The following is a 121,896-nucleotide window of genomic DNA, read 5'->3' on the forward strand; positions in this document are numbered from 1 at the left end:
TTTACAGAACTGGTTGGAATGTTCTCTATGCAAACATAAGGGGGCCATACTTTTGAGCATTAGAATAAGTTTAAGTTTAAACTTTTATTCTGTCTCAAAATGGGCATCAGCCGATGAATTAAAAAGCGTTGACGTAGTTGCATGTGATCAAACGCTATGTTAGCTGTTCCCATCAGATAACCTGGCAGATTTAGCCCTATGCTAACCTACACAGCCGTGATTATATCTGGTTTCAAATTCCGTGTCGGCCAATTAAAATTGTCTACGTAGTTGGACGGGATCCAACACTTGTTCATGAAAGCGTCCTTGTCCAACCGCACGTTCTGAAAATGAAAGCAACTAGATCACGTGTGTTTGACTGTCGAAAAAGTGAAATAACTCTCTGTGTAGAGTACCTAGCTGCATGGAATTGTCACAGATTATGGCCCTTTGAAATGTAGAATTATTAGAAGTGTGTTGAGAAGAGAAGTGCAGCCAAAACCTTGTTATTTACATTTTACGTAAAGATTTGAAATTGTTGAAGTCCCTCTTGCAGACTGACACATAGGTTACAGACACTGCTACATAAAAAAATCTTCACTGCTATATTCTATATTACATAGATGTGAAGGCTACACTTACATGCATAATGTTTAATATGCATTATTATAATTATCCACTTTGTCACGTATGCTTTATTTGATTTGAGCATCGAGGACCAGCAATGAACACTGTTTTCCTTAACAAGTGGTTGACGCGAGGGGGGCTTGAACCCATGGTTAATGTGTACTGTCATTTATGAGTCAACCAACCACTTTAGCTGTGTGTGCCACCAGGAAAATGTAATATAGCCCTCTGGTGGCCAAGTTGACCTTAAGAAATGCAATTGGTTGGTGGATATTAAGTTTAAGATCTTTGATAGGCTTATATGGAATTTGTTACAGGAAATAATCACTGCCAGCTGGGTCAGGTTAGCTTAGGGCTATGTGGCAAGTAGCCTAGCAATAAGGAGCATTGGGCCAGTAACTGAAAGGTTGCTGGTTTGAATCCCCGAGCTGACTAGGTGAAAAATCTGTCTGTGCCAGTTAACCATAATTGCTCCTGTAAATCTGCTAAATGACTGAAATGTAAAAAATATATATATTTAAATGGCAGAAAGCTAATATGTAGCATTTGACAGTGTTGGAGAAGCTACTCTGAAATCATAGTTTACCAAACTACCAATTACTTCACACTGGAAGTAGTTAAAGCTACACTAAAACTACCCTTAATAAAAACATAGTTTACTTAAATAAAGTTACCTTTTAAAAAATCACAACATCCAAGCTACTTCATGAAATTATCATATTTAAATCTTAAATGTTAAATATTTGTTTTTCCATGTATGAATCTGTTATTCACTGTGTTTCTATGGGCTAATAGCAGTAAAGCCAAATTCAATGTTTTATCATATATTTTATTTATTTCTATACAGTCAGTACCTAAAAAAAATATAAATATAAATGCTGAAAGATCCTTGCTATGACCATCTTAAAACAATTCAATATGTTTGCTTAGACTCTTAAGGTTTAAACACAAAAAAAATATGTTTCAAGTGAGAATTAGGTTTGATTAATACTGAAAAATTATGGAAATTCTTGCCTACTTCACCCATACTTTATTTTCGCAAAAAAAGTAGTGTGTACTTCCAGTAGTTAGCTACACCGCTACATGGCAATTAATTACTGAAAACACTACCAAGATTTGAATTTAGTTCAACTAATTGAACTACATGTAGTACACTACTGTCATGCTCGTCGTAATGATTGGACCAAGGCGCAGTGTGAGTAGAGTTCCACAGTTTTAATAAACCGAAACTCAGCTAAACTAAACAAAACAAAACAAAACAAAAACGCACAAACGAACCGTGACGCTACTGGTGCACACAGGCAACTATCCGTAGACAAGATCCCTTCAACTAACAATGGGGAAAATGGCATGTCAACAACACAGCCCACAAGGTATTATACTGGACTTAGAGGGCTATTGACGTTGGCAAATATCTCAGAAAGGATGCTATGGGGTCAGTTATGCTAAATAAGATCACAGGCAAGGAAAGGGACATCCCTTTTGATGAAGATACTGTTTATCATAGTTAAGCCACAAACCAAATAATGAATTTACAGAGGTTTAGTCTGTCATACACAACTTAAGTCTTCATAAATCTGTTGCCTTTACATAATTAGTTATACCAGCAAAGCTTAATGGTGTAATTTACTATTAAGATTTCCACATACAGATGTGGGATTGTCATTTGATCACCCTGTAAATTACTTGTTGTGTATTTGAGGTTTACCTTTGCTAAATTTGAGGTTTAAAAAGACTTCTGAAGTGTGTAATTTCCACTTAAAAATATCAGACTTGATTTTCACAAAAAATGTATCAATCCCTACAAAAATGTCCATTATTATAATCCACATAATAATTAACTTTTCCTGCTGTGGCAAACTGGCTCAAATTAAGATTGTACATCTGTACATTTTACCACATAAGACATATTTGACATGAGGCTTAAAATGAAAAAATATCTCACGCCAAACAGACATTAAGCTATTGTCTATGAACAATAAGTTAACAAACAGCCTCATGAACAGCCAGTTCCTGCCATTGACATCTGTGCGCTATCTATAAAACAGCCCAACACAGCCCCTATTCTAACCCATTTTAAGTAGATTGTAAAGGGAAGATAGATATGAGATACCATTGTGTATTCATATTCGGAGGTGTCATGCCTGTGCTTTCTAAAGATATCTTCGTCTTGTCAGATGTGTTTGCTTATGACTGGGTGGGGTAGTCACCCTCTTTGTGACTGGGATAGCTTAAGATAATATATGCTTCTTGTGTAAATGAGATCCACTGCATACCAAAACTAGCCAAAGATTGGACCCCAATATTTCTCACAGATTTGAACTTCTTTCAGGTTAATATCTTAAAGGTCAAATGCAGTTGTTTTTATCTCCCTATCAAATCCTTTCTGTGTAAGATTTAAGAACCTTCCGGTGATTGTTTTTCAATTAAAATGGTCAAAAAGAAACACATATAGCTTCTTAGCAAAGAGCAATTTCTCAAGCAAGAACTTTGCTAGGACAATCTGGAAGTGGTCTGAGTGGGGAGGGGAAAACTGAAAACCAGTTGTTATGGGCAAAGAGTTTGGAACTCTCGTTCTTATTGGTCAATTAAACAGGCTGAAATTTCAGGTTGGTCTTTTCAAACAGTTCTTACACTAAAAGGCCATTATCATTTTCACAATAAGTTTCAAGTTTTACCGTCACATGCAGTGTACAGTGAAATGCCTTTCCTGCAAATTCAAAAATCAACAACAATGCAGTGATCAATAACAATGTACTACAAAACAATGCAAGGTAGAACAAAAGCACACAATAAATAAGATATAAGAACACAAAAAAGTAAGTAAGCAAGCATACTATATACAGGGTCAGTTCCAGTACCATATTTACAATGTGAAGGGATACCAGAGTGATAGAAGTAGATATGTATAGGGGTAAGGTGACTAGGCAACAGGATATAAGATAAACAGAGTAGCAGCAGCTTGTATGTGAGTGGGTGTGTGTGTGTCCCTCAGTCAGTATTAATGTATGTGCATACTATGTGTGTGTGAGCAAATTATGGAGCAAGTGTTTGTGTGTGCGTTGGAGTGACAGTGTGTGTGAGTGTGTGGGGCCCTGTGAGTGTGCATATTCCAGCCTCATAGTGTGGAAATACAGTGCCTTGCGAAAGTATTCGGCCCCCTTGAACTTTGCGACCTTTTGCCACATTTCAGGCTTCAAACATAAAGATATAAAACTGTATTTTTTTGTGAAGAATCAACAACAAGTGGGACACAATCATGAAGTGGAACGACATTTATTGGATATTTCAAACTTTTTTAACAAATCAAAAACTGAAAAATTGGGCGTGCAAAATTATTCAGCCCCTTTACTTTCAGTGCAGCAAACTCTCTCCAGAAGTTCAGTGAGTATCTCTGAATGATCCAATGTTGACCTAAATGACTAATGATGATAAATACAATCCACCTGTGTGTAATCAAGTCTCTGTATAAATGCACCTGCACTGTGATAGTTTCAGAGTTCCGTTAAAAGCGCAGAGAGCATCATGAAGAACAAGGAACACACCAGGCAGGTCCGAGATACTGTTGTGAAGAAGTTTAAAGCCGGATTTGGATACAAAAATATTTCCCAAGCTTTAAACATCCCAAGGAGCACTGTGCAAGCGATAATATTGAAATGGAAGGAGTATCAGACCACTGCAAATCTACCAAGACCTGGCCGTCCCTCTAAACCTTCAGCTCATACAAGGAGAAGACTGATCAGAGATGCAGCCAAGAGGCCCATGATCACTCTGGATGAACTGCAGAGATCTACAGCTGAGGTGGGAGACTCTGTCCATAGGGCAACAATCAGTCGTATATTGCACAAATCTGGCCTTTATGGAAGAGTGGCAAGAAGAAAGCCATTTCTTAAAGATATCCATAAAAAGTGTTGTTTAAAGTTTGCCACAAGCCACCTGGGAGACACACCAAACATGTGGAAGAAGGTGCTCTGGTCAGATGAAACCAAAATTGAACTTTTTGGCAACAATGCAAAACGTTATGTTTGCCGTAAAAGCAACACAGCTCATCACCCTGAACACACCATGCCCACTGTCAAACATGGTGGTGGCAGCATCATGGTTTGGGCCTGCTTTTCTTCAGCAGGGACAGGGAAGATGGTTAAAATTGATGGGAATATGGATGGAGCCAAGTACAGGACCATTCTGGAAGAAAACCTGATGGAGTCTGCAAAAGACCTGAGACTGGGACGGAGATTTGTCTTCCAACAAGACAATGATCCAAAACATAAAGCAAAATCTACAATGGAATGGTTCAAAAATAAACATATCCAGGTGTTAGAATGGCCAAGTCAAAGTCCAGACCTGAATCCAATCGAGAATCTGTGGAAAGAACTGAAAACTGCTGTTCACAAATGCTCTCCATCCAACCTCACTGAGCTCGAGCTGTTTTGCAAGGAGGAATGGGGAAAAAATTCAGTCTCTCGATGTGCAAAACTGATAGAGACATACCCCAAGCGACTTACAGCTGTAATCGCAGCAAAAGGTGGAGCTACAAAGTATTAACTTAAGGGGGCTGAATAATTTTGCACGCCCAATTTTTCAGTTTTTGATTTGTTAAAAAAGTTTGAAATATCCAATAAATGTCGTTCCACTTCATGATTGTGTCCCACTTGTTGTTGATTCTTCACAAAAAAATACAGTTTTATATCTTTATGTTTGAAGCCTGAAATGTGGCAAAAGGTCGCAAAGTTCAAGGGGGCCGAATACTTTCGCAAGGCACTGTATATATAAAACACAGCAAAATCACGTTTTTAACTGCACTGGGCCTTTAAGGTAGCTCACAAGTGTTTATGTATTGTTTCATTATTCACTTCAGAATAGAGTGTAATCCTACATGAACAACACCAGTATGGGTCTGGAAGATGTGGACACTCTCTAGGTTAGAACTTCACCAATGTCTTTTTTTATCCTCCCTCGCAAAGTCAACAGACTGCAGAGGAGGACGATTAGGCCCTGGCTTATGGTTCTGTGTTCAGGCAGCCCACAGTCACATTTAGATTAAGAGCTACTGAATCCTTCCACAGGTGCCTTTTGACCCGGTTCGTTGACCCTTTATGACCGTTGACATGATTTACCAACCTTTTGTTATGTCTCAGCACATTTAATTTGATTTGATTTATTTAACCCTTATTTTACCAGGTAAATTGACTGAGAATACATTCTCATTTACAGCAACAACCTGGGGAATAGTTACAGTGGAGAGGAGGGGGGATGAATGAACCAATTGTAAGCTGGGGATAATTAGGTGGCCATGATGGTATGAAGGCCAAATTGGGAATTTAGCCAGAACAGCAGGGATAACACCCCTACTCTTACGATAAGTGCCATGGGATCTTTAAGTGACCACAGAGAGTCAGGACACCCGTTTAACGTCCCATCCGAAAGATGGCATCCTACACAGGGCAATGTCCCCAATCACTGCCCTGGGGCATTGGGATATTTTTTTAAACCATAGGAAAAGGTTGCCTCCTACTGGCCCTCCAACACCCCTTCCAGCAGCATCTGGTCTCCCATCCAGGGACTGACCAGGACCAACCCTGCTTAGCTTCAGAAGCAAGCCAGCAGTGGGATGCAGTGGGATTCATAACAAAAGTGTTAAAATCTACATGGCTAACGTCAAGAATTTACAGATAGAACAAGTTGAGTGAACACACCATTCATTTAGCTGAACTGACAATAGGCATAGATTAGGCACCAGTGGGAACTGTGGTTGACATCCTGGCTCTAGCCAAGCTTTCTTATCCAGTTCCTTCTTTTCCAGTGAGGGCTGCTGGGATGTGTCTGGGGTGTTATCAACAGTCGCCCACCCGTGCGTCAATGTAGACTAGATAGATGAATTGGTTGCCGTAGTGAAGGCATATCTGGGGCATTTACCCAGCAGGACCTTCCTCTCTCACAGATGGAGCAGATTCCCTCATTGAACCATCCATCAAAACAGTACAACCAGACTCTTACATATTCATAAGGAGTTGTTATATCAAATCTGTTATGTGAAGCTGTGAGCAACTGGGCTTTATTATCATGTGTTTATATGGATATCCAAACAGTCTAACCGAGTCAAATTAGATTTTGTCATGGGAGAATATATTTTGATACAGCAACATGGACTGCTTGGTGCAGTCCAATGGTTTCTCTGTTTCTCGAGCCCGCAGGAAACAAGTTCTAGATGTCCCTCTTTCAGAGTATGCCCATCGGATATCCAACAGTTTCCTATCAGTCACTTTCTATTTGAAGCATGTCCAATTCCACATACCTGTGTTCTATCTCAGAGAGAGACTTTTCATGGACAGGTGATGTGTGATCAAAACATATTTGTAAGGTAAACTGTCTGAAATAGTTTGGAGAAATATGAGAAACTAGTATGTTTGTAAGAAAACGTGAGTATCTGGGAATGTGTGTGTGCTTGAATGCACCTACATGGTTCCCATTACAGAGAACAAAGCCCTTATTTGTTCCCAACAGCCTCGCTCAGATGAAACTTCAGACAGTTATGAGAGCTACTGAATAATTGGGGGCTTGGGTTAGATACATGTGACTCTCTAGCTATCAGCCTACCTTTGTCTCAGCCTATTGGAAACTATGCTGTGTATTTACTGTAGGAGCGTAGCACCAGAAGTCTTAGGATGCCTGAGAATGTAACACCTGCCTATTAAACTTGACTATGTTCTGTGGTCAGTCTCAATGTTTGGGAAGATGGAGCCTTTGCCAACCAGCCATACCAGAGATTTTGGTGGTCTGAGCATGACATGCATGTCAGATCCTCTCTATGACGCCAACAGCACTGTCTGCCCCACCCCCAAACCCAGGAGCAGCTGGGTCTTAAATCCACCAGGCAGGCATTGGAAAGACTCCAACAATACAGCCATAGAGAGAGAGACGGAGAGCGAGAGACGGAGAGCGAGAGATGGAGACTGTGTGTGGCGTGTCCCCTTGCCACTGAGGCCCCAGGCTCAGCGTGTCCCCCCGCCATTGAGAGGCCCCAGGCTCCTGGCTCTCCTGGCTTCCCTAACAAGCGACACAAACTTCAACTCAGATGTTTTCTCATGGCTGCTAAAGAGCTTTAGGAGGGAGCAGCGGGGTCCGATTTGTCGTCTGTAAATAATATTTGGCATGCCATTGTCAACAGGGGCCTGTCCATCTGTGGGAGGCAGAAGGTCTTGATTTATCCCCTTTGTTACCCAGTTGCAGATGCATTGTATTATTTTTAAGCGTGGGAACACCTCTATAGGGAGAACCTCTTCAGGAAAGGGCTCATTTGAATGGCTTAAGAGACTAGTCAGAATAAACATTCAAATGAAGGTCCAACGTGGAGGAAACTGAACAGAAGTGCCATTCCACTGCACTGAGAATAGAGTTGAAGCAAAGGCAACTTCTCCAAGGAGCAGCCATGATGACAGCTCAATATGAATTTTGGAACACCAACATCATTCCACAGTTTTTTAAATTTGTGTTATTTCACCTTTGTTTAACCAGGTAGCCTAGTTGAGAACAAGCTCTCATTTTCAACTGTGACCTGGCCAAGATAAAGCAAAGCAGTTCGACACATACAACATCACAGAATTACACATGGAATAAACAGACATATAGTCAATAATACAGTAGGAAAAAAAGTATATATACATTGTGTGCAAATGAGGTAAGGGAGGTAAGGCAAAAAAATAGGCCACGGTGGCAAAGTAATTACAATATAGCAATGAAACACTGGAATGGTAGATGTGCAGAAGATGAATTTGCAAGTAGAGATACTGGGGTGCAAAGGAGCAAGATAAATAAATAAATAAATACAGTATGGGGGTGAGGTAGTTGGATGGGCTATTTACAGATGGGCTATGGTACACGTGCAGTGATCTGTGAGCTGCTCTGATAGCTGGTGCTTAAAGCTAATGAGGGAGATATGCGTCTCCAGCTTCAGTGATTTTTACAGTTCATTCCAGTCATTGGCAGCAGAGAACTGGAAGGAAAGGCGGCCAAAGGAGGAATTGGCTTTGGGGGTGACCAGTGAGATATACCTGCTGGAGCGCGTGCTACGGGTGGGTGCTGCTATGGTGAGCTGAGATAAGGTGGGGCTTTACCTAGCAAAGACTTGTAGATGACCTGGAGCCAGTGGGTTTGGCAACGAATATGAAGCGAGGGCCAGCAAATGAGAGGGTACAGGTCGCAGTGGTGGGTAGTATATGGGGCTTGGTGACAAAACGGATGGCACTGTGATAGACTGCATCCAATTTGTTGAGTAGAGTGTTGGAGGCTATTTGTAAATGACATCGCCGAAGTCGAGGATCAGTAGGATAGTCAGTTTTACTAGGGTATGTTTGGCAGCGTGAGTGAAGGATGCTTTGTTGTGAAATAAGAAGCCAATTCTAGATTTAATTTTGTATTGGAGATGTTTAATGTGAGTCTGAAAGGAGAGTTTACAGTCTAACCAGACTCCTAGGTATTTGTAGTTGTCCACATATTCTAAGTCAGAACCGTCCAGAGTAGTGATGTTAGTCAGATGGGCGGGCAGGTGGGTACGGGCAGCGATCGGTTGAAGAGCATGCATTTACTTGCATTTAAGAGCAGTTGGAGGCCACGGAAGGAGAGTTGTATTAGGCATTGATGCTTGTCTGAAGGTTAGTTAACACAGTGTCCAAAGAAGGGCCAGAAGTATACAGAATGGTGTCATCTGCGTAGAGGTGGATCAGAGACTCACCAGCAGCAAGAGCGACATCATTGATGTATACAGAGAAGAGAGTCGGCCCAAAAATTGAACCCTGTGGTACTCTCATAGAGACTGCCAGAGGTCCGGACAACAGGCCCTCCGATTTGACACACTGAACTCTGACTGAGAAGTAGTTTGTGAACCAGGCGAGGCAGTCATTTGAGAAACCAAGGCTGTTGAGTCTGCCGATAAGAATTTGGTGATTGACAGAGTTGAAAGCCTTGGCCAGGTCGATGAATACGGCTGCACAGTATTGTCTCTTATCGATGGCGGTTATGATATTGTTTAGGACCTTGAGCGTGGCTGAGGTGCACCCAGACCAGCTCTGAAACCAGATTGCATAGTGGAGAAGGTACGGTGGGATTCGATATGGTTGGTAATCTGTTTGTTAACTTGGCTTTCGAAGACCTTAGAAAGGCAAGGTAGGATAGATATAGATCTGTAGTAGTTTGGGTCTAGAGTGTCCCCCCACTTTGAAGAGGGGGATGACCGCAGCTGCTTTCCAATCTTTGGGAATCTCAGACGATACGAAAGAGAGGTTGAACAGGCTAGTGATAGGGGTTGCAACAATTTTGGCAGATCATTTTAGAGAGGGTCCAGATTGTCTAGCCCGGCTGATTTGTAGGAGTCCAGATTTTGCAGCTCTTTCAGAACATCAGCTATCTAGATTTGGGTGAAGGAGAAATGGGGGAGGCTTGGGTGGGTTGCTGTGGAGGGTGCAAGGCTGTTGACCGGGGTAGGGGTAGCCAGGTGGAAAGCATGGCCAGCTGTAGAAAAAGGGTTATTGAAATTCTCAATTATAGTGCATTTATCGGTGGTGACAGTGTTTCCTAGCCTCAGTGCAGTGGGCAGCTGGGAGGAGGTGTTCTTATTCTCCATGGACTTTACAGTGTCCCAGAACTTTTTGGAGTTTGTGCTATATGATGCAATTTTCTGCTTGAAAAAGCTAACCTTAGCTTTCCTAACTGCCTGTGCATATTGGTTCCTAACTTCCCTGAAAAGTTGCATATCATGGGGGCTATTCGATGCTAATGCAGAACGCCACAGGATGTTTTTGTGCTGGTCAAGGGCAGTCAGGTTTGGAGAGAACCAAGGGCTATATCTGTTCCTGGTTCTATATTTTTTGAATGGGGCATGCTTATTTAAGATGGTGAGGAAGGCACTTTTAAAGAATAACCAGGCATTCATACTGTGTCATTCCATAATACTGAAAATAACATCTTCTGAAGGCTTCTGCAATAAAATGCCTCAATACATTGAAGTAGAAAAAAAATATACATTTTCAGGCTGTTACGTTATAAGTTACAAGGCTGTGGGTTCAAAAGTTTGGGATCACTTAGAAATGTCCTTGTTTTTTAAAGAAAACCACATTTTTTTGTCCATTAAAATAACATCAAATTAATCAGAAATACAGTGTAGACATTGTTAATGTTGTAAATGACTATTGTTGCTAGAAACTGCAGATTTTTTATGGAATATCTACATAGGCGCACAGAGGCTTCTTATCAGCAACCATCACTCCTGTGTTCCAATGGCTCGTTGTGTTAGCTAATCCAAGTTTATCATTTTGAAAGGGTAATTGATCATTAGAAAACCCTTTTGCAATTATGTTAGCACAGTTGAAAACTGTTATGCTGATTAAAGAAGCAATAAAACTGGCCTCCTTTAGATTAGTTGAGTATCTGGAGCATCATCATTTGTGGGTTCGATTACAGGCTAAAAATGGCCAGAAACAAAGAACTTTCTTCTGAAACTCATCAGTCTATTCTTGTTCTGAGAAATGAAAGCTATTCCATGCGAGAAATTGGCAAGAAACTAAAGATCTCTTACAACGCTGTACACTACTCCCTTCACAGAACATTGCAAACTGGCTCTAACCAGAATAGAAAGAAAGAGGGAGGGAGACCCCAGTGCACAACTGAGCAAGAGGACAAGTATATTAGAGTTTGAGAAACAGACGCCTCACAAGCCCTCAACTGGCCACTTCATTAAATAGTACCGCTCAAAACACCAGTCTCAACGTCAACAGTGAAGCGACTCCGGGATGCTGGCCTTCTAGGCAGTTCCTCTGTCCAGTGTCTGTGTTATTTTTTCCATCTTAATCTTTTCTTTTTATTGGCCAGTCTGAGATATAGCTTTTTCTTTGCAACTCTGCCTAGAAGGCCAGCATAACGGAGTCGCCTCTTCACTGTTGACGTTGAGACTGCTGTTTTGCGGGTCCCTATGCTCTGTGACATGACAAATACATCAAGGCTCGTCTGAGAGGAAGGTTTGTGTTCATTTGTGTCTTGAGCTGCAAAAGCATGTGCTTTGACTATTTAAAGAGAGGGCAAGTCCTATAAACCCCCACCCATGAAGAGCAAGTGAGGTCCATAAACACACACAAAAAACATGTTCTGAGACTGAGGACCTCAGATCCCCAGACAAAGTAAAGGCAGTGTAACTGTTTTCTATAATGAGTATTTCACATTGTTATGCAATCTCATGTAAAATTCAGGTGTGATTTTAGAGAAGTTGTTATTTGTTGGTGCCTGTGGTATGGTCCAGGGTTAGAGGTCAGAGCTGTCTCCAAAGGTTAAGCATGTCACTGAGGTGGTAAATACTGTAGAGTTGTTTACTGGTCTCCATTTGAGTTAACCAGACTGTTGTATTGACTAAACTATTTAAGCCTACTGCAGGCATATATCTGGAGCCTGCAGTGCCTTCAGAAAGTATTCACACCCCTTGACTTCCACATTTTGTTGTGTCACAGCCTGAATTTATAATGGGTGAAAATTAAATGTGTCATTGGCCTACACGCAATACCCCATAATGGCTGTCTAGCAATAGTGATTGGTGATTGCAATTCACTTCTGTCCAACATGTGTTTTCAGTTAATGCTTGTAAAGTTATTTGTCCCCAACACTCTTTGCAAAACATGTTGAAAATCTGTGGTATTTACTTTCTAATTAGCAGGTTGGTGTGATCATCTGCCTCAGCCGCTGTAAAATTTTAAGCTGTAGGTTGACTCAGTGATATTACGTAGATGCCGAAAGTAAACAGCCTAGTGGGTCAATTTCCACAAGAGCTCCTAAGCAGGAGAATCAACTTCTCTGTTTTTGTGCCCTGGCTACCACGCTGTAAAAAAGCGTGAAGTGAACCCATGCACATGTGTACAGACTGTGTGTGACTTTGTGAAAGCGAAGTCTTGTATCTCACTCATCTCAATATCTGTGGTGCTGCTCGTGGCAACGTCATTTCACTGAGTCTACCTTTAATGATGTCATAACTCTGTGTGTATAATACTGTATGTGTGTGTGTGAGTGGTATTTTTAGTATTTTAGTATTATATTACAATCCCTATTAGCTACTGCTAAATCAGCAGCCACTCTTCCTGGGGTTCACACAAAGCATAAGACATGACACAATACATAACATTTTATAGACAGGTACATCACAAGGACAGAACTACATACTGTACATAAAAAAAATAAGTATACACACTTTCATACATTTATGTTTTCATAATCATGTTATTCATAGACGCTACTGAATACAAGTGCAACACGCAAAAAGGAAAATGGAAATGCATTAACAAGGACTTGCGTTGCAATTAGGCATACACTCAGCAACCTTGTTTCGATAAATCCCCCTGACGTGAATAAAGCTGCCTTGTTTCCATAGCTATCGTAGTTAGCGCCAGTAATGGGTACATTGGGGTAAAGTATAGACTTTTTACAGTTACCATCCATAATGTATTTCCTGGAGTAAAATGCAACATGCATGAACATTATAACCAGGCCTTGAATTTAGTCAGTGAGCTGAGCAGACTATCATATCATACAGAGCATGACTGAAGTCCTTACCCTACTAAGGCTTTGCTTACATGTTTTCTCTAAGCAGGCCCTGATATCCTAATGCCAAGGGCATATCTTATCTTTCATTTTAACCCAAACACCAGATCTGCTCGGGAGGGAGATGCTACAAGCTATTTAGGTCAGAGGCGTTGTGCTGTGATGTGCTGTTTTATTCCATTTTTAAAGCTGCTTTTGCTGCTTGCTTGAGTGATTTGAGATGGTAGGGAGGTCCATGCTATCATGACTCAATATATTACTGTGCGTTGCCTTGTATTTGTTTTGGCTATAAGGACTGTGAAGAGAATTCCGGTTGCATGTCTTGCAGAGTATGAATGTCTTTCAGAGCTGTATATTAGTTGATTGAATAGGCAGTTTGGAGTTTTTAACACAATAATATTTCTTACAAAACGAGAAGTGATGCAGACAATCTCTCCTCTACTTTGAGCCAGGAAAGATCAACATGCATTTTGTTGACATTAGCTCTATGTGAACAATGCAGGGCAAGACGTGCTGTTCTGTTTTGGGCCCTCTGTAGCTTTATTATGTCTTTCTTTGCAGCACTTGGCCCTATCAAATCAAATCAAATGTATTTATATAGCCCTTCGTACATCAGCTGATATCTCAAAGTGCTGTACAGATCCCCAGCCTACAACCCCAAACAGCAAGCAATGCAGGTGTAGGCACGGTGGCTAGGAAAAACTCCCTAGAAAGGCCAAAACCTAGGAAGAAACCTAGAGAGGAACCAGGCTATGTGGGGTGGCCAGTCCTCTTCTGGCTGTGCCGGGTGGAGATTATAACAGAACATGGCCAAGATGTTCAAATGTTCATAAATGACCAGCATGGTCAAATAATAATAATCACAGGCAGAACAATTTTAAACTGGAGCAGCAGAACGGCCAGGTGGACTGGGGACAGCAAAGAGTCATCATGTCAGGTAGTCCTGAGGCATGGTCCTAGGGCTCAGGTCTTCCGAGAGAGAGAAAGAGAGAGAGAATTAGAGAGAGCATACTTAAATTCACACAGGACACCGGATAGGACAGGAGAAATACTCCAGATATAACAAACTGACCCTAGCCCCCCGACACATAAACTACTGCAGCAGAAATACTGGAGGCTGAGACAGGAGGGGTCAGGAGACACTGTGGCCCCATCTGATGACACCTCCGGACAGGGCCAAACAGGAAGGATATAACCCCACCCACTTTGCCAAAGCACAGCCCCCACACCACTAGAGGGATATCTTCAACCACCAACTTACCATCCTGAGACAAGGCTGAGTATAGCCCACAAAGACCTCCGCTACGGCACAACCCAAGGGGGGGCGCCATCCCAGACAGGAAGATCACATCAGTGACTCAACCCACTCAAGTGACGCACCCCTCCTAGGGACGGTATGAAAGAGCCCTAGTAAGCCAGTGACTCAGCCCCTATAATAGGGTTAGAGGCAGAGAATCCCAGTGGAAAGAGGGGAACCGGCCAGGCAGAGACAGCAAGGGTGGTTCGTTGCTCCAGAGCCTTTCCGTTCACCTTCACACTCCTGGGCCAGACTACACTCAATCATATGACCCACTGAAGAGATGAGTCATCAGTAAAGACTTAAAGGTCTTACAGTAGTCAAGATAGGATAAAACTAGAGCCTGTAGGACTTGTTTGACTGAGTGTTGTTTTAAGAATGATGAGCATCTCTTTATCACAGACAGACCTCTTCCCATCTTTACAACCATTGAATGAATATGCTTTGACCATGACAGTTTACAATCTAAGGTAACACCAAGTAATTTAGTCTCCTCAACTCACTTAATAGCAACACTTTCCGTTATCAGATCCAGCTGAGGTCTAGACCTTAGGAATTGATTTGTTTCAAATACTATGCTCTTAGTCTCAGGACTAATATAGGACTAATATAGTCTCAGGACTAATTTATTACTGACCACCCATTCTGAAACTAACTCTCTAGCTCTCTGTGTAGCGTTCAATCCACGATATGGCAGAGAGTATAAAGCCATAACACATACATTTTTCCTGTGACAATTTATGGTCAACAATATCAAAGGCTGCACTGAGGACGAACAGCCCCCACAATCTTCTTTAATATCAATTTCTTTCAGCCAGTCATCAGTCATTTGTGTCAGTGCAGTACATGTTCAGTGACTTTCTCGATAGACATGCTGAAAGTCTGTTGTTAATTTGTTCATAGAGAAATAACATTGTATCTGCTGCTCCAACAGTTTGCCAAGAGCCAGGAGTAGACTGATTGGTCAGCTGTTAGAACCAGTAAAGCGGAATGACTTTATCTTCCCTCCAGGTTTGAGGAAGAGAACATTATCCAGGCATGAGGTGGTGGTGTTAAGGAGGTGAGAACATGCCAGAGTAAATCACATTACAATGTTCACTACAGGTTTGAAGCCATGTCTCTGTTGTTTATGTGAACAACACGTTGTGGGCTCTGCTTGGAGAGGTGCTCCACCACTATCACACATCTCAGATTTGTCAGGGCTGATGCATGTGTCTGTCTGCTACGTTCACCACGCACTGTTGGCAGGAAGGATATGCTACTAGCCACCATCATAGCTGCGGTAGCTGACACTGGAGGAACTCACACCCTAGTATATGAGCGAAAGCACTGACTCAGGTGACCATGTGTCTGTTTAGTCTGTCACTCACTGGCAGCTGCAGCCTCACACTCTGTGTCCATACAAGTGGATTTGACTCAGGATGTTTGATACCACAAGGGCGTTTTATTGTGTCTCCACGGTTTCCCCAAGTACCAACAGACATGGTTGTTTTGACCAGATAAGATCCTGAAAGAATATCCACAGACCAGGGCAGAGCTTCAGTTAAGCCACCAATAACAGGACCATGAGAGAGGCCATGGAGCTGCTTAGGAAGGGGTCATGAAGGGGTCACTGAAGACCAGTAGCCAGTGGTGGTGTTACTGCTGCACTGTGTACTGGCTGTCATTACTGAAGCGTGCATTTAGTCATTTAACCATTACTGTAAAGGTATTTATGTTCTGCTATTCCTTTATTGTTCTGAGATGCTTTAGCATATTGCTCCAGTAATGACAGGTGTTCTCTGGTTGGCCGTACCCATCCTTCAACTCTAAGGACTTCAGCCGTGTGTGTCTCTTAACACCCAGGATTATGATTATCTCTCTGAGCACTGCATTACAACTTATCTGAATTGTAGAACAACTGTTTCTGTATCTACAGTGGGGCAAAAAGGATTTAGTCAGCCACCAATTTTGCAAGTTCTCCCACTTAAAAAGATGAGAGAGGCCTGTAATTTTCCTCATAGGTACACTTCAACTATGACAGACAAAATGAGAAAAAAAATCCAGAAAATCAGATTGTTGGATTTTTAATAAATTTATTTGCAAATTATGGTGGAAAATAAGTATTTAGTCACCTACAAACAAGCAAGATTTCTGTCTCTCACAGACCTGTAACTTCTTCTTTAAGAGGCTCCTCTGTCCTCCACTCGTTACCTGTATTAATGGCACCTGTTTGAACTTGTTATCAGTATAAAAGACACCTGTCCACAACCTCAAACAGTCACACTCCAAACTCCACTATGGCCAAGACCAAAGAGCTGTCAAAGGACACCAGAAACAAATTTGTAGACCTGCACCAGGCTGGGAAGACTGAATCTGCAACAGGTAAGCAGCTTGGTTTGAAGAAATCAACTGTGGGAGCAATTATTAGGAAATGGAAGACATACAACACCACTGATAATCTCCCTCGATCCGGGGCTCCATGCAAGATCTCACCCCATGGGGTCAAAATGATCACAAGAACGGTGAGCAAAAATCCCAGAACCACACGGGGGGACCTAGTGAATGACCTGCAGAGAGCTGGGACCAAAGTTACAAAGCCTACCATCAGTAACACACTATGCCGCCAGGGACTCAAATCCTGCAGTGCCAGACATGTCCCCCTGCTTAAGCCAGTACATGTCCAGGCCTGTCTGAAGTTTGCTAGAGAGCATGTGGATGATCCAGAAGAAGATTGGGAGAATGTCATATGGTCAGAGGAAACCAAAATATAACTTTTTGGTAAAAACTCAACTCGTCGTGTTTGGAGGACAAAGAATGCTGAGTTGCATCCAAAGAACACCATACCTACTGTGAAGCATGGGGGTGGAAACATCATGCTTTGGGGCTGTTTTTCTGCAAAGGGACCAGGACATTCTGATCCGTGTAAAGGAAAGAATGAATGGGGCCATGTATCGTGAGATTTTGAGTGAAAACCTCCTTCCATCAGCAAGGGCATTGAAGATGAAACGTGGCTGGGTCTTTCAGCATGACAATGATCCCAAACACTCCACCCGGGCAACGAAGGAATGGCTTCGTAAGAAGCATTACAAGGTCCTGGAGTGGCCTAGCCTGTCTCCAGATCTCAACCCCATAGAAAATCTTTGGAGGGAGTTGAAAGTCCGTGTTGCCCAGCAACAGCCCCAAAACATCACTGCTCTAGAGGAGATCTGCATGGAGGAATGGGCCAAAATATCAGCAACAGTGTCTGAAAACCTTGTGAAGACTTACAGAAAACGTTTGACCTCTGTCATTGCCAAACAAAGGCTATATAACAAAGTATTGAGATAAGTATTTGGTCAATAACAAAAGTTTATTTTCCACCATAATTTGCAAATAAATTCATAAAAATCCTACAATGTGATTTTCTGGATTTTTTTTCTCATTTTGTCTGTCATAGTTGAAGTGTACCTATGATAAACATTACAGGCCTCTCTCATCTTTTTAAGTGGGAGAACTTGCACAATTGGTGGCTGACTAAATACTTTTTTGCCCCACTGTATATTCACTTGTTTACATTTGCTTTCTTGTTGCATGCATGATACCCAGCCAGTCCTGCCTCATTCTGAAACTAAAAATGATCGATCAATCCACAGGTGTCAGGAGAAAATATATCCAAAATGCATAGCTAATATTTTCAAGCAGCTGAAAGATATGATTTTCTCCTGTAATAAGAGGGTATATTCATGCTAATGACTGATATTTCCCATGTCCCCATGCTCCTCTACAGAGATCTGGTGAGGTCTGCACCTGGTTAGAAAAGGTACAGGAGAGTGTGTGTCGCTCCAGGGGTTTGACTTGGACCTGTGACCTCTCTATAATAACACTAATCACCTACACACGCAAGGATTTGTTCAACTATTCATGGCTTAGTTCTCTGACCTGATTAGAGAAACAGGTGTAATAGGGTTGCAAAGGGAGTGTATATTACCAGAAACTTTCAAAGTTTACCAGTAAACTACCAGAATTTTGGTAGCTTTCAAGGTTTTTGGGTAATTTTATAAAAATGCATCTACTGGCCTTTTTGGGTAATTCAGATTATCACAGGTGTCCGTTATTATTTCTGGCCCTCTGTGTGGCCTTATCACATGTACAATATATACAATAACAGAAGAAGATGATTTTAAAATACAACATTGAATGACAAAGCTGTAAAACATTATCCTAAAAATAAACCATCAACTTAGTGAATACCACTGGTGTTCAATATAAGGCTTTCAACATAAAATATATATTTGCTTATTTTTTTACACTTTTATTTATTTTACTATGTCCATATGTCTTTGTTGTAAATGTTTTGTAATTAATAAGGCTATTTCCTCTATTAGCCTACCCACTAGAAATCCATGGACAAATATAACAAATGTATACTATATAAATTAGCAAAGTTACCATAGATTACTGAAGATTCTGTTAACTTTGGTAAATTACAGGTAACTTTGCAACCCTAGTCTGTAAGTAGGACACTTAAGTAGTGTCATAACAAATGCTTTTCCGCCCAAGTGCAGTTATGATTTCTTTGCTTGATTATGCTTTCCCCATCTGTGGAAACTTGCCTCAAGCAAATCCCAGTAATTTTGGAAGTCTGTTTTTAATTTTTTATTACTACCCTTATTTGAAACAGGGACAATGTACAGCAAAACATAAGTCTCAGAAGTGAGAAGTGATGTGTTAGCTAACATCTATTGTACACTGTGCATACAAAGTGTTTTATAATGTTGAAACTCTCAGCCTATCCATTGTAAGCCTGTCCGTCTTGCCTCTTCCGAAATACACCTTTGGGGGATGAGTGTCCCCAGTATCTGCAACCACAATACAAAAGCAACAAGGACATTTTCACTGGAAATCATCAAAGGTAAAGACATTTTTATTGCCGCATTAGTGTTTAACTTTAACATCGTAAAAAAGGTACTACATCCACCATTTTGGGATCCTATTTCAACCCTGTCTGCACATTGCCAATGTGCCTGAACGCTAAAAGAATGTGCTCCACAAAAATCTTTGCAACATGATACAATGCCATTGTGAGTGAAACCAAACTTTCCCCCATCAAGTGATAAACATGGGGGCGACAGCAATTGTTCAGGTGCAAGATCTTGTGAGTTTTGCCTCCGGACAAAGTCCCTTCACTTTTATTATGGAGAGGAAGATCATTCTGTGAGGTTGAGAAACACCCAGAAATGTTCATGCGTTTTTCTGTAACTTATACCAAGTGCACCCGTGGAATCCTCTGTTATGCATGATAAGAGTACACCTGTGTGTTATTGGAGGAGATGATAATTCAACCAAATGCTCAGCTGTAAATTGGCTACAATCAACCTTTCTTCACCCATAGGTGTGGTTACCAGTCTGTTACTGAATGGTTACCAGTCTGTTATTGAGCATTTCCTTACACCCCTATTCTCTCAGTGACTCCTTAGACAGTACATATGGGCTGTCAATGTATGAAGTCTTTAATCAGACAACAGTCCATCAAAGAGAATCCATGTTGCAGCTGAACGCTGAACTCGGGAGTCTCTACAGAAGCTTCTGGAGCAGAACTCTTTTTCCATAGAGGCGGGGATAGCTTTTGTTTTTTTTTGGAGTATTTGATCCTGCTAGCAGAGAATGGCCATAGCAGATGAGCCCTTTAGCCTTGTTGTACACATCAAAGAAGCTAGGTAGTGTCACTGGGTGAGCCAGAGGAAAAGCCTACAAGCTGCCTCAGGCGTGCATACAAAAACATACTGGATGTGTTCCAGTATTTAAATCTGATCTGTAACTCTGATCTGCAATGTTCTCAACATTCAACGCTTTGGCAGTCTGATAACCTCAGTGAATAGGGTAACACAATAATGATGAAACATGAATAGGGCCTGGAGTATTTCCTTGTTAGGTCACAAGGTCAGGAAAGACGTTAAAAATGATCAAATACTTGTCAACTGAGATCAGTACTACCCTTCCTTCTGCATGATTGAACATATGCATGCAGGTGTATTTTTTCTTTTGGCACAGGCAGTAACACTCTCTCACCATAGCAGACACACGTCTGTGAGCACAGACAAAACATCCAGAGCTGGCCTCTTCCGAAACAGGGTACATACCTGACATTCCCGCTCGTTCCCATGCCAGAGTTGATGAGTGGCGGAAATGTCCTAAATGAGGAGCAGGTCGCTAGGGGTCATGTTCAGGATTATTACATTTGGGGGAAACAAAGATTTAGCTCCTCTCTCAGCTCATGGCAGTAAAGCCTTATTTGCTTTTCTGCACAGTGGCAGTCACACAAACACTAATAATCTTAAGGGTCTTAACCGCTTCAGAGCATGCTGCCCGCTGCCATGGAAGGCTGGGCGACCACACAGTGACTTAGTAGGGCCTAGTGTACTAATCACAGATTACAATTTCAGGAGAATGGAGAGTGACCACAGAGAGAGTTTGTGGAAGAAAACATTATTTCCTTAACCTGCCTTCAATGCTGCTCATTTGAAAGAGGTCCTCTGTGTTTAGCATTTGAGGTAAACTCTGGGTTGCTCACAAGCTTGGGGGCTGGTTTATAGTGAGCTCTAAAATACCCCCATTAACACTACTCTCCATTTAATTCAGTAGCCTGACCTCTGGGTCTGCACCCACTGCCCTGACCAGAGCTGCCCAGTGAACGAGGCCACAGCCTGGGACACGACCTCCAGCGTTGCAGGTGCTGCTCCTCCCTTCCGCCCCGGGGGCCCTACACTGTCAGTGCTCCAAGTCAGTGCTCCAATACTAAATACGGCGCCACAATGAGACCCCTGAGGCAGCAAGGGGAGGGTGTCAGTCAAGACAATGGTGAGAATGAGTCATGGCCGTGAAACCAAGCGGCGTCTGTGTTTTGGTTGGCCCTCACCTTGTTGTGGCCTGTGTTTTAGCTGTCATCTGTCAGCAGCATGTGCAGTTGATGAATTAAATCAAGCATTGAGTGAGAGACTTTGGGGTGGTAACCGGGAGCGTTCAAACTTGTAAGTGCAGGTTACATCAGGTGAGCACCACTTGGCACACGGATGACGCTAGTTTCCCTGCAGCAGGGTAGTCAAGGGGATCTGCTGCAGCTGACATTCAGTCATTGTAAATGGGGAGTGTTGCATTCTAAATAGGAGCTGTGCTAATTGCCCCAGGTAAGAGACTGTGTTAAGCTGATTCATATGTAACAGCACATTAGAGATGTGAAAGTCATCCTAACACGTGGCTTTTAATCTCCAACTGTCCTCTCATGGTTGGCATCACACTGCAACAATACCCCCAGCATCTCTCCCCTCTACGATGACAATAAATAGCCTTTGTTGATGAGTTTGTTGAGATGTCTATTGTTACTGTAGACCAGAGAATGAATGACTGGTGGAACCAGTGGTTGTGATGCTGTCAGTCAAAGCAATAGGGTTTTCGTCCCTCCAGTTTTGTAGACATGAATCACAAGCCATCTTTATTTGCTTATCAGTTCAAAGCGATATGAGTCATTTAAAAAAAGTTACATCACTTACAGAAACAATTAAATCTGAGTCCGTATAACAGCATTTCTGGGCCCTCATGTCTTGAGAGCTTCTGCAGAACTTTTAATCAGTACAGAACAGCTCAACAGTGTGTGATTTCAATACTGCCTTGCCATACCTATAAAACCCAGTGAGGCGTGAGCCAGTGGGCCTGGCTGTGTCGGTGGCAGGCCTGGGACACGTCTGCTCCTAACGGATGTGACAACCCCGGTGTGAGTAGGAGGGGCCATATAGCACCACACTGTGCTAGAGGTCAGAGGTCACATCACAGGCCTGCTGGATTAACACACCTGTCGCTGGAATAACTAGTCTTAATGAGCATAGTACCGCTGGTCCCAGTCTGATACCAGTGGGCTCCTGAGTGCCTCAGCCCAGAGTGCTGGGGCAGAGTGGCGTTTGGTGGAACCTTAATGGAAAGCTTGGCTCTCAAGTCCCTTCCCTCATTAGTGACTCCACCACGGGGCTCTTTCTGCAGGGGAACAAAGGGACCTAGCAACACAAAGTGACACATTCCAGGGATCAAGGAGCGTTGAAAGATTGTGCCGTTAAAAGAGACACAATATTTCCTGACGTGAGAGAAACGTTTTTTATAGGTTGTTCAATCTAACGTTTTTTTCTCCAATCTACTGTAATTTCAAGATATGTACTATATATGCAAAAGTATGTGGACACCCGTTCAACTTAGTGGATTCTGCTATTTCAGCCACACCCGTTGGTGACAGGTGAATAACATCAAGCACCCAGTCATGCAATCTCCATAGACAAGCATTGGCCGTAGATTGGCCTTACCGATGAGCTCAGTGACTTTCAACGTGGCACTGTCATAGGATGCCACCTTTTCAACAAGTCAGTTTGTCAAATGTCTGCTCTGCTGAAGCTGCCCCGGTCAACTGTAAGTGATGTTATTGTGAAGTGATATCAACCCCATCGAAACACCTTTGGGATGAACTGGAACGCTGACTGCGAGCCAGGCCTAATCGCCCAATATCAGTGCCCGACCACACTAATGCTCTTGTGGCTAAATGGAAGCAAGTCCCCACCACAATGTTTCCACTTCTAGTGGAAGGACATGCATTGGAAGCAAAGAGGGGACCAACTCCATACTAATGGCCATGATTTTGGAATGAGATGTTCGACGAGTGGGTGTCCACATACTTTTGGTCATGTAGTGTATACGCAGCAGGAGAAAGCCATCTCTAGCCTATCTGAGAGAGTTGTTATAGCCCTGTGGCTTATTTTCTACCTCTGGATGGGCCTCAACACAGGAATAGCCTATAAAGTGTAGTTAAAATAGGACAATATGTAGAGGACCTGGGTCTCAGTAGGCCTGTATCTGCATCGCTGTCCTGTGGCTCGGACAGGAAAGCTGTGGGAGTTTGGTGTGGTCGGGACCAACCTTGGAAAATGACATCAATCCATCTTCCCACGCAATGATTTATTTTTAAGTTACACCTCCATTAGATACTAAATGGACTTGGATTCTCAATTTAGGACCAAAGGTGACGACACCCTACCAGCACCATGACTGGCACAATGATTACCATAGATACTGGCCTTTTTAAAAGCATTCTTGAACTGAATGATGACGTTTTCTCTCTGGCTGTCATCCTAATGAGACAGAGTGGGGCGTAAGAAGTTCCTGTCTCTCTTTTTAAAGAGCTGATAAACTGACATGATGAAGTAGTGACCATGTGGACGGCCTGGCTCTGAAGGGCCAAAGTCAGAGGGGTCCTGGCCCTCAGAGCATGCTGCCATTATACACCCCCATTTCCCAACTGTTACCCCCAATGATCCTGGAGCAAATAGAGGCTCAGGGCTGACCTCTGCCTCTCAGACCCAGACCCCAGAACAAAGCCTGGCCCGTGCCATTGTGTGTGCCTCCCATGTGTCCGTGTGTGTGGAAACTCGGGTGAGTGTGTGCATGGGTGTTCACACGTGAGTGCAAAAGTCTGAGCTTATGTGTGTGTGTGGGTAGAGTTATATAATGCCGGCAGACGAGGGGATGTGGAGGGGGTTATCAGAGAGCACACTAGGGGAAACACTGTTGAATGCGTTTCAGTTGGAGGCTGCTGGGAACCCTAACCTCATTAAAGCAGCCCAGTACAGAGGAATGTCTGAGAGAAGAGGACCAGGACACTCCAGATTCCACCACTGCCTCTCAGGTGGCTGTAGTGGTCTACAGCCCCTGCCAGATGGGACCACCCTCTCCAGTAGCGTGGGAAACAAACACCAGAAGAGTCACACCTGTAAAACAAAAGGAAAAGAATACATCATTATTCGCATGGGTAAAATAATTCATCCTAATCTGACTTGACACAGAAAAGGTTTCCTTGTCAAGTCCTGTGGCAAAATTATGTTCCTATGTGTACCAATGCGTGCAATGGAAACAGAGCCACCTGAGAGAGTTCTACACAGTGAAAAGCGTTTGTATATGTTTTTTAAGAAGCAGGAAGACTAACATTCACATGCCATGTGATACAGTACTTCCTCTTGTCTGATAATGATGGTGCTCCAGATTCTCCACCATTACCATGCATTTTAGATGGCTCATGTTTCTCTGAGGAGGCAGAGAAAGGAAATGAGAAGCCTTGGTTATGTAATGCAATAACTCACAGGGCCGAGGAGTTCTCTTCAAGGAAAAAACCCGGGAACATGTACTTACTTTCTTCTCTTTATAAGTGCCAGGGAGAAGAATCAAACTGCAACCATTGCAGTTTATATACAGTATGCACTAAAAGTTTGTGGTGTTGTGGAAAATTCAGTACTGAGAGAGACTTGGACAATTGATCAAACCACCACCTTTATTCAACATCGATTAATTACTGCAATAATGAGGCTGGTCGACCAAGTAACCTAACCTTTACACAAACGCAGAGTACTATATACGTATAGCTTACACTAAAAATGCTTAGTCATGATTGGTTCCACCCATCCCATGCAGATTGGGGAATCATGAGCAACTCTGGTTTCATCCTGTCGTTAACTGCAAGTGGGTTGTTGTCTTAACCCCACCCTGGCTTAGTTTTCCAGACGCAAGGATGATTTTGAGACGATGAGGGATTATTTTACTCCCCAGCTATCCCTGGTAAAACACATTCTTGTCTATGTAATGCAGTCTTTAACTCATTTGTCAGCTCAAGCCATCTCTGGTGACCATGTGCACAGATTAGCTGCAGGGAACTAGAGTGGAGCCCATGAAAATACAGACACTAGCAGGACAGAAGTGTCTTACTATTAGTTACCTTTCAACCCCAATAATATCAAATAAATCAGGTAAATATGTAATTTTTCTTTCACAGCGGACACATCTCACTCCAAAATAATGGGCATTCATATGGAGCTGGTCCCCCCGTTGCTTCTATAATAGCCTCCACTTTCAGGGAAGGCTTCCCACTAGATGTCGGACCATTGCTATGGGGACTTGTTTCCATTCAGCCACAAGAGCATTAGTGAAGTTGGGCACTGATGTTGGGCGATTAGGCCTGGCTTGCAGTCAGCGTTCCAATTAATCTCAAAGGTGTTCGATGGGGTTGAGGTCAGGGCTCTGTGCAGGCCAGTCAAGTTCTTCCACACCGATCTCGACAAACTATTTCTGTACGGACCTCGCTTTGTCCACAGGGGCATTGTCATGCTGAATCAGGCGATTTTCCCAAACTGTTGTCACAAAGTTGGAGGCACGGAATCATCTAGAATGTCTTTGTAAGCTGTAGCGTTACGATTTCCCTTCACTGGAACTAAGGGGTGTAGCCCGAACCATGAAAAACAGCCCCCGACCCTTATTTGGTCCCATTCTGTGAACTTGTATGGCATAGCACTTCGTGGCTGAGCCGTTGTTGCTCCTTGACTTTCCACTTCACAATAACAGCAGTTACAGTTAAGCTGGGCAGCTCTAGCAGGGCAGACATTTGACGAACTGACTTGTTGGAAATGTGGCATCCTATGACGGTGCCACATTTAAAGTCACTGAGCTCTTCAGTAAGAAAATAGCTGAATCCACAAATTTGAATGGGTGTCCACATACTTTTGTATATATAGAGTACCAGTCAAACATTTGGACACCTACTCATTCAAGGTTTTTTCTTTATTCTACATTGTAGAATGAAAGTGAAGTCATCAAAACAATGAAATAAGACATATGGAATCATGTAGTAACCAAAGAAGAAAAAAAAAAGTTGCCACCTTTTGCCTTGATGACAGCTTTGCACACTATTGGCATTCTGTCAACCAGCTTCACCTGGAATGGTTTTCCAACAGTCTTGAAGGAGTTTACACATATGCTGAGCACTTGTTGGCTGCTTTGTGCCTTGAAAAAAATCACTGACAGTGTCACCAGCAAAGCACCCCCACACAATCACACCTCCTTCTCCATGCTTCACGGTGGGAACCACACATGCGGAGATCATCCGTTCCCCTACTCTGCGTCTCACAAAGACATGGTTGTTGAAACCAAAAATCAAAAATTTGGACAGATTTCCACTGGTCTAATGTCCATTGCTCTTGTTTCTTGGCCCAAGCAATTATCTTCTTATTATTGGTGTCCTTTAGTAGTGGACTCTTTGCAGAAATTTGACCATGAAGGCCTGATTCAGTCCTCTGAACAGTTGATGTTGATATGTGTCTGTTACTTGAACTTTGTGAAGCATTTATTTGGGCTGCAATCTGAGGTGCAATAAACTCTAATGAACGTATCCTCTGCAGCAGAGGTAATTATGGGTATTCCTTTCCTGTGGCAGTCCTCATAAGAGCCAGTTTCATCATAGCGCTTGATGGTTTTTGCGACTGCACTTGAAGAAACTTTCAAAGTTCTTGAAAGGTTTCTTATTGACTGACCTTAATGATTAAAGTAATGATGGACTGTTGTGTATCTTTGCTTTGATCTGTTCTTGCTATAACATGGACTTAGGGCTATCTTCTGTATACCACCCCTACTTTGTCACAGACAACTGATTGGCTTAAATGCATTAAGAAGGAAATAAATTCCACGTTAACTTTTAACAAGGCACACCTGTTAATTGAAAATTCATTCCAGGTAGACTACCTCATGAATCTGGTTGAGAGAATGCCAAGAGTGTGCAAAGCTGACATCAAGGCAATGGGAGGCTACTTTGAAGAATCTCAAATATAAAATATATTTGTTTAACACTTTTTTTGGTTACGACATGATTCCATATGTCTTATGTAGAAAATAGTACAAATAAAGAAAAACCCTTGATAGAGTAGGTGTGTCCAATATTTTGACAGGTACTGTATTTATGATCATATTCTATCTACTTATATTCTATAAGAGGAGTTATAAGTTCCTCTCTGGGCCTGTCGTTAATGTTTTACCACATTCCCTCTTCAGGCTAGGGTAACACTCTCACAGGGCTGGGAAATATATTGTGAATACTGGTATACCGGTATGGATTTTCACAATAACGTCTATGAACGTTCAACAAATTGGACTACTTCACTGTCAGTTTTGGCCTAGATTGGTTGAGAATAAAACCACCAGAATGGAGAAAGCCTATTAACATCACTTAGAATTAATGAGTTGCCATTGTAGGGTCATGCACTACTCATCAAACATATTTGTAACCTGTATTATTCAGGAGCATAAAATACTGTCAAATACCACCGTACTGCCAAAAACAAGATTGTCATATGATATTTTGGCCATATCGCCCAGCCCTACACTTTTAGGGTGAACATTTTCCCCACTGTCATCATAAAAGCTTCCCTGTTACCACCGAGCTGAGATGTTTTCTCTACAAAGACGCGTAGTCCTTGTTCTCTAGGTTTAGTCTTGTAGACTGCATGCCTACCTGGCTGTAGGATGTCTTATGACTACGTCTCCTTATCCACAGGTTGCAACCTTGACTGAACTTAAATACATGCAGCTTCTTTTCAAGATGAAGTCTGTCCTGATCACAAAGCAAAACAGAAATGACTATAAAGATCATGATGATTAATGGATTGAGGCATTTCTTGTAATCCAGCAGGATCATTATTTATTGTTACTCCTCTCTCTGGTCTGGTCCATCGACGGTCAACAAAGATGGCGGTAATGTTCCTCTACTGCCCCGGTTTAACTGCCAGATTCAATATTTTGTGACGTGAGTTTGCACAAAGTATATTGGTTTATTTACAGGGTTATAATTCTCTGGGACATGAAGATCCAAACAGACAGCCCACCCTGTCTGCACTGCCTGTCCCAGTCAGATCCCATATGGCCAGGGCAATGTGTTTGGGTAGAGTAGGACTGGCTTCTCTCCCCTCTTCCTAGTTGGCGGTAGGACCAGGTCTGTCTCTGTGACTAAATATGTTTTTTGGGCTGTCAAAAGGCATTTCGTTCTCTCATTTCCACCTTTTACTTTTCGTATTCTAATTCCCTTTCCATTTCTCTCTTCACTGAACCATTGGATTGGCTAGCAAGTTGAGATGAGCTCCTGTGGTCCATTCACAAGAGCAGATGTGGAGCTTCGCACTCATTCCATCAGCATCAGGCTGAGGTGTGTCTGGGGCTTAGAGTTTGTAGTGGTATTAGAGGCTGTGTGTATGGTCCATTTGCTTGGTCAATGACCTGTCCTGCTTATCTACCCACAGTGGGCCTGCACAGCCTGCAGCTGAAGAGCAGCTCAGGTCTGCATGGTCATTTCTCTTCACATACCGTGGACTGCCAGACAAAGGGCAGGCAGGCTGCAGCAGCTGCTTAACATGACACGAGGCTGCAGCAACTGGTTAACACAACACAGTATCAAGTCAGAGAGTTGTGGCAAAAGAGTGGTTTTCCTCTGAGGCCAATTATTCATGAGATGCAGCAGAGGAAGTAGTCAGGTCTCATCAGGCTGAGGGGATATTGGAAAATGTAGACAAACTGAGTGCAGTGCCTGTGACAAGTTTCCACTGCACGTGGGTTGTTTTTAACCCAGCTTTTATGTGCGTGTACTGTATGTCACCAAAACACTTCATTCATAACGTAGGGCCATAAAATGAGGGAGAACATAGATAGTCTACTGTAACTGTGAACTGTTGAAACGTGTTATATTAAACAGGAAAGTTGGTATATAAGATGTATATAATGTCAAGTTCCACCATCTTGTTCTCTCAACACTCTCACAGACATTAAAGCAATTTGTATTGATTATTATTACACAAGTAGAAATAAGGTGAAAAACATCCCATGTTCATCTAGATTCTAGATATAGGCAGTATTATTATGACTAATCTAAGAACTAAGAGAAGTAGTGGAGTGAACCCCATATCCCCAAATAAACCACACATGATGAAATCCTCATTTGGTTCTTTAGTTCCTGTTGCCTCCCTGAATAAAAGCTCTTTCCTGTTGTATTTCTGAGCTGCATTTCATATTCAATGTCTTTCAACTGCATTCTGCATTATGCTGAAGTGCTGTTAGTGCCTAAAGGGATAGGACACCTCAGGACTTCAGTTCTATGTGCAATGCATCTTCTATTATTCAGGGTGGTAATGCAACCCTTTATTTCAAACAACACTGAGACTTTTACTTGTCTTTATCTCTGAACTAAAATAACTGTTTACTTCAACCATCAGGTGCCTTCACTATCAAGAAGTACAAAATACTGGACAAAAGATCCATGATACTCCAACATGTAATTTTATTATATTGTGTGTACTTAGAACCACTTAGAATAGAAAAGGAAATTAATTAATGAATTGTGTAAGGTGGATGCACCTGTTGCCTAACATTAATTTATTGTTTTAACTTCTGCTCTGGTATTGGCTCTGCCAGTGTGGGATCCTAAGCTCTGACTCAGCCATGCTTCATGTGCATTCCCTTTTTTTTTTTTCACTGAGAGGCACACACAGTATCTCGCTGGCGCCACTGAAAGCCACATTGTTTCATGCATGTTTGCCTGTCGCCCCTCTCCTTCTCCTACTTGCTCTGCCTTTAGCACACGTTTCGAAAGAGCCTGTTTGCATGCACTGCAATCACTTCCTTTTTTGTCCCTTTTATACAGAGCTGTCACCGAGATGCCAACTGCTAAGCGAGACAAACAACACATCCCAGAATCCCCCAGAAGTCCCAGCCTCTGAGACGTGAGGGGTTCAAGACACATTGTTCAGTATGAGCTGGCCATTGCACACTCCCCAAACTATCTTCAATTATACCACACAGTGAAGCTGCGTTGTGAGGGTCCAGTAATGTAATCCCCCTAAATCAAAATGCAAATCAGGCCTATTCTCAATCCTGCACGCTCCCTTCTTTTTCTGAAGATGGCTAGCTGTGATGGTGTTCTTGTGGTTTGTGTAGGAAGAAACCTTACTTTTACCATTTAAGTCAAGACACAAAACAGGTCCTAAACTCTTCAAGTTCACTCCCTATGCCACACAGTTGTCAGTATGGGAAGAAAAAAATATTCTAGTACATCGTCTGGATGTATGGTAATGTGATTATTGATTATTGATAATAGCACATGTAAACAGTATATAATGTTACGGTATTGGAATGTTTGCCATAGAATGTAGTATGGGACATAATATCACATTCTATTCTGTCACAAAGTGATTGAGATCAATATACCAATCATTTACTGCAGTTAACATTCCAATACCAATATAAACAAGAGATGTTGTTGTCCCCCATACAGCTCCAAACTTCTTCAGAGTGATAGGCCTACCAGGCCTCATGACATGCCGTGCGAACACTGTAAACCTCCCATTCAGCCAGCCAGCTATTTACACAACTGACTGAGGGGCCAGGCCCGGGTGTTTTCATACACTGATAAATGGTGCAGAGACGTGATGAAAAGAGGGGAGATGAACCCTGCACCGCCTCATGTGTTTCTCTCAGTGGACCTCATGGTGTATGGCACCTCTGGCAGCTCCTTACACTCAGGTCCTAATGAGCTCCATAAAGTGAGGGGCCCCTCCCATGCCTGGTCAGGTCCATAGGGTTTCTGGCTGTTGTTTCTGTGTGTGGGATGTTGTACAGACAGACACCCACTGTAGCCATGTCAGAAGATCCTTAACATGGAAGCCAGATGGAATGGATGTTATGCCATGACTTTGTAACCCTTTATGTGGGATCTGGAGGGGAATTCCTGTAGATTGTTTGTGTAAACCACTGATAGGATTAGATAGATCAGATTTGTTTATTAGTCACAGAGTCACAGATGTAATCACAGGGTACAGTGAAATTCTTATGCTCCAGCAGTGCAGGTAAAAAAAGAAAAGAAGTGGGCCTCCCGGGTGGCGCAGTGGTCTAAGGCACTGCATCGCTGACCAGGTCGCCAGGTGTACGGGTTGGATGTGTGTTATGTCAAGAAACTGTGCGGCTTGGTTGAGTTGTGTTTCGGAGGACGCATGGCTCTCGACCTTCGCCTCTCCCGAGTCCGTACGGGAGTTGCAGCGATGAGACAACACTGTAACTACTACCAATTGGATACCACAAAATTGGGGAGAAAAAAGGGGGTAAAAAAAAAAAAATAATAAAAAAATGTAAAGAAGAGAAGTGAATGCGACAATAAAAAAAAAATACAACACAAAGATATACACATTTACAACTGTAGCAATGATACGTGTCCATTGGAGGGTGGGGCGAGGATACATGTCCATTGGAGGGTGGGGCGAGGATACATGTCCATTGGAGGGTGGGGCGAGGATACATGTCCATTGGAGGGTGGGGCGAGGATACATGTCCATTGGAGGGTGGGGCGAGGATACATGTCCATTGGAGGGTGGGGCGAGGATACGTGTCCATTGGAGGGTGGGGCGAGGATACATGTCCATTGGAGGGTGGGGCGAGGATACATGTCCATTGGAGGGTGGGGCGAGGATACATGTCCATTGGAGGGTGGGGCGAGGATACATGTCCATTGGAGGGTGGGGCGAGGATACATGTCCATTGGAGGGTGGGGCGAGGATACATGTCCATTGGAGGGTGGGGCGAGGATACATGTCCATTGGAGGGTGGGGCGAGGATACATGTCCATTGGAGGGTGGGGCGAGGATACATGTCCATTGGAGGGTGGGGCGAGGATACGTGTCCATTGGAGGGTGGGGCGAGGATACATGTCCATTGGAGGGTGGGGCGAGGATACGTGTCCATTGGAGGGTGGGGTCGAGGATACATGTCCATTGGAGGGTGGGGCGAGGATACATGTCCATTGGAGGGTGGGGCGAGGATACATGTCCATTGGAGGGTGGGGCGAGGATACATGTCCATTGGAGGGTGGGGCGAGGATACATGTCCATTGGAGGGTGGGGCGAGGATACATGTCCATTGGAGGGTGGGGCGAGGATACATGTCCATTGGAGGGTGGGGCGAGGATACATGTCCATTGGAGGGTGGGGCGAGGATACGTGTCCATTGGAGGGTGGGGCGAGGATACGTGTCCATTGGAGGGTGGGGCGAGGATACATGTCCATTGGAGGGTGGGGCGAGGATACGTGTCCATTGGAGGGTGGGGCGAGGATACGTGTCCATTGGAGGGTGGGGCGAGGATACATGTCCATTGGAGGGTGGGGCGAGGATACATGTCCATTGGAGGGTGGGGCGAGGATACATGTCCATTGGAGGGTGGGGCGAGGATACATGTCCATTGGAGGGTGGGGCGAGGATACATGTCCATTGGAGGGTGGGGCGAGGATACATGTCCATTGGAGGGTGGGGCGAGGATACATGTCCATTGGAGGGTGGGGCGAGGATACATGTCCATTGGAGGGTGGGGCGAGGATACATGTCCATTGGAGGGTGGGGCGAGGATACATGTCCATTGGAGGGTGGGGCGAAGATACATGTCCATTGGAGGGTGGGGCGAGGATACATGTCCATTGGAGGGTGGGGCGAGGATACGTGTCCATTGGAGGGTGGGGCGAGGATACGTGTCCATTGGAGGGTGGGGCGAGGATACGTGTCCATTGGAGGGTGGGGCGAGGATACATGTCCATTGCGGGGTGGTGGCACTATAAGTGTCCATTGGGGGGTGGGGGCAGGATAAGTGTCCATTCGGGGGGAGCAGCAGGGGGGGGGGGAGTGAGAAGTGGATGAGACAATAATAAGGGGGACAGGGATATCAGATAGCTGCCTAGTGGCTATTTAGCAGCCTGATGGTCTGGGGGTAGAAGCTATTGGCATGTCTGACAGTTTTTGCCATGATTCTCCTATACAGCCTTCGTCTGAGTGATGGAAGCGAGGAGAACAAGGGAAGAGGGGTCATTGTTCTGTTTAGAGTTTTGGCTTCAGACTAATCCCCCTCTGACATGTTACATTTTTTAAATTATTTTTCTCCCCAATTTTGTGGTATCCAATTGGTAGTTACAGTCTTGTCTCATCGCTGCAACTGCCATAAAGACTCGGGAGAGGCAAAGGTTGAGAGCTTTGTGTCATCCAAAACACAACCAAGCCGCACTGCTTGGTAACCCGGAAACCTGCCACACCAATATGTCAGAGGAAACACGGTGCACTGCACCCGGCCCGCCACAGGAGTCACTAGTGCGCAATGGGACAAGGACATCCCTGCCGGCCAAACCCTCCCCTAACCCGGACGACGCTGGACCAATTGTGCACCGCCCCATGGATCTCCCAGTCGCTGCCGGCTGCGACAGAGCCTGGACTCAAACACAGAATTTCTGGTGGCACAGATAGCGATGCAGTGCCTTAGACCACTGCACCACTCAGGAGGCCCTCTGACATGTTCATAAGTCCGCTGGAGTGTCTGCCTTTGTCAAATATGCAAACACAAAGGAATCAAACTATGAAACATAGTATTTTCCAATATATTTGTTTAGACTGGGAACGTCAGGGTGGCTGTCTAGGTCTTACAGATAGATGTCTGTTCTCTCTCTGGTTGTCTGGGCAGTTTGTTACAGTATCACCACTCCATCCCAGGTCTGTACTAGTAGTGTAAGGTGAGAGATATCAGAGCAGGTAACAATAGAGAGGTGGATGGGTGATGTACCTGTGGGTGAATAACACACATGAATAGGTTCCTTATGGATAGTGTCTGGTCTCAACGCTAATTGCTGTCAAAGTATCAGATCTCATTTTATGGTTATCAAGTATCTTTGATGTTGGATAAAAGTTTTCTAACTAAAACTCAATGGAAGTATTGTGTTGGATAAAAGTGTTCTAACTCAAATCAAATCAAATGTATTTGTCACATACACATGGTTAGCAGATGTTAATGCGAGTGTAGCGAAATGCTTGTGCTTCTAGTTCCGACAATGCCATAATAACCAACGAGTAATCTAACCTAACAATTCCAAAACTACTACCTTATACACACAGTGTAAAGGGATAAAGAATATGTACATAAAGATATGAATGAGTGATGGTACAGAGCGGCATAGGCAAGATGCAATAGATGGTATCGAGTACAGTATATACATATGAGATGAGTAATGTAGGGTATGTAAACAAAGTGGCATAGTTTAAAGTGGCTAGTGATACATGTATTACATAAATATGCAGTAGATGATATAGAGTAGGGTATATACACATGAGATGAGTAATGTAGGGTATGTAAACATTATATTAAGTAGCATTGTTTCATGTGGCTAGTGATATATTTTATATCCATTTCCATCAATTCCCATGATTAAAGTGGCTGGAGTTGAGTCAGTGTGTTGGCAGCAGCCACTCAATGTTAGTGGTGGCTGTTTAACAGTCTGATGGCCTTGAGATAGAAGCTAAAACTCAGTGGAAGTATTGTGCATGATCTGAACATAACACCCCTCTGGTCTTATGTTCTACACCATAAACGTACATACCAACATGCTCGTGTGACTTATTTAGTCAACTTAGAAAGAATACTTTTAATGCTCTCGTACACTCTTCATCCAATATTTAATTTTTATTTTATTTCACCTTTATTTAACCAGGTAAGCTAGTTGAGAACAAGTTCTCATTTACAACTGCGACCTGGCCAAGATAACGCAAAGCAGCGCGACACAAACAACAACACAGAGTTACACATGGAATAAACAAGCATACAGTCAATAACACAATAGAAAAAAGAAAGTCTATATACAGTGTGTGCAAATGGCGTGAGCAGGTAAGGCAATAAATAGGCCATAGTAGCGAGGTAGTTGCAATTTAACATTGGCGTGATAGATGAGCAGATGATGATGTGCAAGTAGCTGGTGTGCAAAAGAGCAGAAAAGTAAATAAAAACAATATGGGGATGAGGTAGGTAGATTGGGTGGGCTATTTACTGATGGGCTATGTACAGCGGCAGCGATCGGTTAGCTGCTCAGATAGCTGATGTTTAAAGTTAGTGAGGGAAATATGTCTCCAACTTCAGCGATTTTTGTAATTCGTTCCAGTCATTGGCAGTAGAGAATTGTAAGGAAAGGCGGCCAAAGGACGTGTTTGCTTTGGGGATGGCCAGTGAAATATACCTGAAAGAGCGCATGCTACGGGTGGGTGTTGTTATAGTCACCAGTGAGCTGAGATAAGGCGGAGCTTTACCTAGCATCAACTTGTAGATGAACTGGAGCCAGTGGGTCTGGCGACGAATATGTAGCGAGGGCCAGCCGACTAGAGCATACAGGTCGCAGTGGTGGGTGGTATATGGGGCATTTGGTGACAAACGGATGGCACTGTGATAGACTGCATCCAGTTTGCTGAGAAGAGTATTGGAAGCTATTTTGTAAATGACATCGCCGAAGTCGAGGATCGTTAGGATGGTCAGTTTTACAAGGGTATGTTTGGCAGCGTGAGTAAAGGAGGCTTTGTTACAAAATAGGAAGCCGATTCTAGATTTTATTTTGGATAGGAGATGTTTCATATGAGTCTGTAAGGAGAGTTTACAGTCTAGCCAGACACCTAGGTATTTGTAGTTGTCCACATATTCTAAGTTAGAACCGTCTAGAGTAGTGATGCTAGTCGGGTGGGCGGGTGTGGGCAGCGAACGGTTGAAAAGCATGCATTTGGTTTTACTAGTGTTTAAGAGCAGTTGGAGACCACGGAAGAAGTGCATTGTGCCATAATAGGCTTTGTCTGCATTATAACCTTGAGGTTCTCATTAGACATCCCAAAATAATTACAGAACTTTCTCATAGCATCTCTGTGCATTTATACGATACATTGAAAATATTGAATAGCCATTTGTTAGTCCTCTGGTTTTGTTTTATCCAATCATAATCAAACATGTAAAACAGAGAACCTCCTGCCAGGCTTCCAGGATGGAGGCAGTAAAGTATACTGCTGCTATGTCTCAAATCCAACACATGACACTGGATACCTACTGTATACAGGTACAGTGTGTATATTAAACACTGGTTGGTTTACAGTGTGTGTGGTATCTAGGAATCCATGCAGTAAGGAGTTTAGTTTAGCTATAATCCGTCTTTGTAGGAAAACTGCTGGAACCACCAAAGTAGCCGACTGTATATGGTGGAAAATCAGAGCGTCATACGAACCTGGTCAATCTGGTCAATATTTAAGCCAACAGTGGACTCCTACTCCAGGATGTTAGAAACAAAAGAAAATGTGGAAACACCCCAAGTAGTTTCTCCTTTTGAGTTAGTGTGCTCAGTATGCTGTGTATGCTTATGGATGCGGGTGCTTTTGTGGCTGCATGCATGCTGTGCTTGGCTTGTATGTTGTTGTCATGGCTCCTGTATACAATGTTCAATGGCTCTGTGTACCAAATATATATTATATCCTACTGTAAAGCAGCCAAATCAGGGAAATGGATGATTGTAGTGAGTGTCAGCATGCTGGAGCCTTGCTCATTGGTCTGGAAAGTCAGTTTGGCACTGAAATTTTTTTCTCCCTCTTGTTTAAAACAAAACAAACAGCCCCCCGAGCAAGGCAGTGTCCCGTGACCATGACTTGATTGACACCTGCGCCCTATTTTGGGTTAATCTACTCTGGAGTCATTGAACCTTCAAATATTGGAGTTCTGATAGTGTGGTATCTCTCTCTCTCTCTCTCTCTCTCTCGCTCTGTCTCTGTCTCTGTCTCTGTGTGTGTGGGCGAGAGAGAGAGCAAGTAATAAAGCGGGAGAAAATCAAGTGTTTTATCTGGTCTGGTTCTGTCCCTGTGTAAAGAGAAGGTTATGGTTCAGACTATCTGAAACCTGGACCACCTGGGTCAACAATAATAGCCCTGTCCTCTCCTCACACTGCAGTAATGAAGTATTTATGGGAGGGGTGGAGTTAGAGTACCTGTCATTATCACCCATTGATAGATACCTGCCTCGTTCAGGACAGGGGAAGGAGTTGCAGGGAGTCAGTGGGGCAGGGCTTCATTAGAGGGGGTGGGGGCTCAGTGCTCGGTGCAGGGGAGTGGAAGAGATTGATGAAGGATCAAAGACATGGCAGTAATTGCGTCCTGTTTGCTGTTGGAGAGATGAAGGAGCCCCCTGAGAACCTCCTTCTAAATACACCTCCTCCCCAAAGCTACAGCTCAGTCACCACCGTGTTACTCACTTTCCCACACTCCTTTGAAGGGCTTGTAGAATTCATATAAAAATTATCATGTATACTTCGTGTGTGTGTGTGTGTGTGTGTCTGTGTATGTGTGTGTGTGTGAAGAGAGCCTCATGAAAATAGTGACATAAGTTACAACAACAGTAAAATGTCATACTAGTTGGGTGGCCATTCTTGTGTGAGTAAAAATCTAACCTAGCCCCTATAGTGTATTTCAGTGGAAGACATACACTATGTGTTCCTGAGCCTGCAAAGCCAGGAAGGGAGTTTTACAGCATTCCTCCTCTCTGGTGCGTCACAGATCCTTGACTTTATTACTGAGGAGGGTACGAGAGGTTCCCATAAACTCTAGCAAGTGTTTCTGGACTGACATTAAAAAGGGATTAGCATTCTCTATCTGTTGTGACCTCTGAGTGCATCCACTAATGCATTCAGATCACATACTAGTTCATTCAGTGGTGTGCTGCTGGCATGCTAATATCAATTTCTGAACAGATTTAATATAATTGAGAGTGATTGGAATTCTAAAATCATTTCTGAAATAGCATGGTTATAGAGTAAAGTAACCCTACCATTGAGACTGGAGGTTTTCATTATGACTGGTCTTCGACCCACATTATAATCCAGCCTTATTATAATCTTTTATAATTTTGTCATCTGGAAAGGCTATTGGCCAAACGTACAGTATGTTGCTTTAATCCATGATTACCCTGCCCAACCCGAGGTGAGGTAATACTTTAGTCCAGATGTTTACTGGCTGTGATAGAAAGACAGATACTATTTGGGCCATTGGAGCATATTACACCCTGTTATGAAATTCTGTAGATTATACATATGTAATAACAATATTATCTGAATGATTAAAATGTTAATATCTGTTAAGTGTTCCGCATAAATAAACTATGTTGCTACAGTGGTGAATGTGAAGTAGAGCCAGAGGTAATGCTCTGACATTAGCTTCACAAACAAACCTGATGATGTTATTTGTGACAGTCTGAATGCATCTGCAGCTCTGGTTTTATAGCTACAATCCTCACACTGCTCAACAGACAACGCCCAGCCTCTGATTACAGCTGATGCTGGTTTGATCTAGTGTTCAGGGATGTGTTAAGAGTACACTATAGCAGGGGTACAGTAGAGGGGGGGGGGGGGGTGATCCTCTTATGAGACCCTGGCTAAGAGGGACTGGATCTGAAGCCTGACTGAAGACCAGTCAACAGTGAAATACAGTAGCATCATGCGATACCCCACCTGGGCCAGACAGCAAGCCTCACACTCGCTATTGTGGGGAAATGCAATGTAATGCCATACTACTGTGTCTCTCTGTCAAAGGCATCTTTGCTGCTTCTCCCTGTGTGGTTTATGTCAGAGGAAGTTTTCACCCCTGGAATCGCCTGACGCCCATGGATATGAGCCCAAATCCTTCATGCCTTCCCTGGCCTTTCTCACTCACACTGGGGCACAAACGTCCTGTATGTATCCCTGATCCGTTATGTACTGTACAGGCTCTGGTTTACTCTGTGTGAGCCCAGCATCTGCTTGGAGTTTTCATCCCATTGCGTAACGCTGCATGCCACCCCTTACCCTACCCACCGTCTCTCTCAAGCACACATGCAAGCAAGGGCATGAACACACACACACACACACACACACACACACACACACACACATACATCCTATACTTTTCACTCTTCCCAAACTCTTTCCTGATGCATACAATTTGCAGACTTAGTATTGATTAAGCAAGGCAAAGTCATTTTCTGCACATTTCAATGAAGCAATTGCACATAAGCTTTGTAAATTATGTTTATTTTAGTATGTCATACACCCTTCATATTTAAGACTCATCAGTGTGTCCACAAAATCACATTCCAACCAGAATTAGCACTTGTGCAGTGTTACATTTAGCATGGTCTATTTTAAGTCTGTTTAGTCTTGCAAACACAAAGACTTCCATTCCTTAATTAACCAATAATAATCTGACCAATAACACTGAGTTGTCTTATCCGGGCACAGGTTTTTTTTATAGAGAAAAGGCAGCAAAATATGTGAATAGCTATAAGTGCGTATATATAAGTGATCAAGTATTTTGACTCTGTAAACTACATATTAGTCAATACATTTTGGGACATTTTTTAATACATTGTATTTTTTTTGTGGGGATATACTCTATGTCAGATCCCTGAGTTGTTTGACATACAGTAATTATGTCCCATAATTGTCAATAGAATTTGAAGCATCCTGGCAATTTATACCAATGACTCGCACACAGGTGGGTTATCCGAGTCCTGACTGTGCATGGAGCTCAGGCCAGTGTCTGAGTCGTCATCGTTGGCATTGCATGTCTTTGAAAGCCCCCTGGCTTGCTCCACCCACTCGCTTTTCGTCTCCAGGGGACGCATCATTGCTGCCTCAGTAACCACAGAGTTGCAGTCATTGTCCTCGCTTGGTGTCTCGTCATCCTCTATATACAACGAGTTCACTTTCTCCAGCAAATCCCGTATCTCCTTTTCTTTCGCCCCCCAAATATCCTGGGTTACATTCAAATCATTCCTAATAGCCTCCAAATCCGTGTTCAAGCGCAGTCCAATGTATAAACTAGTATCCAGCTGCGTTTTGATCCTCTCCTCCTCCAGAAGCAAATCGTTATCGAATGATGTATCAGCCTCGAGGGCTAAAGTGTCTGTGTGTGTCGCATGGGCTGTTGATACCCACATAGCGGTCTCTACCGCGCTGGGTTTCACCTCTTTACTTGACAGCTCCTCTTGCCTTCGCTTCATCCACCTCTGATTCAGTTCCTCTTGGATCTCCACAGTAATGCTGTCCAGGAGCGCTTCGTGCTCAGCCAATTCATCCTGAAGTCTAATCACCTCCTCACACCGTTGGGCATACTCCTCAAACTGGGCAACAGCCTCCGCCGAGCACGGCTTCTCACCCTCCTGCTTGGAGAGCCCTTCAGAATGCGCACCCACTAAGTATGTGTCCTGCACGTAATTAATCCCATGCATTTTCATCCTGTCAAAATGAACTTTAGCTTCATACATTTCTATCTCTCTGTCCAGTTCTTTAATTCTCTGGATCTGTTGGCGGATTGTGTGGTCATGGGATATGACCAGGTGAACCAAAGTTTCCATTTTCTCCCCAGTGGGCGCATCCTTGGACACGGTTTGCGCCTTCTTTTTATTTATTTTATCCAACTTTCTGAAAGCTTTCCTAACAATCCGACGTTGTTTCTCGGGTGAGAAGCCCATGGTGGCTCTTGCTGTCCCCTTGTAAATGCACGGGCTCTCCTTGCTGAGCACCACACGGGCCTCTGCGCTCCGGGGTCCATGGTTAGCCAAAGAAGCCTCATTTTTAACCAACACAAACCGCACGTTCTCCTGTTCCTCTCCCCACGCGCCCCAAAGTCTAAGGATCTTCGTTTTATTGGGCAAAATTCTCTCAGATCCTCTCCATTTTTCTACGATGCAATAGGACTGGGGTGATCCCGAGAGCATGGCTACAGAGACACATTGTTGCAAGTTTTGATCCTCTAGGAGCACATTGACCACATCTGCACAGGTGGTGCGCTTTGACAGTCCGGAGACAAGCTTCTCCTCTCGGCAAACCCATACAGATATCTTACTTTCCTTGGACTCCATCATAAACTAAAACTAAACCTTTTCCCCCTTTTAGATAACTATTCAAATTACGTTTTTTGAGGATGGAAACGGATTGGAAAATAGTTTTGTCATTTAAGTGCTAAATTAATTGTACATCCGCATACGTTAGAATAAAAAGCAACATCCAACATTCTGAGATAAATTGTTCATTTTACGCGTTCCCTCAAGTAGTTGGTAGCGTATGGGAAGTCCTTGCTGTCGCTGTTTGCTCTGTGTCCAAGTAAGCACACTCAACTGCGCTCTTTGAGCGCTGTGCTTACAACCGGAGACTCGCTCTGATTTGATCACATGACAACTGTACAGTTTCAAAACTCAACAAGTAACACCGCCCATACAGTTTGTTACTCTCCAGGGGACCTGATTGCGTATTTTGATAAAACGTGATAACAATGTGTATTTAACTAAGCAAGTCAGTTAAGAACAAATTCTTATTTATAATGACGGCCTCGGAACAGTGCCTTGTTCAGGGGCAGAACGACAGATTTTTACCTTGTCAGCTCTGGCATTCGATCTAGCAACCTTTCGGTTAATGGCCCAACGGTATAACCACTAGGCTACCTACCACCCCAATAACAATAACAACACTATTATCCATGAATAACAACAACAAACGACTAATACTACAACTAATAATGATAACAATAACTACCACATCAATAACAGTACTGATATGTAAAATTCGAAAAATACTTAGAATTATAATTGTATAAATGCACGTGTATTATTATTACTAATATTAATTTATAATAATTTACTGTAGTAAATGTTTATGAATGAGACCCAATGTGTAGGCCTATTCATTTTTCATTTCACCACTCAGGTAAACATCATATTACATCATGTGGTGCCTTGGATGATGCCAACAGAAATGCACAGTCCTGGGGGTTGTGCAACACTTCAAATAGTGACAATGGGAGGAGTGAATTAAGGTACTGACATCCCTAAATCAGAAGATGTTATCTTACTGCTGAGCATCTATACTTTTTTAAACCAAAGACATTAGCATGCAGTGTACAAAATAAGACTAATTTACACACATCTGCATAGGAGGCTGTAGCCTAATAGATTGCACCTTGCATCTTCTCTGGGTGACACACATATGTCACTTGACTGACAAACAAACAGATGGTAAAATAAAAACAATTGTATTGAGCCAGCTTCGTGGTTCCACAGTACATTGCCAGGTTGAATCAATGTTGTTTCCACGTCATTTCAACAAAAACAATTAGTTGTGATGATGTTGAACCAACGTGGGAAACATAAGGGAATGTCATCTTTTTTCCACCTAAATCTAATGACATGGTGACATTCTTTGTTGATTTTACGTTGAATTCTTATTAGATGACGACTCAACCAAATGTAAACCAAAACTAGACGTTGAAATGACGTCTGTGCCGAATGAGATGATCACTTCCTGGTTCATTCAGAAGGCAGCGTTCTAAACTTGAGCTCAAGGATTTATCTGGAATTAGAGAGACATTCTGTCCCCCTGCTGGTACCTGTCAAGTGAGGACAGCTACACAGCTACACATTTCACACCCATTATGAGTGTCCAGTATTATTCCTCTTGTACTCAGATACAGCTGCGTAAAAGCCTCCCTGGAAACAGGAAGTGTAGTAGTCCAAATCTGTCAGGGCTCTGACCCCTGGGAAGATTACACTGGTGCACTGTGCATGGATTTAAACATGTCTCCATAATCAGATCCTCTCACACACATGAGCCAGACAGACAGACACACATCTGTTAGATATTATGTGGACAGTGTCAGTGGAGAGAGAGGATAGGGAGAGGGCATTCTGTAGACGGGCGAGTTGTTCTGTCTCTGATTATTTAAGCACACAAAACTACTGATGTCACAGTCATTACAACGTAAAACCATTACAAGGTATAATCGATGTGCGAGTGAGTGAATGAGAGAGCAATAGTCATACCTAGGCTCCAGGTTGAAATTTGTTATCACTTTTTACAACAGTGTTACAGAATGAGCATGTCAGTGCAACAGCTAAACAGCAGCACCGTGGCCATCAGTCTATTTTAGGTTGGTCCAATGGACAAGTCTTTCATTTGACAATAGCTCCATCTGGTGTTAGCATTCAGTGTTACCCATGATAACTGTTATTCAAAAAGGAAAGTGATACATTTTACAATGACACTAATGCTTCATAAGTTATTCACAAAAATATATATAATTAAGTGCAATAGTCATGCTAGATCTTATTCAAAATGAACGAAGCACAGAACTTTAGCTGTGAGAGGGCTTTGCTCTAGGGATAATAACATTGGGCGGTAGCTAGCCTAGCGGAACCTTAAGAGCTTTGGCCCAGTAACTGAAAGGGTGTTTGTTCATGTAGTCGGCTGGGGGATTCTAACCATCTGTTGATGTGCCCTTGAGCAAGGCACTTACCCCTAATTCCTCCTGCAACTCGCTCTAGATAAGAGTGTCTGTTAAATGTAAACAATCTTTATCAAAGAGTGCAGCCTTTCTAAGTGGCTTCATTGTTGTTGTTATAGAGACTTCTTTTGTAAATTGTTGTCCCAGATTATGAAATCTAGTTTCATAATTGAAAATACTGCCACATGGAGACACTGTAACAAGGCTGGCACCAATACAAAAGCCAGGAAATGGCTCCCTCTGGTGTGTAATTGTGGTTAGTACAGCTGATGTGTTCTTACATTATTATGTTTTGTAATCTAAAGGTTTAGTTGGATTTTAAGTATTCATTTGGAGATGCTCCCAAATGTTTGTTTTACATTCTCACTGTCAGTTGAGCACAGAATAAAAAGGGAGACCATATTTTTCCTGATTTATTTAACTTCAATATTGTATACATACAAAGTATCTAGAAAGCTACAAAATATTGACCACTTTATCAAGAAGGCATCAAAATGTTACGGAGCAAAGACAAGACCATATGCAGTAGAGAACACATACACATAGCAGGTTTTGTTTTCTGTCCCTTGCTCCAACGCGTTACTGTCGTGGATATGAAAAGTTATCACACTTCTGTACCAAGAAAAGCCAGGATATATCATTTTATACAAAGCACCTTTTTTACAAAGAAAATGTCTGCACACAAACCCAATAGTTGTTTTTATGATGAACTATGGAAAAGTTCACTTTAAAACCAACATCTTAAAATGGTAATAACCAACATCTTAGAATGGTAATAACCAACAAAAAAGGTACCAGTACCTACATTTAGACAAAATTACAAACAAATAACAACAAGAGCTAAACTGCTGATATGTTTGTGTCGAGATTCTGTTATTATGCTTTGTGTCCATTTTATTCAGAGTGTCCTCTAGACAATTCATCTGATCAAAGGCAACAGTCTTCTGGTCCCCAGAGACATGGGAGGTACAGTCAGCTGTTCCAGCCTGGAACTGACATGTCAAATGTACCAGCAGTGTAGCAGTAACAGCATCACCACCCTCTTGGGGCTTGGAATATACCCAAAATGTAATCACAAACCATCATATACAGGTAGAACAATAAAACAGGAACACCTCAGTAAGTAATTCCTAAACGTGAACTAGTACACAGGGCAAAAAGGGAGATAAAACAGTTAACAAAGGAAAAATACATATGCCTACTGAACTCCAGTCTCCATAGGGCTGTAGCAAAAATACTGAGCAATTGAACCAACTTTGTCTGTATCCACCAGAAACATTTTCTGCAATGATTCAGAATGAGACGTTCCCATAAATAATTTAGTAAGAATCAGGAAACATCTCTTCTTAAGGTAAAGTTGTAAGCCTATGTGACTTCACAGCTGCTGGAACGAGTCACCATCCTCCATTCTATCAGTTGCTGTCTGGTCAAACAGGCCTTTAACAGACTATAACTTTACACACATGTATAGTACAGGTACTCTTCTTAACAGATAATTTCTTAAAACCAAATTATATTAATATATCATTTATTTCACCATTGATCGACTCACTCATTGTCCCTTGTCATCTAGTACAAACCTACAGCAAGGCAATGTGGTGATTGGTGTCATTACATCTTTTTTTGGTTTAGCAACTTAATTCATAATTATTTACTATTTTCATTGCTGGAGATTTTAAACCAAAGGCACTTCCATGCTACAGTGCAGGACATGACTAGAGATCGTATGTATCTCTGTATTTTTGGTCTTTCAGAACAGGAAAGGCAAAGTCAGTTCTTATTTATGTTAAAAAGTAACTCAGTTCAACTCGCATGTTTGTGGTAAAATTTTGTACCAATATGTATATTGGTGAGTGATTTTATATATTTTTTTGTGCGTGTTAAAAACAAAATACATTCTTAAAAGTGAACCAAGGCCAGTTTGACACCATACAATAAGGCACTGTACACTGTTACACTTTGGCAGATTGTACTGTAGGTGAATTCCTACAAAATGTGAAAATTAGTCACCCAGCTTAGGAAAGAGATCACAGCTTTAGTGGCATCTTTTGGAATTCACACGTCCGTAACATGTTTAAGGCTCGGAATTGGTGTAGGCCACAGATGCATGGGGTGGTGTAAACGTAAAGGCAGCGACACTGGCTAGAACTTAGTAGAAATTACACTGCAATGGCCAGAAAAAATGCATCATCTGTTTAGAGGCAATGAAACTGCATACTGAACACAGCCCGCTGTCTAAGAAGTGATCCATTTTCTCATGGTTATTTCAGGATATCCTAAAACCTTAAATCACACATCCTAAATGAAAAAGGTACAAGTTAAAATTGGCATGTCCTAGAAGGGGAACCAAGTGCTTAGGACAAGGTGGCAGTCCACTCAGAGTAGCTAAAGTAGTGCTTTCATGTTTTTAGAATCAAATCCATTTGAATGACTCAGTCGGACACTGGAACAGGACAGATGTATGGTTTCCTTATTGCAATGTAAGACGTGTGAGCCCTGTCTGAGGCAGAGACACAGGTTGAACTAGGCCTCTGTAGTGTAATCACAGTGCATTCATTCTGCTGTTAGTGTCTAAGACCGTGGATTGTCCACAGGGATCGGTATCTTATTTCCCTGAAAGAAACAGATGTTTTTGTAAAGCAATAACTTCACTATTATGGTGCCCACAATCACCTGCCTTCGACTAACTTTCGTGTAGCAATTTTATTATCCCCAAAATGTTTTAAAAAAAATGCTTTTCTTTGGAAAACCAATTGGTCAAGTGTGTATGTACGGTTTGTATATCTATACCACAGGAGGCTGGTGAAGGGAAGACGGCTCATAATAATGGCCAGAACGAAGCAAATGGAATGGCATCAAGCACCTGGAAACAATGTGTTTGATGTATTTGATACCCTTCCACTGGTTCCACTACAGTCGTTACCGCAAGCCCGTCCTCCCCAATTAAGGTGCCACCAACCTCCTGTGACCTATACGCTCACAAATCAACTACATATATACACATAGTTTACAGAACCCATGGGGAACAGACAACATCTTTCTAGTGTTTTCTAAGTGTACATTACAAGATCAAAGAGGAAGAAGACAACATACACATAATGTCTGTTGACCAAATTAAACCCAACCAACAGATTCCTTATATACTGCCTCTTTTATATGTACATCCTACAAACAAAGATTGACTTGCCATCCTTAAAATGAAGAACTTATCCTGTATCAAAACATAGAACAACTGTACCGCAATTCACAGCTGCAGTCAAACATCAAATACATACATTAATATACAAAGAAACGAATAACAATAGGCCTCGCCCAAAATGTGACCGAAAAGCAGTGCATGTGTGATTTTCAGCTAGAGGCACTGTCACTTTGTTTTGAGGTTCTTTAGTCTATGTAAAGGGAGGATTCAGGGTGTTCAGAAGTCTCATTCCTTCACCAATCGGTAGATATGATGCTGGGCACCGTGCTCGCTGTTCGACACCTCAAACACACACGCCATACACAGCAGAGTCTCCTGTGTGTCCCTGTTCGTCACCACCTGGAAGAGACGGAAATGTCATGTTAGTCATTCGGACCTAACGCAATCCCACTCCATGTAATGCAATGAGCAGTCTCTGGAGAGGAATATGGGTCTCAGGAAAAGGACTTTCCGATGTTAAAAGGCCCACGGACAGATGTCAATCAGCAAACAGTGTGACAAAAACAAGTCCATTTGTAAATCTAAGGAATTTAAAGGAGTGGGTGAAAAAAATGAAACAAACAAAACTGGGGCAGGGTTGAGAGTGCACACCCACACATGCATTAAAAAGAGCTCTCTCTGCAGTGGAGAATAGGACTTTAAGCCCCCATGTGATGGCTAATAACAGGGGTCCCCACCCCCTCTGATCGCTCCCCTCCCCTCCTCCCTTCCTCTCCCCTGCAGATGATAAGGCTCCTCACACTGCATTCCATCCCCTGTGGAATGTTAGGAATGCAGGAGCAGGGAGCGAGGCTCATCTCAGGCCCCAGTCAGAGCTCCTCTTTTCAGGTTCGCTGGAGCCAAAGGCGCCCAGCAGAAAGCTAGGATAAAGGAAAGGGAGGGTCCTAGCCACAGGTTAGAGTAGTGGGAGACTGGCTTTTGTAATTGCCTGCTTAAGGAAGCAGTAGTAGGACGGGCAGGACAATAAGTAATCCTTACCAATAGAATGGTGAAGTTCTCCAGGACACTGTTCATCATGTATTTTTCAGGCAGGTGTTTGAGCTTGTGGATAAAGTTGATCATGTATTCACACATGGGAGACCGGCTTATCCTGTACACAAAGCGTCCGTTCTCAAACCGGGCATACTCCGTCTGGGGAGAGAGAGAACCAACATCCAGAAATGTGTGCCGCATATACTGATAGCTATGTCACACATACTGTATACCATGACTATATCTGCATCGAACACGTCACCCTCCCTAGGAGAGGGGGTGACCTTGACAATTTATTGTTAAAACAAGAGACCGCCTGGATCTTTAATTTCTGTCTCATCATAGAGTTTGATCTGAAGTCATTCCTGTGATGCTTGTGTTTTTGTTATCCATTGTAAATAAAAGTGGTTTGTAGGCCTATACGATGTAGCCTAATTGTATCTATGATCGTATGTTATCCATTCATGCTTTTTTATATGTTCTATTGATATTTGTAAATCGACCAATGAAATCATGCCACAGCTGGCCAGGATTACAGACACCTGAGTGTGTCCTTCCAAACTACATAAACTAGTGACCCGCAGTGTTTGTCATTAAACCCGGATGAAGACAGCTTGTCTGTCGAAACGTTGGTAATAAATGATTTCATCTGAACTCCTAGAGTGTGCGGCTCACCTGAGAACCTCACCTGACCAGGTGTGCGCTTCTTTCCACCTCCACATATACTGATGACTGAATATGTCATTTACAGAATATTATCTTTTTTTTAAACAATAAGACAGATTGAGTACCTACCTCCACCTTCTCGACCACCTGCTTGCCAAAGGAGCACACCTTAGTTGAGCAGGTGATTGTCATGTTCTCGGAGCTCTCATACTGACTGGTCACTCCATAGAAAGCCCCCGCTTCATCCTGAATGTTGCAGTTCAAGTCAGCCTGGGAACCGCAAATAACACAATATTAGTCGTTGGTAAGACAGAAATGTGTTCCATTTCTTCATCCATATGAGGTGAGAGAAATGTGTTTTAGCCCAAAAATGGCCATCATCACAATACTGCCCCTCCAGTGAGAGGGCAATGAGATGACAATTTAATGGAATGCAGAATGTTGTATGGATATGCACCATGCAATGGAAAAATGTTAGTGTAGATTGAAAGTAGTCATTTATCTCAAATAAATAATGACCTACACCTGTGAATGTATGACCATCTAGTGGGGCATCAGTGATCAAGTGAACAGATAGTCTTAAATAAATGAAACACTTCTTAGCCACCTCTGAATGACTATGTAAATGTAATCCATATTTGGAACTAGATTATAAGGGAGATTAAATGAAGTTATGTTAAGAGGCTGATTCATGCTAGTGAAAAGGAGCAGTGCTCTGAGGGCAGCTCTCCAGGTCCAGGACATCATGTTCATTATGGGGACAAAAAGAGCACATCTCCTTCTATAGCATCCTCCTCCTTCATTAGTCAAAGCAGTTACACTTTAATTATTGTGCAGATTGTGCCTTTCATTTGAAATTCAGATTGGCCGGTCACTTCAAAAGGAATTTGAGCGGGCTGTTCTGGCTGCGACGGCGAGGCCCACTTTGTTGGCTGCCGCTAGTTAGCATTTTCCATTGGGCTAAAATACATGCAATGTTTAAACAGCCATTAAGAGTGCAACCAGGTCACTCCATTGTTTTGAGATATTACACTAAATTAGCGAGCGCTTTGATCACAAGTTCTCCTGCTATGCAAGGCCAAATATAGCAACATGCATTCTGCAGCCATCTTCAGTGTTTAGCCTCTGATTAAACCCATTCACTGGAGATGAAACCAAACAAATTCAGTTTTCTCTGGGTTGTAAAACAGGAAATGCTTTTTACCACAGAAACGACATGAGAAATGATATACATTATATCTTTATGGAGATACTAATGTAGACCAAAATGCATTAAATCTCACCCGTTTCATTTCACAAGCTAATTAATAGTAAGTAGTTCTGTGAACATATTTGTTTAAATATCTGTTTGAGTTGATTTTTCTTCTCCATATCTTTTCTTACCTCTTTCTTCATACAAACACACTGGCCTACTGTACACACTCACGTGCTATTCAGTCACCAGACCAGTGCAGATACTTTGCAACATGACACTCACCCAAAATTTGATGAGGAAGAAGGAATTCTGGGGACCCTTGCCAAAGAGCTCCTTCAGTCCTCCTTTCTTTTCAGGGAATTTGTCATAAATCTGACGAATGTCCACTGACTCCAGCAAGGCATCGCTATAGGAGTGGTTCGTCTGTCCGATGTGCACAAAGAGGTGCTTGTTGTACTGAAAGACAGTAAACATGAGGGTCAAAAAAGACACATGTAAATCATTTAAAAAATGCTTTTGAGTATTGATCTCTCAGTTCATTGGTGTTCTGTTTTCAATAACTGTAGAACATCTGGCTGACTGAGATCCTCAGCCAAATTCTAATTTACAGTACCAGTCAGTCTGTTCTCCATGTGTATGATATATAAAACTATAAATAAGATACATAGTCATAAGACAAAAAGGAGGAATGCCAGCAAATCTGGGAATATCTTCACAATTAAATCTGTACTATTGTCCTAATGCTCTGGTTGTGAGAGAGTCAACTCTTATCATGAGGGTTATTTCAAAGTCACTGTTGCCCTTTACTTCAGTACCAGAGTGCTGCATGGCCTCTCCAGCCTAGCCTTAAGGCCATGTAACCATCTCAAATATTCAGCTAAATACAAGATTAATGGCTGTTGTCATGCGATATCAATAACAAAATAAAATTCTCGGGGGAATGCAGACAAACCAAGACAGATCGCTCACGTCCAAACCAAACAATAAAGAATGTGAGGCATGAGCTTAGGGCTGCTGGTCTTTGTGCCTTTTCACATGACGTGACATGGGTCTGTGGTCCATCTTACTTTTCCTAATCCCAGTGTTCTGTGTGTGTGTGCATGGTCGGTCAGAACTAGCGAAGGGAGTTCAATCTAGTGTGCATTCATTCTCGTCTCTTTGATCCTCGACAGTGTGCAGCTAGACCCTCTGTGTGGTGAGAGGGGGCCACAACTGGCTGATAAGAGCTGGAAATGACTGACAGCTATGTCTCATGAGAGCGGCCATGAATACGGACAATACCCTCCCTATCTTGACATGCTTTTACATGCTTTCATGAAAAAGAAGAGCGAGTGGGTATTTTTTCCCTCAACATTAAAACCCCATAAATAACCCTGAGGTAGTGCCAGTCTGGATACAGCGAATAGGTCAGTGGCAGTGTGTAGTGGTGTAGAGTGGTGATGAGTAGCCTAGTAGAGTGGTACATGCAAGATACATATGTAGTGGTGATGAGCAGCGGCAGGTAGCATAGTGGTTAAGAGCGTTGGGCCAGTAACCAAAAGGTTGCTGGTTCTAATCCCCGAGCTGACTAGGTGAAAAATGTATTGATGTTCCCTTGGGCAAGGCACTTAACCCTGATTGCTCCTGTAAATCACTCTGGATAAAAGTGTCTGATAAATGAGTTTGGGCCCTGATACTCACTGAGTCTTGGTCTCTCTGCTGCTCCAGGAAGGCAGAGAACTCCACCAGCCTGAGCTTGGATGTCCCGATGGAGCGGCCATGCCATGCTGGGACTGTGGGGGCTGGGGCTGACGTGGGCTCATAACCTGCATCACGAGCAACACTCAGATAACACAACTCTCTCTCTGACATATCATCAAACTGAATTTTATCTCCATAACTCATTATAATGTCAGATTTTAAACAACGCCACAGGTCTACGTATTAAGAAAAAAAAGGAAATTGGTTGTAAGCATGAGTGAAAGCCTTACTGGAAATCGTTGTTGTTACTCCTGGCTGGATGGGATATGCTTGTTGGGTGAACGGCTTGATGCTAAAACAGAGGGAGGATCCCATTAGAAAAATGCAATGGTCTGGAACATCTACAGAGCAACATATTGAATATATCACTACTGACAAGCAGCGAGAAAGAAAGAAGGCTGACTGAAGTATTTGTACGAGAGCCCATTCATTTCTATCTCTGGAACATATAGACCCTTCAACCGCAGCACCCACAAAGAAAATATTGGCGAGTACGTGACATATAGAGCGACAGAGCGAGAGAGCGAGCGGAACAGCAAGAGGGTGACAGAGAGAAACAGAGAGAGGGAGAGAAATGGAAAACAGTCACGTTGCATGTTTTCTGAGAATAGAACACGATACTCACTCTTGTGATGATCCAGGTTGGGCTGTCGATATCATGCCCTGCCAAAACTAGAGAATTAGATATATCAATACAAAACATCCAAACACATCACAGAAAAATACTTCCAAGCAGCACAATTAACACATGTAGTTATCTCGACTAGCATTCGTTTTGATTGTGTGCTTATCAGATGTGGTCAGTTTCCATAAAGCCCTGGTGTGTGTAATGTGATTTGGATGGGACGTCAGCTGTGTTGGCTGGGGAGCAGGGGGCCTGCCCTCTGTGGTGTGTTGGTCTGAGTGGACCGATAGTGGGTTGCCGGCGGGCCTCTTACCCCTGCCGCTCCGGGGAAGGCTGGGCGCGGGATGCCTGGCAGGCCCAGCTTGTTGTGGATGGCGGTAGCAGAGACGATCTGAGCCGAGGACATGGAGGCCATGCTTTGGAGGGCTTTGTCCTTCACGGTCTGATCCTTCAACAGCCGTCACAAAAGGCTTAGCACTCACAGACGGCAAGATGGGGGACATAGTGATAACAACAGCCACACTTCTAAACACACAAGCACACACACTCGCCTCCAACAACAACGGACAGCATGCATGTTAAAAGCAAACATATTGCGGCAGCCATTAAAGAAGTGGATTGTTTCAAAGGAATGTGCCACAGAGCAAATTGAATTCCTGAAAATGGTAAGTCTAGGTATGTGGTTAATAATGCTTCCTCGTTGACAAATCTATCACTAACACACTTCCAACCATATAGAATAGGTAATAGAGTGATTAATAATAACTCCTTTCTCCGTTATTCCTTGAATATAACATAATTCAATAGTTCTTATGTCAAGGTTGGATTTGTCTGCCTGACAGAACACAGTTAACCATACAAATAGAATGACTAAATTAAGTCTGAAGGACGAAAGCTTTGGTTAAGAGTTCCTTTCATGGCTCCTCTCACCAAGTCCCCCCACTCTTCTCCTTATGACCTAAACTGGGATATGCTTAACACCCCGGCCGTCCTACAATCTAAGCTAGATGCCCTCAATCTCACACAAATGATCAAGGAACCTACCAGGTACAACCCTAAATCCGTAAACACGGGCACCCTCATAGATATCATCCTGACCAACCTGCCCTCTAAATACACCTCTGCTGTCTTCCACCAGGATCTCAGTGATCACTGCCTCATTGCCTGCGACCGTAATGGGTCTGCGGTCAAACGACCACCCCTAATAAAACACTTCAGCGAGCAGGCCTTTCTAATCGACCTGGCCTGGGTATCCTGGAAGGATATTGACCTCATTCCGTCAGTAGAGGATGCCTGGTTATTCTTTAAAAGTGCTTTCCTCACCATCTTAAATAAGTATGCCACATTCAAAAAATGTAGAACTAAGAACAGATATTGCCCTTGGTTCACTCCAGACTTGACTGCCCTTGACCAGCACAAAAACATCCTGTGGCGAGCTGCATTAGCATCGAATAGCCCCCGCGATATGCAACTTTTCAGGGAAGTTAGGAAGCAATATACACATTTCTACATATTTCCTTCATTAAAATACAAATCAATTCATAACATTTTTGACATGGGTTTTTCTGGATTTTTTTGTTGTTATTCTGTCTCTCACTGTTGAAATAAACCTACCATCAAAATTATAGACTGATAATTTCTTTGTCAGTGTGCAAACATTCAAAATCAGCAGGGGATCAAATACTATTTTCCCTCACTGTATGTGGGCATCTACAAATACCTAGGTGTCTGGTTAGACTGTAAACTCTCCTTCCAGACTCACATTAAGCATCTCCAATCCAAAATTAAATCTAGAATTGGCTTCCTATTTCACAACAAAGCATCCTTCACTCATGCTGCCAAACATACCCTCGTAAAACTGACAATCCTACCGATCCTTGACTTTGGCGATGTCATTTACAAAATAGCCTCCAACACTCTACTCAGCAAATTGGATATAGTCTATCACAGTGCCATCCGTTTTGTCACCAAAGCCCCATATTCTACCCACCACTGCGACCTGTATGCTCTCGTTGGCTGGCCCTCGCTTCATATTTGTCGCCAAACCCACTGGCTCCAGGTCATCTATAAGTCTTATCTAAGCTCACTGGTCACCATCGCAGCACCCACCCGTAGCACGTGCTCCAGCAGGTATATTTTACTGGTCATCCCCAAAGCCAACTCCTCATTTGGCCACCTTTCCTTCCAGTTTTCTGCTGCCAATGACTGGAACGAATTGCAAAAATCACTGACGCTGGAGTCTTATATCTCCCTCACTAACTTTAAGCATCAGCTTTCAGAGTAGCTTACAGATCCTTGCACCTGTACACAGCTCATCTGTAAATACACCACCCAACTTTTTTTTGCTCCTTTGCAACCCAGTATCTCTACTTGCACTTTCGTCTTCTGCACATCTATCACTCCGGTGTTTAATGGCTAAATTGTAATTATTTTGCCACTATGGCCTATTTTTTGCCTTACCTCCCTAATCTTAATACATTTACACACACTGTTTATAGATTTTTCTATTGTGTTATTGACTGTACGTTTGTTTATCCTATGTGTAACTCGGTGTTGTTTGTGTCACACTGCTTTGCTTTATCTTGGCCAGGTCGCAGTTCTCAACTGGCCTATCTGGTTAAAAAAAAAAAAATGAAAGGCTTCAGCTCAATACAATACATGAGGACTACAATCAGCCTTTGTGTATCAGAAAAATGTAATCATATTTAATTTAATGTTGATATCAAGCAAGGTTAATTAATCAATAGCAGGAGTAGTGAGTTAGGGAGTTAGTGGCTGAGGGAACGACGGAGAAATACTCGCTAGCATCAGTTCCACTCAGTAGTCTGCTGCATACCATCCAGCTAAACCATATCTATGGCATTCCGTTTCTACTGTGTTAACACAGCAGCACAAACAAACATACATTTAGTTTCTTATCTCAACACAGGTAGAGCAGTATACAGTATGACTTCTGACCCATCCCTACAGAACTAGGATCCCCATGAGAACACATGCAGAAGCTGATGTTAAGCATGCTGGCAAGAGCATGTATCTGTAGATGCAGTGGTGTGAAACTATGACGGAGGCCCACAGACTAGACAGTCACTGGGCTGCAGCAGCAGCTATGGTACTATAGCAGAAGCAAAGATACTCAAGGTCTGACAGGTCTGGCAAGAGCAGAGCCAGGAGCTTGGACGGATAATTGATACTTACCATGCTTGTAACCTGAATGCAAACAAACAAGGTTTTATTGTAATTTTACAATCTATCTTGCTTCTGTTTTATCAAACAGCATTGTGATTTCAATGATGATAACAACGAGCATTTCTAGGAATCACTTTAATCAATTTGACAATGTAGGTGAAAGTTCTATGATTTCATTCAATTAATCAGATTTCAGTTAATCAGATTTGATTAAAAAAAAATAATGCTTGCAAAATGATGTGAATTCTATTGAATCATATTTTAGGACATTATACCCTTTGGTCGTAACAAAAATGTAAGAAGACCTAGACTGGCAAAATACCATTGTTAAATGGTATAAAATATTAAAATGTGTATTCAAAGCAAACTGCACTCTGAAGTATTCATGCCATGTCCTCTGTCAAAACATTACACTGAAATAATGTATCGGTACGGGACTCATTAATCAACTAGCACTGCTGTCACACTGAAACTTGGATAATAATAATGTGCGGTGGGACATTTTGGAGAATGTGGTGGACTTGGAATGTCTGAGAATTTGATCACTATGGTCAGCTATGGTGCGAGAGAAGTAGCACAAAGAATGGCACCGTAATGACTGTCATTTCACTCAACATGTCTCAGATAAAAAACGAGACAGAGCAGATTTACAGAGATGTTCCCTGTAAAATGGAGGGGGACGCGTGCCTTTCTTTTTGCTGCTGATCTCTAATTTGCTTTAGATGAGAGTAGACAGAGACCTGTACAAAAGATGGCTGTTTTAACTCAGACAGACGCACTGTGCCTGAAAGACCAGGCATTCACAGCTGGCTGATACACACACACACACACACACACACACACACACACACACACACACACACACACACACACACACACACACACACACACACTAATGAGGGGTCATTAATCCATCTGAACACTGGGAACAGGGGAAAGTCAAAAGATGTAGTCATCCCCTCAAAGACGAGAGAGAAAAAATCTGGTCCTTAAACACAAAAATGACCAAATGACCCTTGTAAAAATGTTTTGAATTACAGGTACATGTATGACAAGATTACACCTTTCACAATATATATTTTTTTCACAAGACATTTTTGAAAAGGTATATTTGGTGTTAGCCCATGATTTTCAACACATTGCTATTGGTAAAATGAGTCACAAAGGAAGAATGTAATAGGACAGCTACACATGTACACAGAGAAAAGAAGGCAACTGATAGCAATGTCAATGTGATAGCCTAGAGTTATCAATATGGAGGGTTGGCATAACAGCAGAGAGGGCAGGTGAGATGCTGCTTCCTCATGGTCTTAACTCAGCATTGACAGGGGAAGATGATTAGGTTAAAACAGCAACAACAAAAAAGAGGCAAAGGTTTTTTCATAGACCACCCTTAGTCTTTGAACCTAAACCCTTTAATAGTGTGTCTGCTTATGACATGTAAACAGAGTTCTGCTGATGACCTCTGAACTCCAGCTCTCAGCCACTCACCAACAGCCAATGCATCTTGCCAACATGCTTTCCCACATACAATACAGATAACACCAGTACCAACCTCTGATTCTGGGTTCACATTGTCATGCCAAACAGAAAGAAAGAAGCAACAAAGTCTACAAACTGTGAGCGCCATTTGCTTTGAGGGTTTTATAAGGATCCGACGCAGTTGGGCTCATTTTAATTTAACTGTAGAAAATGATGACATTGCCTTTTGGATGTCTGGACTAACATGAAAATATTTTTCTTGGCAAAAAATACAGAAGAAAGTGAAATTCTTTAAGCTCTTTTTAAGAGTGCCCACTGAGCTATGTGGAACAGATTTAGAATATTTAGCAAGCCTTCCTCTCATGAGAATATTGAATTTCTCATTCACATTATATCTATATATGCTCCCGAGTGGCGTAGCATCTCAGTGCTAGAGGTGTCACTACAGACTAGAGGTCGACTCATTAATCGGAATGGCCGATTAGTTAGGGCCGATTTCAAGTTTTCGTAACAATCGTTAATCTGCATTTTTGGACACCGATCATGGCCGATTACATTGCACTCCACGAGGAGACTGCGTGGCAGGCTGACTACCTGTTATGCGAGTGCAGCAAGGAGTCAAGGTAAGGTGCTAGCTAGCATTAAATGTATCTTATAAAAAACAATCAATCTTAACATAATCACAGGTTAACTACACATGGTTGATGATATTACTAGTTTATCTAGCTTGTCCTGCGTTGCACATAATAGATACGGTGCCTGTTAATTTATCATTGAATCATAGCCTACTTCGCCAAACGGGTGATTAAACAAGCGCATTCGCGAAAAAAGCACTGTCGTTGCACCAATGTGTACCTAACCATAAACATCAACTCCTTTCTTAAAATCAATACACAAGTATATATTTTTAAACCTGTATTTTTATTTAATATTGCCTGCTAACATGCATTTCTTTTAACTAGGGAAATTGTGTCAATTCTCTTGCGTTCTTTTCAACAGAGTCAGGGTACATGCAGCAGTTTGGGCTGCCTGGCTCGTTGCGAACTGTGTGAAGACTATTTGTTCCTAACAAAGACAGCCAACTTCGCCAAACAGGGGATGATTTAACAAAAGCGCATTTGCAAAAAAAACACAATCGTTGCACGAATGTACTTAACCATAAACATCAATGCCTTTTTTAAAATCAATACACAGAAGTATATTTTCTTAAACCTGCATATTTAGTTAAAAGAAATCCGGGTTAGCAGGCCATATTAAACTAGGGAAATTGTGTCACTTCTCTTGCGTTCATTGCACGCAGAGTCAGGGTATACTGATTTGCCAGAATTTTACGTAATTATGACATAACATTGAAGGTTGTGCAATGTAACAGCAATATTTAGACTTAGGGATGCCACCCGTTAGATAAAATAAGTAACGGTTCCGTATTTCACTGAAAGAATAAACGTCTTGTTTTCTAAATGATAGTTTCCGGATTTGACCATATTAATGACCTAAGGCTCGTATTTCTGTGTGTTATTATGTTATAATTAAGTCTATGATTTGATAGAGCAGTCTGACTGAGCGGTGGTAGGCAGCAGCAGGCTCGTAAGCATTCATTCAAACAGCACTTTCGTGCGTTTGCCAGCAGCTCTTCGCTGTGCTTCAAGCATTGCGCTGTTTATGACTTCAAGTGTATCAACTCCCGAGATTAGGCTGGTGTAACCGATGTGAAATGGCTAGCTAATTAGCGGGGTGCGCGCTAATAGTGTTTCAATCGGTGACGTCACTCGCTCTGAGACCTTGAAGTAGTTGTTTCCCTTGCTCTGCAAGGGACGCGGCTTTTGCGGAGCAATGGGTAACGATGCTTCGAGGGTTGCTGTTGTCGATGTGTTCCTGGTTCGAGCCCAGGTAGGGGCGAGGAGAGGGACGAAAGCTATACTGTTACACTGGCAATACTAAAGTGCCTATAAGAACATCCAATAGTCAAAGGTATATGAAATACAAATGGTATAGAGAGAAATAGTCCTATAATAACTACAACCTAAAACTTCTTACCTGGGAATATTGAAGACTCATGTTAAAAGGAACCACCAGCTTTCATATGTTCTCATGTTCTGAGCAAGGAACTTAAACGTTAGCTTTTTTACATAGCTCATATTGCACTTTTACTTTCTTCTCCAACACTTTGTTTTTGCATTATTTAAACCAAATTGGACATGTTTCATTATTTATTTGTGGCTAAATTGATTTTATATATGTATTATATTAAGTTAAAATAAGTGTTCATTCAGTATTGTTGTAATTGTCATTATTACAAATGAATAAATACTTTTTTTTTTTAATCGGCTGATTAATCGGTATCGGCTTTATTTGGTCCTCCAATAATTGGTATCGGTATTGAAAAATCATAGTCGGTCGACTACTATAGACACCCTGGTTTGAATCCAAGCTGTATCACAATGGGCTGTGACTGGGAGTCCCCATAGCGCTGCGCACAATTGGCCCAGCGTCGGCCGGGTTTGGTCGGTGTAGGCCATCATTGTAAATAAGAATTTGTTTTTAACTGACTTGAATAGTTAAATAAATAAATACATTTTAAAATGTTATCTATTTTCAGACTTGCATTATGGACACTAGTAATACTATAACTTATATTGTTCACAAACCTAAAATATAGTTCTTAAGTTTTTAAACGGATCCTTACAATTGTTTTCAAAGCAAATTCACTTATTGTTCAATGACAATAAAGAAAATAGAAATAAAACACTTATGGAGAGGTGTGTGTGTGTGTGTGTGTGTGTGTGTGTGTGTGTGTGTGTGTGTGTGTGGTTATATTATGAATTCTAATCATAAGCAGGGGATCTAGGCTACGGGAATCAGAGCGTCAGGCATTCACTCTGTCACCACGGGAAACAGGAAGTAAGACGACGCACAGCAACCACAAGCCCAAAAGCAGAAAAGCGCATACCTTTAGCTTGGAATGAAACTCACGAGATTTCCTTCTGGCAAGAACCTGAATGTGACTAGACACCTGCGGGGTAGGGGAGGGGAGGAAAACAAAGGAACAGCCTGTAACCATGGCGATGAAAAGCCCCCCTGCAACTGGGCAAAGCCAGACGTACCTTGATGGCAGCTGAGATTTCTCGAACTTTCTTTCTTGCTAAGACCTGTATGTGACTAGACACCTCCATTTTTTAAAACAAAAGAAGAGAGAGAAAACAAGAGAACCAAAAATACAAAAAGGATTACACATCTCTTTGTTGAGAACACTTCAGGGGGATTTGAGCTGCCCAATAGGATAATAGAAGCATCTCCAAGCCACACACCAAGCTCACAGCCACAAAGCATTGTGTTGCCTGTTGTTGTCACTTAAGTGAGCTGATTAAGAAGGATGCAGGCCTCTTTAGCACACATTAACAGGGCGCAGATGTGATCGACTGTGTACTGACTGAGAATCGGCCTGTCTTGTATCCTTAAGGGAGCCGGATAAGGTGTTTCAGAGGCCCATGCTGCTTCAACATTCACACAGACTTGGAAATATGTCATGCTTTGTATAAAATATTCAGTTGTGTAAATGGTTGGCTATAGTAAGATAATGTGTGGTCAGTCTGCATTTCTGACGGGGGAGGGACGAACACTTGGTCTGAGGGGGATTTCCTTCCTCTCCTCTCGGTCTTAATCAGGCCAATCACACACAAGTGGCTGTTGAGGCAGTTCACCCGGGAATGATCAAAGCCTAAAAGCATGTCTGTTAATAGGGGGAGCAGGGTAATGGGGAAGTACTCTGTTCCAGCTCGCCAAAATAAGATTACAATTACAATTCAATCTGACATTCCTTATTTTAATCAACCTATGCCTTGATATTGTTTTCTCTAGTCTCATACAGAACAGGGCTCTTTAGTTAGAACAGTGAATGTGGAAGTAATGATAATATTTCAAATTATGTTAATTAACTCAAATAAATGTAAAAAAATTCTGATTGAAACTGAATTCTTAACATCTCAACACTTCAATAATTACATATGAAATATTTGTGTTTTTTGGTTGTATCATAAATTATATTACAGCAGGCAAACAACCTTCTGCCTTGTGTGATTCCCCATTGAGAGAGTGAATTACAGAGACATAGCACACATGACTTTCCTCTAGCTGGCTGATCAATTCCCACCCAGCTATAGAGTGTCAGTCTGGACACAGGGGTGTTTATCATGGACATACGAGCATGACTGACTTCCTGCTCAACCAGACTGATGGACCTCATGGCCAGACACCTTCCCACCAACTGATATTATGGGAGCTTATGGGTAACATCTATTTATATCTAGTCTGTTGCTTACATCAACTGGACACTTATAACAGACTACAATAATGTTGTTATCAATCAATGTCCTATCATCTATGTCCTAATCCAGTTTCTGTTGTGATTATTTTAAAACACCAAATACATTTTTCACAACAAATATTGAGTAATGTATCCATCTTATAACACCCTTCCAGACGGAACAAGTGAGTTATAGTTGAGTTACTGTAATGTGAGGGTGTCCAAGTCAGTGTGTGTGTGTGTGTATGTGTGTGTGAGAGAGAGAGAGAGAGAGCATTTGCAGAGGCATCTTCTCATGCAGGATAACTGTAAGAAGACTAAACACATCCAGGGTCTGGTAAGACAGCCTCCCATCAGACCAAGCATGCAGCAAAGCTCTATGCGTGTGTGTATGTGTGTGTGTGTATGTGTATGTGTGTATGTGTGTATGTGTGTATGTGTGTGTGTGTGTGTGTGTGTGTATGTGTGTATGTGTGTATGTGTGTGTGTGTGCCCTGTTCTCTCCAGCAGAAACACAGGCAGTGGGTACATTCAGGTCTTCTTCAGTTTTAACATGCCATGCAAACTTTCCCGCTCCCCTCTTACCTGCTTCCTCGTCCTCGTCTTTCCAGTCCGAAGCTTGATGTATCGGGCTATCAGCTCATTCCGACCTGCAGAAAGCACACAGCAAGGAGAGAGGAAGGTTAGCACAAAATAAGCCATCATTGAGATCCTGGACTTTGTGTGTCCTTTTCATTTACAATGACACAAATGAAGCACACAATAGTCAAATATGCATCATACTGTATAATCATCAGACATTTACATCTCACTATATACATCTCGACAAACAAACAAAAATCCCATTTAAATGTAAAAGCGGCATGTTGCATTAGCATGCGAAAGCCCTACAACAAGCATACAGCCTTTCAAATTCATCTAATTGAATCCCATTCTCTTCAAAGCCTCACACTATGAAAAGAAACTGATCCAGACATTCGTACTGTTACTGTAAATAATGGCACTGGAAATATATTAATTTAAGCAGTGCTGTTCTCACTAAATGATTATTAAAGCATGGGCTTTGTAGTGATTTCCAATTAATGGCAGCTCCAAACATTCTTCTGCCCTCAGCTCGCCTCTAATTGCTGCAGCGATGCACAATGACCCCTGCTTAGCCTTTTCATATGGTAATAACATACCGCCACCCCAAAACTATTACGCAAATTATAGGTAAGGAGCCACTCTAATTATGTGTCCAGCTGAAGGCAACCAATGCCATGGACCTACTTCTCCCTCCCATGTAGTGCAACACGTCCTTTAAACAACCAAACAGGCTTTTTTCTCCAGCTCAATGAAAGGCCTTGTCTTGATATTTCACTTAGCATCATCAATATACAACGGTACATTGGCTACGGAGCAGTGACTGTGTTCTCAGAATGGAAAAGCTACAGCATTTCCTGTGAAAGGCAGTGGCTGGCCTAATGCAGAGGCTGCACATGGGGATGGTGACTAAAGTGAAGTATAGAACAAGCGTAGTGGAGGTGGTGGCAGGTCTGGGTTGTTAGGCTGGGGCTGTATGTGCTGCCTGTTGTTTGTGTAATGTCACACCGAGGCAGCCAGGCAGAAGCCTCCACCTGCTGTGAACCCAGGGAGCGCGCTCTGTTCAGGTGTGCCAGATGAAAGGACGTTCAGTCTGGGTATTGCCCCTCGAGTTACTGCCATTAACAACACCTGTCAACGGAGAGGGTCTTTCTCTCTCTCTCTCTCTCTCTCTCTCTCTCTCTCTCTCTCTCTCTGGCTGTCTCTCTCTCGGGCTGACTCTCTCTCTCTCTCTCTGGCTGTCACCCTCAGTGTTATTTTTGGATGCCAGAGGGGTTTGGATGCCAAGATGTTTGCTTTCACTATTTTATCAAATGTATTAGCCCCTAGATTCACCACTGGCTCTATATATAAGCATGTCAAATGTTCAGTTTCTTTTGAAAGAAGACACCCTGATGTAGCAGATTTACCAGTGCCTTTTCAAAATAGCACATTTAAATCAACGCACTGATAAAACTGAAGAGGTTAAGTAAACACATGTTGTGTAGCACAACACCTTGCTCCATGTGTCTGGCACACCCAGACAGGTGTTGCTCTGCAGCGTGACGGGGGCTGGGGATTGTTGTGGGCGAGGCACTGGGAGGAGGGGTGTGGCGAGAGTCGTGACCCAAGTCTCGCCTCCTCACGAGGAGCATTTAGACAAGGCCAGGGTGACTGAATCAGGTTTCCTTCCGCTGGAAAAATAAACAGCATCTGGGGGATTTCAATCCCTGCCCGGGCCTCCCAGCGTGCCTGCACAGTAATCTCTCCCAGATGAACCTAGGGGCTACGCTGTTTTCAATAATTCACACACTGTGTACACATAACATGACAATAAGGGCATTCATGCAGACGCCTGATTCCTAGATCAAAGCACACAAATGCTTACTGCTGAATTTTCTTTTTTTTCTTGACCAGGCTGAAAAAAGACTGCTCAGCGGGTCTTGGCAAGCCTGCTTTCTTTCCTGTGATTCCACAGCAAAACAACATTTGCTAAAACAGCAACTGGCCACATTCAGCACTCTGAATCCACTTTATTCAACCGCTCTCCGACCTACTCAAAATATTTCTGAGGGGCAATACTGTGTCTCCCGTAAACTAATCAACACTTGTGTTTTACTCTGGGAGATGTGGCGCAGTGCCTGGAGTCGCGCGGTAGAGAAGTTACCCCTGTTGAGAGTTCTAATTCAGCGCTTTAAAGTCCGGCCTTTTCATTTCACTTGAACCTAAGCAGTGCCAGATGACTTTCTTTCTTTCTCCCTCTCTCTCTTTCCTTTTCATTCACACTTTTCAAGTGTTTTTAATTTCCTCTTTTAAAAGCACATAACATAATTGGAAACAATTGGCATTGGATCAAACAAGCTTTTTGATGCCATGAACGTTTTTACTTAACTAAAGTGAAAGAAGTAATTAAATTCATACAAATGAGAACAATCAATTCAAAACAGATTAGCAGATTATTTCAATGAGAATCAACAGATTACTATGTCCTAAACAGTGAGAACCAATAGCATTTAGGGAGTTGAAAGTTGTTGTGAATCAAGATAGACCCTTTTCTCCACATGAGCATCAGGGTCCCAGCTCTGCTTCATCCCACATGCTTATTTCAACTCTGTGGGAGGTAAGAGTCAGAGCTGACATGAGCTGTTCATCTTATTTAGTGAGGTATACGACTGGGGTGAATTATCACCCCTAAAGACGCTGCAGCAGCCTGTTTTACTCCACTATCTGTCAACATGTTGGCTAACACCTTCTCCCAACGCAAGACCAGACTTTTACGCTGGCCTGGCTCCTCTGCATCTCTCCTTCAGAGGTTTCCCGCTGGGCAAAAGTAACACTGCATCGTAACCGATGATGCCCTGGGCATCCGCCTGAGTTACAGAGCGCTGGAAGGGAATTGCTGAGGGGGAAGCTCTCAATCTTTGGGAGTTGGGACCATCGTTTGGGAGTTGGGACCACGATTTCATTTTCACTCAGGTTGATGGGTGGATAGTTGTGCCCCACTGGAGGAAAATAGGGAAAGTCATGGCGAGGGGATGGGGGTTGACTGAGGAAGTTAACTCTTGAAGGAGGGTTCTTGTTGTCACTCAAAGCAGCAGGAAAAGGATTAGATATTTATGGTGTGATCCCCAGAGTAGAGTCGCTCTGTGGATTACTTCCCCCTGGTAAGAATGGTCTCCTCTGAATCTCAATGACCCTGAAGGTCCTGGGCCATATCAATGGCACTCAAACCACAGCACCACAAAGAGCCAGTCGGTCCACTCTTCCTGGGATTGTCCCCCAGAGCTGATTCTTCATTCAGTCAGAAATCTAATTTGGCCCTGAGCATCCTTCCTCCCTGGGAGGATCCTGGAACAGCCTCACCCTGGTCCCTAGCCCTGCTGGGTGTTACAATAGTAGTAGAGAATATCGTCACAGTCCACTCAAGCCTGACCACAGGAATGCACTTTTTCTGCCCCTGCAATCAAAAATCTAATCACATTTTATTTGTTACATGAGTCAAATACAACGGGTGTAGACTTAACCATGAAATACTTGCTTAAGAGCCCTCCCCAACGATGTAGAGTTTAAAAAAATAATAATTTAAAAAAATGGGGAAAAAAGTGGAATAAAATACACAAGAATGGATCTATATACAGGGAGTACCAGTACCAGATCAATGTGGAGGTATATACAGGGAGTACCAGTACCATATGAGGTATTTGAGGTAGATATGTACATGAAGGCAGGGTAAAGTGACTAGGCATCAGGATAGATAATAATAAAAGTAAAATAGTGTGTGTGTGTGTGTGTGTGTGTGTGTGTGTGTGTGTGTGTGTGTGTGTGTGTGTGAGAGAGAATGAATGCTTGTGGGTTTTGTGTGAGAGTGTCAGTGTAGTGTGTGTGTGAAAGAGTGTGTATATATAGTCTTGTGAGTGTGCATAGAGTCAGTGCAAGATAGGGCCAGTGCAGATAGTCCGGGTAACCATTAATTAACTATTTAGCAGTCTTATGGCTATTTAGCAGTCTTAAGGCTTGGGGGTAGAATCTGTCTCGGGGCCTGTTGGTCCTGTTGCTCCGGTAACGTTTGCTGGACGGTAAGGGTGCACAAACACACTTTTAATAGGATAATGTTTAAATTCAACATGTGATGGATGACCTGCTGCTTAGGCCTATTAGCTGTCATGGTTCACACAGCAGCACCACTTATTTCATGGTTTGAAACATCTAAGGTATGCAGTTATTGTAGCACATAACACGTTCCACCATTAAACTGTAAAACATTTTTTGAGTGAGACTGCAGTAGTCTATGAGGTTAACTGGCCTAGCTGGAAAGTCCCCCCCCCCCCCCCCCCCCCGCCCCCCCGCTCTATCCCTCCCTGAACTATTGGGGTTTACACAGCTGCTGTGTCTGCTTGCTCCTACCTCCCATCCAACACCCCCGTACAGCCAGCCCCCACACTGCCTCTACCCCACCCCACTCATACCCCCTCTGGTGCTGCTAGAGCCTGCTTCCCCCTAAAAATAACAGACTCCCAGCTTATTTACAACTCCTCCACTTTCCCTAGTTATATTCTGACAATGTTCAATCACACTTTGAGTAACATTAATTAGCTGAACTCCCTCTTTAGGAATAATTTCCTCTGACCTTTATAGTCTTTCTCAATGTTTCAAAAATCCCCACTGTATCATTTTTTGTTGAGCGCTCAAACTCTTTTCTACCTTGAATGAGTCCTTTTGGAAATGTTTCTCGGTAAGCCCTTCTCATCATTTATATGTCTTGACTCTCTCTCCTCATCACATTACTGTCTCTATATTTAAACTAATCAATGCTAACAAACCGTCCATCATTAGCTGCTCTATGAAAAGCAGAGAAGCTGAGTCTTGCAGAAGATACAGTATATTGATGTTTGAGTTGAAGTTAGTTCATCCCACATGTGTAGACCACATGTCCTTCTGCTTCAGCCCGTATTCTAAAGTATCCTGCTACGTATGAGTGGTGAGTGACACCGGGGAAAGACAGGTGGTGCTGTGGTCTGACTATTGTCACCTGCCAGGAGAACAGCAGTGCTAGAGCCTCATCTGAAGAAGGGAATGAGATAGACCAATAGCCAGGGTCATGTGGCCATAATATCATGAATATATATGGTATGAGATATTAATTTAGGTCGAAAATGGTGCTGACCCTCCAGAACTTGAACTCAGCCCAGACATTCATGTTCTCATCCATAGCAGTGATGAGATACATTTCTCCAGAGGGTGAGCTGGTCAATTATATAAGTATAAGTGAGCTTGATGTGCATAAATTTGCCACTGATCACGCACCCAGAGGCCATTGTAAACGAAGCATCTCCACTGGCATATCAATGAAAAGATCATTAAATCTGAAAAGGCCCCAAAGCAATGCACCCGCATATTATAAACATTGGAATAATTTAGGTTATGGTGTATTAAACATTTTAACTGCCTTGGTTACGTCCTTTGAGTGGTAATAACAACGCTTTGCTGAAGGTTTTTTTCCCTCCTTTTCAAGGCGCTCATTTCCTGTAGCAACACTTTTGTTTAATGCAGGCACAACCACAGTCACATCTGGTCCGGCGGTGGGCGATGATGTCAATGGGATGTTGAGACCGTGCTGGGCCTGGCTCCATGTCAGCCGCTCATGTGGTTTTAACTCTCTCCTCTTAGTAGGACAACGGGGCACGCCGTGAACAACACAGGGGGCAACCTCTCACCCACACGCCCCGCCCCCACCAAACATATCTTTCATTCCATCTCATTACAATGTTATTTTCTCAAGTGTCCCTTGTCAAGGCCCAAAAGGAACCGCCAATGTGATTTCGCCCAGGCTTAACCTGAATTAGACCTGTGAAAGCTTAACACGCTGTAAGATGTTCGGGCACTGCTCAGTCATTATCTCAACCCAATATTTAGAACATTGTGCTGTAGGAAACTACTGGGTAAAGCACCTATTACACATTCTCCAGTCTCTAAACATTCATTCGTAAGTCAAGGAGCACTACAGTGGACTTTCTCAAACCAGAGGAAGTGCTTCCTTGTCCCCCCCCCCCCCACCCCCCCCTCCTAAAGACACAGGAATCTATGTAAGTATCGATTACATGAATGCTTGTCAATGTAAATGGCTTGACAGTTTTCCTGTCTGGGCAGAGTAAGAGCAGCATTGATCCTTTTTCATTGGGTTTCCTGTCCCCGAATGCAGTGTGGGCCAGAGGCCAGCCTCTCTCTCTATGTGGATGGAGTAGCAGGTTCAGACAATAGGCCTGACTTCCTTGTCATCCCTGATAGATTACTCAGGGGTCTCAGGCTAACATTAGCATTACAATAGACTAAAGCAACAATCTGGAGGCATTCAGCAGGAGGGTCCCTGGCTGGGTCAGGGTGTGGGTAGAGGAGGCATTCAGCAGGAGGGTCCCTGGCTGGGTCAGGGTGTGGGTAGAGGAGGCAGAGAGCCTTTAACTTGACAAGAACAGGAGGGTCCCTGGCTTGGTCAGGGTGTGGGTAGAGGAGGCATTCAGCAGGAGGGTCCTTGGCTGGGTCAGGGTGTGGGTAGAGGAGGCATTCAGCAGGAGGGTCCTTGGCTGGGTCAGGGTGTGGGTAGAGGAGGCATTCAGCAGGAGGGTCTTTGGCTGGGTCAGGGTGTGGGTAGAGGAGGCATTCAGCAGGAGGGTCCCTGGCTGGGTCAGAGTGTGGGTAGAGGAGGCATTCAGCAGGAGGGTCCTTGGCTGGGTCAGGGTGAGGGTAGAGGAGGCATTCAGCAGGAGGGTCCTTGGCTGGGTCAGGGTGTGGGTAGAAGAGGCATTCAGCAGGAGGGTCCTTGGCTGGGTCAGGGTGTGGGTAGAGGAGGCATTCAGCAGGAGGGTCCTTGGCTGGGTCAGGGTGTGGGTAGAGGAGGCATTCAGCAGGAGTGTCCCTGGCTGGGTCAGGGTGTGGGTAGAGGAGGCAGAAAGCCTTTAACTTGACAAGAACAGCGACACACTGGGAAACAGCACTTGCCAAGAGGAGAACCAGTCACTAACAATAAAGGAGACTTGTGGCCTGGAAAATGAACAGGTGACAGACAATGGTGTCCTACGTTTGGCTGTCCATTTCAAGTAACCTACATTTTAATATGTACAAAATCATTTAAAAAATGACGCAACAATAGCCGAGTTGTATAATCATTAAACATAATCACACTGCAAAAGTATGTTGTTTGTATTGGTGTTAATTGTACAAAAACAATTCTTGCTGAGCTGCCACGGTGAACAAAACAATAGGTCTGTCCTTTAATCAAGAGACTAGCTGAAACAATTCCAGTGCTTCTAACAATAAAGGTTTGAAGTTGCTAAGATCCTGCAGGTGTTTCCTCATGAAGGTGTGGCTCAAAGAAACTACCTCCCCTCTTCCTCCTCCCCCTTTTCTTCAAATCTCTGCTCTCTCATCAGTAATAATTAGGGTCAGAGGGAGAGGGGGCTCAGCCCCTTATGCCAGGGAAATCCATTTAGAAAGAGGATAACGTCTGTTGATCCCAACATCTGACTCCAGCCAACCAGCTACTTATTAGGGTGGCTTAACCCCCCCCCCCCGTATTTAAAGCGTGGGGCCCTAAGAAAGACTTCAAGGCCAAAGTTGGCACGTTGACATTCACACACACTCGGGCCATTCTTAGGGTCACAATAGTTTAGCCCACCCCCCACGATGACAGACACACACGTCCCACCCATCCCTCCTGGCTTTTACAAACTGAAAGTTTAAGCCTATATATCTTCCAGAGAGGTTGTCTGCGTGCGTCCATCTGCCTCCTGCTGAGAGGGCAAGGTCACACGCAAACACACGTATACACATCCTCTACATTCTACTCACTCAGCTTGCTTTAATAATCCATCGCATGGTGCCATGCTGCTGAGTTAGAGGAAACAAGGATTAATAAAGACCATATGTTCGTTTTTTTGCACAAAAAGTTTTCAAGAATGTTGTTCTGAATTATTTGAAGTGAAACATAGTGAAGGATTCTGATTGTCATCTGCAGTCTGTACATTCATTGTAGCCTTCACCCAAAATTCCACAATCCATGATTTGACTATCTGATTTGTAGAGCCTGCTGTGTGCCTGTGTAAATGTAGGGCAGGCTCCTTAATGTCTCTGGGAGAAAGAAATGGAACATCAGTGGCTGTTTGCTTTCGGCTCTGACCTCGGTCCGAACACTCAACATAGGTATTTCTCATTCATACAGCCACAGATCACAAAAATTCAGAGCTAATTTGAACAGAAAAAAATACAATAATGAAACCAATCCATGAGGGCACTCATGTAACACTGAAGAAGAAATGTGGTTGGTTTAAAAAGTCATTAAGTAATGTGTCCCCTCTTCAGGACTTCTCAAACAGGCCGGTGGGGCAGACAGAAACCACAGAGATTCATATCACCCATTTACAAAACATGAATGCCCTCAAATAACTCACTAAACTCACATATGGTTTTACACGAACAGATTATGTTTTTAAGATGATGTTTACATAATATCACGTTTAACATTAAAAACGCCGTATAAAATGAGCTCCACAAACAAAAAGGCAAAATCCAGTCAACTTTCAAAGACATAGATATAATGATGTTCCCAATCTCTTACATAACCTTTAGCATGCAATGTGAAATGATAGAAAGCAACATTCAAATGTAATGACATGATTGTCATTTTAAAAACAGGCCTACTATTACTCAAAACTATTACCGGTACTCAAATACATTTACAGTATTTCTCTAAAAACGATGTGCCAGTAATCTGTTGCAGACGAATACGTTGCAAAACTACCATAAACCTATATTTGAAATACTTCTGTCTAAAATGTATTTACAGTGCCTTGCGAAAGTATTCGGCCCCCTTGAACTTTGCGACCTTTTGCCACATTTCAGGCTTCAAACATAAAGATATAAAACTGTATTTTTTTGTGAAGAATCAACAACAAGTGGGACACAATCATGAAGTGGAACGACATTTATTGGATATTTCAAACTTTTTTAACAAATCAAAAACTGAAAAATTGGGCGTGCAAAATTATTCAGCCCCTTTACTTTCAGTGCAGCAAACTCTCTCCAGAAGTTCAGTGAGGATCTCTAAATGATCCAATGTTGACCTAAATGACTAATGATGATAAATACAATCCACCTGTGTGTAATCAAGTCTCCGTATAAATGCACCTGCACTGTGATAGTCTCAGAGGTCCGTTAAAAGCGCAGAGAGCATCATGAAGAACAAGGAACACACCAGGCAGGTCCGAGATACTGTTGTGAAGAAGTTTAAAGCCGGATTTGGATACAAAAAGATTTCCCAAGCTTTAAACATCCCAAGGAGCACTGTGCAAGCGATAATATTGAAATGGAAGGAGTATCAGACCACTGCAAATCTACCAAGACCTGGCCGTCCCTCTAAACTTTCAGCTCATACAAGGAGAAGACTGATCAGAGATGCAGCCAAGAGGCCCATGATCACTCTGGATGAACTGCAGAGATCAGAAAATTTCAGTCTCTCGATGTGCAAAACTGATAGAGACATACCCCAAGCGACTTACAGCTGTAATCGCAGCAAAAGGTGGCGCTACAAAGTATTAACTTAAGGGGGCTGAATAATTTTGCACGCCCAAATTTTCAGTTTTTGATTTGTTAAAAAAGTTTGAAATATCCAATAAATGTCGTTCCACTTCATGATTGTGTCCCACTTGTTGTTGATTCTTCACAAAAAAATACAGTTTTATATCTTTATGTTTGAAGCCTGAAATGTGGCAAAAGGTCGCAAAGTTCAAGGGGGCCGAATACTTTCGCAAGGCACTGTATCTACGAGAAGATAAGATCTTATATTTTCTGAAGTATAATCTCATTTTCTCTTAGATACACTATGATTTCAAGTGATTCATCTATCCCATTTCTGCAGTGTGTTCATTTGTGGTTTCTAATGTGAGGCCTTTGCTGATTGGCTGAGAAAATAGAAGCAGTTCCTTCTGATGATTAGGGCTACAAAGGGTGAGCTCTTCTATGGAACGGCTAGGCTATGTTTGTGGTCTTAAGCAAACAAAAAACAAACAGAGCAGCAGACCCCAGACCTGAGTAATGTTTCTCATTCAGTCATCAAGACATCCAACAATATCCACTACTTAATCATTGTCATGTGATATAACTGCTGTTCCACAGTGAGTAACAGCATGGTATGCAACCAGGATCTACAAGCATTCAGTGGTAATAGACCATCACTTTCACCCGCGGAAAGTGGCCAGCTGAATAGGCTTCGCCAAGTTCTCGCGACTCCTGATACACATTCATAATTCAACCCAGTGGAGGTCGGTGCTCACAGACACTCAAAGGCACTGTGTTTAGTCTTCAGGCCTGATTAATGGATAAAAAGTCTCATTCGGTGGCTGGAAATATGACTGCTGATCAATTAATATCTCCTTATAATGTCTTTGTATGTAATTAATACCTCTTTAAAAATCTATTTATATCTGCCAACACCAAAAAGAAATCAATACTTAACTTTAACTGACCTTAAAGTGGGGTAAAAGCCCAGTGAGTGGTTGAGGTAATGAGTCAGGTTAACCGCGAGAGATTAAAGGTGGGGTATTTTCTCTCAAGCTAACGGGACATCAGATATCAACAGGTTACTGACCTGGGTCTTCATGGAGACACAGAGAGGATTACACCAGCTAACCTCTACTAAATGGTGACTGTGTTTTGGACAGGGGCGAGGAGTTAGGGGCGCCACCCATCACTCAGTGGCCCTGGCCGGCTCTACATCCTCTCTCCCTGACCTGTCCTGCTTAGGCGAGCCTGCGGCTGAGGCCTACTCCCCCCTCTCAGAGCAATACATGCGCTCACCGGGGACCAATTAACGCAACCAGCACTCGTCTGAATCACTCTATCAATTAGAAGCCACTGAGTATATCATCACATACATTACTGCAGAGGCAGGCCTGGCCGTTGGGTCGGGGTGTGTCTTTCAGGAGTAGTGGGGGAGGAGAAGAGAAAGAGAAGGACGGAGGGATGAAATAAACAACCAGGGAGTCAGGCTACAGTCGGACTGGCTGCTGGACTAATCTGTGAGGGCGGCGGTAATTAGGAGTCCCCTGTGGAACTCGTAGCGGAGCGCGGCCGATGTGTGAACATGCCGCTGGCTGGCAGGCAGGGAGGCACCCCCAACCGCCCCCTCACAGGGTTAAATCAATATTTTCAATCTCTCAGGATCAATCCGGCATCTGAACACAAAGAAAAACCTGTTAGCGGCGACCAATATGTGTAAATGAAAAGCCCAACTTTGTGGCCCTGATGTGGTCTGCCTCTCCTTCTCCCTGTTTGCTTCTCTTTCACTCACACAGGCTGAAAGTCAAAACCTTATCTCTCAAAGTTGTGAGGGAATGCTATCATTTTCCAACAGAGAAATCGCACACAATCCTCTCTGTCAAGGCTGTAACAATCTGACAGCTCCAATCAGTCTAGAAGAGATACAGACCTGTGATACAGACCAAACACGATAGTAAATGATAGTAAACATGCCCAATGTGATCATTTCTCTGCTGTTGAGATATGAGTATAGAAATCTTCTAAGAGCAGCTCCTTTGTCTGCTTCTCTGCAAAAAACACTGTGCAGTATTGGCAAGGTTAGCATATCTCCTACCTGTTCTTCATGATCCTCTTCATGAACAGACTTACAGTTTAGAATACTATAGGCTTTACCTTGGAAATACAATCACAGGCTTCAACATCTGCTGCCAACATTAAATGCTTTAGGAGCACTGGTTGAAAAATATAGAGTAACAGTACAGATTCCATTCTTACATTGATTACACAGAATGGTTTCGTCAGTGTAGAATGGCTGGTCTCATCAGTAGAAAGGGTTTCATAAATATAAAATGGTGCCATCATCAGTGTTAAACTGATGCTCTACATGAATGGAGAGCACAAGACACTGCAACTTTAAGAAACCCAGAGTTTCAGCGTTTTACTCAAACAAAAGCAGCCAATTGGGAGCGTGCAACCTGAAACCAGCCCAGCTCTAAAGAGACTCACACAGGCTTCCCTGCTGGGACACACCCCATAAAGTCCCTGACACACACAGGCAGCAGAATATTCCCTACTAACGTAACCCTGCTCTCACATACAAACATTTCCTGAAAAAACGTTGAGCAAACCTCGCCACGGTCAAATCACAACTGAGCACACTGTAACCCTCTGTAGTCTCTCTTCCCTGCAGGTCAGGAGTTACATGGCACCTTTAGAATGCGCTCTTTCTTCTCTTGTTAGACCAGGATGGGACTTGAAAACCTGATTGTGTCCTTTATATGGGAAAAACAAACTTTGTATTTTGTACAATCATTTCATGATAAAAACAGCCTCAGTGTTGATCATTTTAGAACACAGAGGTCCGTGTTTATGTGTGTGTGTTTAGCCTACATGCATGTATGTGTGTCTGTTTTGTCTGTCTATAAATGTGTCTGGGTTCTCACAGTCTCTAAGAAAGCCATCTGAGATTCCATGGTACATTCCATTCTGATGAGGAGCCTGTGTCTGGACATTGATAAACCAACTGAGGTCCTGACCTACAAAAGACAAACTGAGACTGCTGTTCATTACAGACATACCAGCTACTGTATGCTGATGGGTTTACATAATATACCGAAAAGTCCCTAAATGTCACGAAACAAATCCAGCGGAAAGAGATTTACAAGGATTTTCCTTCGTCTAACCCTGACATATGGATACACCAAAAGTATCCTCAATATTCATAAACGTTGCATGCTATCTCAAATCAAATCAAAATCAAATCTCCGTTCCTATTTCTGCGTCTACGAGTAAAGCCGCCTCTTTAGCACTATTTAAGCTCCTGCCAATAGCATCCCGTCACCCACTGGTCAACAAATAACAACAACAAGAGTCCAGGGCCCATTGTTCTGGCTGAGCAGCCAAGCGTGGTGCAATCCCCCAACAGCCTGCGGCTGGTTAACGCAGCAGGCAGGCAGGCAGGAGACAGGAATCTACGACAAGTGCCAACATGCCATGCCTGGTCACACCTCACACACAGGGTCACTTCAATAACAACACAGGTTAACACTGGGGTCTACATGCTGGAGAGACCCCTACTAAAAATAACAGTACTGATCATCAAAAAAGCGGAGAATCTTGGTGAAAATCCCTTAAATTGATTACATTACGATTACATAAGTGATATGAAATCCAGTTGTAAATATAACCAGACCTGTTTCTATCACCTGTCCTCATACTCTTCGAGCTGGCGTCTTGCGTATTGAACGAACACACACACACACACGTCTCTCTCTTCATTGCCACGGGCACAAAACAACAGGTGCAGGCAAGCAGCAGCAGGATTGTCAGCGTTGAGCTTGGTTTAAAGTGACAGCACAAAGAGCACATATAAAAGGTACCCTCCTTGAATTTTAGAGGCTGAAATGTCATGTGCCTTTGAGTCTCGTTATACTGCAACAATCTCCCTTTGAAAATCCGACAGAATTTTAAGGAGCAGACAATTGGAAGCATTGTCCCTGAGAGTAAACTAAATATACTGTAGTGAGTGGGGCAGGGCGGACGACAAACAAACAGAGAGACGGGCAGATAGAAGCAGAAACAGCTTCACTGACTGACCCAGAATGACTACATAACTTGGTGTGTCAACCTATGAACTCATGACCTTTACATCCTTTACATTATTCAACACAACCCCCTGCTAGTCTCACAATGCCAACATCCAGCCCGTCCAGACTGAACTCAGATTACACTTCAAGAGTTCCTCTTATCAGGAGAAAAAATATAATATAATTGGAATTTTTCCTTCATGTGTGTAAAAACACAGCAGTGCTCCATTGCCACAATGGCTCAGGAACAAAGAGGGGATTATTGTGGAGGTGTCTGATGCCTCTCCGTCCTGAAGTTCCGCACACTCCAATCTGTGTGAATGCAGGTGACTCAGGGAGCCTGAGCTGATCCCAGAATTCCTCATTATCCGCCCAGCGGGGGATCTCAGGTCCGCTCGCTGTCTCTGGAAGCACTGCAGGGCCGGCGAGGCGGGCCCCAGAGGAGCACAGAGCTGGGCCATCGGGGGTGAGCCAGGTCTGCTCATTATGCCTAACTCATCCTTGGCATCCCTGCAAACCAAGTGCCACTTAGTGCCCATAGGAGGGGCATGGGTCGGCTCACTGATGAGATGACAGAGCACACAGCATAGCGGTAATGGGAAAGCTTTGTTTCAAAAGACAAGAAGGACCAAGGCATACGTGGACTGTATGTGGACTGATAGTGTCGCCAATCTCCAGAATCGTATGTAACGCCCTGTCTTACCTGTACCTTAGTCATCAAGCTGAAATGACAGAAAGCCGTAACATTTTCCACCTCTAAACTCAACAGATGCAGCGTGGTGACTGACCAGGGTCAGATAGGGCCCAATCAGACGACAGCCTCCAAGAGCAGAGCACCTCTGAGTTCCCCAGACAGATGGTCGTTTCACACATCATAATCATTACTGTTGCCACGGCTTCACTGCTCCAACACAAACATATTGTGATATTTAGACTGGTTTATGACAGCTGTGCCAGTGCTTTGTCTACATTGATGTAAAGTGGAATCATTTGCTGTGGTATGTAACACACACACACCAGAGGAGTCAAACAGCTCTGCTATGGAACACTAGAATTAGATACAGCCATCCTCTTAAAGTGATGGGTGTAAAATAAATGTGACTATAGGCAACACCTGGGGAAAATGAATGAATTCAGATTTTCTTTGCCAGCAGTAAATTGGGAAATATTCACTCACTTGTAATGCAAGGCAAGCGCGTAAATGCAAATATACAGTGAATACATTCATAATGCGGGGCATGTCATTTCATGCGTCAACCCCATTTCTGGGCTGAGTTAAATAGAGGTTTGCACAGCAGGTGAATTATGTAAGTAAGCAGCAGTGTTAGGGGCTTGGGGCCACAGCCACTTTCTCACTGGGCTTTTCATGATCCTCTCATCAGCCAGGCCAGGGCCAGGCTCTGCCTACCATGCAGCTGTGCTGTTGTTCACCCCAGTCACAATTAACCTCTGAGACTGGGCATGGCACCAGCCCCGATGAGACTCAGGGCACCAGAAAGCTCTTCAGGTAAACACCGCCACGATTGGCTAAGAAGCCGAAATTAGACATTGTTTTGAACCAAGAGGCAGTTGCTATAGAGACTGTTGCTAATTAACTGCACTCGGCCCGGGGGTACCAAAGGGCTTAAGGGCACTCAGGGCGGTTCCTCTTGTGATGAGCTTTATGCACGGTACCCAGTACTATCCCCAGGGTCTCTCATCACCAAAATACCTGTGTCTCCACTCCCCACCTGTCACAGATGCCATGAGAGGGGCGATGGTGGTCTGTCTGCCTGTCTGTCTGTCCATCAGGGCACAACTCTGTGGACCAGGATTACAAGGCTGGGCGAGGGGAGATGTTCTATGGTTAGCAGGGCCCGGCTCGCCCTCTTAAAACACAAATCACTGTGGCGTTTCAGACCAATCAATGCCCTCCATCAGCACTGAAGACCACTTCATGGCTTTCTCATCATCTCTGGTGGCATTCTGAAGTGATGCCCTGCGAGCTAGAGCACCTCACTAATGGAAATCTGTAGCATGCAGGGAGAAACAGACACATATCTAACATTGTAAACAAAACGCTTCAGTTTTTCTCTGGGAAATGCAACAGGTCGGTATGTCTAAAGATGAGGCTCTTGCTGGTAAATCTGCTTTCACGGGCGCTACCTCTAGAGATATCCCCTTTGTTCTCTGTTTTTTAAAGAATGACACCGGCATCATACAGATATCCCAACAATCCATGATTGGTGAGAAAGGAAGGTGTGAGATTCCTGAGGGAGATGGAAGAGGCTGGGTTGTGAGATTCTTCTTGGCTCTCCAGCCAGACTCAGTGTCTCCTGTGAGACAACATTGCCTCGTTGAGAGCTGCATCTCTCCACAGTGTACAACATAACTACCCTCTAGTTGGCATTCTTCTAATAATAATACAATTTCAATATTTGATCATTATTTACCATTTTTGTGCAAATATTATTTCTTAATAAAACAATAACATTTGAGTGAAATGATTTTGGTAAAATTGATTGAAGGTAAGATGTTTGATGTTTCTTACTATTTCCTTAATTGCACAGTTATTATATGTAAACAAACACTATACCCAGGTTTTTAAAAATCAAAACAGTCCCAGTAAAAAGGCAGCCTATTTTCCATACTGGGTAGTGCTACAGTCCTCTTAATGGCTCAGTGAGTATGAGTGGGGTCACGGTTCACACTATGATGGGTTTGGCACTAGGACCCAGCAGCAGCTGCCGGGCTGAACAGAACAGCTAGCCTTGCCCCCAGAAAAAGCCCACTAACACACTGAGACCAGTTCCAATCTGCTCCCCTCCCCGCCCGCCTCACAGTCCCACCAAACTTTGTGTTAGTTAGGCACTGAAAGACCACGTCCCCCCTCCTCCCTAGCCCCCTGAAAAAAACAAAAACAAATCTTCCTCTACACACTGTCTTTCAAAAGCTCTTTCACACAGCTGAACACTGGCTCTCGACCCAGTCTGTTTCCAAGGCACAACAAACAACCTTGTATAGAGCTTTCATGTGCAGCATGTAAGCTTGTTGTCTTCACATCTTTGGATCCATTGGCCATTGTGCTGCAGAAAAGCAATTGAATTATGCAGCATGAAAATGAAGAGTGTTACTCACATAATACATTGTCCATTAACACATCCCTTGATAAACATCAGTGGTACTTGAAGCATTACTTCAATACAAGAGGGATCATCCCACTAGATCTACACACCTACACAGGTTGCCTCCAGAACAGCCTGACTTCTTTGGGGTATGACATGCTGTGGTGTTCAATCGTTGCTCAATTGGTATCAAGGGACCTAACGTGTGCCAGGAAAACATTCCCCACACCAGAACACCACTACCACCAGCCTGTACTGTTGACACCAGGCAAAGTCGCTTATGTCACTAGTTTTTTTGCCCATTCCAAAGTTCAATCAAACAGTAACTGAATGCCTTGATGCCTGTCTGCCTGCTTTATTTTGCAAGCCACGGCCAAGTGACTCACTGTCTGTAGGAGCGAACCATTTCTGTGAACAAAGTTGAGTACCTAATAGACTGGCAACTGAGTGTATATTTCCGTAAAAATATTTCACTGGGGGTGGCTGACAGCTCTGGCTCAGGGCACAGTGAAAGGCCAGTCCGGGGAGACAGTGGATTGTGCTGGTGAGTATATAGGCAACCGGATACGCAGCACATCTGGCATGGTTGACCTTTGCTCAATCCCCCCCCCCGATCTCAGGCAGGTCAAAGTACATTCAATACCCCCAATAATACAAGCACTGACGGAATAGCTGTAAACACCACTCTGCATGGCACTTCCCTTTACACAGCACTGAAAACAAACAGAGCTCCAGACAATGGATTTTCATGTAAATGAATAACCTTGAATCAGCTATTATCATATTCTTTATGCATCAGCAGAGCCAGCAAAGACCTATCAATTCTCCCAAGGTTTGCATTTGACACAAAACATGCTGTGTTATGTTAAATGCTGTTTTGTGGAATTTGAAATGGTAGAAGTACCTGAGCTAAAATATGTCTGATGGTGGCCCTTAAACAAACTGCTTTCAGTAAGGTGTCAAATCTCTCCTCCAAATGTAACTTTTATTTCACCTAATTTGATCTCTTATCGGAGAGAAGAATGCGTCCAACCAAAAACGAGACTAGCGTGTCCAGTCTGCACTAGTGAGTCTTGTCCTTAGCGTTAATCATTTAAAACTTGCTAGGCAAACCTATTTGTTATGCTCTAATCCTGAGCAGGGGGAGTGTGAGTGAGTTTCTTTGGCACTCCCATTCGGCTTGTAGGAGAGAGGAGGTGGTGCTGGGGTGGTGAGCTGCTTGGTCATGTGGTCTGAAGCCTCTTTGTACCGGCAGCTGAGGGGGCTTCGCTGCGACTCCTAGACTTTACATTTGGTTTGGCCGGAGGGGTCACATGACAGCTGCAAACAAACACCCCGAGGGGCTTTCTGCTTTCACTTGACACTGACAGGCTGTGAGAGAGTCCAACACTGCAGAAAGAAAATATTCCCTCTTTCTATGACATCACCCAGCCAGGGATGGGGGAGGGGGGACACAGCTGGTGGCAGCCGCAGTACCATCTGCCCCTGACTAATAGTTAATGCTGCTTTACTTATAGACTCCTACTTCTGCATAGAAGGGATATTAATGTATGGCCACAGCCAGGGAGGCCTGCAAGTCCCACAAATGAATTCCTGATTGACATTTTCCCTCCCAGTCTATTGTTTCACTTGTGCGGTCCCTTTTATCAACACAGAATCTCTGAAAATATTCCTCAGTCACTTTGGGCACTTTTTAAGGTCCCATACCAAGATTATTTGAGTGTGTAATGATGATATGCAATTGGTTTTAAAAGTGAAATGTTGTGACCTTCATCTTAAAAAAATGTATGTAAAAAATAGTCATGTATAATTACAAAGGAGGGTATCCTCGCCCTTCCTGCCATGTACCAACCCACATCCCTGACCCCTGTACTCACCGTACATCTTTCCCTCGTCAGATAGAATGATCTTCCTGCGCCCACAGGGGGGATATATGGCCAGCGCCTCCTGAAAGCTCTGCTCGATGTCGGGGCTCCACACCCCCTCGGCGTCATTGTCCAGGGGCTTGTCTGCCGAGTCGCTCATCCTCTCCATGTCCTCGGCAGGGCTCTCGCTGCCGCTCCAGCTGCTGGGGTCCATGGTGGAGCTTGGGATCTCCAAGCCGAAGCCTGGAGCACTGTAGGGAGAGATCTGGAATTCCCAAATAAACAAACACAAGCCATCCGTTACTCTCCACAGCACAGACATCTGCCTCCAAGACGACAACACACTGCTCATGGCCACTGGTCAATAGTGTGGTGAGCCAAACAGGAGAGGATTCTTGGCCTTGCTATCTACCTAGGATGTTAGGATGACTGTGGTACAGTTTTACTAGTTGCCATGGAAGGGACTGAAACTTTGCTTTATGCTAGTTTTTGTACGACATGTGAAATGGTACTATTGAAAATACTTCGTGTTAGCTCCCATTTGAAACAAATATATGTGATGGAGGTCACATGTAACTACTTCATCACAGGATACATTTTTACCTTGTTGTAGTAGATTCACCTCCTTTACTTTCCAAAATAGATAAGCAGGCAAATAAAAATACAAGACTGCAGATATAAAATATATAATGAGAACATAACCATAAAACTCATCCAGCGCACCTGGTATTTCCTGCACAGGAACAGTTGAAGCCTTTTTATACCGGCTGTCAGGACTGTCAAATAGACTTAAATCTGGATGAAATTCATGTAGGAGAACTGTAAAAAAAGAAACAGAGAAGCCCACTCAAGAAAGGATGCAACCATATCTGTACCACTTTAAATTTCAAACGGAAGAAATATCCCCCTGTCCTCTTTGTTCCAGGAAAGAGTCTGTTTTCCACATTGTGAATTCCCTTGACATAGAACATTCCTTTGTGAGGTTCCTCAATTTTCATTGCATTTATGCTGTGTAAGCAACATGCTCTGAATTAGATCCCCATTAAAAACTCATTCAAATGGCTGGATTGTAAGCGCAGAAGGAGGAAATCACATTTAACATTTAACATTAAGTGCTTCTACACCTGCATTGCTTGCTGTTTGGGGTTTTAGACTGGGTTTCTGTACAGCACTTTGTGACATCAGCTGATGTAAGAAGGGCTTTATAAATACATCTGATTGAAATTTAATTGAATTAGAGGCAGAAATGTACCTAAACTGAAAGTGTCCATCTCTCCTTAATCAAAACTATTGTCCACAAAGTGACTCATAAAAGCAATGTACATTCTAATGTATTGCTGTAGACAATCATGCTGAGTTGAATTTTAACGGTGAAAATCACAACTGGGGAGTTCATTCGGTGGATGTTGTTGTAGCCCTTCACTCTAGCACCCCCCACCCGCCATCCCACTACCCAGTCTCCCTCCCTATCCTCCCCTCTCGGTCCACCGTCTTTAGCCCTATCCTCCTCTCCCCTTCCAGACGACCGCTCCCTCTCTAGGCAAGATTCTATTCAAGCAGCACAAGCTGTTGTGAAGTGGGACTAGCAGCATATGTTTCTTCTAGAATGTCGGTTTGTGAGGGGGGAGAGGGGGGATGGGAGCAAGCTGTTTGGGAGAAAAAAAACTCCCAGAGAGCGGAGGGAGCATTTACTGAATTCCGTTTTTGTGAGCTGACTGCTGACACTGCAGAACTTACTCACAGACTGATGAGGGAGGGGAAAAACCGCCCATTTCGACCACTAAATGGCTTGGGCTTTTTCTCCAGCCCTGCTCCCCCCACCCAGACTGAATAATAAACTACACCGGTAATCACTTCCAGCACGGTCATGATTTTAATACTTGATCTCAAGCAAGATTTCTTCTTTACTTCTTCAACAAGTTAAATGGCTGTGAATGCTCTTTCCAGGGGTTCACCATTCAGAGAGAGAGAGAGAGAAAACAAATATTTAGAGAGAGAGAGAGAAAAGAGAGAGAAAAGAGAGAGAAAGAGAGAGAAAAGAGAGAGAGAGAAAGAGAGAGAAAAGAGAGAGAGAGAAACGAGAGAAAAGAGAGAGAAAAGAGAGAGAGTGAGAGAGAAAAGTGAGAGTGAGAGAAAGCAAGAGCTAAGGTGAGTGTCTGGACAAAAAGAGGGAAACAACACTGACATTTAGAGGGGTGTTTAGTGAGCTCATGGCCATGTTCATCCCACAATGGGCTGATGTTTCCCCGCTCTTCTACAGGTGGTTTCCCCTGACGCGCCACACCAGGAAATGAATACTGTTACACTGAAGCGTGCAATGAATTATTGAATCCACCACCCCACCCCCGTCCAATAACAAAACAAAAACTGAGCTCTCAACCACGACTAGCATTTACCACTAGGGAAGGGCAGCAGAAATCCTTGGCCTATAATATTGCTACATGAAAAGATTAAAGCAGAAAATATTTGGGGTATAAAGATGGAGGGGGTAGGGGTGGAGGGGTAATATATAACATTGAAATGTTATAATAGAACCTGGTAGGCTAATTAATTCCTTTTAAGAGGTACTCTTAATTAATTTAGTTAATATAACCAACATAAATAAGTATTTTCTGTCTCCTCCATCCATTGCTGAGGATGGTGTGCAGCCGCAGCTGCTGCAGGATTACTCTGAGGGGGGAAACAGCGGTACACACTCCCTGCCATGTAATTACAAAGCGTTTAAAAGACTGAGGCGGCAAAGGGGCTCAAGAGTACCTCTCTTGGCCAGTAGAAGCACCCACATCGTACAGCTGGAAGATCTACAGTAAGTCAATGCTATTTACAAACGCATTTACTTAGTGGCAGTTACAATGTGATATAATCAATGTCCACATAATTCTTTGGTGATAACTACACATTTGTCTTGTTACTGGTACGTTTATTGCCACCATTCGCCAAAGTAAATTCAATAGAATAGTACATTGTCAAGGGCGTTATTTCCCACCAAGACACCACAGCCAGAAGCACTCCACAGTATGTCCCCCGAATGAATGACTTTACCCTAACACTGTCATTAGCACGCTGTAGTCTATTAACCTGAACAAGTGTTAGAGAACAGCAGATAAATCTATTGAGTTAACAGCTTAATCACTGGGCATGGCTGAAGTCACTCTGCAGTCATTTGGCTCAGTGATATATCACCCTAAATAATTGACCTCTGTCACTATTTCATAAGAAGCATCTCTCAGGATACACCTCAACAACCAGATTAATTCTGTGTCCAAGCGGGTGATCGCTTCCTTGAGCATTCTGAGGAAATATGAGGTCAATTAGCCAGAGTTTGATGTATATTTCTTTATGTTTCAATTACTGATTACCCTGTGTTTCGTTGATCTCTCGACATTGACAAGTGAGTCGTTCTTGCTGTTTTGAACAGAGTGAGATCATCATCAGAGCATAGCAGTAGACATTGACAAGTGAGTCGTTCTTGCTGTTTTGAACAGAGTGAGATCATCATTAGAGCATAGCAGTAGACATTGACAAGTGAGTCGTTCTTGCTGTTTTGAACAGAGTGAGGTCATCATCAGAGCATAGCAGTAGACATTGACAAGTGAGTCGTTCTTGCTGTTTTGAACAGAGTGAGGTCATCATCAGAGCATAGCAGTAGACATTGACAAGTGAGTCGTTCTTGCTGTTTTGAACAGAGTGAGATCATCATTAGAGCATAGCAGTAGACATTGACAAGTGAGTCGTTCTTGCTGTTTTGAACAGAGTGAGATCATCATTAGAGCAGTAGACATTGTTTGCTGAAAGTTTGCTTTTAAACGCAAGACGAATATCATAGAACACCTTGACCATTCTTCTAATGAACGTCCTCTAAACTATGGACACTCAGCTGTCTTAGTGGAGAAACAAACGCAGGGGATTTTTGCAAACAGAAAATAAAACACTTATCTTTCTTGCTAGGAGAGAATAGAGGATTTGCTGACTCCCCAAGACTTCGGCTTTTCGTCCCTAAAACATTTACATGACGAACATAAATCATTACTGTCCCCTATAGACTTGAGTAATGAAAGGCAAGGGAAAGAAATTCACCAATACAACATGATGCAGCTGAACTGAGCCAAATCCAAATGCACACCATGCCAAGAGCATAGCAACCTAACAGACTTACTGTGTTGTTAAGAACATTTTACAGCAATCAAACGAGTGTGTCTCTAATATTTAGTCTATGTTACACAGCCTTCTGTATAAATACACACAGAGGAGAATGTGCCTGTGTGCTTTAGCCATAACAGGTATGCTATGCTGAGCTGGCTGTGTGTTTGGACCGGGAGAGTGACGAGTGTTGCGATTAGTGCAATATGTCTCCAGATGATGCTGAAGTGGTGATGTTTGTCCAGGCCCCAGTGGCAGATGGGAGACAGAGATTAGTCATGCAACAATATACTGTGGCTGGGCTGCTGTCGCTACACCTCGCTCTCAAAGCAGGGAAAGCATTTCAGACATACCCAGAACAAGGACACCATAGGCTACAGACAAATCCCATTCCCACCCAGGGAGAGGCGCTTTCTCTCGATCGTACATCATTCAAAACAAAATAGCCCACCAACAAACCTGATAATTTAATCTGGTGTGCACTAATGATGGACTATAAGCAGGTATTTGCTGCACACTTTTCAATAAAATTATGGAGCTAGACTTGCAGAGCAACATTGCATTAGCTGCCCTACAGCATGCCAAGCAGAAAGATGCTTAATAAAAATGCAATTGGCTGTAATAACGGAACTGTATGGTAGATGGGAGCTTCTCAATCTGGCTCCATTCATATATTTCTGCGTAATAGTACAAAAATGCGAAATACGAACACCTGCAACCTTCAGCAGGTAAAGAGCATTGTGGCTTTTGTGAGTCATTACAGTTAATTGAATGTCTGGAAATGTTTCTGTAAAACTCTAATCAAATTCCCAACTCAACTAAACCCAACTGTTCCAGTCATCATAATGACAAGACTAATGGACAAGAACAAGACATCAACAAAACCCCACATGAAAAGTATGTGATGACTATAATGCGACCACTTTAAATTAATTTGATAAATTGCATTTCCAAAAATCGAATCAATGATGAAACAACAGTGTGTACCCAAAGTGTGTACTTTTCTCCTCACACATATTCCTGTAACCCTCTTCACATACAATGGATGATTTCTTGCATCGTGTCTACTCTAACATAAAATTGGAAACGAGGATTTCCCTCCTCTAAGAGCCTAACACTGTGGATGGCAAATTCTATGCTTTTAAATCTCGGTGGCACGGTCATAAGCCAGGCCCATGTTTATATAATTTTTTATTAATGTGCTTATAATATCATAGTGGAGTTCAATAGCTTTCCTCGCCAAAAGGTTGCGTTCATTGTATCTGTGTGTGTGTTCACAGGTTCTCCTGAGGCTGTACCCCTCTCTGAAAAGTCTCCCCAATCAATTCAGCCAGGATGTGCCCCTACACGCCTCTTTCACAACTCACAGACATCTACACACACACACACACACACACACACACACACACACACACACACACACACACACACACACACACACACACACACACACACACACACACACACACACACACACACACACACACACACACACACACACACACACACACACACACACCAACAGTTCCAGGATTGGGGATTTGGAAGTGTAAAAAAAACGATGGAAGCTTAACAGGATACACCACGTGGCTATTGTTTGATGGCAGGATTTCTGGTATCTGTTCGGGTTGGATGATAAGGCACTGATGTGTCTCATCCATTATTACACAAGAGAGATAAAGAGGGAGAGAGAGAGAGACAGTGAGAGAAAGAGAGAGAGAAAGAAAGGAGGGAGACAGAGCGGGAGAGAGAAAGAGAGCGAGAGCAAGAAAGGAGGGAGACAGAGAGCGAGAAAGAGAGAGAGGGAGAGAGAGAGCGAGAGAGAGAGAGAGAGAGAGAGAGAGAATGATAGAAAAATGAAAGTGAGAAAGCAAGAGAGTGATAGAGCGAATCAGGACAAAAATCAATTTATCAACATGCATAAACAAAGAAAATGACAACTTATAACGCAGAGAGTTCAGTGATATGGTTAAATGGTGGGAACCCGGTTACTGAGATTTACCGGGATTTACCGCCAAAACCACTCCCTTTTCCCGGGATAAATAACTAAGAGAAAGCGCTAAATTATAATAAATGATTTATATGAACAGCATGGCGTGAAATGGAACTGTTAAATGATATGTGATGTCTAAATCTGTCTTCTCTACGGCCTCTGCATGATGAATCAACGCTGAGGGTGGGGGCAGACAGCCCATCTCAATATGGAGCGCAGTTCAAAATGCAGGTAGGCCTATCATCTCATCATGGTAACTCATCATTGTAACAGGTAGGCCTACATTTGCTGCAGCATAGTCTATGTTACAGTAATATAAAGACCAAATGCACGTCTAATTTACCCATCTCCATCTGGCTTTCGTGGGTCAGCTTGTTTTTTAAATTGTAAAGATTATAATTTTTTAAATTGTAGCTGCTATTTAAGCAGAGTTTTAAAGCTGAGTTTAAAAAAAAAGCCTATCACTTGAATATCGTTGCTTAAATCAGTGCACACGCATGCACTCTCTCGCATTCTGTCTCTCTCCATCTATTCCATTCAAATTGCATCCAAAATATATAATTGTGTTTTAGATTGATATATAACCCTAGACAGTGGGGCAAAAAAGTATTTAGTCAGCCACCAATTGTGCAAGTTCTCCCACTTAAAAAGATGAGAGAGGCCTGTAATTTTCATTATAGGTGAGAAAAAAAAAAGTGTGACTGTTTGAGGTTGTGGACAGGTGTCTTTTATACTGATAACAAGTTCAAACAGGTGCCATTAATACAGGTAACGAGTGGAGGACAGAGGAGCCTCTTAAAGAAGGTCTGTGAGAGCCAGAAATCTTGCTTGTTTGTAGGTGACCAAATACATATAACAAAGTATTGAGAAACTTTTGTTATTGACCAAATACTTATTTTCCACCATAATTTGCAAATAAATACATAAAAAATCCTACAATGTGATTTTCTGGACTTTTTTTTCTCATTTTGTCTGTCATAGTTGAAGTGTACCTATAATGAAAATCACAGGCCTCTCTCATCTTTTTAAGTGGGAGAACTTGCACAATTGGTGGCTGACTAAATACTTTTTTGCCCCACTGTATATATGCGTCAGCCTACTAATTTGAAAAATAGACCCTATTATATTTCAAAATTCAAATCAAATTCGCTAGCCTATACTTGTAACTTTGTAGGCCACATGTGCTGCACCAGAATCGTATGTTCTCCCCTGCTTTATCATGGTTTGAACGATGTGCGTAATTCCAATCCATTTAAAACAGTATAGAACAATACAGTAATACAGTTCACAATAAAAAATATTAGCCTACTGGAGCTAGTTTAATTTATTTACCCAAGAGAGCATATAGCTAGCTACATCTATGGGCTTTTATGTTTTTCTGTCTTGAGTAATGTGTCATATAAAGTGCATTCGGAAAGTATCCAGATCACTTTACTTTTTCCCCCATTTTGTTAGGTTACAGCCTTATTCTAAAATTGATAAAATCGTGTTTTCCCTCATCAATCTACACACAATACCTCATAATGACAAAGCAAAAACAGGTTTTTAGAAATGTTGCTGATTTATAAAAAATAGAAAACTGAAATATACATTTACATAAGTGTTCAGACCCTTTAGTCAGTACTTTGTTGAAGCACCTTTGGCAGCGATTACAGTATTGAGTCTTCTTGGGTATGGCACTACAAGCTTGGCACACCAATATTTGGGGAGTTTCTCCCATTCTTCTCTGCAGATCCTCTCAAGCTCTGTCAGGTTGGATGGGGAGCGTTGCTGCACAGCTATTTTCAGGTCTCTCCAGTGATCGGTCAGGTTCGATCAAGTTTAATTCAGGCTCTGGTTGTGACACTCAAGGACATTCAGAGACATTCAACTCCTGCGTTGTCTTGGCTGTGTGCTTAGGGTCGTTGTCCTGCTGGAAGGTGAACCTTCGCCCCAGTCTGAGGTCCTGAGAGCTCTGGAGCTGGTTTTCATCAAAGAGCTCTCTGTACTTAGCTCCGTTCATCTTTGCCTCGATCCTAACTAGTCTCCCAGTCCTTGCCGCTGAAAAACATCCCCACAGCATGATTCTGCCACCAGCATGCTTCACCGTAGGGACTGTGCCAGGTTTCCACCAGACGTGATGTTTGGCATTCAGACCAAAGGAGTTCAATCTGGGTTTCATCAGACCAGAGAATCTTGTTTCTCATGGTATGAAAGTCTTTAAATGCCTTTTGGCAAACTCCAAGTGGGCTGTCATGTGCCTTTTACTGAGGAGTGGCTTCCGTCTGGCCACTCTACCATAAAGGCCTGATTGGTGCACTGCTGCAGAGATTCTGGAAGGTTCTCCCATCTCCACAGAGGTACTCTAGAGCTCTGTCAGAGTGACCAACGGGTTCTTGGTCACCTCCCTGAACAAGACCCTTCTCTCCCGATTGCTCAGTTTGGGCGAGCGGCCAGCTCTAGGAAGAGTCTTGGTGGTTCCAAATGTCTTCCATTTAAGAATGATGGAGGCCACTGTGTTCTTGGGGACCTTCAATGCTGCAGAAATGTTTTGGTACCCTTCCCCAGACCTGTGCCTCTATACAATCCTGTCTTGGCGCTCTACGGACAATTCCTTTGATCTCATGGCTTGGTTTTTGCTCTGACATCCACAGTCAAATGTGGGACCTTATATAGACAGGTGTGTGCCTTTCCAAATCATGTCCAATCAAATGAATTTACCACAGGTGGACTATAATCAAGTTGTAGAAACATCTCAAGAGTGATCCATTGAAACAGGATGCACCAAAGCTCGATTTCGAGTCTCATAGCAAAGAGTCTGAATACTTAAGTAAATAAGGCATTTCTGTTTTTTTATTTGTAATAGATGTGCAAACATTTCTAAAAACCTGTTTTTGCTTTGTCATTATTGGGTATTGTGTGAAGATTGATGAGGATTTAAAAAAAATCAATTTTAGAATAAGGCTGTAATTTAACAAAATGTGGTAAAAGTCAAGGAGTCTGAATACTTTCCGAAGGCACTGTGTGCTTAGATAACAGCATTTGTTTTTTGGGGGGCTTGGGCTCATTAAATGTCGTTAATGTAGTCTCTCATTAAATGTGGTTAATATATGTCTCATCAGGCTCAGGTAGTATCAGGTTTGAATTTTCATGCTGACCAAAGCTCCAATCAAATCTAGACATGCTTTATAATGCTTTTGAATGACACTTCCGGTTTTGATGGGAAATACCGGGTTTTGTAAACCCTATTCTGTAATAAAACATGGCACAATCTATATCATGATTGATATGTTTAGTCCCTAGAGAAGTGAACTGTCTAATCTGGGTGCTTACCAAAAACTCACTTACTGGAACTCCAAAGGCAATAGTGCTATCCAAAGATACAAAGACTCGGCTCACTGCACTATTAATATAGGATGGACAATTCAAAAGATGTTGACAATCATTGAATTTCACTTTTTACGTGTCAAGCTCTCTCAAGGTCATTGGAAAAGATGGAGGAAAGAGATTTCCCTAAACAAAGGAAACCACTACAGAACAAAGTTTGAGATTGTCAAATGTACAACATGCAGAAGAGGGAGACATTCTTTGCATAATTGAAAGTTTTCATGTGTCCTGCTTTCCCTTAGGAATGACAATACAACTACAACAATATTACTTTTGGACAGATAATAAACATCTACACTGAGTATACAAAACATTAGGAACACCTTCCTAATATTGAGTTGTCAGGGCATGTTGACTCCAATGCTTCCCACAGTTGTGTAAAGTTGATTGGATATCCTTTGGGTGGTGGACCATTCTTGATACACACGGGAAACTGTTGAGCGTGAAAAACCCAGCAGCGTTGCAGTTCTTGACACAAACCGATGCGCCTGGCACCTACTACCATACCACGTACAAAGGAACTTAAATATTTTGTCTGCCCATTCACCCTCTGATTGGCACACATACACAATCCATGTCTCAATTGTCTCAAGACTTTAAAATAAAGTTTTAACCTGTCTCCTCCCCTTCATCTACACTGATTGAAGTGGATTTAACAAGTGACATCAATAAGGGATCATAGCTTTCACCTGGATTCACCTGGTCAGTTTATGTCATGGAAAAAGGTGTTCCTAATATTTTATACACTCTGATTCCAATGTCTTTGTAACCCTTATAAACTCCCAACCCAAACCCTATATGGCTTGGTTTGACATTTCCTTTACGGTACAACTATGTTGAGTACATTCCAACCCATATGTTTTAAAACAAGCTTCTTGTGAATAAGGTTATTGCCAAGGAATATGATTAAGGTTCTTGCATCAATTCAAAAGGATTTCTACAAACTACAATCATAAAATGTCTATTCAATTAAGCTAACCTAAAAAAGAAGCCCTTTTCAACCTCCACCGACCTTTCACATTTATATGGCACACATCTGTGTGAGAGTGTGCATATTTTGTTGCGTCTGCTCACTCTCTGCTGAGTGGGTCCGGGATCTTTTATTCCTGCAGAAGGCTCTGTGGTAGTGGGAATCGTTATCACCTCATCACACAGGCTGTCATGGAACATACCCATCTCCTTGTGTATTCCTGTTACTGGTGTTCATAGACTCCACATATCCCCAGGACACCATGTTACACCTTGTTTATCACAAAACCTTCAGTAGCCACCAGGCCCACAAGTTAGAACAGCCATTACGGATGCTGTTAGAAGGTTATTTTACTTTTTAACTCTGCGTTGTTGGGAATGGGCTCGTAAGTAAGCTTTTCACTGTAAAGTCTATTACACCTGTTGTATTTGGCACATGTGACCATTCAAATTTGATTTGAAGGTAATAACGTGATAATTAGAGAACTAAAAGATGTTAAATACTTCTGAAACATGGACTGAGTGAGTACACCACAGAATTCATACATATGCCCAGATTCCATCTCTCCATCTCTGTCCCCAGATGCCTGGTCTTCAACACCATGTGGCATCAATCAGATGGTTGAAGGTTCTCCCATCTCCACAGAGGTACTCTAGAGCCATTACTGTCCTGAGATGTGAGAGGTCCATGGGGACTGTGAGGTTTCCTATTGAGCTGGTCTCCTAGTGTCTGAGAATCTGAACACTAATTATCCCGGCCAAAGAGAGGTTGGAATGTCACCTGTAGAAACACTTGGGGCCTTAACAGATAATTGCATACTCCTTTCACACCAAGGTCGGAACCATGGAAATGGTCTTATTAGCGAGATAAGGACAAAAGTGGGCAACAAGTGAATGCATTGGCAAGGGTTGGGCCATAGTTGTGACATGGCATTATGGGAGATGACACTTATCGGCAGATTACATAAACCACTCTCGTTCACGCTAAGTTGGAATCCAGCTCCTTAAATTAAAAGAACCCATTTCACCGATCATACAGACCTGGGTAATGAAATAGCAGATGAGAGGTCTCAAATGTAATTTTCCATGTGGAGTCCTTTTGTGCTGTTATCTCAGAGGGTGCAATAATGATCCTGTGAATGGCTTTTGCGCACCCCATAATGACCCCTAGTAGTTAAGCCTGCACTGTGGAGAACTATAATTACCATGTGATTACAAAACTCAATGGTCGCTGTGAGTTTTAAAGGCGTACCATGGGCTTTGGATAATTATTTCAGTAATGTTGAATGTATGCCAAAGCCCTCATGTTTGGAACAAAACATATCCAATTATGCATATTACCATGATGGGACATTACTGAGATTCCATTTACAGTTTGCTTCATCAAAACATGTTCATTGTAACTGGAATGGCATGTATCAAGAATGACGAGCAGAAACCCTTTCTGTAGTACGGTATGGACCTTGAGATATAAAGTAATAGAACATTCATGAAATGATTCAAACATTCAGAAAGCTTGTCTTTACATTTCTTAGATGAACACACCCAGCAACATAGAAATAAGAGGCTTCTTCTGTTAGACATCTATTCTTTCTGAAACAGGCACGATATTTGTTCTGCTGTAGCCTCTTTAAGGAGAGGAAAATGACAAGGTGGGCAGGGGAACACAAGAATGTCTTGCCGTACACAGGGACAAACCGATTGATCTACGTAGTATTGGATTTTTCTCCAGGTTTCATGAATAAATCTGCTGGGTATGGAGTGCTGATAAATGAATGAACAAGGTTTTCAATACCAATCTCCCAATGCAGAGAGCAAAAGGTTCAGTAGAGTAGCTCGGTAATGCTCCCTCTGTTATTGGCAACGGCCAAGCGTTTATTTCATGCCTCTTTAAACCAGCAGGCTTGGGTGCAGTGAATCTGTCTGATAATATCCCACTCAAATGTGAGGTCTGGAGCCCGCCGCCCAGCGCCCGACCAACGGGCCAGCCACTCGGGGATCAATCTCTACTCGGTAGAGAATGGGATTGATTTACAGGCGCTGTCAAAGAAGCTCTCCCAGTCCCCACCTGCCTCACGACGTATCAGAATCAAGTAGCACCTTCTAGACCTGGGCATCACATCAGATACAGTGGGAGTGCAGGGGACCAGTCTTTTACTGTAGATGTCTATTCAGAAAATTAGCAAAGGATCTTCTAAAAAATGTGCCCATGATACATTCTTCACGTCAGAAATGATGAACTACTAATCCATGACATAAAAACATGCCATCCAACCGCAACAATGTTGGAAATCAATGCATTCGACGCAATAAACTTCTGTTTGTCACAAATATGCAGGGCATTCCAACGTCTGCTCATGGTCGCGTCACACTAGTGAGGAGAGAAGGGGGAGCACATAAAGCGCAGGAAATGAAAGCTGTAAATAAACGTCTGGCAGATAAAGGATCCCCTGACAGTTATGAGAGTAGAGCAGTCTGGGGGCTTCAGGCTGGGCGCGGGCTCAGTCAGGACACTGTGGATTGGCATGAAAAAAACTAATCAGTGATGAGCATGAAGACCACCATCTGCATCCAGCTCCTCCACACCACACTCACCATCACGGATGCCTCCATCTCAGAAAGGATATCTGTTTGGGCCTCCATCTGCCATAAACCAGCCCCTACTACCAAGGTGCTACCGGCAGAAGGGTAAAATTGAATTTTCGAGAAACTATTTTGTTTGATGTTCATTGTGTGTCGGACACTGTCCAGTTTATTGGTACTTAAAGGAAGGCTTGGCCAGATGTGACACATCGTCCCCATGAAGCTCCAAGGTAATTTGATGGAGAAAATGTATTGTTGACCCGACTTAGTTAAGTACATGTTGAGTCACTGTACGAAACAAATACCATATAAATCTGCCAGTGTCAAACAAAAGCTCAAACCTCACTCAAGGTTTTCTCAAACTCTGATTTACTCAACTGATTTTTTCATCCAACTTCAGCACAAAGCTTTAATTCATTTCATGAGCGTTTCCAATTAAGCAAGCAGTGTACACAAACAAAAAACCATTGAACTATTGAAAGAAACTAAGTTTCACATTGACAATGATCATTTCCGTATTTGAAGCCCAAAATGTAAGGCGGGGAACTCTATTGAAGTGCTTACCTTGTAAAATTATTTACTTGTCAGGGCAAAACAACACCAAAACACAACTTTGTCAGAACATTTTGAGACAACATCTTCAATAAATGCAAGGAATGTCTCAACATGCTGTAGTCCATAGCCACATCCAGCATCAACGCAAAAATGGACCAAAGCAAAATGTACTGTATGGTCCTCAGACGGAGCAATTCAACTGTTTACGAGGTGCAATCATATTGGGCCCAGCTTTCCCAGCCAAACATGCTTACAGAAGTATTTACATACACATAGATCTAAGCCGTAAAGAAACCTACGAAAGCTGTGCTTCGGGCTAGAGTTCAAACTCATTCACTGGGCACAGAGTGCATACTAATGTTGGGAGCTCACCCAAAGTCTATCTGTGCCTCGGCTGAATCCAGGACAGCTTCAGGGCAGAGCGAGCCTGCCTGATCTCTGTCGGCCATGATAACAATACAGCAGCAATTAATGAAAGGCCTTGTAGGGATTTATTACAGGAGAGGACTGGGGAATACGGTGCCAGAGAGCCTGGACAGCCCACATTTGAATACAGACCACAAATTATAAACAGTTTCAGTAAATGAAGTGACTGAGGGCCTTTGTTCCACAGGCGTACATCTTCCTATTGCTAGTGGGCACTAAACCACTAGCATACCCTGCACTGGGAAAGGAAGTTATTGAAGCCTGGATTTCCTGATTTCGGCTGTGGCCAACAGCTTGAAGGTTTATAGTGGTTTCAGGAACTGACTCATCTAATGATTCATGGATTAGATATTGCTTCTCATGTGTGTCTGGTCATGTGGGAGCTCGTTTAAATGACTTTTTCCCCATGCAAAAAAAGAAGAGTTAGGAGAATGTGAAAGCAGGGAAGGTACTCATAACAATTTCCCAATCCCAACTTCCAAATCATTACAGTTTAATAAGACGTGATTAAGACAGAATTTGTATCAACATTATTTGCTTTCCTGAGAAACTGACTGAGGCTGACATATGGTACGAATTATGAGACTATAATTGTACAGTGCTGAAACAGTGGTTTCTTTACTGTATGACTTCTAAAGATGAGGAAAGCTCTTACATTTTATGTTTCTCTTTCCTTCTTATTTCCCCCAGATTTCCTGCAACAGTATGGCAGTATAATACTCTACAACTTTGTTTTTCAAGGTTTCATTGACTCTTTGACTTATCTAGGGAGAAAGTGCTTTGGACCTTTTGAAAATTAACATATGATGAGGTAAAGGTCAATATACCAACAGACAAAGTGGGACAAACAAATGAATACAAAAGCTGTTTGCCATAATTATACATATGTAGAAAAAGTGAATTACACTTGCAAAGGTGGTTGACAAGGCCAAAGTGCACTCTAGCTGGCAGTCATTTTATGACTGCAGTCCTGAAGCAGATTTACTTAGATGACGTCAGTGGCTTTGAGCCAGCTTTTCCTTTTTGGTGGCACTCTACATCGGCCTCTCTGAGGCCTTACTGAAACTGTTGAGCAGCAGGCCATACTGCAAAATTCTCTTTCTAGAACAGAGTTTACCTCAGGGTACAGAGTGACTGGAACCCAGCAGTACGGTAGTGTGTTTTAGCGAAGCATGCTATCCGATCACAGACACATTGATGTGACGATGAGTCCCTCCCCTGCTAAATGTCTGGATGTAATTACACAATTAACGACCCTGTGTCCAGATTAAATTACAGATCACATCTCTTATACTCGCCCTACTCCTCCTGTTTTGTGTAGCTATAACAAAAGCAGCATCCTTTCATTTCATCAATTCTTCCCTTGATTAGATAAAGGAATGCTTTGTGCCATTCAGATTCCCTCAAGGCATTTCTCAGACTGTTATCATGCAGGAATATAAAATATTTATTGGGTATTCCTAATTGTGCTTTTGATATGTTTAGGCATTTATTCCTAACAGCTGTTTCCATTTCTTAAAGAATGCAACAAATGTAAGAGGATCGAACAAGAATAGATTTTCTGAAGAAAATAACATTTCTTCCATGCCAACCTTTACTAATAAATGAATACATAAAATGGCATTGTGAAGGAAAACTTGACATGTGGCACCAGCCCAAGTACAATCCCCCTGCACAAAACCAACACACTCAAAGATCCAACGGTTTCCATGGCATTCTTTTGCCTGTGATAACTCTGAATTAGTTTTGACCGCAGATGGATTTTAATAGGAAATTATGACTTAGTGGAACATTAAAACGACAGGACATGCCTGTTTGCTTTGGGCTGTATCCCACTACAGTTTACATCTTCACAATGACCCATGACCACAGAGGGAAAAACAAGCTTGCTAATTGTAAATTATGTGGTAATGCCCATGTGTGGTTCAGTCATACCTACTGATGCCTTGACTAGGTGAACTTGTTTACAATAACTATGAATGTATTTGTGGTTCGCTTCAACATTTATGCTTAGTAAACATTGAAGTACAATTCTAGGCCAGGAATTTCATGGTAAGACGAAATCACCTATGTGCACATCGCCTACAATGACTCACACACACACTGTCCTACAACAGCTGGTGAATAAAATATGAGGCATATTAAATGATATAGCAAGGGAACAGATAGCTTATCGGAAGCATACAAGAGTCATATGGTGCCAAAGCCAGTACAGCCTGTTTTTGACATAACAATAGCCTGGCCAGGATGTAGAACCACAAGTTGACTAATGGTCGTTGGCATGAAATCTCAGAGCAGTACAAGCTAGAGCAAATGTTGATATTTGCATTTTTTTCATACAGGTGCAGAAAATGACCCAAGCAGATGTCAATGAGAACGGGCTTGTTGGCGCTCAGCAGCTCAACAGCCTCGCACACATTCAGTCTTGACAACAGGAAAGACAATGGGTCTCTCTCTGCTCCCAGAAGTAATCCAATCCACTCAATGCCTCAGCAATGCACATATTCTCCCCACATTTCACAAGTGAAAGACTATATTCTTCTTTTCCCGGCCCTGAGACTTCCACATTCCTAGCCAAAACAGTACAGCGGTGGGATCTATAAAAAGGCATGTGTATTCAGAGAGAGGTGGTCTGCGTACAACTACTGCATGTTGAGGTTCAAAAACTCACATTTTGGAGCATGTTTTAAAGCTAGAATCATTAGTTGCTACATTCATTTTTTAAATGATAAATTAATGATATACCGTGCATTCGGATAGTATTCAGATCTCTTGACTATTTCCACATTGTTACGTTACAGCCTTATTCTAAAATGTATTAAATTGTTTTCCCCCTCATCAATCTACACACAATACCCCATAATGACAAAGCAAAGACAGGTTTTATTCTTTTTTGCAAATTTATTGAAACAAAAAACTGAAATATCAAATTTACATAAGTATTCAGACCATTTACTCTGTACTTTGTTGAAGCACCTTTGGCAGCGATTACAGCCTCGAGTCTTCTTGCGTATGACGCTACAAGCTTGGCATACCTGTATTTGGGGAGTTTCTCCCATTCTCTGCAGAACCTCTCAAGCTCTGTCAGGTTGGACAGGGAGCATTGCTGTACAGCTATTTTCAGATCTCTCCAGAGATGTTCGATCAGGTTCATGTCCGAGTTCTGTCTGGGCCACTCAAGGACATTCAGAGACTAAAAAAAATAAAAAATGTATTTCACCTTTATTTAACCAGGTAGGCCAACTGAGAACTGCGACCTGGTCAAGATAAAGCAACGCAGTGCGACAAAAAAACTACAACACAGAGTTACACATGGGATAAACAAACGTAAAGTCAATAACACAATAGAAAATCTGTATACAGTGTGTGCAAATGAAGCCACTCCTGCATTGTCTTGGCTGTGTACTTAGGGTCATTGTCCTGTTTGAATTTGAACCTTCAACCCGGTCTGAGGTCCTGAGCGCTCTGGAGCAGGTTTTCATCAAGGATCTCTCTGTACTTTGCTCCTTTAATCTTTGCCTCGATCCTGACTAGTCTCCCAGTCCCTGCCGCTGATAAACATCCCCACAGTATTATGCTGCCACCACCATGCTTCGCCGTAGGGATGGTGTCAGGTTTCCTCCAGACGTGACATTTGGCATTCAGGCCAAAGAGTTCCATTTTGGTTTCATCAGACTAAAAAATCTTGTTTCTCATGGTCTGAGAGTCTTTAGATGTCTTTCGGCAAACTCCAAGAAGGCTGTCACGTGCCTTTTACTGAGGAGTGGCTTCCGCCTGGTCACACTACCATAAAGGCCTGATCGGTGGAGTGCTGCAGAGATGGCTGTTCTTCTGGAAGGTTCTCCCATCTCCACTGAGGAACTCTAGAGCTCTGTCAGAGTGACCAACAGTTTCTTGGTTACCTCCCTGACCAAGGCCCTTCTCCCCCAATTGCTCAGTTCGGCCGGGCGGCCAGCTCTAGGAAGAGACTTGGTTGATCCAAACATGTTCCATTTAAGAATGATGGAGGCCACTGTGTTCTTGGGGACCTTCAATACAGCAGAAATGTTTTGGTACCCTTGGTTTTTGATCTGACATACACTGTCAACTGTGGGACCTTATATACACAGGTGTGCGCTTTTCCAAATCATGTTCAATCAATTGAATTTTCCACAGGTGGACTCAAATCAAGTTGTAGAAACATCTCAAGGATGATCAATGGAAAGAGGATGCACCGGAGCTCAATTTCGAGTCTCATAGCAAAGGGTCGGAATACTTTGTCATTATTGGGCATTGTGTGTAGATTGCTGAGAAAAAATATATATTTAATCAAATTTAGAATAAGGCTGTAATCTAACAAAATGTGGAAAAAGTCAAGGGGTCAGAAAACTTCCCGAAGGCACTGTATACCCATTGATTCTTGAAGAATATAACTTACAGTTGAAGTCGGAAGTTTACATACACCTTAGCCAAATACATTTAAACTCAGTTTTTCACAATTCCTGACATTTAATTATAGTACGAATTCCCTGTCTTAGGTCAGTTAGGGTCACCACTTCATTTTAAGAATGTGAAATGTCAGAATAATAGTAGAGAGAATGATTTATTTCAGCTTTTATTTATTTCATCACATTCCCTGTGGGTCAGAAGTTTACATACACTCAATTAGTATTTGGTAGCATTGCCTTTAAATTGTTTAACTTGGGTCAAGCTGTTTTGGGTAGCCTTCCAAAAGCTTCCCACTGGTGTAACTGTAGGCCTCCTTGCTCGCACACGCTTTTTCAGTTCTGCCCACACATTTTCTATGGGATTGAGGTCAGGGCTTTGTGATGGCCACACCAATACCTTGACTTTGTTGTCCTTAAGCCATTTTGCCACCACTTTGGAAGTATGCTTGGGCTCATTGTCCATTTGGAAGACCCATTTGCGACCAAGCTTTAACTTCCTGACTGATGTCTTGAGATGTTGCTTCAATATATACACATAATTTTCCATCCTCATGATGTTATCTATTTTGTGAAGTGCACCAGTCCCTCCTGCAGCAAAGCATCCCCACAACATGATGCTGCCACCCCCGTGCTTCACGGTTGGGATGGTGTTCTTGGGCTTGCAAGCCTCCCCCTTTTTCCTCGAAACATAACGATGGTCATTATGGCCAAACAGTTCCATTTTTGTTTCATCAGACCAGAGGACATTTCTCCAAAAAGTACGCTCTTTGTCCCCATGTGCAGTTACTAAACATAATCTGGCTTTTTTATGGAGCAAAGGACCTCGTGAAGATGCTGGAGGAAACAGGCACAAAAGTATCTATATCCACAGTAAAACGAGTCCTATATCAACATATCCTGAAAGGCCGCTCAACACTGCTCCAAACCGCCATAAAAAAAGCCAGACTCCGGTTTGCAACTGCACATGGGGACAAAGATCGTACTTTTTGGAGAAATGTCCTCTGGTCTGATGAAACAAAAATGGAACTGTTTGGCCATAATGACCATCGTTATGTTTCGAGGAAAAAGGGGGAGGCTTGCAAGCCGAAGAACACCATCCCAACCGTGAAGCACGGGGGTGGCAGCATCATGTTGTGGGGATGCTTAGCTGCAGGAGGGACTGGTGCACTTCACAAAAATGGATGGCATCATGAGGCAGGAAAATGATGTGGATACAGTGCCTTGCGAAAGTATTCGGCCCCCTTGAACTTTGCGACCTTTTGCCACATTTCAGGCTTCAAACATAAAGATATAAAACTGTATTTTTTTGTGAAGAATCAACAACAAGTGGGACACAATCATGAAGTGGAACGACATTTATTGGATATTTCAAACTTTTTGTAACAAATCAAAAACTGAAAAATAGGGCGTGCAAAATGATTCAGCCCCTTTACTTTCAGAGCAGCAAACTCTCTCCAGAAGTTCAGTGAGGATCTCTGAATGATCCAATGTTGACCTAAATGACTAATGATGATAAATTACAATCCACCTGTGTGTAATCAAGTCTCCGTATAAATGCACCTGCACTGTGATAGTCTCAGAGGTCCGTTAAAAGCTCAGAGAGCATCATGAAGAACAAGGAACACACCAGGCAGGTCCGAGATACTGTTGTGAAGAAGTTTAAAGCCGGATTTGGATACAAAAAGATTTCCCAAGCTTTAAACATCCCAAGGAGCACTGTGCAAGCGATAATATTGAAATGGAAGGAGTATCAGACCACTGCAAATCTACCAAGACCTGGCCGTCCCTCTAAACTTTCAGCTCATACAAGGAGAAGACTGATCAGAGATGCAGCCAAGAGGCCCATGATCACTCTGGATGAACTGCAGAGATCTACAGCTGAGGTGGGAGACTCTGTCCATAGGACAACAATCAGGTGTATATTGCACAAATTTGGCCTTTATGGAAGAGTGGCAAGAAGAAAGCCATTTCTTAAAGATATCCATAAAAAGTGTTGTTTAAAGTTTGCCACAAGCCACCTGGGAGACACACCAAACATGTGGAAGAAGGTACTCTGGTCAGATGAAACCAAAATTGAACTTTTTGGCAACAATGCAAAACGTTATGTTTGGCGTAAAAGCAACACAGCTGAACACACCATCCCCACTGTCAAACATGGTGGTGGCAGCATCATGGTTTGGGCCTGCTTTTCTTCAGCAGGGACAGGGAAGATGGTTAAAATTGATGGGAAGATGGATGGAGCCAAATACAGGACCATTCTGGAAGAAAACCTGATGGAGTCTGCAAAAGACCTGAGACTGGGACGGAGATTTGTCTTCCAACAAGACAATGATCCAAAACATAAAGCAAAATCTACCATGGAATGGTTCAAAAATAAACATATCCAGGTGTTAGAATGGCCAAGTCAAAGTCCAGACCTGAATCCAATCGAGAATCTGTGGAAAGAACTGAAAACTGCTGTTCACAAATGCTCTCCATCCAACCTCACTGAGCTCGAGCTGTTTTGCAAGGAGGAAATGGGAAAAAATGTCAGTCTCTCGATGTGCAAAACTGATAGAGACATACCCCAAGCGACTTACAGCTGTAATCGCAGCAAAAGGTGGCGCTACAAAGTATTAACTTAAGGGGGCTGAATAATTTTGCACGCCCAATTTTTCAGTTTTTTACTGTTAAATACAGTTTTATATCTTTATGTTTGAAGCCTGAAATGTGGCAAAGGGTCGCAAAGTTCAAGGGGGCCGAATACTTTCGCAAGGCACTGTATATTGAAGCAACATGTTAAGTGGACAATGTTGTGGCAAAATGGCTCAAGGACAACAAAGTCAAGGTATTGGAATGGCCATCACAAAGCCCTGACATCCATCCTATAGAAAATGTATGGGCAGAACTGAAAAAGCGTGTGTCAGCAAGGAGGCCAACAAACCTGACTCAGTTACACCAACTCTGTCAGGAGGAATGGGCCAAAATTCACCCAACTTATTGTGGGAAGCTTTTGGAAGGCTACCCAAAACGTTTGACCCAAGTTAAACAATTTAAAGGCAATGATACCAAATACTAATTGAGTGTATGTAAACTTCTGACCCACTGGGAATGTGATGAAATAAATAAAAGCTGAAATAAATCATTCTCTCTAATATTATTCTGTCATTTCACATTCTTAAAATAAAATGGTGATCCTACCTGACCTAAAACAGGGAATTTTTATTAGGATTAAATGTCAGGAATTGTGAAAAACTGAGTTTAAATGTATTTGGCGGCTAAAGTGTATGTAAACTTCCGACTTCAACTGTACCTGTCCGATGAGTCATTTGGGCTAAATGAATGTTATAACAAAAAACTATGCAACACTTATGTTCAGAAATGGGGGAGGACGGGCTTAGTAGGCTACAGTCTATCTGTGTTAAATGCCAAGTTCAAAATACCTGTAATACATCTGATATACATTATTGAATGCCTCTGTAGCATATTTCCATAATGTACATTGACTTGTTATTATTTATTAATATTATATGTTTATGTGATTGGGTTTCAACATACATATGGTATTACTTTTGAAAAAGAGAAATTCCAGATAATTATAATAATTCTTAACTTCACACACACTTGGGGTTCAACTGATATCATCTGGTAAAATGGGAATTCATAAGCCCAATTTCAAAAGCAAAAACACATGGAGTCAAGCAAAGACCATGTACAATTCTTGCACTTGAAATTGCCATGCAGGCTAATGTCCAACAGGTCCACTTGTTGCATAAGCAGAAAACAAAGCATCTATTGCTGTTCCCAATTTCCCACCTACAGCAAGCAGCTTTACTTCTCAACATCATGACATATCAGGGGTTAAGTCTGATAGAAGTCAACCTATTTAATGTAGTAAATTATAATATCAACCAATAACACATTGTATCTTGCTGGCCCCTATTTTCAAGGGAGACAAACTGAAATATAAGATGGTAATTAACTGCAAGAAAGAGGTTTTTCCCCAATCACACAATAGGGTTAGGGTTAACCCTAACTTGTATTAAGAGCTGAATTCCACTCCATAGCAGAGAACTTGCACAGCCAAAGAATACCCTCATGCAGTTAGGTTTGTTTAGTTACGAATGAAGTGTATATCACCATGCATAGAAATAACCAAGACATTTCACCTTCTATATTCACCAACAAGCATATACAGTTATAATTGAAAGGTTTACATTCTTTGAGATACTATAAACAACACTATAAGTTAATTACACAATAATTACATAGGCCTACTCTATAAAATATATTTGCTTAAATATCAGACAAACTATATTGGAATTGTATCTGATGTGGTGACCTTGATGACGTTTAGAATTTGGTTCAAGTGAGGGCAGTCAGGCTACATAACCTATTAATATTCATATGTTTCATAGCTCTGCAATAGCATCAGCGCAAACCACTACATCCACACAGCCTACAATAAAAGGCAGTGCAAAGTTTCCCGCAACAAATTCATCCTTAAAATAGCAACAGCTGCGCATCTGTGTAACCTATAGGTAATTCATGTATATTACGAAATTCTAAAGGAATAGATGGCTCCATAATCCCCCTTAACCTTGATCAAGATTTTCCTGAGATTAACGGACTAACGTTATAGGCCTATATTTAATAGGCATCGGATCACACGGTTTCTTCTGATGCGATGAAACTTTGTAACACATAGAAGTGGCCTTGGCTACATAATGCAACCCCAGTCCCTGTGACTTATTCAGATTTTAGCTGAGCAGGAAACAATGTATGCCGAAAAAAGGCGGATATGGAAAACAAGGATCGAACAGAGCAATGAAGCAGACATAAACATAGCTCAAAGCCCACAATAACCTACTTGTAAGAATTTATTTTTGAAATAGTTCAAATCTATATTGAATTACCAATTGTTTAAAAACTAAACAGACAAAGGGAGTTGCAAATAAGAACTGGGTAGCAATGGTATTTTTCTTTTTTGCAACGTTTCAACAGTGCCCGAAAGCCAAGTAAAACCTAGCTTTGAATCCAAACAGATATCAAATGTTTTCATCCACTATCTCTAAAACACCAAAACTATGTAATTATATGTTCAGATTATTTTGTAAATGTAACAGATTGTGCTTTATCAATTATATTCTCTAAAAGTATGTTGCCCGGCCCACTATCCTACACTGTGATGGCACATGGGCAATATGTGTTTAAATGTAGGCTAATATGTGTTTAAATGTAGGCCACAATATTCTACTGTCAAAGATGATCAAAAATAATCTTAAAAGACACATCTAATCAATTCGGCAACATTGATAGATTCTTGCCTATGATCGGTTGAATCAATCCCGCATATGGAAAATGGAATGCGAAGAATTTGATGGAATTTTTGTAGCCTAAAACAGATAAAATAACAAAAAATATACTTACAGTGACTTCAAGGGACGATTGATTAAATACACGACCAAAGGTGTTGAAGCAACAAGTCTTTCAGCAGAATGTTTTTGCACTGCTCCGAAAATGTTCCACTGAAATCTCCAACTCCCGGCTGAGCCAACTAAGGAGAAGAAAACAGCAACATTTTGATCCGTCATCTTGTCCAAAATTGTCATTCATAAAATAATGTACGTCCAATCGTATCCGGAATCCTGTTAGGAGTTTGAGGTTCATGCACTGGACTTACTGCTATATAATAGGGCGTATGGTCGGGCTTCTTTACAAAAATTTGAAAAATGTCAAAGATTTTCGTGTCAGTCGAATACAACACTGAGTGGACAAAGTGAAAGCACCCTGTTGCAACAGCGACAAGAAACGGCAACCTAAAATCTCACCGACACACTTTTATTGTAATATAAAAATATGCCCACTCATTCTAATACCATACATTACTTCTTATTTCTAATGAAAGGCGCAACTTCATCATAACAGTGTTAGTCTGCAACCATTTTGCATATCATTAACTACATTGAAACTTACCTCAAACACCTCCGTTATTGTTATTTGTAATACAATTCGTCCCCCTTTGTTTGTCTAATGTGGGATATTACATTTTTTTGTAAACTGTGTAAAGTTATTGTTGTGTTTCTGGGCCAGCCGGATATGTGTACGTGAATCGACAGCGCACGGACAGAGATGTGAAGAATGCTCGGAATGAGAACAGGAATGAAATGAACGCGAAGAGCGAGTTTGCTTTGGGGCGGAGCAAAGGTGGCGTCATCCCGATCCTAACAGCCCTAGATAGGAGGGACAAGGCGGAAAAAAACAAGCAGAATGATCTCACAGGACACGTCGAATTCAAATTGGTGGGAGAAAGAAGAGGGAATTTCTTTGGGGAGTAAGTTCATTATATTGTAACCATCTACCTCAACAAAGCTGAATAAAAGTACATGTATGATACCTTCATCACAACCATATCAGTCATTTGAAATGTTGTTGCTTGATAAATATCAGATGTGAATACAACACTGGCATTTTTATTTGACACTTCCACAGCTGGGACATGAAATAGAGCAGATTTAGAAACATTTATCAGGTTGAACATCTGTCACCCGCCTCTCAGACTTTGGTAGCTGCATGTGTTGTAAATGTAACATCAGTAGGCCTTATATCTTCAGAACTATATATTTAATACAGTATCATCTGAGACACAAGCAGGATAGAACTGTTGGCTAGACCTTGTGAGCCACAATCAGCGGTACTTATGAAGTACAATCTGGTAATATGGGAGAGCAGACAATCATAAGACATGTCAAACACCATAGAGCAGGTTTGGGCTTATATGTCTGATCGTGTCTGTGCAAGCCATCCATTAGGAGGCAATGTTTTGACACCAATTCTTATAAAGAGGGATCTATGAAGATGAACGGCTGGCCTGTTGAAGACATCCATCAACATTTGTAACACATGTCTGTGCATGTTTAGAAAAGAGAGACAGAGGAAGAGAGCGAGCGAGAGGAGGGGGTGGGGTTGAAGATGGAGAGTGGGGTTTTGTTCTTGAACTATAGATAGTATCACACACACATGGATTGCCAGTCAACAACATTCTCTATTGCAGTTTCTTTTAAATTGTGGTTCACTTCCATATTCCTTATATCAGGCAGTCTCAATTGCATCATCTTGGCAGAGCTCTACTTTAAGCTGTGATTCTTAACCACCGGCTGCATGCCTGCTTTCCAAGGGCCCCTTATCTTATCAGCTTCTCTCTTCTCTAGGGTGGTGTCTGTTCCCTCAATACCAACCTATTAACCATCAAAAGGGAGCCTTATCTATGCAAATGCAGCAAGCCCTGGAGGAACAAACCCTGCTAGCACAGCACATGTGACACCACACCAACACCTGAGTACAGTCACAGCGGTGATTCATTCACAGCCATGGGGTCATCTGTCGACAGTGTTTCACAAGCTCCTTGTTAAATATTAGCCCTGCATATCCAGGAAGCCCACCGGCGGATCCCAGCATAATGGCAAACTGTAAAATGGTTCATAGCCTTACATCAGAGCCTGTTCTCGTTGCCTTATCGGGCACATGAGTCTCCTGGCAGATTGCATCCAGGAAATGTGGCCATAAGAAAATGTGTGTGTATGTGTGTGTATGTGTGTGTACCCAGTTGGGAATGTATTTGACAAGCTACAATATTGAACCAACACTCATTTCAGTGTAGAATGTGTTGTTATTCCTTCCTATGTGTAGGTGAACAAGTTAAACTGAGTTAATAGTATGCATTTCAATAGATATTACATGTCATATTGAAGCCATAAAAGTGTTATCTGACAGCATGGGAACACATGTGCGTGTGAAAACGTAACATCTGAAATTCTCGTGCCTCTCCGCTGGCAAATTATACCAAGACTAATCATTGAATCTGTGTGCATCTTTGCAAAGGATCACTGCATGTGGTGAGGGGAGAAGACAGTGCTCAACACGGCTGAACTGTTTACCCCAAAACAGACATCGCAGGTTTCTGTCCCCACCCCTCTATCCACACACGGCCTTCAAACTCTTTTATGACTGGGTGTGGCCTCAGAGCAATAGGAGTGGGGGTGGAATAAGGGAGGACAGAAACCTCACAGCAAGGATTTTAGTGGGGAGGGCAATCCCATAATTCAGGGACAATTGATGGAACCAAACAGATATGCCTAATATAATTGTAATTGTATCAACAAAAATCTATTGGTATTTGAGCAGTGGACATCATTATCCTGTTAGATTCTATTTAGCCCTAATTTGTAATAAATATGTATTTGTTCACAGATCATTGTTTTTAAGAATGACATCTTACAAGTTTAAAATATAAACTTTAACAGGACACTTTTTTAAATGACACGTTTCTCATTCAGTGTTAATTACATAGGTCTTACGCCAGATATGGATTTGCGTTCTACAGTACCATTTGTCACTACATAAGCATCCAGGGATAGCTGCCTGCTGCCTGACACCTGGGCAGATAAGGCCCTAAAGGTCTGGTGTGGCAGGGCTTTGAACTGGAGCCTTCTGGAGCCTCTGCTCCAGGGGAGGCCTGGGGTGCTGCTGGTTGAGGAGGATGGGGAGATGTTGGGGGGAGAGGTGAACCGGCTGCCCTGCCCTCCGACCTCTCCTAATCAGACGACCCTGGGGGGCCAGGTGCAGATCGTCACTGGCTTTCTGCTCTGAAGGTGCACTGATTGGCTTTATTAGAAGATAGGAGAGGGGTAAGCAAGGAGCTGAAGACCATTCTCTCTGGTGGAAAAAGCCCACATCATTTCAATCAAACTATTTAGAGAAATTGGTATTACCCAAGGTGGCTCTGGGTTAATTCGATTAATATGGTCACTTACACTTCATTTGAAATCAATTTATCTTGCATAAAGTCAAATGTTTTTCTGAAAATGAAATACCAGAACGATTCCTCAACACCTGAAGGTTCAATTATTATAACAAAACAGTATATCATAGTGTGTGGCCATTTTGGTGTTGACATTGGCCAAAATTTAACATGCGTTGGAGTTTGTTTGGGAACTATAGACATTCAAGTGCATCACGCAAACAAACCAAATGTGTTAGCAGATGCCATCTTGTGGTCACTTAGAAACAGTGCTTTGTGAACATACTAAGGAACATTGAGCGAGCTGTGTATATCGACTACTACAGTATGAACATGCCATAGTAGAGCCAGAGCTCAGTCAATGACTTACACATCATTGCAAAATGTTCTCTCTCTATGGTCTAACTGCATATGACCTTAAAACGTAAAACACTGTACACAGCCCCCACTTCAAATTAACTTTCCATGACCAATCATTGTGCTATATTGAACAATGATAAATTGAAGACAATTGAAAACAATGAAGTGTGAGGATGTCATTTTTTAAAGTTGGAAAATATATTTATCTGTGTATATAAATTAACTTTCAATAGTAATTGACCGCAAAAAAGTGCCTTGATAAAAGGCCAAATTGTGACAAAGGGCCAAACATGAATTACTGCATACTCCACCAGTGAATTCAGCAGGCAGACTGAATTACAGACAGTGGATAACAGGGTACACCTGGGCCTCTTACAAGGAGGGGCAATTTCAGTCCTTGTGCATTCTTACCCTCTGTTTGTATGTAAGTTCAGTCTGCCCATCCATCCGTTCTCTCTCTCTCTCTCTCTCTCTCTCTCTCTCTCTGCAGACACTTAGCCGGTTTCGCTAGTCTCCAGGCAACAGCTGAGGGTTTGATGTCTAAATGTTTGTGCACTAAATGTCTCTTTAATTCAATTCTGTAATGCAGTGTTTGAAGATACGGATCAATGCCTGCTGCCTTTGATGGTCATCCTGGTACTCAGAGGCATGTCATTGTACCAATCCTGCACTACAGAGAACAACAAGGACCCCATCACATGATGCAGCCAACGTGGCCATGCAGATCCTTTCATTGTTGTCTCATCATAGAGGACTATGTGCTATTTCTGAATCACATGACATGAAGGATAAGTGTGCAACCATGTGGAAAACATTTTCTTCTTTGAGTACAACTCCTAAGGTACTGGAAGACCATTATACAGTAAGCATGAATCCTACCAACCCTACCCTGCACAGCCTGCATTAAGAGAAGAATAGACCAGGCACTATCTTTATTCACAGATCTTATCTCTTCATAATTACATAATTACTAGGCTGCCCTGGGGCGGCAAGTTCAAATCCCCGGGCTGACAAGGTACCAATCTGTCGTTCTGCCCCTGAACAGGCAGTTAACCCACTGTTCCTAGGCTGTCATTGAAAATAAGAATTTGTTCTTAACTGACTTGCCTAGTAAAATAAAATTGTTTTCTGCCAGATCAATACAAATAGCAAGGGAGAGAGTGGATGAGTTAATCAATTGTCTGTTTTGTAGTAACCTGACACAATGTAAATAGAATGAAGAACAGCTACAGCTTTAGGGTTGTCTTTGAATTTGATTACCCCCCACAAAGGATAGGTACTTCTTGAAGAGGTAACTTCTTGAAGAGGTAACGGGTAATCATTAAATAAGACACCTACATCCTGGTCAAAACATTGTTCATTGAAATAGTGTTTTTCTTTCACAGCATCGCATGTAAAACAGATAGATTAATCTAAACCGAGCAAAGATTATGGCATAACCGATTTCTTAAACGTGATTAAAACCAGATGGGAGTGCAGATTGTATGAGGCAGAGGGTTTTTACGGTATCACACAAAAGTATGTTTCATGTCCTACCATTTAAAAAAATATATATAACTTTAGTGCTGCACATCTCTTTAGCAACAAACAGGAATGATGTGTCTCTAAAGGAGATATGTATTGCTGCATATCTACCAATCCCTTGACCTGATTTAATTACAGAAAACCCCAAAACTCTTACCACACATAAATCAATATTTTCAATCTACAAGGAAAAAACTGATTGCACACAGGGAAAATGGCGTAAGCAATCTTCAGCAAGAAATGTAACAAACCATCTATACAAAAGGAGTACAAGGTAAAGCCTTTACAACCATATACTACATCGAAAAAAGGAACTTCAATGAAGGACCAATTCAGTCTTTCAGATCATAATCCTTGGTGCCAATCAATAGATGCCAACATAAAGTGCCAACCCTGTAATAACTATGAACCACTTATCAATCGTATTACTCACTTCTTGCCTCACCTTTTGTGTGTGTGTGTCTGTGTGTGTTTTCTCAGCATCGTACACTACGGAGGCAAGAGAGTATCATGTCTGTTAGTCATGCGTAGAGGCTTATTTGATATAATGAATGGAGGGAGGGATGTAGAAGATGCGATGGGAGGGTAATTACTTTAATGGCTGCAAAAGCTCCTGTTCAAAACACCTTTGCGCACGATGGCTGATTATGGATGGTCATTTCAGCTTTCTGATGAAAACGCAGAGCTCTTAGTCCCTGGGCTTGACTGATAATAGCATGACCAGAAATGTGTCAGAACAATGAAGTACTGAAATACATTGTCACATCCTCCCCTGAAGGTCCAAGCCTTCAGTTCTGGGCTTCAATTCATGGAAATAGCGGTACTTGTTAAACGCACCACAAAAAGCAAGATGAAGACAACAGACGGTCAGAGGTTATACAGTATGATGTATAGAAAGATAGCAACTCAGTTCACAAGAGATATGACCAAGAGTAAAAACAGAAATATCAAGAAAACAAAGAACTGAGCTATGAGTATTTTCTACTTTAGGTAACTCACTCATTTCTTCTCTCACTCATTTCTTCTCTCACTCATTTCTGTGCTCAATTAAGTCAGTTGACATGACACACTAAAAGCATCTGAACTAATCTTAAGTGTCTGTAAATTGAAATAAATTAATTCCAACTCCTAAAAAGAAGCAATTAAATAAAAGAAACATGCTATATAGTTCAAATCAGGCACAAAGAAATTCCACTGAAACTTCTATTGTAACCTTGTCATGCATTATGTGCTGTGCTTCACTGTACAGTAGTGTTGTTACTCAAAGGAAAAATGTGACCTTCCTATTTGCAGCTAAGCACTTAGCAAAACCATTCAGTCTGTGTGTGGTTAGCAAATTCATTCATGAATTGCATGTAGAGTACCTCGACTTCTTGGGAATACTGTAAGCTAAGTTCTCGTTGTAAAGCAGCCACTTTAACCAACATCCACAGCCCAATACAGTATTATTTGTCTATGAAATGGTACAATGCCAGGTGTAACAAAAGTTGAGTAAAATCAATCTATGTTAAAACCACCAAATCCTGATGGTATTTTAATGTAAACATGATTTATTGAACCTTTATTTAACTAGGCAAGTCAGTTAAGAACAAATTCTTATTAACACTGGCCAATCCTGGACGCCGCTGGGCCAATTGTGCGCCGCCCTACGGGACTCCCAATCACGGCTGGTTGTGATACAGCCTGGATTCAAACCAGGGTGTCTGTAGTGACGCCTCTAGCCCTGAGATGCAGTGCCTTAGACCGCTGAGCCATTCAGCGGTCAGCATTTTACTGTGCTCTTCTATATTTCACTTGATGATATGGCACGGTAACAATACAGAGCATACAGGTTTCCATGGGAAGGAATGCCACACGTTTGTTACAGCACAAGGCCCATAATCAAACCCGCACTCAGACCACAACATAGAAAGAAATGATTACGACCTTCAAATTAAAGAACACAACGGAATCAATTTTGGTCAAACTCCCTCACTATATTCTCAGCACTACTAGCTAGTTCTGTTGAATATAGTGTTTCATCGTTTGAATTCATACTCCGCTCTTGACATTAAAAAAAATAAACTGTACAGGGGTCTTGCTGTTCTGTAGTTGTAGTAAACACTGCACTGGAATTTTACTTTGCAAACCTTTTTTTATGAATAGATTATAAACAAATATTCAAAATTAGCCATACATCATGCTTTGCATAAGTAGAAAATATTTTAAAGAATCTAACAGCTTCAAATAATGTATCTAAAATACTATCTTTGGTAAATGATGAGCCAAAATACCACTACAGGTAGACTATATTTAAAGTACAATGACCAGTATTAAAATATATAAAAGTAGACAAAGCAAACAAAGGTAAACATATGCAGCGTGGCAGTATATAAATGAATAGTGTGCACTGTATGTGGTCCCACTGCTTTAAGCACAACAACCAAAAACCTTCTGAGTCAATTCAAAACTTCTGATTTCTTTCAAAAGATGGAAGTCAATACTTTGATAAGCACAAACTCGGCTGTCATACATTCAATACATCAATATTCTGATCCTTCATGTGAATCCAAGTAGACTTCAAACGGTGTCGGCCCGGAATGACATGGGCAAGAACAATTCAACATGGCAATGACTCAACAATACGACGGCATAATCAATAACTCATTAAGTTAACCTTCAATAATACTGAAATATATCTGTCTTTTCATATCCAAACACTTTACAACATACTGTGCTGTACTTGTGTTTTAGTGAGCCTTCAGCAGGACAAAGCTAACACAGGTGTGCTCTCCCTATTAGATGCATCGTGTTTGCCCTGAAATATACATCTAAACAGGGCATTTGCTTGATAGATACGTCGATATAACTGAATGAACGGTGAAGCTCTCGTCTTTATTCCACATTTCTGTATTTGGTGAAGAGGTTGTAGAGTACCCTCAGAGTAGACTTCAGGTCACAGTTCACAATATCTGCCAAAAGATCAGAAAAACCAAAAGGCAGACTTTAGTCTGAGAAACATTTACAAGAAAAACATCTAAATGACCCAGATTTAGAGCTGCGATGTACACGCTGTATGACACCTTCTTCAAACATCTCCTGTAATTGGAACCAGCTCCTGTTGCTAGCTACTGCATACGTAAGACACACCACCTATAAGATCTACATTAGCCCATTACATCCAGTGAGGCAAAACTGGCCCCATTCATCTATGCTATGAGGAAAGATGCATTATAAAAACAGATGTTGCCTGAGCCCCATGCCTCAATGAAGCTGTTATGATTGCAGTGAGCTTTAAGTAGGCCTATTGCTATAATTTGGCATGCAACCACCTTTAAATCAAAGCTAAAGGGGAACACTTAATGTTACAGCCCAATGCAGTCATCATGGGCCACTCAATGGTGCTTGACCGTACCATTATAACTATTACAGGCCTCAGTTCAATTAACACAACGGTCACATGGTTATACCCAGGGGATAAAAGTAATCCCATATCAAATAGGGTGGCAGGTAGCCTAGCGGTTAAAAGCGTTGGGGCAGTAACTGAAAGGCTGCTGGTTCGAATCCCTAAGCTGATTAGGTGAAAAATCTTTTGATTTGCAATTGAGCAAAGCAGTGCCTGTAATTTGCTTTGGATAAGAGTGTCTGCTGAATGACTAAAATGGAAATGTATGCACTCTCTCTCTGTTGTTATGATTAGAAGGCATGCTCTGACTATATATAGTGTTTGGAGTGAATACTGCCCCAAGGGAAAAACATTGACACATTTTGTTTTTGTTTAATCCCGAAAGACAAAATGTTGAAATTCTGCTGTCACATATCTTTCTTTCAGAAACAATGTACGTGTACAAAATGAAGGCACTCACCCTCTGCCCGTGGCTTGGGTTTCTCCAGGCCTCCATCTTGCATCAGCTCAAAGGAGAAAGCCACATTGTGCACCTATATGGGAAAAGAGACCAGCATCAGCCATGCCAGTCCAGTAAGCAGCTCACTGTAAACTATTTGTAAGAGATGAAAATGTCAGATTTACAATGTAGCCCACCTTTTGGTCAAAATGCTCTGGCGTTAGGAAGAAGTTGAAGAGAGGAACAAAGTAGCCCTCAAGCAGTCCCATCAGCAACACCAGGTACACACCATCAGCAAACTGCATGACAGGTAGAACAACATACAACATACATAATGACCATGTTCATCATCAAATCATAAGCAGGTATATTAAATGGGAAACAAACCTGTGTGTCCAATTCAGACACCTCCAGGTTCAACTTGTTCAAGTGCTTGTTCACAAAGGTGATCAGAGTCTGCAAAAAGGGCAGGTATTCAGTCAATTTAAATGTTACACAAACAACTAATAACTTCTATTTTTCGAAATTAGGATGGAGACTTGCCTTTTTCACCACATTCAGCTTGTCTGGTGCATGGTCAAACAAAGTGTCAAACGCATCTCGTTCTGAAATTGAATAGAGGTTAAATGATTACAATAACAGAATGTTCATTTTAGTAATAAAACAGTAGTAATGTAATGGCAAACTAACTAAAATGAATGCATGGTAATATGACCCGTTTTATTTTATTAGAACAAAGTGAAAATGCTTACCATGTCTTCCTGATAGAGCCCTGCAAGAGAAGAGAACAAAGTATTTCAGCACTGGTATCGTACTGTGTAATCACAGCACTGTAGAAAGACATTAGACGAAACAGACAAGTTCAAATGAGAAGAAAAAATAAACTAGGACTTTGTTTAAACTGGAAAAAATATGAACTGAATGCAGATGGTCTAATCAAGATGGCCAGGCAGGAAGACAAAGAGATTTGCGTTGTGGTTCTATCCCAGGAGCGGTCCGATCAAACGCTGTGTGGTGGGCCTTCCTGGTGGACATGTGCCCGGGAGGCAGTGGCTTGTCTTCACGGTCCAATCTTCCCCGGCAGAGACCTGCTTCAGCAGCTGCTGCCCCTCGCAGGACAACAGCCCAGGGCCCCCTCCCTCTTATCTCCAGAGCTGATTTGCACCCGTTGGACCACTATTAATCAGCTGCAGTGCCATAAAGTAGTGGTGTGGCTGGCAGGAGCAGAACCCCCGAACCCCCCCACACACACACTAAATGTTCCCATCAGCATGGGGCTCCAACTGTCCATATCGGCCCCCCAAGGGGTTCCGCATTGTCTTTCTGCTTTAACGCGAGGCCAAGAGAGGCCGTTCCATTCCCCTAATCAGTCCCTCAATTGTTCCAACAGCTTCAATGCCCAGTGGACTTATTTGCTGACTGATTTGTGAACAGATATTTACAGACATGTGATTTGCCCTATAATCACCTTGTTTTGAATGACCTTTCCAAGGCAGAGTACATGATTGTGTTCGGTTTTCGTCCCTCATACTTATACCTCCATTAATTAACATCATCTTCACGGCCAAGTTTCTAAGGCCTTCTTTCCTTAAACATTGGCATTCATTTTTCTTGCCTGCCTCTATAAACAAGTTTCAGACATTTTTTCTTCATACCCTGGAGGGTCTGATAAAGGCCTTGTGGAAGACAGGACATGTTGGGTAGTTTCATCCAGACATCTGTACATAGTTAGTTAAAAGGGATGACAGTGAAGACATACTCCGTGTTCCCTGTGATCTCTTCCTGAACCTGGCGAGACTGCAGGATCCCCTCCCGTTTCTGTGGGGAAAAACAGACAATTATGACATTTGACAGAAATGTTAGTTTTTTCAGGATTTCCCTTTTCATAGTACAAAATGTATCAGGAAAGGACTATACCTGTACAACCACAACTTGAATGGACACATGATCAGGTAGGCGGATGGGGGCGCGGCAGTGCTGAGACAGCGCCACCAATAAATGGAGAATGGCCACGATGCTTTTAGCATGGACAGCTAGGGGAGAACATAGGAAGGGAAAGAGGGAAGGAATGAGAGGAATGTTTTAGTACATCCACCGGCATTGTCATTTAACAGATGATGCACACACTGGTGCACTGGAGCAGGCTTAAGATAAGAAGAAATGCCATTTATTTTTCACAATTATCAAGATAGGTTAAACAAAGGTCAAAAACAAAAGAATGAATTCAGTGTCCTGTACAAACTGAACTTGTGTCTTTGGGGAAGAAGTAATGTGACTGTTAGAAAACTGTTACGACCAATTCCAATCTTGTTGTCTGTAATGTCAAAGCGATTCAAGTGACTGATACAACGAACTGCAAATGACAACTTCTTGAAAGATAGAATTCCAAAATAAATGTGAAATATGATAATTTACCACAAAAAAATATTACATTTACTATTTAGAGAACCTGTATGGGAGGATATGAGTGAAAAACAAAGGGACTAGCTGTCCTTTGATCACAGTCAAAAACAATCCTATTGATTTCCTCAAGGGCTTTTAGATAATCTACAAAGGATAAAAAGAAAATTAAACTGTAATTTAAGAGAATTAGAGGGTTACAATTCACCAAAGAATAATAAACCAATGTGAAAGGAAACATGGCTTCAGCATACCCTTAAAAAAATCTAATTGAAAAAGGAAACAAGACTGAGTACCGTGACCTCCCACCACTTGAGACAGGGATTACTTCTATGGTCATAATGTCAGAGGGACAGCACGGTGCAGATTAGTCCAATGTGAACATTCTCTGTGCCTCTCTGTCACCCAACAAAATGACCAAACAAGCACGGTAAAAAAATAACATTATCTTATTACATCACCTTTACGCACACCAATGGCATAATAATAATTGTGATCAACACATTCCAAAAAAACATGAACAAATTCATAGAATAGCAGGAATTCAAATGAAACAGCGCTCTGTGAAACATGTCACCTACAGTCAATGGTCCATTTGATGTTTCTGATTGAGACCTTCAGAGTGTCGTTGATCTTCTCCAGAACTGTCTGCAACTTCTGCTTCTGGGCTATCTCAGACTGGGTCACCTCAGCCACATTCAGCCGCTCACCCTCCAGCTTCTCTGTAACACAAAAATAAATAAACATATTTTATTGTCAAATACAACGAGAGCACAGGGAGGACCATCAAATCCAATTGGAATCAGACAAATTCCAGAGAATAATGTGCTGCATTGCAAGCATAGAAGGGGTGTTTTGGAGGGATTTGTACCAAATAGTTTCTGCAGAACCTGCCCATCGTAGAGGTCTTCAGCCAGGTCTTTGACAATGATTCTCTCCCCCACCAGCACATCATTGATCCAGTCTATGAGTACCTGCATACAAAACATTATATGGAATTTAACAGGCACATACAAACTGTACATTCACAAGGCCCATAATATCGCTTTTCAATGCTTTGATTGTGACATACGGCAGTCATTTTATATCTCACACCTTCATCAGTTCTTGCAGTTTGGGGTCATTTCTGGAGTTAGGGTCAACCATGGTGCGGACCTCATTCTCCTCTAGAACCACACACACGTTTAGAATATAGACAATGAGAGAGAGTACAAGAGAGTGAGAAAGTGAGAGAGTATGTGTGTGTGTGTGTGTGTGTGTGTGTGTGTGTGTGTGTGTGTGTGTGTGCGTGTGTGTGTGTGTGTGTGTGTGTGTGTGCGCGTGTATGTGTGTGCATGCGATACACTACAGGAGTGGAGATGGAGGCCTTACCTAGCATGGTGTCCTCTGGGTCCAGCTCAAAGGGGATGGGACTGAGCGGCAGGTTGATGGCATTCATCCCCTCCTCCTGGAGCTCAGACACTGCAGAAGCAGAGAAGCGGAGACCTTTAGTGGCCTGACTCAATGTGTGACAGGCTAATTATTATATAACTGTCCTGACACCTCCATTGAGTTAATAGTCATGAAAAAATATGTCCACCCAATTTAGGGCTCTTTTCTTCAGGTTAAGCTCTGCTCTTCATGCCAGGTTGTTAGTATTATGGCACATTGATCTTACCAGAAAGAGTTGGCTCACAACGCATGTCTCTAATTATAACCTCGTCTTTGGTCACGTTCGGGTTAGCCAGGAGAGAGAGAGCTCAGTCTAGCTTTGATTAATAAGATGAAGTGCCTCATTGTAGCCAGTGATAATACTACATGGGAGACTCCCAGAACGAGCCAATCACACTATTACCGTAAATTGGAGGAGATGTGAGAGAGTGATTGTCTATTCACTAAGCAGTCAAGGTCAGTTGCTCTGATAGCTCAGACCATGCCCTCTTTGAAAAAACCCTTTCTCTCTGAGACACATCGCCCCACACAGGACAAGGCCATCCTCTCCATCCAGTTGCTAGGCGTTCATAGATCTAGGCTCGGTCTCACGCTGCTCTCCTGAGCATCCGCCTCCTTCCCTGATCATTTCACTTACCTCGCCTGGCATCGTGCAAATTGGCACATGTGGGGAATTCACACAGGTGATGTGACAACCTGACCACTCTGTCTGGCCATGGTGCCAGCACTGCTAGTTCCTGTCCGGACCAGTTGATATTTCAGTAAGATCACTATAGCACTGATGCAGAGCTGCATAACATAACGTGATAAAGGCCGCAGAACAAACTACGCTAGGTTTTTTTTCAGTTTCCTCCCAAACAGAGAAAGCGCCCCCTGGAGATGTCAACATCCTGTTAGTAATCAACACCAAGATCTCCCTCTGCTGTTCAGCCTAACCCACAGAGACAGAGATCACCTTCCTCCTTCCTCACACTAAAAGAGCTGCATCCATTTGGTATTTCAACAGATTGTTGAACCAACGCAAAAGCATCATCTGGATAATGTAAACCTCTCTGTCTGTCTCTTTCTCTCTGATCTGAAAGGACTGCTCCTCAGTTCACAGGCAGAGACACAACATGGTTTACAATAACGCTCTTATGATTGAAATACTGTATGTTGCTGGCATGGCATCGGAGAGGCCCTCCATGGAACAGACCCCTACAGGACCAGGTTGGACGGTATTTGTTCAGGATTTTGGTGAATGGGGCCCAGCTGCAGACTCACTTTTACATGCCCCTCAGGAGTATATATAAGGCATGTCTGTATCAAAAGATACGCTTCAGATGTAATGAATGAAAATGGGTCAAAGTGTCTTCCAAGAAACAATATTAACAATAATAGTGCTTCAGACATTTAATCATACTTGATGCTTGCTTATTGGGGCGGCAGGGTAGCCTAGTGGTTAGAGCGTTGGACTAGTAACCGAAAGGTTGCAAGTTCGAATCCCCGAGCTGACAAGGTACAAATCTGTCATTCTGCCCCTGAACAGGCAGACCATGCCAGGAACAGGCAGGGGCAGAATGGCTGTCATTGAAAATAATAATTTGTTCTTAACTGACTTGCCTAGTAAAATAAAGGTATAAAAAAATACCAAAAAGATTAAACGAAAACTCAAGTGCTTGTCTAATTAATACTTAATTGAAGGTATGATTTAAATCAAATGTTAAACTATGAAAGCCTTAGCAGAACTCAGGCAGTGGTTATGCTGGAAAGAGAATGGGATTTTTTCCTCATCCCTATCAGCAGGTCTCTTGCAAGTCTCTTATCCTTACATGGCAGTAGCTCAGCCATGTGTACTGTAAACACAGACATAGCCTTCTCCCGCTATGGATTGGACAGACACAACGTAATACAACTCAAACAGATGCTGTCCCCCCTCACCAAAAACAAAATCATCCAAATTGTTATCACAGTTATTTGATGAAAGATGCAGACATCAAACATGAAGAGGGTATTTCAGTCACCATTCCCGTTGACGTATAACCAAATGACGTCATGGAAATAGACACACCTAGCAATTACCAGCGGGCCTATACTATTACCGCATTCAAAACAACTGGGAACTCGAACATCTCTGATTTCACTCTTCAGTGCTTTCAAGACAACTGCGAACTCCGGAAAAAACGAGCTCCAACTGAGAATGTTTTTTTTAACGGTCATCCAAATCGAATTCAAAGTCGGGAACTCGTGCATATTTCTAGAGCCCCGACTTTCCGACATGAAGAACACAGACGTCATGATTTTTTTTTCCGAGTTCCCATTTATCTTGAAAGCAGCATATAGCAAAGTTTCTTAGCTTGTTTTCAAGCATTAATCTATTCAACAAATTGTTTAATTCTAAGAAAAAAAACGTTGGAATGTGGCTATTTATAGCATAATTTATAGCCTACTGTTCAACAGGAATCGTATTTTAGTTCTAATCCTTTTTTAGCTTTCGTTATGTCAATTGTTTTATGTAGATGCCTTAATAATAATCAAAATATAGCCCAATGCACGAACCTTCTTTTGCCTTTTTTCTTCTGGCCAAAGTTCCCCCAAGTTTTCCGAGGAAAGAGTCATCTTTTTTTCTTGAAGGTGGTGATTTTGGAGTCGGGGATTTGGGAGAAGAAGGTGATTTCTGTGGCGAAGAAGCCATTTCCAGTTTATTACTGGGTATTCAAGCTATTGAGACTGTTGTAGCCTATCATATAAATACAACTTTCTGCTTGTCAAAGTTTACGGAATAGCCAACGACGGAACCGGAATTCCAAGTATTTGCGCAGCCATCTGACGTCTCACTGTTATTTGATTCCCGTACCCGTCCCTTTCCCACCCACTTTTCCTGGGATATGGGAAAAATAAGGTAGCCAATGTCCAGCTATTGGGAATAAGTATAGTAAAGCAAGAGCCGATAATGTAAAATAATCAGAGGGGGTTCGATTCTAGTCTTAGGAAAATTAAATCCAGCGAAATTATCAAACATATTTTTCCTTTGTTTTTCTGCTACCCAGATGTATTTACTTCCAGCAATATAATTATCCATCAGTTTTATTTTACTTATGCTAAACATGCGTTTTCATGGGGCTAGAACAAGGCCAATATAGAAAATAACACCAATGATATACAGCACACTTGTTCTGCAGTCCTAACAAGGAGCTGACTCCATCCTTAGTAAGACAAGGTAGCTGACTCAATCAGTGTTGAGCCAGATCAATACATGATTGCTTATTTAACACAGACAGGATCACTCAAATGACTTCCTGGCTTTGTTGCCTCATTCTGCTAATGTTCTGGTGAACTTGGTCTAGCTAGCACAGCTGACCAGGCAAGTGGTGAGAGCTGTTAGCAAATCAATGACATTCAAGCCTCTACTTGACAACACAGGCCTATTGCTGACACATTATTTACCTCCTACATTTTGGGATGTAATCAAATATGCAGATGATAATAAATACATTTTTGTGTGTTGTTTTTACAATAATAGTAACATACTCTTGCTGTCTAGTTTTAGGAAAAATGTTGGGTTAACAAAAGGCCTATTCACAGTGCAGCCCTTTTGCCATCTCTTTTTATACAATTATGTGAACAACGCCATGTAAACAAAATGCACAATGGCCCTGGCCTTGCCCTGGGCTGTCATTAGAGGAGACAGTACTGTTGGACTATCTGTGGCATGGCCCTGGTGCAGACAGTGAGGAGCCCCTCTGGTCAGGACGTCTGGGGCCACTTCACCCAAGAGCTCTACCATTGAGTTTGACCCATCTGACCAAGCTTACAAATGCATTTCTCACTAGACTGACGTTCTGTTATTTGACAAGAGATGGACAGCTATGCTCATAGCAGCTTGTTTTAAGGCAGGCTTTAAGAATGACATAATCAAATTGACTGATATTAGCACCCAACTGATATGACTAAGAGCATGCTTACCAACTTATAGGGTTTGTCTTCTGCCATCAGGAGTCATACAGCCAAAGCAATAGAGTCCTACATACAGTATTTCACCTGAAACATGGTTTATAATTAACATATGTAGATATTACTCTTCTGAGATACATTTACTGTAACAATGTGGGGTTTTTGCCGATGGGAACATTTGTCTTGTTCCATTTAAGGGAATGATTTGGAAAGTGCTAAGATAATGAAATTGTGCTTTTTTAAATGTATCCTCTCCGCAGCTTTCTATTTTCATTGCCGCTTACAGCTTCTGTAATTTCACTGCAATTTCAGCCTCAGACTGCTATTCTTTTTTTAAATGCTAATCATTGTTATTATATAACCTGTATGAACGATAAGGGCATTTACATGAAAATATGAAATGCTCCCAGAGTCAATTCACAGTCACATTGCAGTCCACGGGGATGAGCAGAGCGGACAGGCAGATACAACAATGAACAGTGACCTCTGCAGTGGATTCCATTTTACACCAGCATTCTACCAATGCCACTTGCTCTGCCATACTCAGTTCTGTGAAAGACAGTGAGGGGTAAGAGCAGGGCCACTTCACATATGTTTTGTGTGACTGAAACCTCATATCGGTCTTTGCTCTACTGTTAGAGATACATTTCTGAAATCTCATTCAACATGTCCCTGCAGCTTCTGTTGTGTTGATCACATGCAGAGGTGTAGAATGTAACTTGAGACTAGACACAATTAATGAGAGAGATCTGTGATAGGGCTTGTGTGATTATTTGTCAGTGCATGTGTTCCCCCATGGCCGTGTCAGCACTTAGATTTTCCCATGTGCTGGAGGATCCTGCTGTGGGGTGAGGCATGAGGAGCATGTTAGAGAGGAGTGGAAGCGCTGAGCCCACAGCCCTCCTCCTTACACCTCCACATCCCCTCGACCTCAGCATCCGGCCTCCTCTGTGCCTCCTAAACTCCCAACTGTGGTCATCTCCACAGACACAAAGAATAACAAAGAACACAACTCTAAAATGCTCCCTTTCCTCTCACTGGAGTCCCCCCTCTCTATCCACCATCCAGGGCCATGCACCCTGTCACCCTACACCACGGACTACTGTCTCATCTGAGACCTTAGGTCATGAGTGCGGCTCGCAGGTGGATTCCCAGAATACGCTGATCATAACGTACTGAATTAACAACATGCATCTTGACTGATGCACTGCTGTTATTTCTGAACAGG

At 42.4% G+C, this 121,896-nt stretch overlaps 3 protein-coding genes across 19 annotated transcripts; all 3 read right to left on the minus strand.

The window, feature by feature from the left end:
• Positions 1–39,185: 39,185 nt before the first annotated feature.
• LOC110506489 (ras association domain-containing protein 10) lies at positions 39,186–41,325 on the minus strand. The gene has a single exon (XM_021586133.3). The coding sequence runs from the start codon at positions 41,034–41,036 to the stop codon at positions 39,642–39,644; it is 1,395 nt and encodes a 464-aa protein (XP_021441808.3). The 5' UTR covers positions 41,037–41,325; the 3' UTR covers positions 39,186–39,641.
• A 2,522-nt stretch (positions 41,326–43,847) lies between these two features.
• LOC110506490 (transcriptional enhancer factor TEF-1) lies at positions 43,848–104,594 on the minus strand. 17 transcript variants are annotated; one of them, XM_021586134.3, is made up of 16 exons: positions 104,373–104,589; positions 103,827–103,953; positions 80,682–80,777; positions 79,971–80,223; positions 61,401–61,465; positions 59,617–59,679; positions 59,463–59,525; positions 55,040–55,051; positions 52,158–52,292; positions 51,845–51,891; positions 51,450–51,511; positions 51,160–51,284; positions 49,762–49,935; positions 48,414–48,554; positions 47,625–47,777; positions 43,848–46,985 (listed from the first exon to the last, which is right to left on the minus strand). In XM_021586134.3, exons 4-16 carry the CDS (start codon positions 80,170–80,172, stop codon positions 46,872–46,874), a joined length of 1,356 nt encoding a protein of 451 aa, XP_021441809.1. In that variant the 5' UTR covers positions 80,173–80,223; positions 80,682–80,777; positions 103,827–103,953; positions 104,373–104,589; the 3' UTR covers positions 43,848–46,871. The 17 variants fall into 17 exon arrangements, with proteins under 17 accessions (XP_021441809.1, XP_021441810.1, XP_021441811.1 ...); XM_021586135.3 differs by lacking the exon at positions 59,617–59,679 and having other exon boundaries at positions 104,373–104,594; XM_021586136.3 differs by lacking the exon at positions 59,463–59,525.
• Positions 104,595–111,194: 6,600 nt separating this feature from the next.
• LOC110506498 (alpha-parvin) lies at positions 111,195–119,855 on the minus strand. The gene is made up of 13 exons (XM_021586145.3): positions 119,274–119,855; positions 116,676–116,765; positions 116,400–116,470; positions 116,176–116,278; positions 115,886–116,026; positions 114,822–114,937; positions 114,664–114,722; positions 113,657–113,676; positions 113,448–113,509; positions 113,292–113,360; positions 113,102–113,203; positions 112,926–112,998; positions 111,195–112,031 (listed from the first exon to the last, which is right to left on the minus strand). Exons 1-13 carry the CDS (start codon positions 119,407–119,409, stop codon positions 111,955–111,957), a joined length of 1,119 nt encoding a protein of 372 aa, XP_021441820.3. The 5' UTR covers positions 119,410–119,855; the 3' UTR covers positions 111,195–111,954.
• Positions 119,856–121,896: the final 2,041 nt, after the last annotated feature.

The sequence above is a fragment of the Oncorhynchus mykiss genome, chromosome 26 (genome assembly GCF_057628025.1).
Source record: "Oncorhynchus mykiss isolate SJ-2025 chromosome 26, ASM5762802v1, whole genome shotgun sequence".
In the NCBI taxonomy this organism is placed as follows: domain Eukaryota; kingdom Metazoa; phylum Chordata; class Actinopteri; order Salmoniformes; family Salmonidae; genus Oncorhynchus; species Oncorhynchus mykiss.

Coding starts and splice junctions, on each gene's coding strand:
- LOC110506498 (XM_021586145.3), bottom strand. CDS start 119,409: ATGGCTTCTTCGCCACAGAAATCACCTTCTTCTCCCAAATCCCCGACT. Junction 116,766..119,273: donor AAGAAAAAAGGCAAAAGAAG/GTTCGTGCATTG, acceptor CTGCTTCTGCAG/TGTCTGAGCTCCAGGAGGAG. Junction 112,999..113,101: donor CAGAGCATTTTGACCAAAAG/GTGGGCTACATT, acceptor TTTCCCATATAG/GTGCACAATGTGGCTTTCTC.
- LOC110506489 (XM_021586133.3), bottom strand. CDS start 41,036: ATGATGGAGTCCAAGGAAAGTAAGATATCTGTATGGGTTTGCCGAGAG.
- LOC110506490 (XM_021586134.3), bottom strand. CDS start 80,172: ATGGACCCCAGCAGCTGGAGCGGCAGCGAGAGCCCTGCCGAGGACATG. Junction 51,512..51,844: donor CAACCTGGATCATCACAAGA/GTGAGTATCGTG, acceptor CCTCTGTTTTAG/CATCAAGCCGTTCACCCAAC. Junction 51,285..51,449: donor AGTAACAACAACGATTTCCA/GTAAGGCTTTCA, acceptor CTCGTGATGCAG/GTTATGAGCCCACGTCAGCC.